The sequence below is a fragment of the Chiloscyllium punctatum genome, chromosome 4 (assembly GCF_047496795.1).
Source record: "Chiloscyllium punctatum isolate Juve2018m chromosome 4, sChiPun1.3, whole genome shotgun sequence".
Lineage (NCBI taxonomy): Eukaryota > Metazoa > Chordata > Chondrichthyes > Orectolobiformes > Hemiscylliidae > Chiloscyllium > Chiloscyllium punctatum.
Window position 1 is genome coordinate 46,321,088 of NC_092742.1, and position 130,741 is coordinate 46,451,828.

The 130,741-nt window shown below is 40.9% G+C and overlaps 2 protein-coding genes across 2 annotated transcripts; one reads left to right on the plus strand and one right to left on the minus strand.

Annotated features, from left to right (window-relative positions):
• Positions 1–2,519: 2,519 nt before the first annotated feature.
• On the minus strand, positions 2,520–81,343 carry LOC140476255 (exocyst complex component 3-like). The gene is made up of 13 exons (XM_072568567.1): positions 80,818–81,343; positions 73,727–73,905; positions 67,504–69,270; positions 44,847–45,022; positions 30,544–31,153; positions 28,043–28,163; positions 25,970–26,050; positions 23,711–23,811; positions 21,234–21,438; positions 7,775–7,894; positions 7,529–7,681; positions 6,063–6,184; positions 2,520–4,462 (listed from the first exon to the last, which is right to left on the minus strand). Exons 4-13 carry the CDS (start codon positions 45,013–45,015, stop codon positions 4,264–4,266), a joined length of 1,881 nt encoding a protein of 626 aa, XP_072424668.1. The 5' UTR covers positions 45,016–45,022; positions 67,504–69,270; positions 73,727–73,905; positions 80,818–81,343; the 3' UTR covers positions 2,520–4,263.
• Positions 81,344–108,766: 27,423 nt separating this feature from the next.
• Positions 108,767–118,659, plus strand: eif5 (eukaryotic translation initiation factor 5). The gene is made up of 12 exons (XM_072568568.1): positions 108,767–108,787; positions 108,923–109,081; positions 109,920–110,199; positions 110,278–110,359; positions 112,196–112,368; positions 113,454–113,565; positions 113,659–113,783; positions 114,118–114,279; positions 115,104–115,265; positions 115,503–115,667; positions 116,130–116,267; positions 116,486–118,659. Exons 3-12 carry the CDS (start codon positions 110,128–110,130, stop codon positions 116,579–116,581), a joined length of 1,287 nt encoding a protein of 428 aa, XP_072424669.1. The 5' UTR covers positions 108,767–108,787; positions 108,923–109,081; positions 109,920–110,127; the 3' UTR covers positions 116,582–118,659.
• The last annotated feature ends 12,082 nt before the right edge of the window (positions 118,660–130,741 follow it).

Sequence of the window (130,741 nt, forward strand, 5' to 3'; positions counted from 1 at the left end):
AGGTGTCAGTAGGGGAGCACTTTGGACCAGAATTCTATTAGTTTTAAAATAGTTTTGGAAAAGGATAGACTGGATCTAAAAATTGAAGCTCTAAATTTAATCAAGGCTAATTTTGACGGTATTCGGAAAGAACTTTCAAAAGCTGATTGTGAGCAAATGTTCACAGGTAAAGGGATGGATGGAAAATGGGAAAACGAAAGTCCAGAGACAGTATGTACCTGTTAGGGAAAAGGAACAGCTGCTAGGTCGAGGGAATGCTGGTTGACTAGAGAAATTGAGGGTTGTGTTAAGAAAAAGAAAGCATACATCAGGATATATCAAATGAATCCTTAGAAGAGTGTAAAGGCAGTAGGAGTATATTTAAGAGGGAAATCAGAAGGGCAAAATGGGGACATGAGATAGCTTTGGCAAATAGGGTGATGGAGAATCCAAAGGGATTTTATAAACACATTAAGGACAAAAGGGTAAATAGGGAGAGAATAGTGCCCCTCAAAAACCTGCAGGAGATGGGGTAGATGTTACTAAACGAGTATTTTTTTCATCAGTGTTTACTGTGGAGAAGGACATGGAAGATATAATATGTGGGGAAATAGATGGTGGCATCTTGAAAAACGTTCATATTACAGAAGAAGTGCTGGATGTCTTGAAATGCAAAAAGGTGGATAAATCCCCATTACCTCATCAGGTGTGCCCTGGAACTCTGTGCGAAGCTAGGGAAGTGATTGCTGGGCCCCTTGCTGAGATACTTGTATCAAGGGTAGTCACAGGTAAAGTGCCGGAAGACTGAAGGTTGGCTAACTTGGTGCCACTATTTAAGAAGGGTGGTAAGGACAAGTCACAGATCTATAGACCGGTGAGCCTGACATCAGTGGTGGGCAAATTGTTGGAGAGAATCTGGAGGGACAGGATTTACATGTTTTTGGAAAGGCAAGGACTGATTAGGGATAGTCAGCATGGCTTTGTGCGTGGGAAATCATGTCTCATAAACTTGATTAAATTTTTTGAAGAAGTAACAAAGAACATTGCTGAGGGCAGAGCAATGGACGTGATCTATATGGACTTCAGTAAGGCACTTAATAGGGTTCCTCATGGTAGACTGGTTAGCAAGGTTAGATCTCATGGAACACAGGGAGAACTAGCCATTTGAATACAGAACTGGCTCAAAGGTAGAAGACAGAGGGTGGTGGTGGAAGGTTGCTTTTCAGACTGGAGGCCTATGACCAGTGGTATGCCACAAGGATCGGTGCTGGGTCCTGCTTTTTGTCATTTATATAAATGATTTGGATGTGACCATAGGAGGTATAGTTAATAAGTTTGCAGATGACACGACAATTGGACATGTAGTGGACAGCAAAGGATATTACCTTAGAGTACAATGGGATCTTGATCAGATGGGCCAATGGGCTAAGGAGTGGCAGATGGAGTTTAATTTAGATAAATATGAGGTGCTGCACTTTGGAAAAGCAAATCAGAGCAGGATTATACACTTAATGGTGAGGTCCTGGAGAGTATAGCTGAACAAAGAGACCTTGGAGTCCAGGTTCATAGTTCCTTGAAAGTGGAGTCACAGGTAAATAGGATAGTGATGAAAGTGTTTGGAATGCTTTCCTTTATTGATCAGAGCATTGAGTATAGGAGTTGGGAGGTCATGTTGCAGCTATACAGGATATTAGTTAGGCCACTTTTGGAATATTGCATGCAATTATGATCTCCTTTCTATCAGAAGACTGTTGTGAAACTTGAAAGGGTGAAGAAAAGATTTATAAGGATGTTGCCAGAGGTAGAGGATTTGAGCTAAAGGGAGAGGCTGAATATGCAGGGGCTGTTCACCCTGAAGCATCAGGGTGACCTTATAGAGATTTATTTATAAAATCATAAGGGGCATGGATAGGGTAAATAGACAAGGGCTTTTCCCTAGGGTGGTGGAGTCCAGAACTAGAGGGCATAGATTTAGGATGAGAGGGGAAAAATTTAAAAGGGATCTAATTGTCAACTTTTTCACACAGAAGGTGGTGCGTGTATGGAATGAACTGTCTGAGGAAGTGGTGGAGGCTGGTATAATTACAGCATTTAAAAGGCATCTGAATAGGCACATAAAAACGGATGGTTCAGAGGGATATGGGCTAAGGGCTGGCAAATAGGACTAGATTAGGTTAGATATCTGGTTGGCATGGACAAGTTGGACTGAAGAATCTGTTTCCATGCTGCACATCTCTATGACTCTACTTAATTGAAAGTATTCAAGAAATTAAGAAGAATAGGTAAAATGAATTGGGAAAAAACATTTGTTCATTGAGAGACCATGACTAGGGGCATAGTTTACAAATTAGAGTCAGACATCTGATAGCTGCAATTAGGAAACAACTATCCAAACAAGAGGTAATTGAAAACTTGAGTTTAACCCTTTATTTCCGCTTAAACCAGATGAAACTCAAGTTTCTTTGTTTAAAAAAGTTTATTCATATTTGCATGGGAGATCTAAATATCCAAAAATAACTTAGAGCTCACATCTCTATTGATAGAACAAAGATTTTACACATAAGTTGCAAATCAAATATCCCTATACATAATAATTTTCAAAAGGATACACATTTAATCACCCCAACTCCACCAATCATATTTGAATAGTTCACATTTCAAGTTATTATACATAACTATAATCATCCAATCACATTAAAACTAATACATATGACAATATTATTCAATCATACTCAAACTTCAACAGGGGGCAGTGATGACTTAATGGTATCATTACTGTACTATTAATCTAGAGACCCAGGTAATGCTCTGGGGATCTGGGTTCAAATCCCACCATAGCACATGGTAGAATATGAATTCAATAAGAAAACTCTGCAATTAACAGTCTGATGTACATTGTACATGTACCATTGTACACTGTTGGGGAAAAATCCCATCTGGTTTACTAATATCCTTTAGGGGCGTAAATCTGCCATCCTTACCTCACCTGGCTTACATGTGACTCCAGACCATGGCAACGTGTTTGACTCTTAACAATTAGGGATGGGTAATAAATACTAGCCAGCCAGCGGTGCCCACATCTCATGAATGAATTTTTAAAATGATATTATTACCCAATCATATCATTTCATGGCCATATCTCCAACTGTTAGTAAATACTCTGTGATTATAGAAGACCTATATTATTTATTATTCCACCGACCAGTCCCTCCCGTTGCCTATACTGTCTATTTTTCCCTTTCGGTAATGTATAGGAACATAGGATTTCAGAGGAGGAGTAGGCCCTTTATTCCTTCAAGCCTATTTGGCTTTTTAAATAAAATTATGGTCGATCTAATTGCAGTCTCAACTCTTTCCTGTTTGCCTGCCCACCCACCTTAATCCTAGGCTACTTTGTCTATCAGCAATCTATACAGAAATAAGATAGAAATTTGGAACTCTCTTTCGCAAATGGCAATTGATGCTAGACTAGTTGTTAACATTAAAATTGTGATTGAAAGCCAGTATTAGTAAGGGATAAATAGCAAGGGCAATATATACAATTCGATCACAGGTCAGCCATTTAGTTTAATTTAATCTAATTTAATGGCAGAATGTGCTTGAGTGGTTAAATGGTCTCCTGTCCCTTTGTACCAAATGGAAAATATGCACATAAAAAACAAATATTGATATTTAGCATGAAGTACATTTTTAACTGAAGACTAATAGTTCTACACGTTCTTACAGTTACCGATTCACAGGAAATGTTATAATTTACCAAATATGAATCAATATCACATCAATGAATTGCAATTAAAATTTTCGTGAAGTCTTCAGAGCTCTGACAAATATGTCATATTTACTGGATCTGATCATTGCCTATAAAATCACAACATTGTTAAGCTTTCTCCCCTAGTCATTGTGCCTTCTGGTAAAGACGTTTTGTTGCTGTCCCTTGATTCAAGCGATTTTTAAGGTGGATATGTCTTTTTGCAGCAACTATACTTTTATCAAAATACACTTCATGCTCTCATGACATGAAAATGTCCAAAGGGTCACAACCTGTGATAGCTCGTTCAAGAATCAAATATTCTTACAGAAACTTGACGTCAATCATGACAGACATTTGAAAAGATAGAAAGGTGATGAATTAGTGTCTAAAGTATAAACTGAAATATTTGCACTTTCTGGTGTAAATGTCATCATTCAGTTAACAATGTAAGGGTCAATTCAACTGACAAGTAAATGTGCAGCTCATTCAAAACTGCTGTCAATCAATACTTATTATTCGCATTGGTTCTCTGATTATGCTATACAGCAAAACATACAACAATGATTCTTCCTCCATCGGAATTTAGAGACACTTATTCCTTGAAATAATTGATTGTCTGATGAAATGTCATTGTTGAATTTCATCATGTCATTTGCTTGTTTGAGGATGCTCCGTCTTTCTTTTCTGGTCATCATTCCTCTAATATCCAGAATAGCATTGATGTGTTCCTTCCTTTAAAATATAAATTATAATATTTTACAATTTATGCAACAGTCACTGGTCCTGATTGCCTTAATTCTGTTAGTCTGAAGTTGCCAAACCTTTGCCTGTCCTATGTTATTTTTGCAGACTCATTCTCTATTCATCTTGTCTTTTCCTTGAAAATATTCTTATTTGATCCTGCACCAACAACCCTTCTGATGCTTAATATCTCCCCATTATATTTTTAATGATCTTATGAAAGTTAAAGAAGTTGCTTTTAACCATTAACTTATAATTTTAATATTTAATTACAGGTATCATTTTGGCACTGTCTTTCTGGCTTGAATCTTTACTGAGTCGGGATAATTTAGGAGCCTTTTAAACATGAAGGATAGGTCCCAACTCCTGACCACATTCCTAAAGTTTCCAATCTGTAGAAATGCCTTAAAATGTGTGGACTGGCTCATATTATGAGTTTGCACTGGTATTCCTGACCTGGTTGGCACCAAAGTGAGGACAAGCATGTCCTAGTCTTATGCAACTTTTATAGAGTTAGTCCAGGTTTCAAAAAACTCACGGTTCACAAAAGGTCAGAAGCTTAAACCATAGTCTGAGGGGACCTTTTGAAAGATATGTTTAAACATTCTCCTCAGAACTCCATCCATTCCCATGGCCCCTCATATCTTCTGACAAATTATGGCACTTCTATATCCGTTCACCCATGATATATTTCATATAAGCTATTAAGCCTACAGTGACAATAGGATGACATGTTGTAAAAGGAGATTTTGAAGAAAGTTGGAAATAATGAAAAACTTAAAGTCATTTTTTTGTTTGTTCCCATTTTCTTAAAAATATCTTTTACAATATACCAAAAGAAGTATCAACTATCCTGACTCTTTAAATGTCAATAGTGGAAATTGTAAGCACTTAAAACTGCTTAATCTTGTATAAATAAATATTGTGCAATTGACAGAACAGACCAGAGAACCAGAGCTGACAATCAAGAAAAAAAGTTTTCATTGGTACTCAGATAATTCAATGGATTTTTGGGCTCTCAGTCAAGTATGCATTAAGGATTGGAATTTATTGTTTTAACGATTCTATCAAATGTTACCTTATCTTGTAATATGTAAGAACTTGGATACAGTCAATCAACTTGGGCTGAGATATACTATGTGTTTCCCAATAAACTATTATTTTGCATTTACTTCTTGCAGACCTGAACATTTCTCAGCAATGCTCCCATGTCATGGATAAATCTCAAAACTGAACATAGTTTAGCTCAGTTGGCTGGATGGTTGGTTTGCGAAGTAAACAGTGTGGGTTCAATTCCCATCACTGACTAAGACTACCATAAAGGAGTGTCCTTCTCAACTTCTCCCCTCACCTGAAGTATGGTGGCTCTCAGGTTAAATCACCACCAGTCATCTCTCTCTAATGAGAGAACAGCCCTCTAGTCTGGTAAGACTATGGCAACCCAACAACTTTCAATTTAATTACAAATGTTTTAAAATTGTGTTTATAAGTTGCCAACTCTTTTTGAATCTGTCAACATTTTCAAGTTGGCAGCTTAAGATCTCCTCAGAAAAGAATACTAATAAACATTGAGTTTTACATGATCACCTACCTTACATCAGGGTAGTTACAAACAAATGCAGCAACTTCTGTCTTCAATGCGTTAATATCATTGATTTGAATGATTTCAGCCACATCTAGGATAGGTTGGTTTAGGCAAGTGGCACTAGACTGCTGAAAATATTAAAAACAAACAAATATTTTTTCATTACCATGATGTTGACAACTCGATGAATATGAAGTTGTTTGAGGATTTACAAATCAAATGTTTCTAAATGAAAATATGAGGTCCTAACAATAAGTTAACAATACACTTAAGCTATATTAAGTAATACATATACGTATTAACTTTGACTTTGTAGGCAAATTGTTATCCCTGAAAATCATAAAGTGCTATATTTTGGATCTATTCAACACCCAATTTATGATCCTATCAAAGCTTATTGTGCAGTAGAAAACTTCTACAATTGCTACCATGGTCGATGCTTAAGCATTAGGAGGATACCTACATTACTTCCCTATGTCACAAATCCAATAAATCCAGTGGAACTGGCTCGTTGATGGGGGCAAGCTGAATCCCTAGCTTGTTCCTATATTTACCTGTTAATAAGTCCATATCTGTCCATAAGTCCACATGGCCATATCTGTGGCCAATCTTGTACAGAGTCTTTAGCAAAGACCTGAGGTGAAGTAACCGGAATACTAAGCGTCTCTGCATCTGATCTCACCCATTTTTAAATCAGTATTTGTGTTTAGAAAGGGCAGAGGCCCTGTCGATGGCAATCCATATCAGCTCAAAAATCAGCAATAACCTAGGGTCAGCATTTATGTCAGTGTAATCTTGTCGAAGTTACTTCAAGAGTGTACATGAATTCTCAAGACCATGATTTATTTTTAAAAATTAGTGTGATCTTAAATACATTGGTTTCTCTTGTTTACTTTTTATTTCTCATTGTACATAACTCTCATTTCCAAGCAGTTTGAATGGAATATGATATTGTTCTTAGGTTGCATGGAACATGACATTTTTTTAAGACTTTGAAAAATCACATCTCCAGGCACATTTTCTTAGGAAGAAAATGTGCGCATTCTGTACCTTAATTAGCGCTAATTTGGAAAGCCACAAATTTGTGCCAGAGTGTAGTTGGAAATAAAGTATTGCTGCAGTAAATTCCTGATCACGGATAGGCTTTCTGGATAGGAGGGAAGGGGGGGAAAATAAAATCACAGGGCAATTCAACTCAAACCATTTTTAATATTCTGAGTAACTTGTTAGGCCATAGAGCAACTTGCATTTTCACAATTTAATAAGGTAATAGTGGATGATAACTAGGGGCACTTTAAAGAAAATGACAAGGAAAACCACTTCAACTCAGAGGGAAAGCAAAGTAAATTATGGAAAGAGCGAACCTTTATGAAATAAGCAAGTTCAAGTATGGCCTACTCCTGCTCCTATAGTTTTGCTTATATTCTTTAATATAAGAAAAATGAATAGGATAGTTAGTGAAATCTTCTTACCAGATTTGCAAAGACCTGTTGCAGCTGTTTGGAGTCCTGAATAATTTTTCTAGATATCTGACTCCGGTTATTTGATGTACATCTCAGAGAACTGTTAATAATGACTCTTAAGTATTCCTGAATAATTACAGACTGTGCCCTCACTACCAAAGCCTGCAAAGAAAATTCAAAATACAACTTCATTCTCCAAAAAAATGAATTTTAAATGATGTGCGCCATATGTGTACAAATTAAAGCTTACATTACCTTGTAGAAGCCTGTTGTGCTCATATCAGAAAATTGAGCAAAATAGTCTATTATTGAAGAACTTGCTTTATTTAAGTTATTTGAATCCAAATCCTTTTTCAAATGGTTTGAAAAGCAAATCTTAAAAACAAAAACAAAAATAGTTATACTGGGGACAATAAACCTCATCAATATTCAGTACACCCCCTCCATAAAATAACGTACCTGCCTAAGACATTTATATTCAGTTCTCACATCCACAATGGGACGAGCATTTGGGTATTGTTTACATGCTGATGACATTTCCACCATCTTAGTACTGACTTTCCAATAGCTAATGTCACTTCACAGCAGAACAAAACAGAAATACTGAGAGAAAAATCCAATTCATAACCTTGCCACACAGCGCAGACCTAAGGGTGGGAATGGATGAAGTAGAAGGCATCTTTAATTCCAGATCCTTTTTTTTTCTCCATTTACTCATTTGCTCATGGTCTGAGACATTTCAAGCATAAAATCATTTCAACAGCATTTTGACACATAAGCAATATTTGAAAGGGTACCAGTGGTTAACATTCAAACATATCTTCTGTTGCTCTTTCACTTCTACGGATATCATCAAAGAGCCAGTGACAGGTCTGAAGTAGCTCCCATGAAGCCAAAATTGCACCTGAATCATTTAATCCACCAATTGTATTCAGCTACCATTAAAAATATGCCGGATAAGATTCAAAAGGGAGCATCAGGTGAATCTTAAAGTGCATGCATGCAAGCTTGATGGTCATGGCAGGAGGAGAAGTAGGAATTTGCTGGACATTGACCAGTGTGAATCCTTCCTTAACTACATAGCCCAATGGATTTCCACCTCTTCACACTGCCATACAACAGAAGTCTGCTATCAATAATTTATGCAGCTATTTGAGTTTAAGCAGAGTATCCGACATGGTCTGTCAGCAATTGTAATCTTCAAGCCACATTTATATAGCCTTCTTACTTAAGAAGATTGTTTCAACTAAGTGAAGGAATCTGATGAATAAAATTGTTACGCAGGGGTTCAATGCCTTAATACCTACCTGAAAGTGTGGACCCAAAAGCTCAGCGGATACAGAACAATCCTCAACAGCACAAGTGTAGCTGCACCAGTCATTGTGACATAGCTGAATGAACGTAGAAGGCCATCTCACTCAAAAGTGTTGCCCACTAATAACCAACACTGAGATAACTCATTTACTGTTGGTGTGGAGGAGCCAGTATTGAAGGAGCAGCACTCTGAAAGCTAGTGCTTCCAAATAAACCTGTTAGACTATAACCTGGTGTTGTGTGATTTTTGGCTTAATTTACTGTTGTCACTGGGAATGCAGCACCAGATTCACTCTTTAAATGTATTACAATTAACGCCCTGATTTTTTTTTGCAGATAATTTGTTCAAATGCACAGTAACCTGAAGAGGCACTCTTGTGTGTGGTCTCCACAGGAACCTTTGGGTTGCTGTAATGCCGTCTGGGCACTCAGCAATGACTACCACTGAAAAATGCACTTAATATTGAAAACTGTTACAAGGTGCTTCACAGTCGCTTAATCGAAAAAGTAAACGCTAAGTTAAAATACAGATAAGTAGGAGGGATGGCCAAATTAGTAGAGATTTATCAGAATGTTCTTCAAGTGGGAGTGGGAGATGGAGAGCCAGAGTAATTTATGGAGGGAATTCCAGAGCATTGGACTTAAAATGCTGAAGATATTGTCCACAATAAAGGGGCAAACAACAAGGAAGCACAAGACTGGTGAGAGAGGAATGGAGTGTTTGGCACCAGGCAACAGTAGGATATAGAGCTGAGCAAGGTTTTATGGATAAGAAGGAACAAGTTCATGAGGAATGAAAACATTCAGATGAGAAATATATATATCAAGGCACAGAGAACTGGAACATTAGTCGGTAAGGATAAATACAAACTGATGTTATTGAAAGTAGACAGTGGCAATATTCCAACCCATTTGTTCAGTATGTGTGTCTGTTCATAAGGAACCTATCTCAAAAGGTTAGACACACATAGGTAATGCTCAACAAAGAACATATTAGACTTTGGTGATGATATGGATCTGGATCCAGATCTTGGAAATTTTTTATAAAAATGGTCCATTAACATTAGGAAAAAGGACAAACTTACTTCAAACAATTATTTAGTTTGTTCATGGGATTTGTCACTGACTAGGTCAGCATTTATTGTCCTTTACTAATTGCCCTGGAGAAGGTGAGCTATCTTCCTTGAACCACTGCAGGGCCACTCAACTGTCATTAGGAAGGGAGTTCCAGGATTTTGACCCAATGACAGTGAAGGAGCATGGTATAGTTCCAAGTCAAGATGCTGTATGGTTTGGAGGAGAACATGTAGGTAGTGCTGTTCCCATGTGTCTGCTGTCCTGGTTCTTCTAGACAACAGACATCACATGTTTGGAAGGTGCTGACAAAGGAAGCTTGCTAAGTTACTCCAGTGTATTGTCAGTGGTGAAGGGAATGAATGTTCAAGGTGGCGGATGGGTGCAATAAAAAAGGATGCTTTGTCCTGGATGGTTGACCCTCGTGTGTGTTGTTGGAGCTGTACACATCTAGGCAGTATTCCATCATACTCCTACTTGTGACTTATAGATAATGTATAGGCATTGAGGAGATAGGAGGAGACTTACTCGCTGCAGGATTCCAAGCTTCTGACCTGCTCTTGTAGCCACAGTATTCATATAGCTGTTCTAGTTCAGTTTCTAATCATGGTAACTCCCATGGTAGCGAGTTATTAGATGATAGTAATGCTATTGAATATAAGTGGATGACGATTATATTCCATCTTTTGGAAATTGTCATTGCCTGACACTTGTGTGGTGCAAATGTGAGTCGGCTGAATGTTGTCCAGGTCTTGCTACATATGGACATACATTGCTTCAGTAGCTGAAGAGTTGCAAAATTTGTTAAAAATTATGAAACAATCATTGAATGTCTTCAGTTCTGGCCTTCTGATGGAGGGAAGGTCATTTATGAAGCACTTGAAGACCCATTTTCCTTTGAGTCATGTATGTTTCCATCCAGAGGAGGCTTTTGTCCAATTCCCATTGACTCTAGTTTTGTTCTGCCTTCTTGTTGATGCGATACTCAGTCATATTCGATGCTGCTGTCAAGAGCAGTCAATCTCCCATCACCTTGGGAATTCAGCTTTTACTTGTGTTTCATCCAAAGCTGCAATGAGGTCAGGTACTGACTGGTTATGGCAGAACCCAAACTGAGTATCAGTGAGCATGTTATTCCTTTGCAAGTTCCAATGAATAACACTGTCAATGGGCCATTCCGCCAATTTGCCAATGATTGAGAACGGATCATTAGGGCTATAATTGGTCAGGCTGAGTTTGTGGTGCTTTTGCATATAGAATGTACCTTTAGATGAAAGCTTTGTAGCTGCACTGAACAACTTGGCTAAGAACATGGCTAGGTCTGGAGGACAAGTCTTCAATAATATTGTCAGAGTGTTGTGGGCCCGTGGCCATTGTGGTATCCAGTGTCTTCCGCTGTTTATTGACATGACATGGAGTAAATCAAATTGGCTCAAAATTAGTATCTACAAATGTTGAGGATCTCAGGAGAATAACAAAATGAATCATCTGTTCAGCCCGTCATGGCTGAGGATAGATGAAAATGTTTCAACCTTCTTTGCACAAATGTGCTGGAATCCCCCATTGTTAAAGATGGGAATAATTATCGAGCCTCTTCTTCCTCTTGTTGGTCATTTTATTGTTCACTATCATTCATAATTGGTCATGGCCAGACTGGAGAACTTACACCTGATCCATTAATTGTTGGATCACTTAGACTATTGTATACTGCTTTCACAACTTGGTCAGCAAGTTGACCTAAGTTATGGATTGAGAGTTATTTTAATTAGAATGTTGTTGATTATTTTAGAATGTTATGAATTGTCTCAACTGCTGTGGTGCAGCTGTCAAAATATGAGCGGCATTTTCAGAGCAGATTGTTGGATGACGATTGTCCTGAAGCTTCCTTAGAGATGGAAACTCCTAACAGATTATTTTTTAGTTTTGTAGTTGCAAACCTCAAGGAAGAACTGTGTAAGTGTAATAATTTTAACATAGCATGGCCAAGTTATTCTGAGTGCCCTATTCAAGTATAATTGTTTACAGGGGTTATTATCAAGGAGAAGCACCTCGCTAAAAATAGATCGCTCACATGCACCTATCAAGCAATACATTGAGATTGCTTGATTACCCTTTGAGCCACAGAGTTATTTATGGTTGATACAAAGTTAAGTATGAGGAAATGTTTTTTTTAAACACACATTGCAGTGTTTTACATGAAGTAAGTGTATTCGATGAAGCCATTTCCATGGTGTGGTTAGTTTGGTCTTCAGGCAGTATGCAGAATATAGTGTCCTGCATCTCTCTGGAACTAATGGCTGCTATGATGGGGGCCAGACAAGCAACCAATCAACACCTGAGGTGTCCCCACAGATACGCTCCACAGTATTTGTCAACTTGGGATAAATGGTAGTGTCAGGTGATCTGCTTCATTGTGTTGTAAATATAAATCAAATAACTTTCCTTTAGATGTTTTTTCATTCTTGCCATCCATTGTTTAGGGATTAGTCACATTTTTCATGTGACCTATTTAGGTATTGTTTTCTGCTGTTCTGGCATTGTCATGTTCACCTCCTTTTGCATTTAAAATGTGGAATATTTTCATTGAAGTATATGTAGTGCAATTCCCAAAACATTTTCTTATTGAAAGGCACTGAACTGTCACTTGATCTGGTACCCCAAAAGTGAAAGTCATTATTGTAGAGACTGCTTTACAGACCCTTTTTTTCAGATTCTTTCTAACAATACTTTGTTATTATCCACTTCTCTCTTTTATCTGAATTGCTTCTCGAGATGTGAGCGTCCCTGCTAAGGTCAGAACCTGTTTACCTTTAAAGGCCTTTAAGAATGTTGGAAACAATAATTTCAGCAGGTGTAACAATGCAAAAAATTCTACATCCTGACCAAAATATAAGCAAAGGTTTTGAAAATCCAAACAATGAACCTCATTAAAATGCTTGAGTCCCTTTAAATACTGCCTTTAACATAACACTTGTTACTATCATCTTTTGGGAGTGGCACTAGATGATTTTGTTTTGAGATTTTTAGGATTTGAAAGGAATTAATAAAGGAAACAAGAAATCTTTTATGCTGTTGAGAGTGCCTTGAACAATGGGACATAACATTAAATAACAGTGGTCAATCACAACTCTAATTAGGAAACACTTCTTCACAAGAAGTGTGGAACATTTCTCCCCCCCATAAAATGCAGCAGTGGAACTTCTTTTTAAGCTACATTCAACCGACTGTGGCATCAAGAAAAACCATAGCAAAACTGGAATCAAACGGTATCGGGGGGGCAAACTCTCCAGTGGCTGACATGTAGGAAGATTGTTGTGGTTGTTGGAGGTCAGTCATCTCAGCTGCAGAACATCTCTGCAGGAGTTCCCTTGGGTAATGTCCTCAGCCCAACCAAGTTCAGCTGCTTCACCAATGCCCTTCCTCCATCATAAGGTCAGAAGTGAGGATGTTCATCAATGATTACACAATGTTTAACACCATTCGTAACTCTTCAGAAGCAATCCATGTTCAAATGCAACAAGATCTGGACAATATCCAGGCTTGGGCTAACAAGTGGCAAGTAACATTTGTGCCACATAAATGTCAGGTCATGACCATCACAATTAAGAGCTAATATAACCACCAACCCATGGCATTTAACAGTGTTAGCATTACTGAATCCTCCATTATCAACATCCTGGAGGTTATCATTCAGCAGAAACTCAACTAGACTCATCACATAAACACAGTGGCTACAACAGCAGGTCAGAGGCTAAGAATACTGTGGAGAGCAACTCACCTCCTGACTCCCCAAAGCTTGCCCGCCATCTACAATGCACAAGTCAGGAATGTGATGGAATACTTCCCACTTGCCTGGTTGAATGGACGCCCAACAACACTCAAGAAACCTGACACTGTCCAGGACAAAGCAGTCTGCACAATTGGCACTATACCCACAAGCATCCACTCCCTCCATCACTGATGCTGAGTAGCAGCAATGTGAACTATCTACAAGATGCAGTGCAGAAATTCACCAAAGGTACTCAGACAGCACCATCCAAACCCTCGAACACTTCCATCTAAAAGGACAAGAGCAGCAGATATATGAGAACACCACCACCTTCAAGTTCTCCTCTAATCCACTCATCATCCTGACTTGGAAATGTATTGTCAATTCTTCACTGCCACTGGGTCAAAATCCTGAAATTCCCTCCCTAATGGCATTGTGGGTCAACCCATAGCAGATGGACTGCAGCAATTCAAGAAGATAGCTCACCACCACCTGCTTAAGGGCAACTAGGAATGGGCAAGAAATGCTGGCCAGCCAGCCATCAATGCCTACTTCCTACAAAATGAATCAATTTTAAAAACACCTCCTTATCAATTTTTAAACCCTTTCAGTGACTGAGATTCCTCCTCTATCTCAATGGCCAGGGCAGCATCTCCTTCATTAGTTTAAACAGATGTAAAGTATTAATTTAACACCACAGCCATACCTCCTGCCTCTCTGCACGTGTGAAATTCCTTTTTAGTCACTCCTCCTTTTGGCATTCTTTTACTCTATAAGGTACCTCTACAATACTTTGGGATTCCATTTATGTTAGCTTTTATTATAAACCCACCCTGTTCTTCTAATTTGCTTTTTAATCTCCCTTTTAAACATTCTTCATAACACTTATTCAGCTTGGCTCACAATTGCAATTTCTATATAACGCCTTTCATAAAACAATTTTTTCTTATTTATCTTAATTTCTATCACCTTTTTCATCTACAGAACACTGACTTTTTGTCTTACATTGATTTTAAGGGAATATATCTCAAACATATCAACACATCTCTTCTTTGGAAGCCATCTCTTTTTCAGTTATAATTTTTCTTCAGTTCCAATCTAACCTGTTCGTGCTCCATTGAAATCAGCTCTCCTCAAATTAAGCATTCTTACTTTGGATTGTCTTTTGTCCTTTCTACTGTCATTCTAAGTATTACGATAACTATTCCCTAAATACTCTGGCATTGACACAGTCTCTGCTTGTCCCACCCCCAATCCTAAGAACCAGGTCAATTAGTGCCTCCTTTTTCATTCAACCTGACAAGTATTCAGTAGAATATTCTACTGAATATAATCTCTAAGAATGCTTGCCCCTTGCGGCTCCTTACATTATCCTAGTCTATATGGGTTAATTAAATTTCCTCATTATTTCTGATTCTATCTAATGATGTTTACACCTCTCTAAGTTCCTTGCAGTTTGATTCCTCTAGTTCATGATCTATAAATGATACCAAGCAATATAATTGTAGCCTTTTAGCTCTTTAACGCGAGCCAAATCGATTCTGTCCTTGAACTCTCTAGAATAGGACTTTTCTGTTGAATCTTTCCTTAACCAACATTACCAACCCTCCTAAGTTTTTCCTTTTTCTATCTCATTGGAACAGTTATAATTGGGAATAATTAACACCCAGTCCTGGCTTTCCTTGAGCAATGTCTCTGTTATATTCATCATAACGTCATAATTCCACATAGGTTGGCGATCTGCACTTGTGTTCCCCAATCTCATTGGCTGTGCTCCGTGCATTCAAATGTAGTGCAATGCTGATATGCAGTCTACTCATTTATTTCTTCAGTTCTGCAACTCTACTTATTGACATACTTTTTTCTATTCTAACATTATTGGTCTCTCTCAATGTTTTGTGCAGCCTGGTATTACTTCTAACATACTCCCTTGGTTCCCATACTGCTGCCAAGTTAGCTTAGAGCTCCCCAACAACAGTCTCTAAAAACCTGAAAATAACTCAGTCCCAGCTCAGTTAGGGTGCACCCTGTCTAACTTATACAGTTGCTTCCCCAGAGCCAGAGTCACATTCCTCCAAGGACTTCATCAGTATCAAAACAGGACCTCAGGCGACTCTTGCTTCACCTACCTGGCTCTCTTTGCCTCACTATCACCTATTCCCTATTCGCCTACATGCCCCTATGCTGCAGTGTGACTACCTGTCTGAGCATGTATCCCTTTAGTTCTCTTCATTGTAGATGCACTACTGAGACTCCAGGCACAGTTCAAGCTCTGAATCCACAGCCAATAAAACCTTCTGCAAAAGTACACGCCTAGGTCATGTCATGCAGACTTCCCACTTGCTTAGGATAGATTAGATATGGCAATGCATCTCAACTAAGCCTTAAATCTTACTTTTGTGCTACTTACTAAGAACTTACTTTTCTTGAACTGGGTTGTTTTGTAAAATTACATTTTCAAAATTTTCCAAGTTTGTGAGACAGTCCCAAACAGCAGCAGCAGCTCATAAAGGAAATCCTCCTTCGTTCTAAATCACTGAACTTCCAATTCAGCAAGCTTAGCTTTTGGAATAAACTGTACATACAGTGCTGCGTTCCCCCTTTGCATTGAATTCCCACTTTGAATCTTTTTCCTCAAGTACTCACTGTGCCTCATGTCACTCCTTTACATATGAAAGAATTTACACATGAAAGAACTGAAACTAACGTGTTCATTCTAAAAGAGGAGAGACTTAACAAACAAACAATTCAGGTCTTTTTCAATATATAATTTCAGGTTACATCACACTATAAACTTTTGTTATAAATTCTATGTCCTACGATCTTATATTCCACAACCATCTGATGAAGGAGCAGTGCTCTGAAAGCTAGTGCTTCCAAATAAATCGGTTGGACGATAATCTGGCGTTGTGTGATTTTTATCTTATGTCACTCCAGTCTGAACATGCACCCTTACTGACCAGGTAGCTTTTTTTAAAAACTCTTACACGGAGATGCTGCAAAGTCACCTGACCACTCAGCTTAGTTTGCTGCTTCAGTGATTAAAACCAATTCATCAATCATTTTAAATTTAAGACTAATGGGTTTCGAGTTTAGGCTTTCCAAGGGTATAGAATGATGTGGTGCCAAGGCAAGGGAGAGGAGTTCAAATAGGGATTAGCTTTGATCTCAGTGAATTTCAAAACAAGCTTAAAAGGAGTGAATAATTGCTCCTGCAGGGACAAAGAATGAGAAACCAGAATATAAATCTTGTATCTTTTAACAAAATCTTAATGCTTGGACATAAGTATATCCATGACATTTTCTTGATTATATCAAATACTAAACAAATGGACATTAAATACAGAAATACTACAACTGTAATGCAATTTTTAAAATGCTTTTTTCAGGTTGACAGGACTGTTTTGAGTTCCAAGGTTTCCAAGTTTCTGACTCAACACTCCTTTTACTGTAACTGCTGTAGGATTAACTGTAGTGGAGGGCATTGCTCACTGTTTTTGTTCAAGTGAAATGATCTCACTTTCATTCAGTATGTGAGTCAGCTTCATCCAAATATACACTTCAGTGATTTACACTTTAAATTCAATGACTGAAAAATCTGTTTTTGTACCTCTGATTCTCACATAGCCAGTGGTGATTAACTTGAAACTGCCAGATTTTTAGGTCAAAGAGATGTGCTATTTGACTTGGAGATTATATTGCTTATTAGCATATAGGCTCTTCCGTGAATACTTATAGGCTGCCACCTTCTCTGCCTTGCATTGCTCTTTTGCACTGAGACTGAGGTAGGCAGCTTATCACTATGCAAGCACTGAAGAGTCAAGGGGTGGAATGTCTCTGCATGGCAATGTCACACCTCCAGCACATGCCAATAGTTTATGAGGCAAACACGATGCATGTGCTTCAACCAAAATGATATGCCTGAAAGTCAAAAGGAGTCCTTCGTAAGGTGAAAGGAGATTTTGGTCAGTTGGGGTATCACCACATTCAGTTAAAAGACTCAGCTGATTCTAGTCCAGCAAGTTGGTGATATTCAGTCAGGTACTTGATTGGGCGAATGTCTGGGGACCTATGTCCTTCGAATCCAGGGATTGGGTCACAGTCAGTCCAGTAGATCAACTGCAACCACTCTGGGGGTCACCAATGCATCAGGTGGGGAGCTGTGGAGATAACAGCCGGTGAGTAAGCCGTATTCAGTTCAGGGTGTCATCAAAAGCAGACGGGTTATGGTCCATGATTAATTCTGGGGATTAAATCACCTCGTTCCTGATGAAGGGCTTTTGCCTGAAACGTCAATTTCCCTGCACCTTGGATGCTGGCTGAGCTGCTATCCTTTTCCAGCACCACCCTAATCTTGACTCATTTATTTAAAGCACCATACATGACCAGCAGCAGAAGCAGAGAAAGAACAGCAGCACCAACAAATTGGGCCTAATGTTTGAGGTTTGATGTTGGTGAACAAGTACAATTTCTGTCAAACTCATTTTTGAAGCAAATTGTTAACATAACATTAGGGGATTTGCATAGTAGGAGCAATAAATAAGACCACTGCTTTTGGAGCAGCTGGAGAGAGTCTTTCTTCTTACCTTCAAAGGGATTTCCTGGGTAATGACATTAGCCTTACAAAATCAAACTTGAAACTTTACTACTGTTTAAATCTCAGTCATGACTCAAATGGCAGAACTTTCATCTGAGTCAAATGGTTGTGGAATGCAGCCCGCACCAGGAACAACAGAACAGAACAGAACAATACAAACTCCACCTTATGAAGTGCAACGTTTGTTAGAGCCTTCACTGACTTTTAATTATTCTTAATTTATACTTTTATCAATTTTGGTTTTGAACTGTAAACTGGGAACTGTGAGCTAAAGATGATTTTTGGACTGTGGATAGTAGCTTGTGTTAAAAGGAAAACAGACAAAACAAGTTTTTCTTTATTTGTGAGACCAGCCTGAAGTTAATTGCAGGTTGGTTCCTGATAATAAGATTCTGCTGACACTTTGTCACCAGTGAAGAGCATTATGTTTAAACAGATAACAGAAGCTGGCTATTAACAAGGATTTGGGTCCAGCTAGTAGCTAGGATTTGAATCCAGCAAGTCTAGAAAAGACCTTATATTCAAGCAGATGGCAGAAGTTGAATGGTAACTGGGACCTCGTACAGGAGGTGCTCAGTCGGTCAGGCAGCACCCAGAGTTTGAACTGGGTTTTCAACAAGTGTTCTTTGTTAAAAAGGGATCTGGCTGTTGATGCTACAATTTGAAGATATGTATTACTGCTTTTATCTGAGTGCTGAAAAGGTGATCCTGATTGACATCTTCAGAAAATCAACAAAAATCCATGATAACCATTTAAGTAATCAAGCCAGTTTTATTATTTTCTTTTATTTGTCTCTTAACTATGTTTGTTTGTCTGTCTTTTGTGTGAAACAAACATTCTTGCGTTTAAAGCATGGACAAATTAGTTTAGTTTAGTGTTTATTTTTTGCTGTACTAAAGTTGCCATATTGCTAATTTTGGGGGTCAGTTAGCTCAGTTGACTGGACAATTGGGTTGTGATACAGAGCGGCGCCAGTGGTATGGATGCAATTCCAGCTAAAGTTACCATGAAGAACATTCCTGGTAGATGGACAGATAGGACAGTGCAAGAGGGCTGTGCCAAGTTGGAAGGTTGGATCTGGGATGAGGTGAGGTGAGGGGAGGGGAGATTTGGAAACTGGTGAAGTCTAATGTTGATGCCGTGTGGTTGGAGGGTCCCAAGGTGGAAGATGAGGTGTTCTTCATCCAGTTGTCGGATGACTTGGACTTGGCAGTGGCGGTGGCACAGGACTTCATGTCCTTGGGGGAGTGGGGGACAGAGTTGAAGTGGCCGGCCACAGGATGGTGGGGTTGTTTGTGTCTGTCTCTGTGGCCTAACACATCAATGGCATCTGACTCTATCACCTCCAGTTAAAAATTACTGGACAGTGGTGATATGTATTCAAGCTTCTCCAATGGTTCTATTTTAGCTAACCCCATAACTAAAAGTAACTAAAGTAACTCACCCACTCCCCCCCTCCCCCACCATTATCATTTAAGTGTAAAAATTCACCACCAAATCAGACTGATCTAACTATCAAAATACTTCATTCTTCTAGCACTGTGAAATAAAAGGACAATTCATGGAACACCTCCATAATTTTATATACTCAAAGTTTATTAATGCGTTGTCTGGTAAGGGAGGATTTGTCACTATAATTGAATATATTTTACTAAAGAGTTATATAGAATTTGTATGAAAAGCAGTTTACACAGGTGATTGTGTGTGGAGCTGGCCAAAGCTCCCCATGTCTGTGTGGATTGTCACTGGGTGCTCCGCTTCCTCCCACAGCCCAAAGATGTGCAAGGTAGGTGGATTGGCCATGCTAAGTTACCCATAATGTCAGGGATGTGCAGGCTAGGTGGATTAACCATTGTTAATGTGTGGTTATGGGAATAGGGTGAGAGGGTAGATCTGGGCGGGATGATCTTTGGAGGGTCAGTGCAGACTCAATGGAACGAATGGCCTCTTTCCACACTGTACGGATTCTATAAGACTGTAGAATATTATGGATTTTATTAAAATGTATAATAAACTATATTTGTGTTTACAATCTAAATAATGCGTATATCCACACAAAAAAAATGTAGAACATTTTTCCAAAACTAATAAATCGTGGGCCGAAGGGCCTGTTCTGTGCTGTATTGTTCTAAATTTGGCATTGTGTTACACAGGATAGTTAAGTTCTAATGTAGTCTTTGTGAAAAGTAGTATATGCTGCTATATGCTGAGTGGACAGGGTAGGGGATGGTAATAGGAAATTGGATCAGTGAACTTAATAATTCACTAGCCATTATAAAGTCCAATATTCTTATCCTTATTTTGAATAATACTTTAGTTCTTTTTTCTTACTAATAAAATATGCGGCAGTTTAAAAATAAAAAAGAGAGTTGGTTGATGCAGGGGACTTCCACTGAAATCCATGTCCAGGAGTTGAGTGAGATATAACTCAACAACTGGGTGCTCAGGTTTCCTCCCACAATCCAAAAACGTGCAGGTTAGGTGAACTGGCCATGCTAAATTGCCTGTAGTGTTAGATGAAGGGGTAAATGTAGGGGAATGGGTCTGGGTGGGTTGTGCTTCGGCGGGTCGGTGTGGACTTGTTGGGACGAAGGGCCTGTTTCCATACTGTAAGTAATCTAAAAAAATCATCACTGACGGAAGTCAGTAATTGCAATTTGACAAGTAGTGTTGGGGGTGGGTGGTAGTGCAGATGGATATTACCACGCATTTTTGCCACCAAAGAAGTTAAGTTACAGACATACTGAAATATTGTTAAACTGTCCAAGATTTCCTCCTAGTGGTTTGATGCAAAATTGGCTGACATCAAAACATAGTCAATAATGGATTAGAGGTAATCAGATCTATTATAATCAGAAACAATTAACTAATGTAACCACTGTATTATTTTAAAAATCCATTATTTCAAAGGTATACCTATAAAATCAATCTGACAATGTAAAAAATATTTGTACCATACCTTGACATGGTAGAAGATTTTTTCTATTAGCTCATCACATTCCTTGGTTCGCACTTTCCTAAGTACAGCCAAACATTTTCTAAAATCATCAGTATCATTGTGTGATAGTTCTGTCAGAAAACATCTGAAGTGAATGCAACTTGCTACAATCTCCATTCTTTCCCTGCAGGATAAATCTTTGGACTTCTTGATGTGTTCTGGATAACTTCAAGGACAAAAAAAAACAAGAATATAGCATTTTATTCTAAGAATATGAACATTAAAAGCACCATTATTCAAACAAAATGTTGTTTGAGTGATAAATATGTTCCAAAATTTCTCATTATACTTGAAGAATCATGCCCTTGTGTGCATGAATTTCTGCTATCATTGGCAGGAAGAACTCCATAATATTATTTTCCAAACATTTGAGAATGAGTTGCTGGTAAGAAGCAGAAGATTCGATGTGATAATGGAATATTTCTTACTGTAGAGATAAATTGGAACTTTTAAAACTAATGGCAACTATTGAAAATTAAATTGAAATTCAGCATAGTAATGGTTTTGTACAATTGTACATTTCAGGAAAATAAAATAAATTTAGGACTTCAGCTGGCATCATAGCCTTGCAAAAGTTCTTTTGTGAGTTTTAGAGATTGTTTTAAACTTTATTTTTGTCCCAAGTTGTTTTCCAGTGCCCTTTGCCTGTAATGTTTTTGCCTGCTCTTGTTGATCTGTTTGTCTATAAACAATACATCTCAAAAAACTAATGGATAGATTACAACAAATACTTTGCACCCAGATAGAAGAAGAACGGATTTGGTTTTTTTGGTGAAACAGCAAATCCAGATCCTTGAATTTTTGAAAGTAATCATTATCATTCAGCAATATAACAAATTTACCGTTGTTTAGAATGCTATGAATTGTTTTATTTATAATTGTTGAGACTATCGCTTTTTAAAAATTTTTCTTTTTTTTTGGTTTGGAACTGAGAGTTGAGGTTATGTGTTGAACTTCAAACACCTGCTTATTTTAAAGGAGAAGCACACAAATGCAGGTGTTTGCTGTTGGGGACAAGCCTTGAAGATAATGCAAATTATTTTTCTAAGGATGCTGCAGGTAAACTGGCACTAAACTGATGCTATGCTCAGGGATGGCAGTTGGATGGATGTAGAATTCAGTGCTAATCATCCAACAGCAGCAGAAGATGGAGTGATTTTGGAAAACTTCCACACTAGTTACATTGTTTTGCTCCCTATTGTTTGTCTTTAGTTATCACATTGTTGAATGTTCTGGGAAAAGAATCCCAGTCTCTAAGAATGAAATATTTCTAGGAGTCTGTTGAAACTGTTTGTACTAACCAGTGACTTTTGAACTTGTGCAAGATAACCTTCTATATGCTGAGAATAATTCAAAGACCAAGGATTTTGTGAAGCCTGGTATTCATAATATGAAACTATTTAGTTAAACTGAAAAATTACAATTTTTAATAAGTATATCCCTTAACTGGATCTGTCTGTCTGTCTGTCTGCCTATATGCAAGTTGGTGTTATGATCAAACGAGATTGGGTTTATATTATAGATATTAAGTTGTAACCTTGGTGCATAAGATGTGTTGGCCGGGTTAGGAACAACTGGCTAATGTTGAGGATGATTTAATGTCTTTATTTCACTTTGTTTTACGAATTCAATGATAGATTTAGTTTAACTGGCTGTTTCTGTTATAACACAATGTTATTGATTGGTTTAGAATATTGTGGATTGCCTCAGTTGCTATGATGTAATTTGTCACAGCTATCAAAATGTGAGCAAAGTTGTCACAGCAAGTTGCAGGATGTGGATTGACCTGAAGCCGCCTCATTCAGATGGAATCTCTTAATAAAAATATTTTTTTGTCTTCAGTTTTGTCAAGAAAGACCTGAATTATCATAACAACATTGAGTTAGCACAGTGTGAGAGAGGTGTGTGTTTGGCTGATTGTCTTTCTCATATTATTTGATGAATTAACTGTGACAAAACCAAATTTAAAAAGGATAGTGGGCAGAAATTTACAGGGTGTGGACTTGTAGGCAAGTCAACTGATACACCCTCTAAATTTATTTTCTTCTGTACAAACCCCCAAGTTCAGTCTGTTGCAGGGATCTCTGAATTTGGACGTCAATGCTCGGAACCATGTGGGCACACTGATTGGCATATGTAGATGCTCAGTGTGGCTGCACAGCCAGACTAATTAGTGCAGAACAGAATGCCTATTCCAGCAAGATAATACTGGAGTCAGTTGAGCTTTTAACAAGCATAACTGACCCTTAATTATTTAGATATGGACAGATTTTGGCATCTGTCCATCCTCCCTATTAGGGAATAAACTCAATTTTGGATGAGAAAATAGTGGGCTGGTAACTGTCCTAGTTAAGTGTCTTTCCCCCAGCTGCTAAAATCCCACTACACAGGGGTATGTAATATCCACACTATGGTTTCAGACAGAGCAATGATCTTACCTCAGTAAGAAATCAATCAGTTGAGCAGCACAAACACTTCTAATTCTCAATGCTATTGCTTCACTGATGTGTTCAGCTTTTTTTATGAAATGGTTCATTTCCTGTGTGTGCAACAAAAAGGGTTTATAAAACCAAAAACACCTTTTGAGCAAATCTTTTTAATAACTAAACAAAGTTTTTCCTGGCATATTGATGAACACAGTGAATAAAAGTAATTGAAAGGTAAATAAAATTGGATGGCTATGTTAACAACAAAAGAAAATGTATTAATATCTCCCTGGATATAACATTTCCCTCTCTGGAGGTCACAATTGAGATGGCCAGAAAGAAAAATAATTAGCTGAGCTAGCCCTGGAGAAAAACTCCTCTCCTTCTTGCTGCCTTAACAAATAAGTGCAGAATGACAGGGCCATAATGCCTTTCCTAGATAGCCTTAATTGCTGGCAATCACACAATCAAGTAATGTCCATTTAAGGGCCTCAACTTGCCACCTCGTTAGTGGGTGAAAAAGGTAACTTATTTCTCAACTGGGAAATCATGGTGACCTGCCTGCCAAATTGAGGAGGTGGACTGCCTCCAGCTGTCTAATCTGGAGGCAGAGGAATGAATGTCTCTCAGAAAGCCACATGTCCTTATCGGACTCCTCCTGACCATGTTCCTTTCTTGCACCCTACTTTGTGACAAGGAGATAAAAATGACAACTTCTTGCTGCTGATTTCTCCCAGGAAGTATGCCTTGACCAGTGAACATCATGTTGCTGATTGACCAACAGCTTCTGGTGATTCGTGTTGGCAGTGTTGAGGCCTTTGATAGGGTGAGAAACTGACCCTGACTCATCTGTGAGCTTTTAATGGGCTGACTGGCAGGCAATACTGTGACTTACCTCACACATAAGGCTGGCATGTTAGTCATCATTTAATGCTTTTCTATGAATTAGACAAATGTTTTAATTGTCTGACATACTTGGGTAACTCTACTCTGTTCACTGCAAAGTGTTCATTAAAATGTTACTTGCCAAATGGATTTAGTAACAATTCATGAATGTTTCCAAATCTGAAAATATAGGAGTAGAGTTCAGATCGAGAGTTAGCAAATACACTGAAATTTAGGCAGAAACCAGATCCATCACATTCCAATTCTGTTGATTAGGGGATATAATTCTGTCAATGGTGAAACACTACACTTTTACCCACACCCTTACAGCAATTTGAAGTGTATCCAGAGTGGCAGGAAATCTGTCACATATTCTTTCAATGTGGCTAGTGGGACCTATTCTGCAGAACGTATGCACAAAAGTCAAAGTTTTAAATCACATAAAAGAATAAAATGAAAATCTATTGCAGGCGAATTGGTGTCCTTTTGACTCAAGGCACACCAACATTGGACAAAAAGTACCTTCCATCTTCACTTCAATTGTCTTGTTGAAACCTTTCAGATTGGGAGGGTGCTTTTTGATACCACATTAAGGACTTTGAATCTGATAAACCACTGCTTATCCTTTAGGATTTGGAATGAAGTTAAACAGGTCAACATTAAGCAATGAACAAGAGTTTTACTCCACTAGTTTTCCTCATGGTTCAATGAATGTGTCACAATTTCTACCCTATAATTCTTACCTTTCATGAACTATATATTTTAGTGGAGATCCTGTATTTCCATACCATTAGGGCTGTGTTTAATCTCTTTGCCCAGCAGAAACATACAATCTGAGTTAAAATGCTAGTCAGAGGTAGTGTGCTACATTCCCACTCCAATCAACATTAACAACTTTTCATTGAAAGTTTAACTAGAATTTGGGTACTGAAGACTTGAGTTTTGCGTACATGTATATGCACAATTGCAAAGTCAATCTCTCATCTTTTAATGCAGACTTAGCATGTCATTTATGCTTAAAAAAAAGGCCAGCATTTACTACCCTTTAGTCACTGAGGAAGTGCAGTGAATTCTTCTCAAACCACAGAAAGCAGTTTGATCTAACCAGTTGGCTGGTTATGCTACTTCAGAGGGCAGGTAAGAGGCAACCCATGGTTCAGTCTAATCAAATTGTGTGATTTTTTTTAACTATTTCAATATAGATATTCAATGTAAATCAGTGGAAATGGATGTTGAACATTAGGATTTTAGGCTTGAACCAGATAATGTTTACATTACAAATCCAGTTAGAATTAACATGATTCATGCACTTATGAAAATGTACAAAATATAGAATAACATTTCTTGGTAGACACAATTATTGTATATAATTGAATAAATACCTACCTGTTTGATTTTAGCTGGCAGCTGTGACCATGTCACGTCTTCCATTTTAAGACTTCTTGATAGCCTTGCACTGATTTCTGACTGAAAATAAATGAGTCATTCTTTCAGCCAGGCTAAAAAAGGATAGTTCCGAAATTTAAATAGTCTATACATTTAAGTTTCAAAATTAATACAGCAAACTTCAGGAAGCACATTTCATCTAGTATTCATACTTGGGTGACAAAACATATAGTGGTAAAAATTATAAAATAACTCAAGAAAATGAGTTGCTTCTTTGTGGATTCAGAGAAATTTCTCCTACAGATGTATCAAGATGAAAGAGCATCCAGTTGAGATGATTGTTTATAGCAAAATGCCCAAGCAGGATTTCCACCACAGCATTAGAGTGGTTCATGGTTCACTCATTATTCAACTCCAATCCCATATTGAAATTTCCAGGATTAACTTTTCTCAATGTATCCTCAGTCATATTTCTATTTACGTATGCAAACACTCATTACTGGATAAGAAGAGGGAAAGAGAATAGAATGTCTTCAGCTGCTTAATGGCCTAAGTGTCATTGCCAAAGTTTTCAAATTAGCAATTAGAGGCCTAACATAGCTGCAGTTATAACATTTACTTCAATCCTACTTCTACGAATAAAATGACAATTGTGTCAAAAATCTCTATTTCTCCAAGTTCTGTTACTGAATCACGCTACATAGTTGTTGGCTGCTGTCTTATTACCATTCAGCAGTGCTGAACTAATAATGACAGAAACTGCTGCCAATTGCTCATTAAAGTACCTTCAGAAGAATGGGAAATTCTTGCCTCTTGTATTAATTGTTGTCTTAGCCAATAGTTAATTGGATAAAAAACAAACTAATTGCAGGCCTTAAAGGAATGGATCTATTATTGCACAATTTCCACTCAAAAGCCTAAACATTAATAAATCCATTCATTTATAGTGACCAGTGTCACGGGGATCCTCAAAGTTGAAGAAATTCTTATTTCTTCCCTTTACTCTGTTTCCTAATTAATTTAAAATCCCTTTTCTATGCTAGTTTGAGAGTTATAAAAAGCTTAATGTGTTCAGAGTGCAAACATTCCATTTCCAAATTTTCAAACTATATTTAAGATGTGTGGTGTCGCAGGTTTATTAACTCTATCTTTTAAGAACATAAGGACATCAGAACCAGGAGCAGGAGTAGGCAATCCAGCCCCTGATTTAGTCTCAGCTTCAACTCCACTGTCCTTACTGCTCACCATATCTTTTTACCGGTTACTAATTAAAAATTTGTCCAGCTCCTCTTTAACGTTATCCAGTTTCCTGGCATGCACCAAATTCTGGGGTAGGGAATTCCCCAGATTCATGATCATTTGAACAAAAGGATTTTTCCTTATCTCTATTTTAAATCTGCCACTGCTTCGCCTAAAACTATGATCTCTTGTTCTAGGTTGTCCGACCAGGAGAAACATATGATGTGTCTTTTATTGGTCTGTTTTTAAAAAGGGAAATATTTGCTGATGCAATGCATAAGGTTCAACAACATTTAAATGTAAGGATTTAAATCTTCCCTTTCCAACTGAACACACCACCAACAACACTTATAACATCTTTAAACATAGTTAAAAATTACACAACACCAGGTTATACTGTAACAGGTTTATTTGGAAGCACTGTCGAATTATAACCTGGTGTTGTGTAGTTTTTTAACTTTGTCTATTAATCGTTAATGCAAGAGCATCATTTCTAGGTTCTTAATATAGAAGAATTATATGACTTATTTCTAAAATAATTCAAGTAGCTTCATGCACTCTGATACCACTTTTGACTGTAAAGAAAAAACACGTTAGTGTTAATCACATCAAAAAGAAAAAACAAATGGGTACAGTGTGAACTTGTTAAATCATGAATAATGAATATTTGGCTCATAATGCTTTCAAACTATAAGTGGGATACACTCATTTAAATGTGGAAAATAAATCTGGCAATTCCACACAGCAGAGAGTGCAAAGATAATACATTCTGCATTGAGAAGAATAGTTATTATACAGTGATGTCTCCAACTAATTTCTTTCTTTTGGCTTTACCTGTACTGTGCTGATCAACTTCTCTGAAGCACTATACACACATCTGGCTTCTAAAAAGGGATCTAACATTGATGCTTTCAGAGTTATATCTTTAATTTCAGGATGGCCCATGAATTCTTCACTGAAAGACAAAAATGTATAGATGGCATTATGCGTAAATAAGGGGTTTTCCTCACTCCATACCTTCAAGAAAATTTTTTGAAATATTTTCACTTGTTATTTTGGGGAGGATTCCTCACTGTTCTCAAGTCCCAAGTCACTCATCATTTCCTGACTGGGAATAGGAGCAGACAATCTGTCCCTACACCTGTTCTAGAAAGTTCACTAATGCAGTTTTTGTGGAGTCAAAGTGAATGAAAACTCAATAACCTACTAAATTACAATTATACACCTTGCATCTAAAGTTGTTTTCTTCTATTCCCTATAATGCTCATTATTGAACTGTTACATTTTGGTTGATAAGGTTCCTGTGATACTGCTTCTTGGCATATATTGCTAAGCTAACGATGATGTGGAGATGCCGGTGTTGGACTGGGGTGGACAAAGTTAAAAAACTACACAACACCAGGTTATAATTCGACAGTGCTTCCAAATAAACCTGTTACAGTATAACTTAGTGTTGTGTAATTTTTAACTATGTTAAAGATGTTATAAGTGTTGTTGGTGGTGTGTTCAGTTGGAAAGGATAAAGAAAATAAAAGGAAGATTTAAACCGGAGCACTCAGAGGAAACCATGCAGACACAGGGACAATATGCAAACTCCACACAGATGGAGTTGTAGCTCTTCACAAATATTTGCCACATTTGTCTTCTATATCTCTATTTATTCTTCACTTTCTATGTTAATTATGACTCGAGTATATACTCGAGTAATAATTGAATTTTTTTTGACTGCCTTTTAAGGTTAAATTTATGGGGTCAGCTATTACATTGATACTTTTGAGGGGCTGAAATTCATGCCCGTCAAAATTCAAACCGCACTGTTGGAATATTGCGTGCAATTCTGGTCTCCTTCCTATCGCAAGGATGTTGTGAAACTTGAAAGGGTTCAGAAAAGATCTACGAGGATGTTTCCAGGGTTGGAGGATTTGAGTTACAGGCTGGGACTGTTTTCCCTGGAGCTTCGGAGGTTGAGGGGTGACCTTATAGAGGTTTACAAAATCATGAGGGGTATGGATAGGATAAATAGACAAAGTCTTTTCCCTGGGGTCGGGAATCCAGAACTAGAGGGCATAGGTTTAGGGTGAGAGGGGAAAGATATAAAAGAGACCTAAGGGGCAACTGTTTCACACAAAGGGTGCTACGTGTATGGAATGAGCTGCCAGAGGAAGTGGGGTAGGCTGGTACTATTGCAACATTGAAAAGGCATTTGGATGGGTATATGAATAGGAAGGGTTTGGAGAGATATGGGCCGGGTACTGGCAGATGGGAATAGATTGGGTTGGGATATCTGGTCGGCATGGACAGGTTGGACCGAAGGGTCTGTTTTCATGCTGTACATCTCTATAACTGTCTATTCAGAAAGGGGTGTGGATGCATGAAATTCATTAACTGCTTTACTTCTTACACATTCCACAAACCTGCTGAGACAAAAGGAAAAAAATGTCTATAAAAACAATAAAACTGGGAAGTGAACATACCAGTTTTCAGGTACACAAGCTAAAAACACCGAGTCAGACCACTGTGTGTTATTTCCAAGTTTTACAATTTTTTGCTTCAGTGAAGCATTTAATTAAATGCAAGAAACCAAGCCAATGTTCCAGATTGCAACCCAAAATGTTGAAATATGGTGAAGGGAGAAGACTTAGTGTTGCTCAGGCATGACCCGTATATATCAGCTGATCCTTAATAGTTTCTCATCAGAAGATCAGAAATCGCTTTCTTTATATGGGCTACATAAAAGGAAGAGAATGCCAATCACTACAAATATTTCTGTAGATGTGGTAAGCTCGGGGTCAAATGGCTGAAATGCTTGCCCTCAATAATATTCATTGATATTGATTGTGGTTCTACCTTATCGTTTAGTCCTCTGATACTTAATAAAGTAACTATAAATCAATTAGAGAAGTAATTGTGTGATCCAGCAGCAATTTGTGCTCATAATGAGCAAGTTTCAGACATAACGCTATATTGGTATAATCCTGAATCTTTGGCCAAATGATCCAAATGTAGTCTCCTGCTGCAAGAAAAGTATCAGACAATTAAATCTTAGCTTTGTTGATAATTTCTGCCCAAAATAGTACTGTGATTGGCAATGCTTGTAGATCTAGTTAGCTGTGTACCAACAGAGAAAAGCTACTAACTAACAGATTTATGCTAAACATATTTTAATGTCAGTTCTTGCTCCTACAGCCATAGGGTACAAGCTGATCGCTAGTGTAGAAAGTTCATTGAAAGTAAATAAGAATACGAATATCAATGTTATTGATATTCCTGCTATTTATATTCTTTAAAATTTTAGTTTGAACAAGACTCTTAAGCTCATGAAAGGGGAGGTTTACCTTTTATATTTATGAGTGATCCAGGATAAAACATTGAATAAATCTTCGATGTCCAGATCTGCTTGGAAAACTTGATTTAGGTGATGAAAAATACATGCATGGTAAGCTTTTGCAAATATTTTAAAGATCTCATTTTGGTTTGAAAAAGACAATATATTGGTTAACACAATCTTCTGCAGCTTTGTTACATATTTCTCTACATCATTTTCGGCACCATTTTTCAGGAATAGCGGAATTTGATTTTGCACAAACAATTCCACTATTTCAGTAAACTGTTGTTTCCATTCCTTTGTTCTTTCACATTCTAAGCTGTCTGTTTCCAGTTCCTCTTTCAACTGAGCCACCCTGTCATCTTCCAGCTCAACTACACGATACACCAATAATATAAATTCGTCCTGCTCTGGAGGCAATGTCCCACTAAATGATGAAATATTGCTTTTCAATTCTTCCAAAAGACTGTCCACATCCAATATCGTGTGCTGTTTTGGATTTGTTTGCATGTTATTTACTATAGGTTTCTTCAGCGAACTGTATCTGTCTTTGTGCTGATCAAGCCAAGAATTCACTTCCTTGAACCTTCGATCTTGCATTAATTTTTGTACTTCTGTAACTTAGGAAAGAAAGTTAAATAAAATCGAACAGGTTATTTTCAGAAGATGTAACAAGTACAGTCTGATTCAATTATTTAGAGATCTAGTACTCCTATCTTTAATTCTATTTGACAACTAGATTCAGTAAATATTAATAACATTTGGAACAATGAAATACAATTTTTAAAAAACTGCCAATTTTCTTTCCTACACTTCTAAAGACATTTACTTAGGGCTGCCAGACACACTTCCACCCTCCTATTTATCTCTCAGCCCCCTGCTCACCCCCACCCCCATCACATTCCTGATGAAGGGCTTATGCCCGAAACATCAACTCTCCCGCTCTTTGGATGCTGTTTGACCTGCTGTACTTTGCCAGCGACACATTTGACTGTGACTCTCCTGCCTCTGTAGTCCTCACTTTCTCCTAGATGTCTTGTTTTGTCAGGAACAAGTTTTTTTTCACAATGCGTTCTGGTGATCAAATAGCTTTCTCCAGATAGCTCAAATGAATGGATTTTCACTGACTGAATCCCCTTTACCAATTCCCTTTGCAACCGCAGCATCTCCCTCACTTTATGCAATTACATTAAAACAATCTCATTATATAATTGCACCCTACAACTATAACACCTAAGATGAGCAAAATGTAATGGAAGCAGACACAATTATGCCAGTTTTACTCTTATGTAATAGTTCAAAGAATGGAAAACATTTAAATTATGTCAGCACATGACCTCCCACCTCCAACAGTCCCTCCTCCTTTTGCCATTAGTTGTGCTACATAATCAATTCTCAAGGCTCTTCAATGTGCATCAGTTTGGTTTTTGAACATCTGGTCATCCTATATTTACTCTGACAGTGAGAAGATCCCAAAGGTATCTATAATAAACTCTACACCGCTTAAGTAGCCATTATTCAAAAGTGTAAAAACAATGACTGCAGATGCTGAAAACCAAATACTGGATTAGTGGCGCTGGAAGAGCACAGCAGTTCAGGCAGCATCCAACGGCTTTTGCCCGAAACGTCGATTTCGCTGCTCGTTGGATGCTGCCTGAACTGCTGTGCTCTTCCAGCACCACTAATCCATTATTCAAAAGTGGGCCTGGCCAACATACGTTAGATGCTATTTAGCATGCTATTTGTCACACCTGAATAAGGCCCACTTTCTAGGTTAAAAAAAAAGCATCTGCAGGACATTCTCAGAGAAAGCAGGACAGGTGTTGAGTTGCGAGTCATCAGAGCTAGTGAAGAGATCATCGCTGGATCGTGATTGGACATTGGAGGATCGTTTGGTTGTGCTGACCTGCTCTTGGTGGATCTTCATGCTGGCTTCGGCCTAACGCCAATTCAGGGACCAGCCAACCTCAAAGCTATGGCCTCGACAGCTGCCCGCAGCCCTGGGCAGGGGGTTCGAAACACAGTCAGGGTGACTGTGAAGAAGATTGAGGATCATACACCACTCGACCGCACCCTGTTTATTAAGAAGGTACTGTTGGGATGCTGTGGGTTTGCTGCTGCAGATGAAGGAGTTGACCCTGACCGAGTGTTGCAGACTGGCACATTCCAAGGTCCAAGACTACGTGTTGAGGGACGCGCTGAAGCTTGGGGCAGCTGCCGCCAAGGCGCGGTGGGGAAAGACCACTGTGTAAGATCGGCCTGCCGAAAGAAGAACAGGGGGCCCATACAGACGTTTTTTTGGGCTCTGCTGATGCCTCAGCCAAATATATGTATATATACAAGATTGAAAAAATGCACAGGATTGTAAAGGACAAGAATAAAGTCGAATCTGTGTTTGTAAATATGGACATATGTATGGCATGATCCAATGTACAGACCATCAAATCATTTATGAATAAAGTATATTTTTGAAATATAAAAAAAATACTGCCTGCAGTACTGAGAGTACCTCACACCTGATGACCAGGTTTTTTCCCGCGATGGAGAGCGACCGTTGCCCCCATCTGCCTAGTTTCTGTCTCATCTTCCTGATCCGCTCCTCCCAGGTCTTGGCGCACGCCCCAGCCCCCCCGAACCAAATACCCAGCACCTTCAGGTGGTCAGTCCTGACGGTGAAGGGGATAGAGGATTGGTCGGCCCAGTTCCCGAAGAGCATGGCCTCGCTCTTGCCTCGGTTTACCTTGGCCCCCGAGGCCCGTTCGAACTGGTCGCAGATGCACACGAGTCTGTGCACGGACAGCGGATCCGAGCAGAAAACAGCGACGTCATCCATGTACAGGGAGGCCTTAACCTGCAGGCCCCCGCTGCCAGGAATAGTCACCCCTCTCAGGCTCGCATCCTTCCTGATGGATTCGGCAAATGGCTCTATGCAACACACAAACAAGGCAGGTGAGAGGGGGCATCCCTGCCTGACTCCAGATCTTACAGGGAAGCTATCTGATTCCCACCCATTGATTGAGACTGCACTGACAATGTTGGTGTAGAGCAGTCTGATCCAATTTCCGATTCCCTCCCCAAAGCCCATTTTGGAGAGGACATCCCTCATATATGTATGCGATATCCTGTCAAAGGCTTTCTCCTGGTCAAGGCTGATGAGGCATGTGTCCACCCCCCTGTCCTGCACGTAGGCGATCGTATCCCTGAGGAGTGCGAGACTCTCAGAGATCTTCCTGCCCGGTACAGCACAGGTTTGGTCCGGGTGGATCACCGATCCCAGAGCAGACCTGACCCGGTTGGCGATGACCTTTGACAGGATTTTGTAGTCTGCATTTAACAGTGAGATCGGTCTCCAATTTCTAATTTCCTCCCTCTCCCCCTTCCGCTTGTAGACGAGGGTGATGATGCCTTTCCTCATGGATTCACTCATGGTACCTGCCCGGAGCATACTGACATACACCTCCAGCAGGTCCTGGCCGATCAAGTCCCAAAGAGCGGAATAAACCTCGACCGGTAAGCCGTCGCTTCCGGGAGTTTTATTCTTTTCGAAGGACTCGAGGGCCTTGGTCAGTTCATCCAGAGATAGCGGCTGGTCCAGCCTCTCTCGTGTTCCGTCATCTAGGACCTCCGTGATAGAGGACAGGAACGACTGGGAGGCCGCGCTGTCGGTCGGCTTCGAGTCATACAGGCTGGCGTAGAAGGATTTGCTGATCCTCATGACGTCAGCCTGAGATGACGTTACCGAGCCATCTTCTTTCTTCAGGCTGCTGAGCACGGAGCTCTCTTTGTGCACCTTCTGGAAGAAGAAACGTGAGCACGTCTCGTCCTGCTCCACCGAGCGGACCCTGGACCGGAAGATTATCCTGGAGGCCTCCGAGGCAAAGAGCGAGGCTTGCTGGCCCTTCACCTCCTTGAGGTCCTCCGTGACATCCACCCCCATCGTCTGCAGCAGGAGCAGGTTCTGCATACTTTCCTGGAGCTGGGACAGTTTTCCCCGCCTCTCTCTCGCCTCCTGGACACCTTTGAGGATAAAGAACCTCTTGATGTTCCCTTTTACCGTTTCCCACCAGTCCGCTGGAGACTCAAAGAGGGGCTTCACGGTTCTCCAACCTGCGTAATCCCTCTTGAGCTCTTCGATGTTTCCCGGGGTCAACAGCTTAGTGCTCAGTTTCCACGTTCCCTTGCCCGCCCGCTGTTCATCCTGTAGGTGACAGTCGGCCAGCAGGAGGCAGTGGTCAGAGAAGAACACCGGCTTGACGTCGGTGGATCTGACCGAGAGCGTTCGGGACACAAACAGGTAATCTATCCTTGAGCGGATAGACCCGTCTGCCCGTGACCAGGTGTATCTACGCTGCGCTCCATCTGCAGGGGCGCTGAAGACGTCGTGCAGCTTGGCGTCTTTGACCGTTTCCATCAGGGCCCTGGACGTAGCGTCCGGTTTACTGTCCCCCCCGCCGGATCGTCCATCAGCATCAATGATGCAGTTGAAGTCTCCGGCCAGAATGACCGGCCTGGACGTAGCCAGCAGCAGTGGAAGCTGTTGCAGGACGGCCAACCGTTCACTCTTACCCACTGGGGCGTACACGTTGATTAGTCTCACGGGAGCGTTTCTGTATTTGACGTCCACGACGAGGAGGCGCCCGCCCACCACCTCCTTAACCTCGGAGATGGTGAAGTTGCCTCCCCGCAACAGGATACCCAGGCCGGGTCATCAGGTGTGAGGTACTCTCAGTATTGCTATATGTGGCACAGGTCTGGCCTATCCCCAGGACCTGTGCCGCCGCAGTCACCCGGGCCATCTTCCAATTCATTTGGAGATCAAAGATGGACCGGGTCCGAAGAGACTCTATGTACAAAGACCGGTGCAATGGGGGAAAAAACACGCCCAATGCCACCCTCACCCTGATGGCCACCTTTGTGTGTTGCTGCATCAAGCTGTGCGTGGATCCCCGGTACGCAAACACCAAGTGTCACTACGTACTGAGGTTCTACCTGTCCCCGGTGTTGCGAAGGATGGGCCTGGCCTCGCTGCCGCGGAACGCTCCGAGTAGTTGGACCGTTCCGTATCACCTGTCCTTCGTGGAGAAATTTATGAGGAAAAACACCTTTGACCACAAGTCCATCAGGAAGTGGTCAGCACGTAGCGTCCTTGAGACCCTTCGGGAAAAGGAGAGGGCGGATCCTGTCGAGCGGTTCCCTGAGCAGACTGTCAAAGCCATTTGGCAGAATGCCTCATCGCCAGAACTTTCCAACAAGCACCAAGACGTGGCTTGGCTGGTGGTGAGAAGGGCTCTGCCTGTGAGATCCTTTATGCACGCCCGGACTCTCTGCCGCACCGCACGCTGCCCTCGAAGTGGCTGCGGGGGGGACGAGACTGTCACACACCTCCTTCTGGAATGTGCCTATGCAGAGGAAGTCTGGAGAGGAATGCAGTGGTGCTTGTCGAGGTTTGTCCCGAGCAGCGCCGTGACGCGGGACCCCGTCTCTACGGCCTGTTCCCCGGGACTCACACCGAGACGAACATTAACTGCGCCTGGAGGATCATCAACTCGGTGAAGGACGCTCTCTGGGCGGTCCGAAACCTGTTGATCTTCCAGCTGAAGGAGTTGACCCCGACCGAGTGTTGCAGACTGGCACATTCCAAGGTCCAAGACTACGTGTTGAGGGACGCGCTGAAGCTTGGGGCAGCTGCCGCCAAGGCGCGGTGGGGAAAGACCACCGTGTAAGATCGGCCTGCCGAAAGAAGAACAGGGGGCCCATACAGACGTTTTTTTGGGCTCTGCTGATGCCTCAGCCAAATATATGTATATATACAAGATTGAAAAAATGCACAGGATTGTAAAGGACAAGAATAAAGTCGAACCTGTGTTTGTAAATATGGACATATGTATGGCATGATCCAATGTACAGACCATCAAATCATTTATGAATAAAGTATATTTTTGAAATAAAAAAAAATGTATACTGCCTGCAGGATTTCCCTGGGGCAGGCTACTTTGATGTGACCTTCAGAAGTGTGAAGTAGGAGAAGGAAGGGGAGCCGCTGTTTTCCATCTTGTCAGCAACCCCATTGTGTGTGCTTCCTGCAGAGGAATCGGGTTGTTACAATCCATATGTACAACCCTTATGTTCCAGCGGCTGATGTCCTGACCTTCCTGGGAAGGTACGTCCAAGTTGAGGGAGAAGCCACTGATGTGATCGACCCCTTTGGGATCTGGACCAGTAAGCGGCAGGTCAGGGTAACTCTGAGGGCCAAAGCATCTGCAGTCATTGTTTTTACCTTGTTGCTGCCTGAACTGCTGTGCTCTTCCAGCACCACTAATCCAGTATTTGATTTTCAGCATCTGCAGTCATTGTTTTTACCATAGTGGGAACATCCTCCACCCACCCTCGAGCTTCGCAATTGGAGGGAGCAGAGGCTACCTGACATATGCAGGGCAGCCAAAAGTGTGCCGAACCTGCGGAAAGTCGAGACACGTGGCAGCGGATTGCAAAGTGACCATCTGCAGGAACTGCAAACAGGAGGGTCACTTGACTAAGGACTGTCAGGAAGAAAAGAGCTGCAACCTGTGCGGAGAGGCGGGCCACATGTATAAGACCTGCCCAAGACGGGGGGGGCCCCACTTACGCACAGATGGCTGGAGGTGGCAATGTGAGCCGTGGACCCCCAAAGACCAGTAAGGTCCACCCAGACAGCAGAGAAACGGAGTCTGGTGACACCCAGAGAGAAGAACAGGCTGGAGTGGAGGAGGGGGCAGCCAGCGGAGAGACACAGCAGCTGATCCTAGCTCTAGCCGGGCAGATGGAAGAAATGGAGGAGGAGGAGGTAATCAAGCAGGCAGAGGAGTGGATACCTGTTAAAAACAGGAAGAGGAAATCTTGCCAGGCTCCCAAAGCCTCCCAGCAAAAGGGGAAAAGACAGCTGCACGAGGGAGGGACGGCCAGCTCTTCGGAGGGGGAAGATGGACGCAAAGAAGGCCATCACCACCAGAAGAAGAGACAGAGCGCCGTCGGTAAAGAGGAGGGCATTTCCTCCCAACCAGGAAACAACGGACCCCCCGAAGTCCACCCTCCACCCAGTGAGAACCAGGAGGTACCCACTGCCCCACAACTACAGGCAACCGAGAGCTGTGATCCTCTGACAGTCCCATTGTCAGACACAGAACTGGACAGTGAGGACCCTTGCCCTGGCTCAATGACACCAGAGCGGGTAAATTACCCCAGTGAGGAGCTGGATAGCTACCTCAGCCCAGTGAAGGTCCAGCAGTTCGTGCTTACCTTGGGGTGTAGACAGCCACCCCAGAGACAGGACAGTCAAATGGACAATGGTAACTCCATGAACTGGGGGTTAAAGAAGTTTCATTTGCTTTCATATAACAGGGGACCCACTCTTTAGGTGGGTTCTGCTGAAGCCACAGCCAAATACCAAGAGACAGGATAGTTAATAAAGGAAACAGTTAATAGGATAACTGTGAATTTGATTAATTCAATTTGTTCATGTAATGTTAAGACATGCAATGTAGATAACTATGAACAACATGGAAAATTGTACAAGTACCAGAGATTTATTTACATGAATAAAGTATATTTTGAAATAAAAAAAAATGACTGCAGATGCTGGAAACCAGATTCTGGATTAGTGGTGCTGGAAGAGCACAGCAGTTCAGGCAGCATCCAAGTAGCTTCGAAATCAACATTTCGGGCAAAAGCCCTTCATCAGGAATAAAGGCAGTGAGCCTGAAGCGTGGAAAGATAAGCTAGAGGAGGGTGGGGGTGGGGAGAAAGTAGCATAGAGTACAATGGGTGAGTGGGGGAGGGGATGAAGGTGATAGGTCAAGGAGGAGAGGGTGGAGTGGATAGGTGGAAAAGAAGATAGGCAGGTAGGACAAGTCCGGACAAGTTATGGGGACAGTTACTGAGCTGGAAGTTTAGAACTAGGGTGAGGTGGGGGAAGGGGAAATGAGGCCCTGGGGTTGAAGTGTTCCGAGGCGGAAGATGAGGCGTTCTTCCTCCAGGCGTCTGGTGGTGAGGGAGCGGCGGTGAAGGAGGCCCAGGACCTCTATGTCCTCAGCAGAGTGGGAGGGGGAATTGAAATGTTGGGCCACGGGGCGGTGTGGTTGATTGGTGCGGGTGTCCCGGAGATGTTCCCTAAAGCACTTTGCTAGGAGGCGCCCAGTCTCCCAAATGTAGAGGAGACTGCATCGGGAGCAACGGATACAATAAATGATATTAGTGGATGTGCAAGTAAAACTTTGATGGATGTGGAACGCTTCTTTAGGGCCTTGGATAGAGGTGTGGGCGCAGGTTTTACAGTTCCTGCGGTGGCAGGGGAAAGTGCCAGGATTGGAGGGTGGGTTGTTTGGGGCGTGGACCTGACCAGGTAGTCGCGGAGGGAACGGTCTTTGCGGAAGGCGGAAAGGGGTGGGGAGGAAAATATATCCCTGGTAGTGGGGTCTGTTTGGAGGTGGCGGAAATGTCGGTGGATGATTTGGTTTATGCCAAGGTTGGTAGGTTGGAAGGCTCCCACAGTCCAAAGATGTGCAATTCAGGTGAAATGGCCAAGCTAAATTGCCCCATAGTGATAGGTGCATTAGTGGGGAGTAGGGGAATGGGTCTGGGTGGGTTACTCTTCAGAGGGTTAGGATGGACTTGTTGGGCCGAAGGGCCTGTTTCTGCACTGTAGGGAATCTAATCTAACCTAAAAGCTTGTCCTACCCATCATGCAAAACTTTCTTCCCACAATTCCTCTGCATGTTCCTTGGCCGCCATCCTCCTCAGCCCTTGGACCAAATTAACCAACCTTTCAACCCTTAAGAGCTCAGACACCTATAACTTGCATGTTAATGCCAGCTTACTTTATAAAGGACACACATGCAAATTCATGCATTTACAGAGTGTACTGAGGTCAGCCAGGTAGATTTCATTGAATATAAGTTCTCTGATTGGGGCAGTTAATCTTCGAAGACTGTACTCAGTATGTGGAAACAATTAATATTTTCTGGGCAAAAGACATTGGGCAGATGAAAGGGAATGTGTAATTCTTCTGACAACTTGTGAACCCACAGCTGTTTGGGTTATTAGGAGTCTAACTTTCCCTAAGGCAGAAGATGAGGCATTCTCCCTCCAGGTGTCGGGTGGTGAGGGAGCGGTGGTGGAGGAGGCCCAGGACCTGCATGTCCTCGGCAGAGTGGGAGGGGGAGTTGAAATGTTGGGCCATGGAGCAGTGCGGCTGTCCCGGAGATATTCCCTGAAGCGCTCTGTGAGAAGGCGTCCAGTCTCCCCAATGTAGAGGAGACCACAGCGGGAGCAACGGATACAATAAATGATATTGGTGGATGAGGTGAAACTTTGATGGATGTGGAAGACTCCTTTGGGGCCTTGGATGGAGGTGAGGGAGAAGGCGTGGGCACAGGTTTTGCAATTCCTGTGGTGGCAGGACAACAGGATGGGTTGTTGGGGGGGGGCTTGGACCTGATCAGATAGTCACGGAGGAAACAGACTTTGCGGAAAGGGGTGGGGTGGGAAATATATCTCTGGTGGTGGGGTCTGTTTGGAGGTGACGGAAATGTCCACCTATTGTACTCCTTGCTACCTTCTCCTCAGCACCACCCCCCCCACCCCCAATTTATCTCTCCACCCTGGAGGATCCCTGCCTCTATTCCTGATGAAGGCCTTTTGCCCTAAACGTCGATTTTCCTGCTCCTCGGATGCTGCCTGACCTGATTTGGACACAAATATCTGGTCCTGGCAAAACTGAAACAGCTGGTGATGATGCAGGAAACCAAAGGGCCATCGCAACCTGAAGTGAAACCTTTTTGGACCCGGGGAGACCAGATCCCAATTGCAGATGGCATATTATTGCAGGGAGCAAGAATGAGTGTCTTGAGCAAAGGTCACTAACAGATAATGGCTGAACTCCTCCAGGGTCTTTCAGAGCTTTCCAAAATGAGAGGTGTTTGAGAAGTTATGTCTGGTGGCCAGAAATGGATTCAGACACAGTTGTGTAGGTGGGGCAGTGCCCAGAGTTCCAACAAGGAGAAAAATTACAACTGCAACACTCTCTCAATCATGCAAGTGGCCAGGTAAACTCTGGACTCAAAGGTCTATGCAGTCCTCTTCATGGGCTCAATGTTCATATTCATTGTGAATGTCCACTCAAAGTGGCTGGACTTACATAGAGTTAATTCATCAAACACTGAGATGACAACAGAAAAACTGCACACGTCTTTTGCAATACATGGACTCTTAGAAGTGTTGGTAACAGATAATAAGCCACTGTTTATCAGCAAGGAATTTAGATATTTCCTAAAGTTGAATGTTATTCAACATGCAAGGACAGCTCTATAGCATCCATTACCCAATGGCCTGGCAGAAAGAGCAGTCCAAACTTTGAAAGCAAGCTTAAAGAAATAGCCTACAGCTTCACAAGATAACAAATTGTTCCTGTACTTATTTGATTATAGGATCCCTATATGCAACTATAGTTCCAGCAGAGTTGTTCATAGGGAGAAGATTCCCCACACCCAGGTTAAATCTGAACTTCGTGGACCTGGGTGATGGTGGTGGAGTGGGCAGGATGGAACTGCATCAGGAATGCCAATGTCAGGCACAAGACTCCATTAAGCGAGAGAGACAGTTTACTTCAGGGAAAAATAGTTGTTGTAGGAACTACTCGAATGGCCCTGCACGGGTAAGTGTCATGGTCAATGCAAAGTCAGGTCCAGTAATGTTTTAAAGTTCAGGTAGATGCGATGGTCCTAAACAAGTGTGTAGACCATATGAAAGCTGCAAACCCACAAACAGTGCAGGAGAAAAACGTGTCTGGTTCCTTGACAGCCTTTCTAACTGTTCCAGAATCTGTGGATTCTCCATCTCTGTCAAGCGTTTAAAGATACTTTGGAACCTGAAATAGATACAGCGGATCTCACCGTCCCGATGCCATTGTAGCCTGAAGAGAACACATTCTTCCGAGATGCTCTGAGAACAAGAGGCGAGCTACTGTGTATTTACACGCTGCACATATTAGGGTTGGACGAACCTGTCCAGATGCTAAAATGCTCTGGGAGGAGCCACACACACACAAAAAAAGCCTATATCCTCAGACTCAAAGGGGGAGAGATATAGTGATTGTAACAAGGTCAGCCAGGTGTACCTCATAGATGACAGATAAATACAGGAGTGTCAGACATCCTGCTCACTCAGAGCTGGCTCTGAGGGAGCTAGATCAGTGTCAAGGGCTCCCCATGTGTAAAGAAAGGGTCACTTGGTTACGGGGCTACTGGCCTCTGTGTAATTATTTCATACAGGATGTATCTTTATGGCTTTTAGGTTGATATTTTAGCAATGACATACTCTGCAATTAGAGACTTTGTGGCAAATTTCAGAATGATAAGGTGCAATATTACCAGTTAGTCTGACTCTCACCAATTACTAGTGAGGACCTCATCTCGATGTCCAGGATTTGTTTGTAAAATGTGGCATTTTGGTCTTTATGTTGAGAAGGGCCTCACGGGTCATCGCATAGAATTTTCCCAAATTTCTAACACTGCAACATATGCTTGCAGCTTACATAACAGGTACACTGCATGTGATTCAAGAAGTTGAGGTCATGTGGAAACTGTCCACTGTGTGGCGAAGGAAGACTACAGTCAGTCAGGAGGACTGCCACAATTGGTCAAGGGGTTTGCCTGATTCCAGTCCAGGGACTTGGTCCTACCAAGGTCCAGGGATCCTTGTTCTTGCAGAGAATTGGACCACAGTCAATGCTGCAGGTCAAGTGTAAGCAGTCCAGGGAATACATTAGGTCAATCAGGGTTTCGCGAAGACATCAATCCGTAAGGGGTGTAGTTGCAATGAGACAAAGAAAGAGATTGAATATGATGGAGGTGGATGCCACAGACTCTAACTGCAGAATATGTGATTGCTAAGATAGCAACCTAAAAGTCATGAGATACATCCTGTGTGAAATAACTCCACAGGCGCCAAAGCCCATCACCAAGCCACCCTATTCTTACACATGGAGAGTCCTTGACACTGATCCAACTCACCCATAGCCAGCACTCAGTGAGCATGAGGTCTGTTTTTATTAGTGATGAGGTAGGAGAGGTGGTGAGGCATTCCTAGTGAGTTCATAGTAAGTCTAAAGGGTAGGGAGGGTTAGCTTGTGGTGGGCAAGAGCCATTGAGCGGACATGATGCATGTAATGGAGTTATAGCCCATAAGTCTTGATGAGGGATGGGTGCAGTGGCAGAGTAAGTGTGAGTGATGACTCTGAGTGTGAGGTAGCAGAGGGAAGATGGTGATATTTACCTTTGCACTGCACAGCAGTTTGTTGACCTTCTTGCACTATTGCTGGGTATCTCACTTTACCTGAGGCCAAGTTGTAACTTGTGTCCAGGCTGGCTTGATCTGGTGGCATAGCCTCCGGTTGCAGAAAGCTGGAAAAAGATTGCCCTCTTCGCCATCACCACCTTCAGGTCCCTATCCATGAAGCAGGAAGTGAGTTTTCCTTTTGTCGATATCATGTCATGAAGGTAGAGTTTCGAGTACCACAGGTGTGCAGTAGCTCCTAGTTTGCAGTGTTTGAAGTGGGCTTTAAATATGGACCAGGTGTGTGAAGGCCAGAAGGCCCTGGCAGTGGTGAATATTCCTGCCTGTGATTTTCCGTTAAGGCAATCAAGAATGTGGTTGTATAAGTAATGAGGTGAAGAGTGGAAAACTGCATGAGAAAAGTCAATGCACACTATGGCAGGCCACGTGGAATAAATCACACTAGACAAAACACTAACTGAAAATGGGAACATTTCACCGTATGAATTGAACCAGCTAACGTTTAGTAGTCTGGATGACTTGACAAAATGCAATGGCCCTGAAACTTAACAAGTCACCAATCCTGGCACTAACACCAAAATCACACCACCAGGAGGAGCTGCTGCTAACCTTAACAGACTGATGTGTGAGACTCTTACTAAAAATTGACAATTGTCCACATTGTACCATTCACATTATACAATTTCCATTGCATTGGATTGTACCTCAACCTGACCCACATAAGGCCTGCAGTGGGTATGGTCAGTGGTAGGGGCAGAGTCCCAGGTCAGGTTGAACTTTGCAATTTGGTCTGCTGAATGAATATAGTCATAGAAGTGAAGTCCACTTCATTCTAGACTAAGATTGCTTTAAAAAAAACAAATGGCACATCTAGTATCCTTCAGACAGAATGCCAGTTACCTCCTTCAGGTACAACTTACCATTTAGTGATTCCTCTATTGCAGTTACGCACCCAAAATATGGTCTAGAAGTGTACATGCCCATGGCTATCTTTAAATCAGGTGATTGGTAGGATCAATAGCAGAGATAACCAGCAGATGGGAGTCTAGCATTTACACTAGGACTAAAGAACCAATGCACTGGCTGGCATAACAAAATATCTTTGACTCTATGCTTGGCCTCCACACCCACCCAAACTGTCTCAAATTTTAACCCAGAGAGTCTAATTTCTCAGTGCGTTGTAAAAGACTTGAAAGAAAATGTGCTTGGGCAAACTCAATTCAGTTCCTACACAAATGTGATAGGTTTTGTCTTAGTTGGCCATGGCCAAACAGCCTGCTAGCCATTAAGTTCAAACTCCAAACTGAAAAATATTGCTTAAAGAATCAATGGCTGTACAAATGGAAAAAAATACCTAGCAAGTTTTCCAACCTTCAGTGAAGAAAGAACTATAACTGAAAAGCGAAAAACTGAAGCCCTTTAGTATATGCATGGGTAGATTCAGTGCAGGCAGAATCGTGACATACAAATTAGGAAATTTCTCTATATCAATTTATCAGTACAGCAGACTTGCATTACAACTCCTGGATAAGGAGTGGAAAACGTCAGTCAACATTCTAATTCCTGTCAGCAAACCAATGGCCTCCCAATCAGAGTAGTCTGCATGAGAACTGCAATAATTGTTATTATCAAATATCCCAGTATTCCCCATCCTACTTCACACATGAAGTATTGTCACTTGATTGAACACCCAATCCCGGATTTCAGTACGAGTATTATGAGTGAAGATGTATTTGGAGAAACTCCTATCTTTCCACTTGGTTTATTGTGGGAAAAGAATAATAGTGAGTGTTTTTGTATAGTTTGCTTTCATTATGAGTACCGTTCCTATCCGCAGCACTTGAAAGATATTAAGACTGTTTGTTTGGTATGAATAATCTCAAAAAATGAAACAAAAGAATACTTTCAGAGAAGCCTAGCACAATTTATAAAAATGACAAAAAATCTTTAAAAATTTCAGAATAGAACAATACCAAACATATTTACCTTTACAATCATCAGGTCCATCAGAAAAATAAAGCTTGTCTTCTGTTTCTTGTGAACATTTTTGCAATTTTTTGGCTTTCTCTGATTTAAATTCATCAGCATTTTCCCTAGTGATTAAACTATCTTCTTCAGAACTACTGATCTTGCTTCCCCATTTAGATTTCCACATTTTCCTACTATATTAAAAAGGAATTTATCATAATTATCATTATTCTAAACTGTTCATGATAGTCCTCTGATTTGAGAGCAAAATCATTCCTAATCCAAATGCATCAAAACATATGTGTTAGTGTTTCTTTTTGCATGGTTTACAATCCGATTTCAACATCAAATTCAAATTTTGTACAGGTAAAAGGATAATTTGAGTAAATCACAATTATAATTTATAATCTAGTAAATTGTCCATTATTCAAAAACTGTGAGTGCACAATTAGAGATCTCTAATTGACATAGGATCCCACATGCATCAATAATTCCCTCTAAAATTACAATGTGTGATATTATTTTCCTAGAAGTATTGATTTTTATTGCAAAGAAAGTAACTGTACATTTCACAATCGTTTGACAAGGTACATCACAAAAAGGTTGTATATTGGCACTTTGGCAAAACAGAATTAGCTAATGGCAGGAAACAGCAAGTGGGGATAAGCTCTTTTTCAGGTTGGCAATCTATTACTAGTGGGATTCCACAAGGATAATTGTTGAGACTGCAACTGTTTACAATATACATTATGACTTGGAGGAAGGAAGTGAATGTACAGTAGCTAAATGTGTAGATGACACAAATGGTGGAAAGACAGGTTGTGATAGGGATACAAATAACAGAGATAGAGATAGATTAAGTAAATTGCCAAATGGGGTATGTGAAATTATTCATTTTGGAATGAAGAACAAAAGAGCTACATGCTATTCAACTAGAGAAGAACTTTAGAATGCTGAACACAAAGGGACTTCAGGGTAGTTGTGTATGAAACACAGAAAGCTAGCACACAGGTGTAGCAGGTAATCAGACGAAAATGAGAACTGCAGAGATTAGAGTCGAGAGTGTTGTGCTGGAAAAGCACAGCAGGTCAGGCAGCATTAGAGGAGCAGGAAAATCAGTGTTTCGGGCAAAAGCCCTCCATCATGAATGAAGCTGGGAGCCTCGGGGGTGGACGGATAAATCTCTCCACCACTGAGGCTCCCAGCCTCATTCCCAATGATGGACTTTTACCCAAAATGTCATTTTTCCAGCTCCTCGGATGCTGCCTGACCTACTGTGCTTGTCCAGCACCACACTCTCAATTATAGCAGGCCGTTATTCAAAGGGGTTTGGAGCATATGAGTGGGGAAGTCTTAGTGTGACTTACAAGGTGCTACTGAGTCCACGTCTAGAGAATTATGAACAGTTTTGGTCGCCTTATCTAAAGGAAAGATATCATTTCATTGGAGACCGTTCAGAAATTCCCTCCTATGGAGAGATTGTCTTATGAGCAAAGGCTAAACAGGTTGGGACTCTACTCACTGGAGTTTAGAAGAATGAGAGGTGATCTTGTTGAAACATATAGTATGGGGCTTGACAGAGTAAATGCTGACAGGATGTTTCCCCTCGTGGGAGAGTCTAGGACCCAGAGGGCATAGTCTCAGAATAAAAGGGTGCCAATTTAAGACAGATGAAGAGGAATTTCTTATCTCAGATGCTTGAGAGTCTTTGGAATTCACCACAGAGAGGTGTCTGTGGATAGAGTCCTTGTGTATATTTAAGGCGGAGATAGATAAATTCTTGGGGAATCAAGGGTTACAGAAAAGTGGATGTGAGGAATGTTGGATCAGCCATGATCCTAATGGTGGAGCTGGCTCAAGGCAGTGAACAGTCAACTCCTGTTCCTATTTCTTATGGTCTAATCAAATCAATTATAAGTACCATTGAAACTAAGGTAATTACACCTGGCTGGGTCTGCTGCTGAAAAATGAGTTGACCCAAGTGGACCTGTGAAGGTACGACTGATCATATCACAAAGTTTAGATTAGAAATGAAGAAGGGCATGGATCTCAAATATAACTTCTAAATTAGAAGATAGTTAACTTCCATTGGAATGGTTTCATAAACACTTGTTGGCTAAACAGCCTTTTCTTTTTTGCATCTCCGTCTAAATCTCTTGTATAAAACCTTAAATCTCCGTAATCTAATCTTTGTACAATCAGCTAATGTGAACATATTTGTTTTTGACTACCTTGTAGGCTCCTGCTGATTCACATATTTATGCATTTGTCTTTATGGATAAGTTTCATTAATTGGGAATTAAACTGGCAAATTACCTAGCTTGGAAAACGTTGAGTCCAGATATGAAAATACAAGAATGAGCTGCATTTCAAACAGCTGCTTTGGTCGAGCAGCAGAGAGAAAAATTGATCTGAAAGAAACTGTTTACTCTCTTTGTTGTTCTCAGTCTCTCTTGCAGAACCAAAGCTCATTAGTCAACCAAATCAAAGAAATATCTGATCATGTGGATCTTAAAGATATCTACAGTATTCACAGTTGCTGCTGACCAAGGATATCCCTAAACAACCATCATTTCAGATGAGGTATAGCTATGTACTAAAAGTAAATAAGACCTTAGTTGCAGCTAACCAAAGAGATTATAAAAAGCAGAGCAAAGTCAGCTCTCCTCACCTGGTCAGAAAATATTAAAGAAACTTGTTAGTGTTACAAGGATAGAGCACAGCTTTGATTGGATTTTACTGGAGTATTTTAGAGACTGACTGACTGAAAAGCAGGAGGTGGCAATAGATATCCAATTAGTCAATTGTTGTGGTTCTATTCTCCAAGCTGGGAATTTGTGTTGCAGACGTTTTGTCCCCTGTCTAGGTGACATCCTCAGTGCTTGGGAGCCTCCTGTGAAGCGCTTCTGTGATGTTTGCTCCGGCGTCTGAGGATGTCACCTAGACAGGGGACAAAACGTCTGCAACACAAATTCCCAGTTTGGTGAACAGAACCACAACAACGAGCACCCGAACTACAAATCTTCTCACAAACTTTGAATTAGTCAATTAAATGGCTTATTATCAGCCATCTCTCCCAGTGGCCTCCCTCAGGATTCCAGTTTGGTTGGGTATGGTCAGATGTGAGGCATACTCCTTTATCACTGCTCATGACCCAAAGAGTCCTTCGCTGTCAATGTGGATAAAGCCCTTCAGGAAGGTATACCCACATTAATCCTCCGTACTTCAAACTAGGATTTTTTTTTAATTGCAGAAATAAATAAATGAAGGCAAATTATTTAACAATATTCCCTTCCAATAATTATCAAGAACTAGTCACCCACAGAAATGGAACTAGTGACCTCAGTTTGTTTTTTCTTCCTCCCTACAGGGGAGCATTTTACTCTGAGTCACAACATTCAGAGTAATTGTGAAACTGGATAGATAATTACAGATTTGAACTTATTTCAGATCACTGGGTTTAAAAGCACAATGTGCCACTATTCTAACTAAGCATCATATTATTTTTAAAAATGATCAAATAAAAAGTATACATACCAAACATATATTTTGGAATGTTGAATATATTATAGAAAATATCATGAATCCAAATGAAGACTGATATACCCTAATTGCCAGAAGCATAAGTTATGATTTGTTTGTTTTTGTGTTTGTTTTGTTTTTGAAAATATCTGTTAACATATTGCTTAATACAAGCAGTTTGACAATATAGAGATGGTTTGCAAAATACTGCTAGACTGATATTACAAGCTGCAGTACGGTGATAATTTTTATTCATTTCGAAGCAGCAGGGTTTGTGTTAAGGTCTCCCAGCTGTGCTGTAAGATTTGCTGCTCGCGAAACACGTTCTTCAAATGTTTGGATGGAAAATGGCTGATGGGGGCTGTTCAAATAATCTGCAGCATCAGTTCAGTGTCAGCACTGTATGTTCCAGAAATGGAGTATAGTTTATTCAAAGCTTTGCTCCCCTCCCCTTTCACATTGTGTGCCTAACATTCCATCTATTTCTCTGCAGTAAAACAATTCAAATTATGCATGAACAATAGATGTTCATTCTTTCTGCAAGTAAACACATAATGGCAGATTATTCTTTTACTTTAAAAAGACAATATAAGAGCAGCCTAATACTAACATGTACTTCCCAGTGAATTACAGAGCTGTGTGTCTGTTAGTTGAGTCTGTAACATTTATGGTGAGAGAGTCAGAGTCATACAGCATGGAAAGACCCTCCAGTTCAACATATCCAGGCCAACTAAATTAGTCCCATTTGCCTGCGGTCGGCTCATATCCCTCTAAACTTTTCCTATTCGTGTACCTGTCCAAATGTCTTCAATGTTGTAACTGTACCTGCAGCCACCACTTCCTCTGGCAGTTCATTCTATAAATGAACCACGCAATGTGTGAAAAGGTTGCCCCTCTGGTCCCTTTTAAATCTTTCTCCTCTCACCTTGAAATTGAACTCCCCTATCCAAGGGAAAAGAACTTTACTATTCACATTATCTATGCACCTCATGATTTTATAAACTCTATGAGGTCATCCCTCAGCCTCCAACGCTCCAGGAAAAAAGTACCAGACTCTCCTTATAACCTCAAACCCTCCAGTCCCAATAGCATCCTTGTAAATCTTTTCTGCACCCTCTCCAATTTAATAATATCTGTCCTATAACAGGGTGACCAGAACTGTACACATTATTCCAAAAATGGCCTCACCAATGTCCCTACTCATATACTCAATGGTATAAGCAATGAAGGCAAGCCAAACGCCTTCTTTACCACCCTGTCTACCTACGAGGCAACTTTCAAAAAACTATATACCTGAACATTTAGATCTGTCTGTTCAACAACACTCACAGGGCCCTATCATTGGGGCGGCATGGTGGCTCAGTGGTTAGCACTGCTGCCTCACAGCGCCAGGGATCCAGGTTTGATTCCAGCCTTGGGTGACTATCAGTGTGGAGTTTGCACATTCTCCCTGTGTCTGCGTGGGTTTCCTCCAGGTGCTCTGGCTTCCTCCCACAGTCTAAAGATGTGCAGGCCAGGTTAATTAGCCATTCGAAATTGCCCTTGGTGTTAGGTGCATTAGTCAGATGGAAATGGGTCTGGGTGGGTTACTCTTCAGAGGGTCAGTGTGGACTTGTTGGGCCGAAGGACCTGTTTCCACACTGTAGGGAATCAAATCTAATCTAATCATTAACTGTGTAAGTCATGCCCTTGTTTGTTTTGCATTTATCTAAATTAAGCTCCATTTCATAAAAATGATTTGAGGAAATGAAGTATTCTACTGAAACGAATAGGGTGTAGGAAGGGAAGATCTTTCACAATGTTCATTCCATATCACATGTATAGCTGAAGATGATTTTTAAGTACTAATTTATTTTCCTCCCAATGTTGCCATTTTCTTCTTTCCCTTCATATTCCAAGTAAATAAATCATCGACTTGCAGGGTAGACGTGAAATATTTTCCTTTGTCTCTGCCAATTGAGCCAGTTTTGTATCCATCTAGCCAGTTCACCCCAGATCCCATGAGCCTCTATTTTCTGTAATAGCCCATCATGAGGTACCTTTTCAAATACCTTATTAAAGTCCATGTAGACAACATCTACTGCCCTTCCTCCAACATCTACTGCTCCTCATATGCTGCCTGACCTGCTATGCTTTTCCAGCACCACTCTGATCTAAACCCCAGACAAGATCTATCCCAGAAGACTGTATGATGCAAGGGAGGAAATAGCTGAGACGTTAACTGGATATCTTTGCAACCTCTTTGGCCTCAGACAAGGTTCTGAAGGCCTGGAGAATGGCCAAAATAGTGATAATCCAGGTAACTACAGGCTGATGAGCCTGGCGTCAGTGGTGGGGAAGCTGTTAAGATGATAATGAGAGACAGGACTTTTTCACACCTGGAAACAAATGGACTTGATAGGGATAGGCAGCATGGATTTGCGCAGGGAAGGTTATGTCTCACCAACTTGATTGAGGATTTTGAGGTGGTAACAAGAATGATTGATGAAGGAAAGGCAGTAGGTGTTGTCTACATGGACTTTAATAAGGTATTTGAAAAGCTACCTCATGATGGGCTATTACAGAAAATAGAGGCTCATGGGATCTGGGGTGAACTGGCTAGATGGATACAAAACTGGCTCAATCATTGAAGACAATAACGGTGGAAGAGGGTGCTTTTTGGAAAGGAGATCAGTAATTAATGTTGTGCTTCAGGGATTAGTGCTGGGATCTTTGTTTATAGTATATATATTATATGTAGGAAAATGTGGGTGGTCTCATTAGTAAGGTTGTGATGACAGCTAAATTGGCAGGTTGCAGAGAGGCAGATTGTCAAGGGATACAGTGAGATATGGATAGATTGCAGATTTGGGCAGAGAAAGGCAGGAGGAGTTTAATATGGACAAATGCTGGGTGATGCATTTTGATAGGTCAAATTCAGATGTGAATTATACAATAAATGGCACAACCCTTAAAGCATTAACATACAGAGGGATCTGGGTGTAAATATCCACATATTCCTGAAAGTGGCAACACAGGTGGATAAGATGGTAGATAAGGTTTATAGAAGGTGCATACACCTCGCACACCTTCATTGACTGTGGCATCGAATATTAAAGTTGGTAAGTTATGTTAGAACTATATAAAACTTTAATTAGGCCACATTTAGAAAACAGCATGCAGTTCTATTCGCCACACTACCAGAAGGAGATGGATGCTTTGGAGAGGGTGTAGAGATGGTTTACCAGCATGTTCCCTAGTCTGGAGAGTTTTAGGGATGAGGAGAAGTTGGGTAAACTCAGATTTTTTTCATCAGAAAGACAGAGGATGAGGGGCAACAAGTGATCTAAATTGAGAGACGTAGATAGGATGGATAGTCTGAGGCTTTTCCCCAGGGTGGGAAAGTCAACTGCAAAAGGGCACACGTTCTTACCTTAAGAGGGGGTAAAGGTTAGGGGAGAAATGCATGCAAAATTTTTCAGAGGGTGATGGGTGCCTGGAAGGCACTGCCTTGGATTTAGTGGAAGCAGGCATGTTAACAACATTTACGGCATATCTTGGTAGACAGATGAACAGGAGATGAACAGAAGGATGCAAACCATGTAAGGGCAATATGTAGCTGGTCTAAATAAGAATTAGAATTAGAATTGGTGAACCAAAGGGCCTGTGCCTGTGCTGTATTGTATAAATCTACAGTGGACCAAATGGGAGGAGGGGGGAGACATTCAAAAAGAAGCCGGGGAGAGTACAGGTCCAACATAGTACGTTTAAAGGGAAATGAAGGAGCAATAAGTTCATAGGGCTTATTGGGTGTCGAGGACAATTAGGACTGCACAGAGAAAGTAGGGCTTTTAGCAAGTCTGAAGGGAACAATTCAGCTGTGGCCCTAAGGGAATATAGGAAGTGTAGGAGGGAACATAAGAAGAGCAAAAAGGGGCATGAAAAATGACTTACGAACAGGATTAGGAAGAATCCTAAGATATTTTATAAATACACTAAAAGGGAGAAGTTACCAGGGAAACAGTAGGACCCATTAGGGACCAAGGGGGCAACCTGTGAGTGAAGCCACAGGATATTGGAAGGTGGTTGAATAAATACTTCTTCTCTTCGGTCTTCACTCTGGAATAGGAGAATATAGGTACAGAATTCAGGAAAAAGGGACTGGGAGGAACTTGCACAGGTGACATAGAAAATGGGAAAGTATTGGAGGCTCTGGTAGGCTTAAAACCAAACAAGTGCCCAGCTGAAGTGCACCTGCAAGGCGAAGCAGAAAATCGCAGGGGATCTGACACAAATTTTTATTTCCTCTCTGGCCACAGGGAAGTGCCAGGGGACTGGAGGACAGGTAATGTCATTCCACTTTTTAAGAGGGATAGTAGAGTTGAGCCAGGAAATTACAGACTGATGATTGTCACGTCAGTGGTAGGGAAATTATTGGAGAAAATTCTGAAGAAGGGAATTAATACCCACTTGAACAGACATGGGTTAATTAGGGATAGTCAGTGTGGCTTCATCAGAGGGAGATGATGCCTAACAATTTTTTTGAAAATGTAATCAAGCATGTGGATGAGAGAAATTTAGTTAATGTCATTTATATTGATTTTAATAAAGCTTTTGACAATGTCCCAAACAGGACACTGATTGAGAAGGTTAAAGCACATGAACTGAGGGAAACTTGATGAAATGGATCAGAAATTAGCTTAGCAAAAGGACACAAAAGATAATGGAAGAAGGCTGTTTGAGTGATTAGTGGCCACAGTCCATTGGTGTACCACAAGGATCAACATTGGGACCCTTATTGTTTGTTATAGATGAAAATGTGAGAGGAATGTTAAGCAAATTTGCAAGATTGTTAGAGTGGTTAATAGCAAAGAAGTTAATTGTAGTTTACAGGAATATATAAATGGGTTGGTCAGATGAGCAGACCAGTGGCAGATGGAATTTCACAGAATGATTGAAATCCTACAGCGTGGAAACAGGCCATTCAGCCCATTGAGTCTATACTGACCCTCTGAAGAACATCTCATCCAGATCCAATCCTCTTCCCTACATTTCCCATGGCTAGTCTTTATGGGCAATTTTGCATGGCCAAAGCACCTAACCTGCACATCTTTGGACTGTGGGACGAAACTGGAGCACACGGAGGGAACCAATGCAGACATGGGAAGCATGTGCAACTTCCAGTCACCCAAGGTCGAATTGAATCTGGTGCTGAGAGGCAGCAGTGCTAACTAGTGAACCACCGTGCCACCCTCAGAAGTGGGAGGTGATGCATTTTTGAAGAAACAAGATGAGGGAGTATTTAATGAATGGCAGGATACTGGGTAGTTTAGAGAAACAGAATGATCTTAGGGTAATTATTCACAGAGCCCTGAAGGTGGCAGAGTATTGAATAGGATAGTTAAGAATGCATATGGGCACTTGCTTTCATCAGTGGTAGCACAGAGTATAAGAGCAAAGAGTTGTACAGAGTGTTGGTCAGGCAATAACTGGAGTACAGTATGTAGTTCTGGTCACTTCACTACAGGAAGTATGTGACAGCACTAGAGGGGGTCCAGAGTACGATCACCAGGATACTGCCTAGAAATGGAGAAATTGAGCTGTAAGAAGAGATTAGATAGGCTTGGATTATTTTCTTTAGAGCAGAGAAGACTGAGGAGGGAGGCATGATGAGGTGTGTAAGATTGAGGGGTAGGGACAGGGTGAATAGAGAACAGCTGTTCCCCTTGGTTGAGTAATCAATCATAGTTTTAGTGTAAGGGACAGGAGGTTCAGAGAAGATTTTGAAAAAAAAAAGATCAGTCAGTGGGTGGTGGGAATCTGGAATGTATTGCCTGAAAAGGCATGGAGGCTGGAAATTGTATAACCTTTAAAAAATATTTGGATGAGTGCTTCAAATATCCTAACAATCAAGGATATGGGCCGAGTGCAGGAAATTGGGATTAGCACACTTTTAGTGGTAGTTATGTTAGTGCAGGCTCGATGGGCTGAAAGGTGTTTGCTGCACTGTATGACTCTAAGAATCCGTGAGTATTGTAGATAATAAGGAATTGGTGGATGAAACAAATAATTTGCTTGTCTCTTCACTAAAGAGGATATAAAAAAGAATATTCCAGTAATATCTGTAAATCAGAAAGAAGAGAGAGAGGAAATTAATGCAATTATCATCATTAGGAAAGTGGCTAAAAGCAAACCTGCTGAAATGACAACCACAAGGGAAGTTGTACTAAGCAAACTGATGGAGTTGTATGTTAGAAGATACCAGGTCCCAGTAGACTAAAAGAGGTGACTAATGAGTGAGTAGATGCATTGGTGTTAACTTTCTAACATTTCCTTGATTCAGAAAACATTCCATCAGACTGGAATGTTGCAAATATAACCTCTTTATTCAAGAAGGGGAGAGAGGCAGAAAGTAGGAAACTATAGGCCTGTTGTTTTGACATCTATCATGAGAAACATGTCAGAATTGATCATGAGAAAAATTATAGGACTGCATGTAGAAGTACAAAAGGTAATCAGGAAGAGACAGTGTGGTTTTGTCAAGAAGGAATTGTTAATAAATTTATTGGAATTATTTGAAGGAATAACATTTGCTATAGATAAAAGGGAGTCTGTAGACACGCTGCAGTTGAATAGTTGAATTTCCAGAAAATGTTTGATCAGCAATACAAAAGGTTACAGCAGAAAATAAAAAGCTGAGTGTAGGGGTAACATATTAGCATTGGATAGAAAATTGGCTGGCAGAAAACAGAGTATGCAGACCTGGGTCTTCACCTGATTGGCAGGTTGTGAGGAGTATGGCTCTGCTAGGTTCTGTGCTGGGTCCTCAACCTTTTATAATTTACGTTCATGACTGAGATAAGAGGAGTGAAAGCATGGTAACTAAGTTCACAGATCACACCAAGAACTGTAGAAAAGTTAAGTTCTGCAGATGACATAGGAGGTGACAGATTGATTGATTGATTAAGTGTGAGTGGGCAAAGATCTGCCAAATGAAGTTCATATTTTTAACTATCAGACATGTTATTAATAACCTCTGAAGCAGGTGGGACATGAACGCAGACCTTCTAGCTCAGAGGTAGGGACATCACCACAGCACTACAAGAGCCCCCCAAATAGAGTATAATGTGACAGAAGTAAAATATTCACTTTGTCAGAAAGAATTTTTAAAAAGTGAAGTATTATTTAAATGGAGAATGACTGTTGAAATTGAAGTGCAGAGAGATTTAGTTGTTCTAGTGCATGAGCTCGAGAGTGTGGTGCTGAAAAGGCACAGCAAGCCAGGCAGCATCTGAGGAGCAGGAGAATTAAAGTTTCGGACATAAGCTTTTCATTAGGAATGAGCCTGATGAAGGGCTTATGTCCGAAACGTCAATTCTCCTGCTCCTCTGATGCTGCCTGGTCTGCTGTGCCTTTTTAATCTAGACCCTGATCTCCAGCATCTGCAGTCCTCACTTACTCCTAGTGCACGAGCTGCAAAGGGTTGGTATGCAGGGACAACACTTGATCAAGAAAGCTAACTGGATCCTCTCCTTTATGCAAAATTAATTGAATTTAAATGTAAGGTCGTTATACCACAGTTATACAGGATACTGGTAGATCACATCACAAACACAATTTCAGTCTCCTTTTTGAAATAAAGATGTAAATGCATTGGAGGTAGTTCAAAGGAGGTTTACCAGATTCATAGCTGGAGTGAGCTGGCTGTCTTCTGAAGAGAGGCTGGACAGACTGGGCTTGTTTCCATGAGACCTTAGAACAGTGAGGCGTGACTTAATTGAAATGTATAATATCCTGAATGGTCTTGAAAAGATGGAAATGGAAAGGATGTTTTCCTGTGTGTTAGTCCAGAACTAGGGACCATTGTTATGAAATGCCAAAAGGTAAAATAGTAGAAGGGATTTTTTTTTTGTCTCAGTAGTTTGTGAGACTTTGAAACTCTGCCTCAGAAGGCTGTGAGGTGGGATCATTAAATATCTTTAAGGCAGAAGAAGGTAGATTCTTGTTAGACAAAGAAATCAAATGTTATTTGGGGTAGGTGAGAGTTTGGAATGCGGAACGAATAGTTCAGCCATCTTTTTGAATGTGGAGCAGAATCAAGGGGCTGAATAGTCTACTTCTGTTCCTATTTTGTATGTTCACGTAGAAAAGAAAGTTGGAAAAATACAACATTTTTTAAAAACTGTTCATTCCAAAAGGCATTTAAAAATGAAGATCAGCAAGTGAAATTAATGAAATAGCAATGTATTGAATGAGAATGAAATGCAATTTTACAATTTCTGGACATGAGAGTCTGAACACTGGTGAACTCTTTGTTTTATTATTTTATTAAGTTTAAAAATCAGAAGTGAATGTAGGTTAAAGTTATCAATACTAAACTACTTTTTTCGCTGTACTTAAAACTATGTTGCAGATACCTATAAAAAGGAACAGGAGTACGCTATTTGTTCCTTCAAGCTTGCTCTGTCATTCAATATGCTCTATGATCATGGCTGATTATCCCACTTGGTGTCCTGTTCCTACTTTCCCTCTATACCCTTTGATTCTTTTATCTCAAAGAACTATGTTTAACTCCTTCTTGAAAGCCACCTCAACTCCTTTCTATGACAGAATTCCACAGTCTCCCTATTTTTTGGGTGAAGAAATCTCATCTCAATCCTAAATGGTTTACCCTATATCCTTAAACTGTGACACCTGAAAAATTGCACTTGGTGACAGCGGTGTTTTTATTTATACTAAAACTGGTAATGTATTCTCACGAAACTTGATGAAAAATAATAAAGCTTTTCATGTTCATCATCTTATATCTATGCCCTCTCCCTCTGGACACATTCATCAGCAGAAATAATCTATTTCTATGTGCATTCTATTAGTTATAAATACTTTCATCAAATTACCCCTTAATCATAGAATGGCAATGTACAACACAGGAAGTTGTTCAGTTATGTAAATCTATGCTGATTCTCTAACAGCAATCTAGTTAGTTCCACTTGCTGCTTTTTCTCATAATCCAAAATTGTTTTTCTCTTTGAAATATTTATCCAATTCCCTTTTGAAGCTACTATTGAATCAATAACCATCGAATTATAAGGCAGTACATTTCAAATCTTATTCTCATTGTGTGAAACTATTTTTCACGTCACCTTTAGTGATTTTGCTACACATTTTAAAACATTGTTCTCTCATTATCAATGCTTCAACCATGAGAAATAATTTGTTTACTTATTTCTTAAAATATTTCATTACTTTAAACATCTATCAAGAAATTAATTTCCTCAGTTCAATGAAAACAGTTCCAATTTTCATATTTTTCTTTGAAATTGCACATGCAGCAACAACCTACAAATCTGCACGGTGCCTCCATCTGCTGCCTCACCACTGTAATGCCCAAAGCTGCAGTACTCCAACTGTAACATCACGATAATTGTTACAAAGATTCACCCTATATTTCAACTTATATATTCTCAACCTCATGCCATGAACTCAGTGTTCCATTTGTGGTTTTATACTTTTGAGATTCTGCTTTTAATAGCAATGTGAATTCTCAAACTTCTTGTGCTTCCAAATCAGCCAGCTTTTCCCCACTCAAAATAAAAGTAATATAAAATACACCATGGCACATTTATTGACACTTTATTCCTTGCTATTTTTCTATACCCATTCCACTAGTTTATCAGTAAAAATTTGCAACTCCCATTGGTTTTCAGACATTAACTCTTTCCATTTTTGCAAATTTGAACACTACCCCTTTTGCCTCTTTATCTAAACTAACATGTGTATACTGTACATTTGATACCACATCTATTATTTTTACATTTTCTATTAAATATTACTGTAAAACATTTACTATTTCACATACCTATATTAGTGCTGCCTGTGCTTCTCAGTTCTAATTCTGAACAAGTGGAAGTGAGAAGTTTGAAGATATTATCTATGAATTTCCTGTAACTTACCTAATCAGAATATGTGCATATTGCAATTTCTGAAAACTACCTGGGGATTCCCTGTGGTAGGTCTATACATGCTAATGATTTTGGAATGTGACATAGCTGAAACTGCCTTGTTACAGATAACAAAGCACACCTTTTATTCTCCTATTATATAATGTTTGTTTGATGACATGTTCTCCTGAGGGTTGTTGAGCCGGTTCCCATTCTGCACACTATTGTTTTAAAAAAACATTTTAACTGACAAGCACAAAATTTATTTTAAGCCACTAAGTCTTTATGACCATCTTAATTTGCATGATCTGACATATTATAGTTGTACAGATCTATATTGGGAATGTCTCTTGCCTATCACCGCTGGATTACAAACAAACTTATAGATAATATTTTAAATTTGTGCATGATGAATAAGCTGAGAATTTGGGGGAAGGAGTTGGCAATGAAACTCCTTTGTCATCATTGCTAAAAGAGCTCATAGCAAATTGGTTCTTAGTTTCTTACAATAAACAAGTTAATTCTCCATTATGCCTACTTTAATTTAATGTTGTATTCAGGATTTTCTAAATGATTTATTAGTTAATTTACCTTGATAAGATCACCCATTCATATTTTTTCCTCCTAAATGAGGCCTCTGACAACAAGCATCAACTTGTGACTTTTCTCTGCATTCCTACCAGTACTTAAATGGCTACCATGTTTTTTTGCAACCAGAAATGGAAAGAGGAGACAAGGTATTCTGTGATCAGGGTACAGCATAGTTTCTGCTATTTTGCTTATGTCCAGTGGCAGTGTTGATTGGGTGATCTGCATCTACGAGACATATTGAACATTGAGTTATTTAAGACTTCTAAACTTCCTTTCAATTTCTTCCCTGGTTATTCCGTTATTTATAAAAGGTACACCGTGCCCATTTTCCTTCCTCTGCACTGTTTAATATTTTCGTGTTAAAGTTTGTTGGTTATTATTTACCCCATTCACATTTTGCTAAACTCATTCTGTACTTTTTAGACAAGTTCCTTCCTTTCTACTGCTTTTGCAAGTTCAGCATGAAGTACAAATGTAAGCAAATTTTATATATTTTAAAAATTAATATAACTATGCAAACTGGAAACAGGATCTGTGCTCCCAGGCACCCCATTTAATTCTAAACCCAATACGGTCTGACATTATTTCCTTTTAATTTTGGGCCAATTCCCAATCAATCACTTTTTGACCCAAGCTCTTAAAGCCACGGGTAGAATTTTAAGCTCCCTTAGACAGCATGTGCGATGGCAAGCAAGTAAGAGAACTTCAGTGAAAATAGAAAAATCAGATTCTAGATATGAAGTAAAACATTTCCGATTTCCCTTTGGAATGTAACCAATGAGTTTTGAATCTTGTTAATGAGTAGTAATGTCCTTATTTCAGGCACTTACATCTCATTATTACATAATATCAACTCATTTTTATCAGTTCCCAAATCGTCCCTCCTTCCCCAAGATATTACATTGCGCCAATTCCCAACATGAAGGTAGATTACTTTTGACGAGTGCTGAAAATGTGTCTTTACATCTCTACATGATACATTATCATTCTTCTTTGGTTGGATGTAATATGTAATGCTTATGTAGAGTTTATGTTAGAGTTTGGAGTTTGAACTAACAACATGTGGGTTTTGATCTGTTTGCAAGAGAAACTTTAATGGTTAACTTGTCAATATTTCTGGAGCCATGATTTTTTAAAAGCAGTATGAGACAGTCTCTGGGTGATAATGGAAATTTATTTGCATTGGGACAGTTTTACAAATGCAGACAGTCAACATTGAGAAGTATTAGCTTGTTTTCAGTTTAAAAGGATCAGAGTTTTTATTTTGATTAGGGGAAAATCCCATGGTATAGAAAGCTTTTGTTTTAAATGTGCAGCAGTCCTTGTTGAAGTTCGATGTGTGAAATAGTTTCACCAGGAGGGATTATTTGAAGGTGAGAAAGTTAGGTGCAGATATGACTAATAAAAGCTACACAACTTTCAAGGAATGGAAAGAAACAGGCCTATCAATGTAAGAGAATGGATTCTCTCCAGTGTTTGAGTACTGTAACATAATGGTGTTGAGCTAGATGAGATTATATTTACTGTTTCTCAAAATCCTTAAAATTGTGTTAGATGTAAACAGAGTCATAGAGATGTACAGCACGGAAACAGACCCTGTGGTCCAACTCATCCATGCTGACCAGATATCCTAAATTAATCCATTTGCTAGCATATCCCTCTAAAACCTTCCTATTCATATACCCATCCAGATGCTTTTTAAATGTTGTAATTGTACCAGCCTCTGCCACTTCCTCTGGCAGCTCATTACATACACACAACTATCCTCTTCGTGATAGAGTTATCCCGTAAGTTGCTTTTAATTTTTTCCCCCTCACATTAAACCTAAGCCCTCTAGTTTTGGATCCCCACCCCAGGAAAAAGTCCTTGGCTATTCATCTTATCTATGCTCCTCACAGAAACATAGAAAATAGGTGCATGAGTAGGCCATTCAGCCCTTCATGCCATCATTCAGTACGATTATGGCTGATCATGCAATCTTGTATCTCATTCCTGCCCTCTCCCTATATCCCTTGATCCCTATAGCCACAACTGCCACACCCAGCTCCCTCTTGAATATGTCCAATAAACTGGCCCCATCAGCATCATGTGGGAGAGAATTCCACAGATTCACAACTCTGAATGAAGAAATTCATCCTCATCTCAGTCCTGAATGTCTTACTACTTATTCTTAGACTGTGATACCTTGTTCAGGACTTCCTCAGCATTAGGAACATACTTCCTTCACCCAGCCTGTCCAGTCCCATCAGGATTTTGTATGTTTCTATGTGATCTCCTCTCAATCTTCTGAATTCTAGCGAATACAAACCCAGTCGATCCAGTCTTTCATCATGTGTCAGTCCCACCATCCCGGGAATCAGTCTGGTGAACCTTTGCTGGACTCACTCAATAGCAAGAATGTCCTTCCTCAAACTGGAAGACTCAAAACTGCACACAATACTTAAGGTGTGACCTCACACAGGCCCTGTATAACTGCAGCAAGACATCCTTACTCCGATACTCAAATCCTCTCACTATGAAGGACAGCATACCATTAGCTTTTCCCATTGCCTGCTGCACCTGCATACCAACCTTCAGCGACTGTTCCACCATGATACCCAGGTCTCATTGTACCTCACCTTCTCCTAAACTGCCATCATTCAGAAAATAATCCGCCTGCCTGTTTTTGTGACTCAAGTGGATAATCTCACAGTTATCCACATTATAATGCATTTGCCAATTATTTGCCCACTCGGCCAACCTGTCCAAGCACCTTCCAACTTCTTAGCATCCTCCTTACAGTGCACACTGCCACCCATTTTAGTGTCATTTGCAAATTTGGAGATATGGCGTTCAATTCCTTCATCCAAATCCTTAACATATATTGTGAATAGCGGAGGTCCCAGCACTGAACCCTGGAGCACCCTACTCATCGCTGCCTGCTACTTTGAAAAGGATCCATTTATTCCAACTCCCTGCTTCCTGTCTGTCAGCCAGTTCTCTATCCATGTCAATACATTACCTCCGACACCATGAATTTTAATTTTCATGACTAATTTCTTGTGTGGGATCTTGTTAAAAGCCTTTTGAAAGTCCAGATTATCAACATCTACTGATTTACCATTGTCTATTCCATTGGTTACATCCTCAAAAAATTCCATAAGATTTGTCAAGCATGATATCTCTTTAGTGAATCCATGCTGACTAGGACTGATTCGGTCACCTCTTTTCAAATGATCAGTTATTACATCCTTAATGATTTGACTCCAGTATTATCCCCACCACCAATGTCAGGCTAACCAGCCTATAATTCCCCATTATCTCTCTCCCCAAAGGATCTCACACCACAATGTTGCTAACTAATTCTCCTTCATTACATAATACCATGTCTAGGATGGCTTGCTCTCCAACTGGTTCCACAAAAAATTGGTCAAGGAAACCATCCTTAATACATTCCAGGAAATCCTCCTCCATCGGATTGCTATCAGTTTGGTCGTCTAATCAATACGTAGATTGAAGTCACCCATAATAACCACCCTTACTGCAGGCATCTCTAATTTCCTGTTTGATACAGTCCCCAATATTACAGCTACTGTTTGGTGGTCTGTACACTACTCCTACTAATGTCTTTTTTCCTTTGGTGTTCCGCAGCACCACCCATACAGATTCCACATCATCCAGGCTAATGTCCTCCCTTAATATTGTGTTAATCTTCTCCTTAACCAGGAACGCTACCCCACCTCCCTTTCCTGTCTGTATGTCTTTCCTGAAAATTGAACAACCCTGGATGTTGAGTTCCCATCCTTGGTCACCCTGGAGCCAGGTCTCTGTGATCCCAATTACATCATATCCATTAATAACTGTTTGCGCAGTTAATTCATGCACCTTATTATAACTGCTCCTCACATTGAGACACAGAGCCTTTGGGGTCATTTTTTTGATATTTATTGTTATTTAGGAGTCGTTGTGAAATATGGCCCTTTTTTATTTGTGTCTTTAGTTTCTCTGCCTTCAGTTTCACTTCCCCTTACTATCCTTTGTTTCTGTTCCCATTTTACTTCCTTCTGTGGTTTCCATGGCCCTGTCATATTAGTTTAAACCTTTCCCAACAACACTAACAAACACTTCCTCCAGGACACTGGTTCCAGTCCTGCCAAGAAGAAGACTATCCTGTCTGTACTGGTCCCACTTCCCTAGAGCCGTTTCCAATGTCCCAAGAATTTGAATCCCCTCCCCCCCCCCCTTGCACCATCCTTCAAGTCATATATTCATCTTAGCTATCTTGCCATTCCACCTCTGGCTAGCATGTGGCACTGGTAGCAACTCCAAGATTACTACCTATTGAGGTCCTACTTTTGGGTTAACTCCGAACTCCTTAAATTCAGCTTGTAGGGCATCATCCTGTTTCCTCGCATATGTACATAGCGACTATATGCACCACAACAGCTGGCTGTTCTCCTACTACCTCCAAATTCTCCACGTCCACTTCCGTCCACAACCCCCAGGATGTCCTGCAGCTGGTCTGAGAAATCCTTGACCCTTGCACGAGGGTGGCAATATACCATCCTGCACTCTCATTTGGGGACTCGGAAAACCTATCCATATAGCTCTGCCACTCTTTTTCTTGCCCTCCTGTGCATCAGAGCCAGCCACAGTGCCATGAACCTGGCCACTGCCACCCTCCCCTGGTGAACCATTCTACCCAACAGTATCTAAAACACTGCCTTCTTAACCTTTCGCTGTCTGTTGGTCACCCATTCCCTACATTGTTGTCATTTTTATCTGTGGTGTGACCAAGTTACTGAACATGCTATCCATGAGTCCCTCAGCCTCGCGCATGCTCCGAAGTTAATCCAGCTGCATCTGCAGCTCCAGATCTGTCAAGTAGTCAGACAGTAGCTGCAGCTGGACTCACTTCCTGCATGTGAAGGAGTCAGAGACATCAGAACAGTCCCCGAATTCCCACAGCACACAGGAGGAGCATGACTCTCGTGCTAGGACTTAACCCTTAAGTTAACAACAGTAGCAAAACGGAGAGAAAATAAGAGAAGGAAAACTACTCACCAGTCACTCACTTATCTGCTGCCTGTGACTTCACAGTTAAACGTCCTTCTACTTCTCCCTTACCTTTTGTCACTGAAGCCAGGTATTCTCTTAAGCCTACCTTTAAACCTCCAACAGCACTTCAACCACAAAGCTGCCCTTCTGAAAATGGCTGCTCCAAAAATAGCCATCTACTATAGGTTGCCTTACTTTTATTCACTCCTGGACAGTGACTGAGGTGACTCTTCCCAGAATCGTTTTCAGCAGCACCCTTTTTGTTGGAAGCCCTTGAATGTGTTCACTAACACCAGCTCTTCACTCCCCTCCCCAGTCGCAGTGACTGAGATGCATCATAAAGTCATAGAGATGTTTGGCACAGAGTCCTTCCAGAATCCTTCTCAGAAGTGCCCTCATGATTTTATAAACTTCTATATGGTCACCCCTCAGCCTCAATCTCCAGGAAAGATAGCCCCAGCATATTCAGCCTCTCTCTATAGCACAAACCCTTCAGCCCTGCCAGCATCTTTGTAAATCTTTTCTGAACTCTTTCAAGTTTCACAATATCCTTCCTATAGCAGGGAAACCAAAATTTAACACAGTATTCCAAAAGTGGCCTAACCAATGCCCTGTATAGCCTCAACATGACCTCCCAACTCCTATAATCAATACACTGACCAATAAAGACAAACACTTTTCCACTATCCTGTCTAGTTGCAACTATACTTTCAAGGTACTATGAACCTGCACTGCAAGATCTCTCTGTTCAGCAACACTCCCCAGTATCTTACCATTAAGTGTATAAATCCTGCCCTGATTTGCCTTTCCAAAATGCAGCACCTCACATTTATCTAAACTAAACCCCATCTACCACTCAGCCCATTGCATTCTGAAGTAATCTTCTTCACTGCCCACTACACCTCCAATTTTGGTGTCCACTGCAAACTTACTAACCATACCTTATATGTTCGCAACCAAAACATTCATATAAATGACAAAAAGCAGTGGACCCAGCACTGATCCTTGTGGTGACTGCTGGTCATAGGTCCCCAGGCTGAAAAGCAAGTCTCCACCACAACCCTCTAAACTCCTACCTTCGAGACAGTTCTGTATCCAAATGGTTGATTCTCCCTGTATTCCATGTGATCTAACCTACCAACCAGTCTACCATGAGGAACCTTTTGTAGAACACCTTACTGAAGTCCATATAGATCATGCCTACTTCTCTGCCTTAAAACCTAGTCATTATTCTTCAAAAACCCAATTTTCCCATTGAACCAACAGATCCATGTCAGATGCCACATCACTAGCCCTTCACCCCTCCCTAGAACATCTTGACACAAGGAACAGCTACGCAAGAATCCTACTCATTGACTACAGTTCAGGCTTCAAAACTATTATCCCCTCCAGACTGATTACTGAACTTAGTGATCTCGGACTAAGCCCACTCTCTGCAACTAGATCCTCAGTTTCCTGACCCACAGGCCACAATCAGTGAAGATATATCTTCACTAACACTCAACAATGGAGTCCCCCAGGGGTGCATACTCAGACCCCTACTGTACTTACTGTATATCCATGATTGCATCGCCAAATACCAGGCTAATGTCATTTACAAGTTCGCTGGTGACACCACCATAGTCAGTTGAATCTCAAATAGCAATGATACAGCCTACCAACGGGAGATGGAAGACCTGGAAAAATGGTGCACCGAAACAACCTAGCTCTCAATTCCAGCAAAACCAAGGCACTCATTATTGACTTTTGGCCAGATGTTACTCATACCCCTCTACACATTAACAGCACAGAGGTAAAACGAGTGCAGAGTATCAAGCTCCTGGGTGTGGCCATCAACAACAAGCTTTCTTGGACTCTTCATGTGGATGCACTGGTTACAAAGGCCCAACAACGTCTCTTCTTCCTCAGGCAGCTGAGAAAATTTGGCATGATGGCGAATACGCTTGCCAACTTTCACAGTTGCGCCATCGAGAGCATTCTGTCTCAATGTATCACTACCTGGTATGGCAACTAAACCATTCAAGATCGGAGACGGTTACAGGGAGTGGTGAACTCGGCCCAGACAATCACAAAAGTCAACCTCCCATCTATAGAATCCACCTACCAGGCCCGCTGTCAAAAAAAGGCCGCCAGCATTCTCAAAGATACATCCCAACCTGGCAATGCTTTTCCAAAACCTCTACCATCGGGGAGAAGATAGAGAAGCTTGAACACACCCATCAGCTGGTTTCATAACAGTTTCTACCCTACTGTTGTTAGAATACTGAATGGACTCAAATTCTGAACATTCGCCTGTACCTATGTTTTGGTTTTTGCCACTGTTTACCTATTATTTGCTTACTTATGAAATTTAACTATGTGATCTGCCTGTATTGCTTACAAAACAAAGCTTTTCACTGTGCCTCAGTACACGTGACAATAAATTCAATTCAATCAAGTTAGTGAAACATGATTTCCCACATACAAAGCCATGTTGACTATCTCTCATCAGTCTTCATTTCTTTTGTGTGATAAGCTTCAGTTTAATTTTTGAAGCTAGATCTGCAACATTCCATACTTGTGTATCAATGTGAAACCACCTCCCTTAATTTGAAAAGAGATCTATCAAGCCACATTTCAGTTTGGGATCAAAATTGCCCAGTAACAACATCAGCTGGGATTGTAACCATTGTACCTTTCATTGTGATCATTGTTTGGGTTCCTTACAAGTGTCATCCACCATTTGAGAGGGTAGTCTTGATCTGCTGCACTGTAGGATTCTATGATTCAAGGAGACATTCATTTGTTTTGTTTTGAGGAATGAGAATCTCAGGAAGTTGACCAGTATAGAATAAAAGTATAATGGCAGCTACCTGGTGGTCTTTTGGTGGTTACAGACAAGTTAGAATTGATTCCATTTTCATTAATGAAGGCTCTAGGGGATCTAGAGGCATGGTAAGATGTGGAGTGTTCACTTTAACCTTAATTATAGAAGAATCTTTTAGCTCTGACTAGTTACAAAATTACCTTGGCATATACTTTCATATTTTACAGAAGTTATCAAGTTTATTATGCTAGATATGGAAGAATTATACTTAATAAACCCTGTGGAACTAGTTGGTCCAGCTCGTGACACCTGGCTCCTTGTCGCTTCTTGTATTCTGTTGATTGAAGTCTGTTTTTCTTCTTTACTTCTTGTTTTGCACCTAGCTGCTAAATGTTACTGCATATTAAACCTCTGCACATAGTCAGTGGCATCCCTCAACTCTGATTGGCTTGCAGTTGCATGAACAGCATATGATTAGTCTCAGTTTGGCAAGGCAGTCTATGACCAATCACTCTTTTTTTTTCCACCAAACTCACATAATTTCGTGTTATTTTCTGCCAAGTTCCCTAAGGTGTCACCAACCTTTTAAAGGACAGTACTATCTCTTTTACAGTTTATATTTTTCCAGAAATAGATGGGGGCACAGGCTTTAGGAGAATTCTTATTGGATCGTATTAGATATGTTCCAAGAATCTAATTTATTGCACTGAATTTGTACAGCCTAGATTGTCTAAAAAGAAATCGCTATATAGCTAACTGAGGCAATAATATAAGAAAAACATGGTGGTAGCATCCTTACCTCTGAGCCAGAATTTGGTTTCAAATCCCTCCTGGGAGAAAGTGAGGACTGCAGATGCTGGAGATCAGAGTCGAAAATGTGGTGCTAGAAAAGCACAGCAGGTCAGGCAGCATCCAGGGAGCAGGAGAATCAATGTTTCTGGCATAAGCCCACAATCAGGAATGTGGGCTGGGGGCTGAGAGATAAATGGGAGAGGGTGGGACAGGGGGGGAAGGTAGCTGAGAATGGGATAGGTAGATGAAGATTGGGAAGAAGGGGATAGGTCAGAGAGAAGGCTGGAGTGAATAGATGGGAGAGTTGATGGACAGGTCAAGAGGGTGGTGCCGAGTTGGAGGTTTGGGAGCGGGATAATGTGGGGGGAGGGAAAATGTGGAAACTGATGAAATCCACAATGATTTTGTGTGGTTGCAGGGTCTCAAGGCAGAATATGAGTTGTTCTTCCTCCAGACGTCAGGTGGGAAGTGTTTAGTGATGGAGGAGGCCCAGGACCTGCATAGCCTTGGCGGAATAGGAGGGAAAGTTGAAGTGGGGTTGGTTGGTGCAGGTGTCCCAGAGGTGTTCTCTGAAATGATCCACAAGTTGGTGTCCTGCCTCCTCTATGTAGAGGAGACCACATCAGATGCAAAGGATACAGTAGATGACATTGGTGGAGGTTAAAGCAAATGTTGTGTCAGATATGGCAGAATCCTTGGGGACCTTGGACGGAGGTGACGGGGGAGGTGTGGGCACAGGTTTTGCACTTCCTGTGGTGGAAGGCGAAGGTGCTGGGAGTGGGATTGATCTTGGAGGGAGAGCGTGGAGTTGTCGAGGGAGTTGCGGGGAGAGTGGTCTCTCTGGAATGATAATAGGGATGCAGAGGTAAATATATCTCTGATGGTGGGGTCCATTTGTAGGTGGCAGAAGTGGCGGAGGATGATGTGATGTACACAGAAGTTGTGGGGTGGAAGGTGAGGAAGAGGGGCGTTCTGTCCTTGTTGTGTTGGGAGGGATGGGGTTTGAGGACGGAAGTGTGAGAAGTGGAGGATATGCACTGGAGGGCATCATCGACCACGTGGGAGTGAAATTGCGGCCTTTGAAGAAGATTATCTGGAATTTTCTAAGGTAGAAGTGGCCATCCTGGGAACACATGCGACGGAGGCAGAGGAATTGAGAATAAGAGATGGCGTTTGTACAGGAGGTAGAGTGGGAGAAGGTGTAGTCCAGGTAGCTGTAGGAGTCGATGGACTTGAGTAGATGTCCGTAGTTGGTCGATTGCCGGAAATGGAGATGGAGAGGTCCAGGAAGGGGAGGGAGGTGTCCAAAATGATCCAGGTGAATTTGAGGTCAGGGTGAAAGGTCTGATGAACTGTTCAACCTCCTCGTGGGAGCACAAGGTAGCACCAACACAGTCGTTGATGTAGCGGAGTAACAGGTTGGGAGTGGTGCCTGTGTAGCTGTGGAAGATGGAATGTTCCATGCAGCTAACAAAGAGGCAGGATTATCTGTTTGGTTTGATGGAAGTGGGAGGATTGGATGCAGAAGTTGTTAAGGTGAGGACCAGTTCAGCCAGGCGGATGAAGGTGTCATTGAAAGATTACTGGTTGGGACAGCGTGACAGGAACAAACGGAGGGCTTGGAGGCCTTCATCGTGGCAAATGGATATGTACAGGGACTGGATGTCCATGGTGAAGATGAGGCATTGGAGCCAGGGAAAGGAAAGTCTTGGAGGTGGTGAAGGGCATGGGTGGTGTCCCACCAGTTCCACAGGTGTATAATAGCCTTTTTGAACTGAAAAAAAGGAAGGTATCATTGCAAAGTATTTGGGAAACACAAGTCACAAGAACTACATTCAAAACTATATTACAAAACCTAATTTCAAAAGAAGTTTGTTACATATTTAAAAGAATGTGGCTGTTTCTCTTTTAAGCGCTTTAAGTTAAAAAGTGAAGCCAATTCAGGCCAAGAACTGTGACCTGAAACAAAGCTGTTTACTTGCCACAATTTACATTGACTTTTTTTTAAAAATCCTATTTTCGTAATCAACCTGCTCAGATCTGGAGCAAGTGGGACTTAAACTGGGCCTCCCAATCCAGGGGTAGGGACACTACCATCATGCCACAAGAGCCCACCTACCGCCACCAACGCCCCCCCCCCCCTCCCCCCCCTCCCGGGAAGATGTCATCCCTGAGTGGTTTCAAATCACCAAATTTCCAGATGAACATTAAACTACAAAATGGCCTCATATTCACCCCAACATCAAACAATAAACTCATGACTTTACTTTTAACTGGAAACCATATCTTGATTCCCTCTTGACAGCAGAAACATAGCTACCAAAGTTTCTGTAGTGTGATGGAGTCATAGAATCATAGAGATGTACAGAATGGAAACAGACCCTTTGGTCCAACCAGTCCATGCCGACCAGATATCCCAACCCAATCTAGTCCCACCTGCCAGCACCCATTCCATATCCCTTCAAACCCTTCCTATTCATATACCCATCCAAATGCCTCTTAAATGTTGCAATTTTACCAGCCTCCACCACATCCTCTGGCAGCTTATTCCATACACGTACCACCCTCTACGTGAAAAAGTTGTCCCTTAGGTCTCTTTTATTTCTTTCCCCTCTCACCCTAAACCTATGCCCTCTAGTTCTGGACTCCCCGACCCCAGGGAAAAAACTTTGCCTATTTATCCAATCCATGCCCCTCATAATTTTGTAAACCTCTATAAGGTCACCCCTCTGCCTCCGACGCTCCAGGGAAAACAGCCTCAGCCTGCTCAGCCTCTCCCTATAGCTCAAATCCTACAACCCTGGCAACATCCTTGTAAATCTTTTCTGAACCCTTTCAAGTTTCACATCTTTCCAATAAGAAGAAGACCAGAACTGCACGCAATATTCCAACAGTGGCCTAACCAATGTCCTGTACAGCCGCAACATGACCTCCCAACTCCTGTACTCAATACTCTGACCAATAAAGCATACCAAACGCCTTCTTCACTATCCTATCTACCTGTGACTCCACTTTCAAGGAGCTATGAACCTGCACTCCAAGGTCTCTTTGTTCAGCAACACTACCTAGGACCTTACCATTAAGTGTATTGTCCTGCTATGATTTGTTTTCCCAAAATGCAGCACCTCGCATTTATCTGAATTAAACTCCATCTGCCACTTCTCAGCCCATTGGCCCATCTGGTCCAGATCCTGTTGTAATCTGAGGTAACCCTCTTCGCTGTCCACTACACCTCCAATTTTGGTGTCATCTGAAAACTTACTAACTGTACCTCTTATGCTCGCATTCAAATCATTTATGTAAATGACAAAAAATAGAAGACCCAGCACCGATCCTTGTGGCACTCCACTGGTCACAGGCTTCCAGTCTGAAAAACAATCCTCCACCAGCACCTTCTGTCTTCTACCTTTCAGCCAGTTCTGTATCCAAATGGCTAGTTCTCCCTGTATTCCATGAGATCTAACCTTGCTAATCAGTCTCCCATGGGGAACCTTATCGAACGCCTTACTGAAGTCCATATAGATCACATCTACTGCTCTGCCCTCATCAATCTTCTTTGTTACTTCTTCAAAAAACTCAATCAAGTTTGTGAGACATGATTTCCCATGCACAAAGCCATCCCGAATATCCCGAATAAGTCCTTGCCTTTCCAAATGCATGTACATCCTGTCCCTCAGGATTTCCTCCAACAACTTGCCCACCACCGAGGTCAGGCTCACTGGTCTATAGTTCTCTGGCTTGTCTTTACCACCCTTCTTAAACAGTGGCACCACGCTTGCCAACCTCCAGTCTTCTGGCACCTCACCTGTGACTATCGATGATACAAATATCTCAGCAAGAGGCCCAGCAATCACTTCTCTGGCTTCCCACAGAATTCCAGTTACACCTGATCAGGTCCTGGGGATTAATCCACCTTTACCCTTTTCAAAACATCCTGCACTTCCTCCTCTGTAATCTGGACATTTTGCAAGATGTTACCATCTATTTCCCTACAGTTTTTATCTTCCATATCCTTTTCCACAGTAAATACTAAATATCTCCCCCATTTTCTGTGGGTCCACACCAAGGCCACCTTGCTGATCTTTGAGGGGTCCTATTTTCTCCCTAGTTACCCTTTTGTCCTTAATATATTTGTAAAAACTCTTTGGATTCTCCTTAATTCTATTTGCCAAAGCTATCTCACGTCCCCTTTTTGCCCTCCCGATTTCCCTCTTAAGTATACTCCTACTGCCTTTGTACTCTTTTTTTTAGATTACTTAGTGTGGAAACAGGCCCTTAGGCCCAACAAGTCCACACCGACCCACCGAAGCGCAACCCACCCATACCCCTACATCTACCCCTTACCTAACACTACGGGCAATTCAGCATGGCCAATTCACCTGACCTGCACATCTTTGGACTGTGGGAGGAAACCGGAGCACCCGGAGGAAACCCACGCAGACACGGGGAGAATGTGCAAACTCCACACAGTCAGTCGCCTGAGGCGGGAATTGAACCCAGGTCTCTGGCGCTGTGAGGCAGCAGTGCTAACCACTGTGCCACCATGTGCCTCCATCTATCCTGTCTATACCTGACATATGCTTCCTTCTTTTTCTTAACCAAACCCTCAATTTCTTTAGTCATCCAGAATTCCCTATACCTACCAGCCTTCCCTTTCACACTGACAGGAATATACTTTCTCTGGATTCTCGTAATCTCATTTCTGAAGGCTTCCCATTTTCCAGCTGTCCCTTTACCTGCGAACGTCTGCTCCAATCGTCTTTCGAAAGTTCTTGCCTAATACTGTCAAAATTGGCCTTTCTCCAACTTAGAACTTCAACTTTTAGATCTGGTCTATCCTTTTCCATCACTATTTTAAAATGAATAGAATTATGGTCGCTGACCCCAAAGTGCTCCCCCACTGACACCTCAGTCACCTGCCCTGCCTTATTTCCCAAGTATAGGTCAAATTTTGCACCTTCTCTAGTAGATACATCCACATACTGAATCAGAAAATTGTCTTGTACACACTTAAGAAATTCCTCTCCATCTAAACCTTTAACACTATGGCAGTCCCAGTCAATGTTTGGAAAGTTAAAATCTCCTCCCATAACTACCCTATTATTCTTACAGATAGCTGAGATCTCCTTACAAGTTTGTTTCTCAATTTCCCTCCAACTATTGGGGGGTCTATAATACAATCCCAATAAGGTGATCATCCCTTTCTTATTTCTCAGTTCCACCCAAATAACTTCCCTGGATGTATTTCCAGGAAGATCCTCCCTCAGCACAGCTGTAATGCTATCCCTTATCAAAAATGCCACTCCCCCTCCTCTCTTGCCTCCCTTTCTATCCTTCCTGTAGCATTTGTATCCTGGAACATTAAGCTGCCAGTCCTGCCCATCCCTGAGCCATCTTTCTGTAATTGCTATGATATCCCAGTCCCATGTTCCTAACCATGCCCTGAGTTCATCTGCCTTCCCTGTTAGGCCCCTTGCATTGAAATAAATGAAGTTTAATTTATTAGTCCTACCTTGTCCCTGCCTGCCCTGACTGTTTGACTCACTTGTGTTCTCAGCTGTACCCATCAGATCTATCTCTTTCCTCACTATCTCCCTGGGTCCCCCTCCCTACCAACCACCCCCCCCCCCCCCCCCCAACCGCCAACCCCCCCCAACCCCCCCCCACCCCCCACAACCACCCCCCAACCCCCCACAACCACCCCCAACCACCCCCCCCAACCCCCCACAACCACCCCTCCGATCATCTCCCCCACCCCCCCCACTCACCTCCCCCACCCCCCCAACCACCCACCCACGCCCCCAACCACCTCCCCCAACCACCCCCCCCAACCCCACCAACCACCCCCCCAAACCCCCCCCCCCACACCCCCCGCACCTTACTAGTTCAAATCCTCCCAAGCAGTTCTAGCAAATTTCCCTGCCAGTATATTAGTCCCCTTCCAATTTAGGTGCAATCCGTTCTTCTTGTACAGGTCACTTCTACCCCATAAGAGATTCCAATGATCCAAAAATGTGAACCCTTCTCCCATACACCAACTCCTCAGCCATGCATTCAGCTGCTCTGTCCTCCTATTCCTGCCCTCACTAGCTCGTAGCACTGGGAGTAATCCAGTACAAATGTCTTACATTGACCACGATTAAATAAAATACAATAATAATACCTTACTTTATTGATCATTGCACACAACAAAATGATAATTATTTGTTGAAAAATAAACTCAAACTTACAGCATGTCAATTACCACGGGTCAACATTTGATGGTTTTCTGGACTTATAGGAGGCCAACTGGATAAGAAAGGTCGAGGTCTTTATGGCTGGTCTCATCTGTTGAGGTCCCATAGTTTATATGACATTGTTAACTTGTTTATGGCCAACAGATTGAGATTCTGCATAATATCTGCAGATCCTTGGAAGGAAACAGAGTCAAAGAAATTGAGAACTATGGTGAATTTGACAACCATAGGCAATGCGTAGCAACCTGCTTAAGTTGGTAGACGTTCTTCTTTCAGGAGTACTAATGTTAGCAACCACCTGGTGGGAAATACTGAATATCCTAAGGCAGTCAGTCCTATCCATGAAACTTAATCCCTACCTGTAAACCCGATATTAGGGATATCAACTCCTGCAAGCTGGAGCCTTTTGTTCATCCTCTCTCTCTCTCATAGGTGAGCAGTAGGTGATTGAAGAGAAACTGCTGCTCCTGTTGTTACTCTTTATTTGAAGACTAACGGCTCCCACACTGATCTGAAAGCCAACAACTGCAAAATGTAGATGAAAGGCAAAAGAACTCCAACCACCGAAAGAACTCCAAATTAAATCAAAGAGCAGTGAAAGCATATTCTCAAAGCATGACCTACTGGCAAAAATATTTCACTGACGCAAGGAAGCAAATGTAAGATCTCAGTATTTAAAGGATTTCTTGCCTGCCACCTGATCAGCTACTTCAAATCCCATTGTCTTTCTCATTGCTTTAGCAAGGATCTCAGAAAACCCCATGCTCACACAATTAAAATCAGAATTCAAAGTTAAAGAAGCAAATACATTATCAATTGAGATAGCTAGCATACTTATTTCCCAAAAGTTTTGCAAATGTTGTATATTACATTCAGGTTAAAGGCAAAGATTGGCTGAGTCCTACCACTTTCCCAGCACCCCAAAAATTTCAGTGTTTTTAACCTGTCATCAGCTTCCAAACCCACCTACTCTATCAGCTTAATAGTTCCCCATATCTCTGTGCTCCTGATTACAAACACAATTTAATCAACAGACAGTTATGATTAATTAATTTAAAACTACAGCATAATAAGAGCCCCAACTTTAACTTTTGCTCTTGGTCTGATTGTTTCAGGTGTTATTTACTACTCAATGCTTTGTTATTGCTATTTGCATAGTGTAAACTGAAATTACTTTCATACACAGCAATTCAAATATAATATATTAAAATTGTTGCTAAATGAGAAATTGGGGTAATTTTCAGCAAAAATGCTGGAGTTTATTTTCCATAAGATATTGTCCTGGCAGCACTGAGATGGAAATTCCACCTTATATTTCAAAGAAGAGGATTTTGCTTGGGTAAATTCCAAAGAAAAAGACACTAATGGAAAATTTATCATCTTGTTCTTGTTTTCTGTTCCTGTAAATCTCCTAATGACTATCACCATGTTACTAACGACTTCTAAAAGCTCCCTGTGGAGAGCAACCTGGCACTTCAAAATTATTTTCTTCGATTCGCTTCAACTTTGAAGTTGGAAAATAAAATTGTGATTTGACTTTTTTTCCCTTTCTCAAAACACAAAGTAATTAGTAAGTTTGTAAACGACACCAAGTGTTATGGTAGACAGTGAAGAAGGTTATCTAAGATTACAAAGACATCTTGATCAGTTGGGTAAATAGGCTAAAGAGTGGCAGATGGAGTTTAATTTGGATAAATGCCCAGGTATTTCATTTTGGTAAAAGAAACAAAGGCAAGACTTATGTAATTAAAAATAGGGCTTTGGGTACTGTTGAGAGATAGTGAGGACTGCAGATGCTGGAGATCACAGTTGAAACATGCGTCACTCAAAATGCACAGCAGGTCAGGCAGCATCCGAGGAGCAAGAGAGTCGACATTTCGGGCATAAGCCCTTAATCAGGAAGGGCTTCTGCCCAAAACGTCAACTCTCCTGCTCCTCAGATGCTGCCTGACCTGCTGTGCTTTTCCAGCACCACATTTTTTGACTTTGGGTATTGTTGTAGAATAAAGAGACCTAGAGCTTCACACATCTAATTTTTTTGAAGTTTGCATCACACATAGGTTGGTGAAAAGGCATTTCGCATGTCTTCATTGTTCAGATCTTTAGTATAGACATTGGGGGATTTCAAGACTAGGGCACATATCTTTAGGGTGAGAGGAGAAAGATTTTAAGGACTTTAGGGGCAATTTTTGTTTTTTTTACACAGTCGTTCATGTGTAGAATGAACTTCTAGTGTAAGTGGTAGCTGCGGCTATAGTTACCACATTTAAAAGACATTTAGATAAGGACATGAATAAGAAATATTTGAAGGGATATAGGCCAAGTGAAGGCAGTGGGACTAAGTTAGTATGGGATTATGGTTGGTATGTACTGGTTGGTCCCAAAGGTCTGTTCAGAGATGCGTGTATCTAGGTATGGGTACAACATGCTCTAGGTCAGCTTGTATGTACCCACTTCCGCAAATATAAGAATAAACAGGAAATGGTAAAGGATTTACTGTAATGTACTTTGGCTTTTCTCAGAAATATCAGATGTAACTGATTATGTACTGTAACCGCAAATGGTTCATTTAGTAAAGCTAAATCATATTGATAGTTCCATACTGGATTCCTTGCCTGTGCTGAGTAAACTATTTAGAACATAGCAGCAGGAGTAGTTCATTTGAGTTTGCCATTTAATGAGTTTGTGGTTCAGCTGATTGTGGTTATAACTCCACATTCCTGCCTGCTCCCTTAACCCTTCATTTCATTGTCTGTCAAAATCTAACTCTACCGTGAATAAATTCAAAGGTGTTACCTCCACTGTGTTGTTGACAGAAAGATGTTTCTCAACTCCATCTTAAAACGGAGACCCTTTATTCTTGAGCTGTGTTGCCTATCTCCAGTCTCTTTTAAAAGTGAAATATACTTTCAGAATCCTGTCAATTCCCTTCACAATATGATGTGGTTCAACAAGATCACTTTGCATCGTTCTAACTCCAAAGAATAAAAGGCTCAACATGTTCAAACTTTCTTCTTAAGATAACCCCTTTACCCCAAAAATGAGCCAAGCGAACTTCCTCTTAACGCTCCTAAAGCAATTATATCCTTCTTCACATAAGGAGATCAAAACTATACAGTGTCAAGATGTGTTCTTACTAATGCCCTGTACAATTGTAGGAAAACTTCCTGACTTTTAGAATCCAGTCCTCTTGCAATAAGCAACAATATTCTATTTCCCTTCCAAATCACTTGTTGCATCTGCAAACTATCTTTTTTGTGATTCATGTATCAGCACATCCACATCCTTCTGTACCTTCATGCTCTGCAGTCTCTCTTTTATTTAAATAGTGTACTGTTTCCTAGTGTTCCTGACATAGTGGATATAGTTCTTCATTTCCATGTGCCAATTTATTCCCCCATTCACATAACCTTCTGTAACCTTTTTAAGACTCTCTATCTTCTCTTGACAACCTACTTCGCTCCCTTAAAAAAAAATCAAAGAACTGCAGATGCTGAAAATCAGAAACAAAAACAGAAATTGCTGGAAAAACTCAGCAGATCTGACAGCATCTGTGGAGAAAAAGTAGAGTTAACGCTTCGGGTCCAGTTCTTAAGAATAAAGGAACTCAATATCGTTTAAATGGAGAAGGATGGTGGAAAGTTGCAGCACAGAGAGATTTAGGAGTCCTCCTCCATGAATCATAAATAGCTAGCGTCCAAAAGCATCAAATAACGTGAGCATAACCAATCTTGATATTATTGTAGCATTTAGTCAAGAGCACCAAAATGTCCTAACAAAGTGAACTCAATGAGAATTGGGAGGAACTCTCTTTTAGTCAGAACTACACTAAACACAAGTACCCCTCCAAGACACCATCCTGACATGGACAATATTGATGTGGAGGTGCCGATGCTGGACTGGGGTGAGCAAAGTTAAAAATCACACAAAACTAGGTTCTAGGCCAACAGGTTTATTTGGAAGTACTAGCTTTCTGAGCACTGCTCCTTCATCGGGTAGCTAGTGGGGCAGAATCATAAGACACTGAATTTATACCACAAGATCATTAATTCAAACAACTGATATGATATATTGAACAAACCTAGATTGTTGTTAGGTCTTTCATCTTTCAGAAAGGGTTGCAGGTTTTGATTCATTAATATGTAAATCCCAAAAAGTCTTTCAAGTCACATTCCCGATAAACTTAAGGTTTTATTTTTTAAAAAGTGACATCTCAGCTTAGACAATGCATTAAAGGTGTGAGGTTAGAGTCTGTCTGTATTCCAATCTTGAGTCAGATTGGTTCTATTTCCAAAGTAGGAATTTATAAAATGTTACATGCATTGACTGCCTGCAGACTGTGTGCTTTTGAGCAAAATAGAATGCATCTGCAAATACAAATTCACTCCATAGACTTGTGTGTGTGTGAGTGAGAGAGAGAGGGAGAGTGTGATGAAGTATAAGCCTGTGAGAGGGTGTGCATGTGGGTGACAGTGTGGGGGGTGTATGTGTGTATGTCTGAGACATTGTGTTTATGACAGAGGGTCTGCATGAGTGTATGCGTGCTTGTGTGTGACATGAACCCCAGATGGGTTGGAATATAGACAGAGTCTAACCTCATACCTTTAATGCATTGACTGAGCTGAGATGTCACCTTATTTTTAATAAGACCTTAAGTTTTCTTGAGAATGTGACGTGAAAGAAATTCTGGGATTTACATATCAATGAATCGAAACCTGCAACCCATTCTAAAAGGTGAATACTTTAACTCAGTTAAACCAGATCTCATCCCATGAGATACTGCTTTCCATGCAGGCTCAGGTGTACTGCCTACTGATTTGGTTCGCCACACACCATTTTGCGGTCCATTACTAATTATTTGTAAAGCATGATATATGATTGGACCTCCTAAACAAAAAAATTACAGGAGGGTGGGAAGGGACCCCAGGGCTGAACCAGGTCGGCTTAAGAAATATCTATTTTACCAATGTATGCCTTCAACATTCCTGAAATTAAATTATATTCCAGTGAGCATGCACTGATTTGAAAATATTTTTACTTGAATGTGATGGGACAGAAACTAGACAAAACAGTCAAAACATATGAGACACCATATACACTCCACTCATGAACTGTAACTGCAGCATGATAGCTCAGTGGTTAGCACCGCTGCATCACGGTGCAAGAGACCCAGTGTCGATTCCACTCTCTGGTGACTGTGTGGATTTGGCACATTATCCCCATGTTGGCGAGGGTGTCCCCCTGGATGCTCTGGTATCCGCCCACAGTCCAAGGACGTGCAGGTTAGGTGAATTGCCATGCTAAATTGCCCATAGTTTCCAGGGATTAGCCATGGGAAATGCAGGGTAACAGGGATAGGTAATGGGTGGGTTTGGGTAAGATACTCTTTGGAGGGTCAGTGTGGACTCAATTGGCCGAATGGCCTGCTTCCATGCTGTAGGAGTTCCATGATTCTACGGAAGGTTTAACAGCAATCTAGGTTTGTTCAATATATATGAACTTTAGTAAGGCGTTCGGCAAGGTTCCCCATGGCAGACTGGTTGGCAATGTTAGGTCTCGAATACAGGCAGAACTAGCTATTTGGATACAAAATTGACTCAAAGATAGAAGACAGAGGGTGGTGGTGGAGGGTTGTTTTTCAGACTCGAGGCATGTGACCAGTGGTGTGCCACAAAGACCTGTGCTGGGTCCACTACTTTTCGTCATTTTTATAAATGATTTGGATGTGAGCATAAGAGGTATAGTTAGTTTGTAGGTGACACCAAAATTAGAGGTGTAGTGGACAGTGAAAAAGGTTACCTCAGACTACAACAGAATCTTGATCAGATGGGCCAATGGGCTGAGGAGTGGCAGATGGAGTTTAATTTAGGTAAATGCGAGGTGCTGCATTTTGGGAAAGCAAAGCTTAGCACCACAGTGCAAGAGACCTTACACTTAATGGTAAGGTCCTAGGGAGTGTTGCTGAATAAAGGAACCTTGGAGTGCAGGTTCATAGCTCCTTGAAAGTAGAATCGCAGGTAGATAGGATAATGAAGAAGGCGTTTGGTATGCTTCCCTTTACTGGTCAGAGTACTGAGTACAGAAGTTGGGAGGTCATGTTGCGGCTGTACAGAACATTGGTTAGGCCACTGTTGGAATATTGCATGCAATTCTGGTCTCCTTCCTATCGGAAAGATGTTGTGAAACTTGAAAGGGTTCAGAATAGATTTACAAGGTTGTTGCCAGGATGGGAGGATTTGAGCTATTCTGAGCTATAGTTGAATAGACTGGGGCTGTTTTTCCTAGATCATCAGAGGTGGACAGGTGACCTTATAGAAGTTTATAAAGTCATGAGCAGCATGGATATGATTAATAGACAAAGTATTTTCCCTGGAGTAGGGGAGTTCATAACTCGAGGGCATAGGTTGTGGGTGAGAGGGGAAAGATATAAGAGACCTAAGAGGCAACATTTTCACACAGAGGGTGGTACGTGTATGGAATGAGCTGCCAGAGGAATTGATGGAGGCTAGTAACATTTAAAAGGCATCTGGATGGGTATATGAATAGGAAGGGTTTGGAGGGATATGGGCCAGGTGCTGGCAGGTAGGACTAGATTGGGTTGGGATATCTGGTTGGCAAGGATGAGTTGGACCGAAGAGTCTGTTTCCGTGCTGTACATCTCTATGACTCTATGTAATATCAGTCGTATGTCACAATGAACTTGTGCTATAAATTCTGTATCTTATGATCCTGCTCCATTAGCTACCTGATGATACAACAGTGCTCCAAAAGTTAGTACATCCAAATAAACCCAATGGATTATAATCTGGGGCTGTGTGATTTTTAACCATGGAAAATATTACCATTCCTTTGCTATCTGTTGGTCAAAATCCTAGAGGTCTCTCCCTAAAAGTACCTATGGGTGTACTTAGATCATACAAACAGCTGCAGTTCAAGAAAGCCACTCACCACAACCTAAAAGGACCATTAAGAATACACTGGCTAGTTAGCAATGGAAGCATACTTCCTAATAACACACAGAAAGCTCATTGTCATCTTTTCCATTAAACCTCTGACAAAAGCAAAGTAGTGCAGATGCTACTAACCTGAAATAAAATCAGAAAATGCTGCAAAAGGTGGATAAACGAGAATTAGCGTTTCACTTGGATGAACATCTCTCAGAGCATTGACCCTAAGAAGGTGGATAGAAACCTCCCCCCAACAGATCTGTCCACTGGTGCATTTGGGAACGGTCAAAAAAAGTTCCAATATTACATTCCCACGCAAATACTTTGTTTTGTATTGGAATTTTGTGTTTAGCCCCTCTTTAAAAATGAAGCCGCTCTTCCTTCCGCTTTTTAAAACTAAATTAATTATGCGCCTTTGTAGCTTTCCCCACCAACGCAGAGCCTGGGTCTCCGTAGCTGCTTTGAGTTCACGGGATCTGCCTTTCATTTGGCATTCTCCTGTAGTCTGCGGTCGTCAGCTGGCATTGAATGCAGTAAATTCTCCTCGGAATGTGTGCTCTGTGTAGCAATGGGAAAGGGGAGGGAACATGCTGGGACGTGGCGAGCTGTTGGCCTGGAGGAGGGAAATTCCTCAGGGGATCCAGGAATGCACTGACAGAGAGCAGGGTTTAAGTGTCTGTGGGTTTTCAGAAAAAAAACTAAGTTGATAAGACAATCGCAGGAAAGGAAGAGCAACTGTGAAATTGCGTATTTCACGCAGGAAGGCGGATGTTGATGTTGCAGCTTGTCATGAGATGGGGAGGAGGCCGGCTCAGAGCATAGCGGGTTAAATCAGAAAGTTCCGGAACCTCTAACAGATGAGAAAGAATTAAATGAGCGAACGAAAATTATAATTAGGCAGAAATTCGACTGAAAATGCCTTACAATTTAGAAGATTCATATTAGTAAATTTATTTTCACATGATTCTTGCAATCCACAATAATTTTGTCAAGCGTCAAGATGTATTCCCACTATAGCTAGACCTCAAAGTGACAAAATTCTCCGATGATGCCAGACCCTGGAGAATTCCCCAAGACCAAAATAACCATTCTGTGATTTCCCCGTTTTAAACCAGTCTGCTGGGATGCTAAGCTGCCATTCCACAATATAAAGATTTGTCACTTGACTACAATGTGGGAGGGTGTGGTGCTGGAAAAACACAGCAGGTCAGGAAGGATCCGAGGAGGGGAAAAGTCCACGTTTCTTGATGAAAGGCTTTTGCCCGAAACGTCGAGTCTCCTGTTCCCCGGATTTTACCTGACCTGCTGTGTTTTTCCAGCACCACACTGTCGACTCTAATCTCCAGCATCTGCAGTCCTCACTTTCGCCTACAATGTGGGAGGACTCGTGGCATAATGGTAGTGCTAGAAAGCTGGGGTGCAAGGTTTCAGAGGTGTCATAACATCTCTGACCAGGTTTTAAAGATGCCTGCCTGAGATGTGGGCTGCAAATTTGAACCAAAAACTATCCCAACATAACATTCTCATCCTATTTCTGCCCTAGTCTTCAACTCCATCCCTCAATCCTGTTATGCAAATTCGTTCTAGAAATTACCTACAAATGTTCAACAAGAAAAACATGTCCCAACCATAGTATAAATTGATTTTGAAATATTCCCATCTAGTCTCCATCTTGTTTTTTTTTCCCATTTGTTCATGGGATATGGGCATTGCTGGCTAGGCTGAATGCTGTGCAATCAGTGAATTTCTTCAATTCTGACCTCAATGGAGGACTCCTGATGCTATATTTGGTCAAATGCTGCCTTTGATGTCAAGAATGGTCAGTCTTGCCTCACCTCTGGCATTCAACTCTATTGTCATAACAGGGATCAAAGTTCCTGCATATTCAGCACTGGATTTGTTATGGACAGACCATGCACCTCAAAATATTTTAAGAATGCACCCTAGACCCTAACTTTTTCTTATTTTAAAGGTAGATGTGAAGTGTATGTTGTGGATGTGATGCGACTGGTCAAACTACGCAACATCAAGCAAATTATTTAAACACTAGTTAAAATACAAACAAAAGAAAAAGGAATTTATAACTATTGGAAAACTTAACCGAATAATAGATACAGTACCTATTACTAATTAACTGTTCCAATGTAATAATATTCCATAAACACACACCCCTTGGTAAAAAGGTAAGTTCAGACACAGTCTCTTATGCAGTTCTCCAATCCAGGAGGAAACAACATCAAGAAAGATTTCAGAGAAAGTAGCTCAAAATCATTTACCAAGGCACGATGACTGAGTGGTTAACACTGTTACCTTACAGAGCCAGTGACCCGGGTTTGATGCTAATCTTGGGCGACTGTCTGTGTTGAGTTTGCACACTCTCCCAGTGTCTGCGTGGGTTTCCTCCGTGTGCTTTGATTTCCTCCTACAATCCAAGGATGTGCAGGTTCAGTGAATTGGCCATGCTAAATTGCCCCATAGTGTTCAAGGATGTGTGGGTCAGGTGCATTGGTCAGAGGAAATGTAGGGTAATGGGTCTGGGTAGCTTTGTGGAACTGTTGGGTCAAAAAAGGCCTGATTCTACACTGTAGGGATTCCAATTCCAATTCTACGCTTCCAACCGTTCTGGGACCACAAATAGCTTCTAACTGCTGTAGCTGAAAATACTAGAAAGCCCAGTCTGTGAGAACTGGCCACTCTCCTTCCACTGTCACAACTGTGTTAGAAGAAAACCTGAAGGGGCACAGGTTATTGGTCAGGTCACGTTTTGCGAATATTGCGTGCAATTCTGGTCTCCCTCCTATATGAAGGATGTTGTGAAACTTGAAAGGGTTCAGAAAAGATTTACAAGGCTGTTGCCAGGGCTGTTGGGTTTGAGCGATAGGAAGAGGCTGAATAGGCTGGGGCTGATTTTCCTGGAGCATCGGAGGCTGAGGGGTGACCTTATAAAGGTTTATAAAATCATGAGAGGCTTGGATAAGATAAATAGACAAGGTCTTTTCCGTGGGATGGGGGAGTACAGAACTAGAGGGCATAGGTTTAAGATGAGAGGGAAAAGATGTAAAAGAGATTGGAGGGGAAACTTTTTCACGCAGAGGGTGTGTATGTATGGAATGAGCTGCTAGAGAAAGTGATGGAGGCTGATATAATCATAATATTTAAAAGGCATCTGATGGATACATGAATAGGAAGGGTTTAGAGGGATATAGACCAGGTGCTGGCAAATGGGACTAGATTAATCTCAACATGGACGAGTTGGACCATGCTGTATCTCTCTATGACTCTGTGCCTCCTAAATTGTTGACTTACATCGTCTCCAGTGGCCAGTTTGATACCTCTGCCTTTACAACCTCTTTTCAGAAAAAAGCAAGGACAAAATAACATTTCTAAAGTGATAGTATCATCACAGATGTCAGACAGGCAATCTAATAAAGACATTGGACATGCCAAGAGAGGTTATGGTGAGATAGAGCAGGGTGGCATTGACATAAAAGTGAAAACTAACGTGATATCACATGATGTCACTGTAGACAGCTTGAAAATGAGAAATAAGAGGGTACCAATGATAAGTCCCTGGGGAGTACTAAAGTTAAAAGTATGGGAATGGAAAGACAAGCCATGGATGGCAATTCTCTATCTAAAATAAGATAACTAAGAATAATGCAGATGCAGTCTTTCCCAGATGGGCCATAGTGTTGGAGAAAAATGATATGATTAACTGCATCAAAGGCTGCTGATAAAATGATAATGAGTTATGGTTCACCTTTGTTACAGACACATATGATATCATTTGCAACTTTGATAATTGCCTTTGGTGCAGTGGCACTGGCAGATTGGAGGAATTCAGTGTTCTGGGAAAAAGGGGCACAGTCTAGAGAGTGATGACATATTCGATGATTTTTAAATGAGATGGTAGTTTCCAAGTCAGGACAGAACAAGAATTATTTTGTCAAGCAAAAAGATAATGACATCACTTTTGAAGGTGGCAGAGAAAATACTTGTGGAGTGAAAACTGTTAACTGACAGCATGGGAGCCAGGAAGGGATGTAAGTTGGCTGATCAATAGTTTAGTAAAAGTAGCATTGACAGTAGGAGATTTAAAGTTTTTGTGAGGATCTGTAGCTCGGGAGCTAGCTGGATTCATTGTTGGTCTGTTCGCTGACCTGGCAGACATTTTGTCCCCTTTCTAGTTGACATCATTAGTGCTGTGTTGCCTCCTGTGAAGTGTTGCTGTACTGTTCCGCTTTGAGTTGATGTGGTTCTGTTTGAGCTGTTTCCGGTTAGTGTTGGTTCCGGGTTTTGCATTGCAGCGGTTTGTATATTGGGTCCAGGTCAACGTGTTTGTTGATGGAGACTGAGGAGCACTACCATGCTTTCAGAAGTTCTCTCGCTGTTCTTTATTTAGCCTGTCCTAGTAATAGTTGTGGTGTTCCAGTCGAACTCATGGTTCCTGATGTCCATGTATATGGATATACACGGTATAACCACTGTACTAACTAGCAACCAATTGACACGACCAACTCTCCCTGATATCCATACACATGGATATCAAGAAGCTAGAGTTTGACTGGGACAACACAATTATACTAGGACAGGCTAAACAAAAAACAATAAGAGAATTCCTGGAAACATGGTGGTACTCCTCGGACTTCATCAACAAACAAGATGACCTGGACCCAATATACAAACTGCTACAATGGAAAACTGGAATTGGCACTGACTGGAAACAGCTCAAACAGAACCACATAAATTTAAAGCAGCACTTCACAGGAGGCAACTGATGATGTCACCTAGAAAGTAGGAGATGGATTGCTAAAACAAAATTAGCTTGGAGAAGATGTGAGGAGAGATAAGAAATAAACCAAAATAAGCTACAAAAAAAAAGAGGTTCCTTCTAAGCAGTTTGATCTGGAGTTCTAGGGAATGAAGAGAATTTCAGAGATAACAAAGCATCATTAGGATTGAGATCAACCAAAGATAAGTTTCTCATATTTTGTTTGGAATTAGGGTGTGTCAGGAATTAGGGAACAGTTTAAAGAAGATGATTTACAGTAATGAAAGGTCAACGGTTTACCTTTCCATTCCAGAATGATCCACTTTCTATAGCATTGTGTGTTGACTGGAAAATTATGGCATTCTTCACTGTTGTAAGTACACTAAAAAGTTAAAAATGATGTGTTAGAAATAGCATACTTAATTGAATTTTTCCTATCATTTAATAAGGTATATATCATTTTAAGTTTTTAAAAAGCTTCACTTTTGATCCTGTAACAGTAGGAAATTTTCACAGATGAAAGCATGACTCAATATTCCTTATGTGGTCCAGTCAGTTTTGGTCGTGAATAGTTAAATCACTTCTCCATGAGAATCATTGAAATCTGTGTCCTTTAAATTAAAGGAGTGGGAATGGCAGCTGTATTCTCCTCAGCTCCTCTCCCCTCACCATTTCTTTCACTGGATAGCTTGGAGGGAAATTATGTTCTTCCAAGCTTAAGATTTAGCACATCATTGGACTAGCAAAGAGGGAGCTCTGTGTTGCATTTAGCCATGATACACCTAATGTAGGATGCTTTCCAGAGCATTGGGTGTGTTGAATGAGAAATCATGTCATACTTCAGTGACTTTATAGAGGTTTATGAAATCATGATGGACATGGATAGGGTAAATAGACAAGGTCCCTGATGTGGGGGAGTCCAGAACTAGAGGGCATAATTTTAGGGAGAGGGAAAAGATTTAAAAGGGACCTAAGGGACAACTTTTTCACACAAAGGGTGGTATGTGTCTGAAATGAGCTGCCAGAGAAAGTGGTGGAGGCTGATACAATTGCAACATTTAAAAGGCATCTGGATGAGTATATGAATAGGAAGGGTTGAGAGAGATATTGGCCAAGTGCTGGCAAATGGGAATAAATTAATTTAGGATATCTGGTCAGCATGGACAAGTTGGACCGAAGGTCCTGTTTCTGTGCTGTACATCTCTATGACTCTATAAGTCTTAAAAATAATAGTTAGAAATAGCAGATTTAATTCAATCTTCACCCTTATTAAAGTATATATCATTTTAGATTTTTTAAAATAAATCCAGGTCCCAGTAAATAAGAAAGCACAGAAATATTGTAGATCCAAATTTAGATAGATGAACTTTTTAAAATTCATTCACAGGATGTGGATGTCACTGATGACACCAGCATTTATTGCCCATCCCTAATTATCCCAAGGGCAGTCAAGAGTCGACCACATTGCTGGGAGTCTGGAGTACAGGCCAGACAAATAACAATGGCAGATTTCCTTCCCTAAAGGACATTAGTGAACCGGATGAACTTTTATGAATCAACAGTGGTCACATGGGTACCATTAGACTACCTTTTATTGAGTTCAAATTCCATATGCCTTGTCTCCAGAGCACAGGCCTGAGCTTCTAGATTGCTTGTCCAGTGACTTTACCTCTAGACCACGACCTTCCCTGGATTACAGATCACAATGTAATTTTAAACTCAAATAAGTCATTTAGTTTTTTTTGTCTGTTTTTATATCCTTTTTTTAAAAATCTTTTTGAAATGCAGAACATATTTGCATAATAAATTGGAAATTTTATTCATACACTATTGATAATATTATCAAATCTTGAGAAAAGTTTACCTAAATTTATATTATGTGATACAAGTTCCTGAAATGAATAAATTTGAAATTGTTCTCTGCTAAAAATGGTTAAACTACATGCTTAAAAATAAATGAGCTATTGCTGACACAAATAGTGGAGAGAGTCATTTTAGGCATTAAATACTCACACTAAAATACCACAGCATATTTTTCAGGGTTATTATGCTCAACATTGTAACCAACCAGGATTAATAATCTAATGAAACATCTGAACATTGTAAACACTAATTTAGAATAGGATCTTCCTTCAGTATTTTTGGTCCACCTTAATACTTCTTTACAAAGAATGTGACAACATCTGAAAACTTGCTTTGTCAATGTATGCCTGAAAATCGAATTTCAATCCATATTATTAAAATTCCTATTGACCTTGTTATGTAACATTCTTGAAATCAAGCCTCGCAGAAGAATGAAAATTACTGTGATCTGATGAAAATTACTGTCAGTTTTGATGCATTGGAAGAATTAGGATAAACCACATCACACTCTGTCTTAATTATCAATTTAATTTTATATCATGGAGATTTGCAATACGACTTTGTTCTGATCAAAATTAAAGATTTTGAAAGCAAAAGCTTTACAAGTCTCATTAGTGTTCAGAAATATTAGTTGTCCTATTATAGCTACATTAGTTACATTGACATTCAGAGCTTTTATTTCACAGTTGAAGCAAATGCAATGGTTAGATGCTGAAGAAATTTATTGGAAGATAGACTCTTAATTCACAGCTACTTGGCTTTCCAAAAAAAATTAAGCATTAAACATTCTGCGTGATGAGATTTCTAACTGTGACCACAGCAGTCATATTCATAGGGTAGATGGAACATTTGCTGTTCTCAGAAGGCAGCTTGTTGTCAATGGATGATGCATGACACATTTTATTCTTGTTCTTTTCATTGTGCAGTAAAAGAAAAGAGTGCCTTATTTGGAAGCCAGTATATACCAGTATCCACATGAAAAGTTCAATAAAATTGTAAGACTTGAATGAGCTGCCAGAGGATGTGGTGGAGGCTGGTACAATTGCAACATTTAAGAGGCATTTGGATGGGTATATGAATAGGAAGGGTTTGGAGGTATATGGGCCAGGTGCTGGCAGGTGGGACTAGATTGGGTTGGACATGTCTATGACTCTCTTCTCTGTCAGAATTTTGTTTCCTTTTTCCAAGTAGCATGCCAAAAATGAACCATTTAGTCATGAAAAGTACTTCAAGTACAGCCCTGCATCACTGTGTTCCTCTCGCAACATAAAGCTTTGTGTGCTCAGCAAAAAAGTAGCAAAAATTATTGGAAGACTGAAATACCACTGACTTGAAGTGATTGGAATCTAGAAAATGGCAATGTAACTGATTAGAAGATGGGAAAAATGTTATACTTAGAGTAATTCATCATTCAACTGAATGGATTCAAGAGAATAGGAAGTTGTCACTATCATGTTGTCGGCCTTGTGCTGGGGTTAAAAGGAAATACCATACTTTTAAACATCATAATACAAACTTAAACAATGATTACAACTATGTTCAATGAAAGTAAACAAAAAACTATTTATAAATCATTAAATATAAACACCAAGGCATTTGAAGCTGAAGTTTATATCTTCAAAACATTTTGACTTATTTGTGCAAATTTGACCCAACCTTTTTCATATTATAATTACTTATTTAGAATCCATTTATTTGGTGAGTATATGTGCTATTCAGACTAGAAAATCCCATATCCAAACTCAGGTCTGTACCGAATTATCTAATCTCCATTTGGGCATTAGTTAGGGTACTATAGTTGACTCCATATAATTGGTTAAGGTTCATGCTCCTGATCTCCATAAAACAAGAGTAGATGTTTAGTGAGGACAGGATTTGGTTTCATTATAATAGTATCATATAAATGATTCATGCATAAACAGCAGCATCTAAAATCGAAATGCCACAGATGTCACAATTCTGAAATTAAACACAAAAAATGCTGGAAATACTCAGCAGAGCTTGCAGCTACTACAGGGAGAGAAACTGGGCTAGAATTTCAACTCCAATTCATTAGAATATCAGAATGACAGTATAGGTGTAAGGTACTGAAACATGCCTGTGCCAACTGTTTCTCAGTAAGTGTTAATTATCTTTGGAGCAATGACAGAGAATTCCTAACTTTAGAGGAAAAAAGGATCCATAATAAGATTATTGCTTTTATCAGTTTTGCGCAGAATTGTTATGGTGTAGCAGTTAATTGGCCCATCATGGCCGTACTAGCTGTCTGTGTAGTATTATGACTTAATACCATTGTCTCACACTTTCCCCAGAATCCTCATATATAATCAAATGCCTTTTGAATGCCTTGATTGAACCTGTCTCCATCATACTTCTAGGCAGTGCACTCCTGACAAAAAAAAATCACTTACTGTGTAAAAAGATTTCTTCTTACATTACATTTTATTTCTTTTGCAGATTATTTTAAGTCTGTGACCTTCATCCTTGATCTGCGTGAGTGGAAACAGTTTTTCTCTATGTCCACCTTTCTTGAATTTGCAATTTAAAAAAATTAAAATATCCTCTTGATCTTCTCCTCTACTCAAAAACAGTTATAACTTCTCCAATCTATCTTCATAGTTGAAGTTTCTCATTTCTAGAACCATTCTTGTAAACTTCTTCTGCATGCTATCCAGTGCATTCACATCTTCCTAAAATGTGGCAACCAGAACTGTACTCAATACTCCAGCTGTGGTCAAACAGCATAACCTCCCTATACTTATACTCCGATACTGTATGCTTTATTAACCATTCTCTCTATTTGTCCTGCAATCTTTAATAACATACAAACGTATACATCGAGGCTGTTCTTCTCTCACACACCTTTTAGAACAGTACTCTTTATACTGTCCCTCCTTTGTCCTCATACCAAAATATGTCATCTCACAATTTTCCACATTGAATTTCATCTGCACCAATCCAACTGCTTCATCAACTTGGTGTCCTTTTGAAATGCTACACCATGCTCCTCACTGTGTAAAATTCTTCTAACTTTTGTGTCACCTGCAAACTTGGAAATTGTCTCTGCACTCCCAAGATCTAGATGATATAGATCATGAAAAGTAAGGGTCCCATTTCCGACCCATTGGGAACTCATTACCTTCCTCTAGGCTGAAAAATATCCATTAGCCATGACACTGTTTCTGTTCACTTGGCCATTTTTAAAATCTATGTTCCTACTGGCCTTTTTATTCCATAAGCTATAGCTTTTTTTTGTAAAGCTGATGTGTGGTTCTGTATTGAATGCCTTTTAAAACTCATGTCGACCACATCAATAGCATTACCTTCATCAAATCTGTGAACTCTTCAAAGAATTCTAATAAGTTAGTTCAACAGGATTTTCTATCAAAAAATCCATAATGGGTCTCCCTAACTATTTTTTTTCTGTCAGACTATTAATTCCAAACTATTTCTACAAATTTCACCATGTCCAAAAATAAACTTATCCGTAATTACTGAGATAAAAACAGAAATTGCTGGAAAAACTCAGCAGATCTTACAGCACCTGCGGAAAGAAAGTAGAGTTAACATTTCAGGTCCAGTAACTGAGCTTTTCCTTACAATTTATTTTTGAATAAGGACACCAGGTTTGTAATTCCATAGTCCTCTTGCACTATCCGTAGGTTCAGGATAGATTATAGCCAGTATCTGTAATTTCCAGTTCCATTCCCTTCAAATTTCTTGGTCGAAGTTCATCTACCCTACATGTCTTGTCAATTCTAAGTACCAGCTATTTATCTGATAACTCATCAAGTTTGGACCCTTTTCATGATTGAATTCCCTGTTGTCACCATGGCCTGGGTAACATCTGATTCCCTTTGAAAGACAGACAAAATATTCATTTAATACCTTGCCCATATCCCACACTCATTTAAATTTCCATTTTGATCCCTAATTGGCCCTACTCCTCCTTTTGCTATTTATGCATTTATAGGCCATAAAATGTTGGAGCAGAAGTAGGCCTTTCAGCTCATCGAGTCAGTTCAGTCATTCAATGAGATCATAGCTAATTTAATTTCAACTCCACTTTTGTGCCTGTTCCCTGTAATTCTTGATTCCCTTACTGACTAAATATTTGTCTAACTCTGCCTTGAATATAAATGACCCAGTGTCAACAGATTCACAAATTCTCTGTGAGAAGTTAAAAATCACAGAACACCAGGTTATAGTCCAACAGGTTCAATTGGAACCACGAGTTTTTGAAGCGCTGCTCCTTCATCAGGTGCGAGAAGAAATTCTTCCTCATCTTGGTCTTAAATGGGATTATGCCCTCTGGTCCTAGACACTCCCACAAGAGGAAACCTTTCTGCATCCACCCTGTCAGCTCCCCTAAGAATCGTGTATGTTTCAATAAAGTCACCTCTCATTTTCTAAATTCCAATGAGTACTGTCCCAAACAATTCTCTTTAGTCGGTACCAGACTGGTGTGCTCTCTATGGACTGCCTCCATTGTCAGTATATATATTTTCTTAGATAAGGGGCCCAAAATAGTTCATGGTATTTTCCAGCTGTGGTTTGACAAGAGCCTTGTATAGTGTTATCAAAATCTCCTTGCTTTTATACTGCATTCCCTTTGAAATAAAGGTCAACATTTCATTTACCTTACTTGCTGAACCTGGATGCTCGCTTTTTGTGATCCATGGTTGAGAATCCCCAAATCTCTCCATTCTATAGATTTCTGCAGTCTTTCTCCCTTTAAATAGCATTCAGCTCCTCTATCCTTCCTGCCAAAGTGCATCAGCCTCACATTTTCCCACGTTCTATTCCATCTGCCAAGCTTTTGCCCAGTCACTTAACCTGTCTATATCCTGTTGCAGACTGTGTCATCCTCACCACTCGCCTTGCCACTATATTAGAAGTAAATGTGTCATCCTGAAATTGCCCAGCCCTTTATCCCAACTCTCTGTTTTCTGTTACTTAGCAAATCCTCTGTTTGTGCTAATACACTACCTCCAGCACTGTAGGTTCTTAGCATATTAAGTAACCTAGTTTGCCACATCTTTTTATATGTTCTCTTTGCTTTTCTTATTTGCATTTTCACTTCCTTTCTAATCATTTTGTACTTTGCTTGGTTCTCATTTGCATTTTTACTTGACACCTGCAAAAAAGAACACTTCTTAGCCACCCTGATTTCTATTTTCTTCTTCATCCATAGTTTTCTGAAGTTGTTTGCCAAAGCTTTCCATTTTGAGGGAACATTACATGGACTGTATCAGAACCATCACTTCTTTGAAGACAGTCCATTGCTCAGTTACAGTCTTTCCCACAAATCTTTGGCTCCATTTGATCTGCAAGGCCTGATATTGCCATGACATTATAATTCTACATGGCAGTCTGCACTTGTAACATACTCTATACAGTTACATACATATAGTGTGACCCTGATTTAGAACATTTTTATTTCTCCCTTATCCAACTCCAGCTATTAGCCTTGTAATAAAGATGTAGTGATTGGATCCAACTGGATCTTGTTGACCTTGAGATCCTTGATTATGGTTGTTAACCCAGGCCAATCAGGAAAATCCTGGCTGACCAACATAAGCAGAAGAACCCTCATGATTTTCAGGGAAGGTGGGCACCACGGAGTGGAGTGTATTACTTTCCCCCTCCAACTCTATTATGATTTACTCCCTCCTCGCCCCTCTTTTGATCACACAGCATTGTGAAGGGTACTGCATGTCACTGGCCACTTGAGTGTTTCTTCCTGGTGGTGGAAATAGAATAAAATCTGTACATCTTGTGTTTTTCACTGTGTATCACACCTGCACACGCACAATATGGGTTTGGGGGAAAAATAAGCATTACTGCAGTTAGGCGGTAGTGTGGGGGTAATGAAAGGAAAAAAAGACAAAAAAAAAAGCAGAAGTACCCTCGAGATTTTCAGGGAAAGGTGAGCACCACGAGGAGTGGAGTGTATTACTTTCCCCTCCAACTCTATTGTGATTTACTCCCTCCCCTCCCCCTTTTTGATCATGCAGCATTGCCCTTTGATGAGAAGGGCACTGCTTGTCACTGGCCACTTGGGTGTTTTCTTTTTTCCTGGTGATGGAAATTAAAGAAAGATTGGTACACCTGTTGTCTTTCACTGTGTCTCACACCTGCACACACACACAACATGGGTGCTGGGGAAAATATCAGCAGTAACGTAATTAGACAGTAGTGTGGGGGTAAAGAAAAAAATTTTGTTAAATACAACCAGGTGATTCATAATCTCCTCAGTAAAAAAGAAAAAAAATCAAAAAATATATAAGCAGAAGATCCAACACTCTCGAGGTTTTCAGGGAGAGGGAGGCACTGTTGTGTGTGGATTGTTTTATTTCCCCATCCAATTCAATTTTGATTTAATTCTTAACCCCCCCCCCACCTTAACTTTTTCAATCACTTAGGCGTTGTCCTCTGATGAGCAGGGCACTGCTTGAAACTGGCCACCCGCAGGTGTTTCCTTTCCTCCTTGTGATGGAATATGAATAAAGTTTTCTTCCCTTGCTGTTTTTCAGTGTCCTACACATGACATGGGTGGTAGTGTGGGTGTTTACTTATATAACCAGGACAATAGAATCTCCTCAGTTGAAAAAAAACACAGAACAAATATAAGCAGGCGACCCAACACTCTTGGTGTTTTCAGGACGAGGTGGGCATGTGGGGAATGGTTTGTTTTATATCCCCCTCCGCTTCTATTTTGATTTAATCCCTATCCTCGCCTTCACTTTTTCATTCACTTAGGCATTGTCCTTGATAAGCAGGGCTGAGGCTCTTTCAGCACAGCCTCCTGAATCCCTCTATCTCACTTGCTCAGTCACACCATCCTGTCCCTGACCACTGACCAAATTGGAGATAGTCAGAAGTCACACAATACCAGGTTATAGTCCAACAGGTTTACTTAAAATCACAAGTTTTCATAGCACTTCTCCTTCATCAGCTGGAGACTGCAGATTAAATAAAACTGTTGGACTATAACATGACGTTGTGCGACTACTGACTTCGTCCACCCCAGTCCAACATCAGCATCTTCACAAATTGGACATAGTTAATCTAAGGGGTGTGACTGCCTCCTAAAAAAAAGTAACCCTCCTTGTGTTGCAGTGTCTGAAGCTCAAATTCCAGCTCATCAACTCTGAGTGACATATTGGTCCAACAGCTCCCACATCATGCAGGTACAATACATCACCTGGCCCTACATCTGTTTTATATACATAGTTCTTACTTTGTTTTTTTCAATTCTTACTGGTCTTTCAGTTTGTGATCTGTAAATATTTCTCCTATTTACATGCAATCAGAAAGTAACCTTTAATAGATAGTCAAATTAGCTGCTATTGAGCTTATGGTTTTCCTATGATGTCACTCTTTACTCTGTGCTAGGGCCCCGATCCTGGCCTTCAACTTATCTTGTTAAAAAGACCTTATAAAGTATAAGCCAAACAAAGCAAACAAAAAGCACCTCTTCCTCCTTCAGCAAATTCCCACACTGCTTCTGAAGTTCCCAAGCTATATACTAACTCCGGCTTTGTCTTAGTCCAAATGTTCTCTCTCCTTCCTGACCATGCACTTTCATCAGGCCCTCTCTTAAATAGAGATGAAACGGTCACTCTCTATTTTATCAGTTGGGAGAGCTGCCAGTGTTCTTGCCTAATGGGCACAGAGTTAATCTCAGTAGTGGAATGTGGTCATTAATTGTCATAAGGGTCTCAATTGGTGGTGGGGCAAAGAGGCCTTTATGACCAGAATTTAAGCCTGTACTGGCAGGAAGGTTGTGGGTACCTCCCTGATGCAAAGCCATGTGATGAACTTCATCTCCCATCACATCCTCCACCACTTCTCAGGATGGGAAGATTCTGTCCCATTTCAGTATTTTGGAAACTTGATAAAAGTTTAAGTGACAAAAAGAAGTGTTTAGGCAGGCTGGCAGCCATACACTGAAGCAGATCTAACAAACATCCATTTTCAAGGCTTGTCTTCTTCACTGAATCTTATCTTCACCTTCAACCTATGGTACAAACTCTGCTCCCAACAGTTCTCATAAGAAGTCAATATGAACATTAATTCTACTTCTATTTTTGCAGATACTGTCTGCCCTGCTGAGTACTTGCAACATTTCTTCTTTCTGTCTTTTCTACCACAATGCAACATTGTCTCAGGCTAAAAAAACTTATTGTCCTTGGAGATCTCAGTTGGGTTTGTGAGCCATAACCTCTCAATCACAAATACTTCCACAGAAAAGTATCAGTCATTTCTGCCACCTTAAGATATTTATCATTAAAGCCCTCATACGTCTATATCATTTCAAGATTGGAATATTTTAATGCAAAGTTCCATCCTCCAGTTTTCAGAAATGACAACAAATCCAAATCGATTTACAGGTACACTGTGCCATACCCCACTTTTGCAAGACCCAAATTTCATTGACATCATTAACTCCTGAAGGTTCCACTGTCTCATGTTTTCACTGAAATTAAATGATTGATCAATATTCTTCGGTATCTGTTCATTTGATAATCCGGTTGTTAAATTACATAATATTTTTAAAAAGGGCACATGGATGGCTTCATACAGAGACCAATGAATGTGGAAATTGCAATATCTTTAGAAGGTTATTCCCAATGTTTCACCAAGCCCTCGTGCAGTTTACTTTGGAACTTGTTTTAATATCTGCTGTATTGGTCTTTTGTATGGGAGTTGAGCATTACTGGTATGGCCGGCGTTTGTTCTCCATTCTTAATTACCCATGAACACAGTAGCTTGTAAGCCATTTCAGGGGGCAGTTAAGAGTCAACCACATTGTTGTGGGACAAGAGTCTCACATACATAGTCCAGAGGAGGTAAGGATAGTTAAGTCCTATAACACAGAAACAGAGCCTTTGGCCCAAACTGGTCCATGCTGACCAAAATGTCCATCCACACTAACCCCATTTCCCTGCACTTGGCCCATATCCTTCTAAACCTTTCCTATCCATGTATTTATCCAAATACCTTTTAAATATTGTTAATGTACACCTCAACAACTTCCACTCACAGTGCATTCTACATGTGTACCACCCTCTATGTAAAAACATTGCCCCTCAGGATCCCTTTTATTTTTTCACCCCAATCTTAAACTGATGCCCTTTGTTCCTTGATTCCTCAACCCTGGGAAAATGGCTGAGTTCATTCACCCTATCCATGCCTCTCATGATCTTGTACAATTCTCTAAGATCCCTTCTCAATATCTTACACACTAAAGAAAAAAATCCTAGTTTGTCCAACCTCTCCTTATAGCTCAGAACGTTGAGTCCTGGCAACTTCCTTGTAAATTTCTTCTGCATTCTTTTCAGTTTAGTAGCATCTTTCCTATAGCAAGGTGACCAAAACTGAACACAATGCTCCAAGTGCAGCCTCACCAACGTCCTTCACAATCGCAACATAACTTCCGAACTTGTATACTCAATGTCCTGACTAACGAAGGCCAGTGTGCCAAAAACCTTCTTCACGGCCTGGAAATCCACTTTCAGAGAATCCTGCACCTGAAGGTCCCTCTGTTCCATTACATTCCTTAAGGACCTACATTCACCATGAAAATTCTACCTTGATTTGACTTTCCAAAATGCAAGACCTCACACCTATCTATATTAAACTCCACGTGCCATTTCTTGGCCCACTTCCCTAGCTGATCAAGGTCCTGCTGCAATTTCTGATAATCTTCCTCACTGCCCACCAAACCGCCTATTTTAGTGTCATCTGCAAAGATACTAATCATGCCATGTACATTCTCATCCAAATCAATGATATAGATGACAAACCGCAATGGGCCCAGCACCAACCCCTGACGCATGCCACTAGTCACAGGCCTCCAGTCTGACAAGCATCCTTCTACTATTACCCTCTGCTTCCTACCATCAATCCAACTGTGTATCCAATTTACCAGCACCCCCTGGATTCCATGCAACCTTCCAGAGCAGCCTACCATGTGGAACCTTATTAAAGGCAATACTGAAATCCATATAGACTGCATCTACCCACCCTGTGCTCATCAACCTTCCTGGTCACTTCATCAAAGAACTCTTAACAAATTTGTGAGGCATGATCTCCCACATCCAAAGCCATGCTGACTGTTCTGAATCAAACATTGTCTTCCAAATGTACGTATATCTTATCTCTCAGAATCTTCTCAAGAAACTTACCTACCAGCGATGTTAGGCTTATTGGTCTATAGTTCCCAGGTTTTTCTTTGCAGCCCATCTCGACTGAGGGCACAACATTTGCTACCCTCCAGTCTTCCAGGACCTCATCCTTGGCTAACAATAATGCAAAAAATATCAGCAATTTCTTCTCTAGCCTCTTGCAGTGTTCTTGGATATTTCTGGTCAGGACCAGGATATTTATATACTTTGATACATTCCAAAACATTCAACACTTCCTCTACTGTGATATGGACTGTTCCCAAGATATCACCACTAACCTTCCCAAATTCCCAAGTCTTCATATCTTTCTCCATGGTAAACATGGAGGAGAAGTATTCTTTAAAGACATCACACATCTCTTGTGGTTCTGCACATACATGTCCACTTTGGTTCATGAGGGGCCCTGTTCTCTCTCTAGTTATTCTTTTTCCTTTAATATACTTAAAGAATCTCTTTGGATTCACCCTAATCCTCTCAGCCAAGGCTATCTCGTGCCTCCTTTTTGCCCTCCTTATTTCCTTCTTCAGTAAACTCCTGTATCCCCTATATACCTCCAGGGATTCCCTTCATCTCAGTTGCCTATACCTGAGCCACATCTCCTCTTTTTCCTGATCAAAGCCTCAATATCTCTTGTCATCTAGGATTCCCTATTCCTTGCCTTTCATCCTCACAGGTAGACCTTGAACTCCAGCTACCTCACTTTTAAAGGCCTCCCACTTGGCAGAGGTCCCTTTGCCTGCAAACAAACTACTCCAATCAACTCCTGCAAGTTACTGTCTTATTCCATTGAAATTTACCTTGCCCCAATTTAGAACTTGAACCTGTGGACCAATTTTGTCCCTCTCCATCACTATTTTAAAATTAATAGAACTATAGTCCCAAAGTGCTCCCCCACTGTCACCTGTCCTGGCTATTTTCCAAGAGTAGGTCGGGTTTTGCCTCTTCCCGAGTAGGACCCTCTATATACCGTCTGAGGAAACTTTCCTGAATGCACTTAACAAATTGCACCCCATCTAAGCCCTTACGCTATGGCAGTCCCAGTCTATGTTAGGAAACTTAAAATTCTCTACAACTACCCTATTGATCCTGCAAGTCTTCCCAGTGTCCCTGCATATTTGTTCCTCTAATTCCCGCTGACTATTTGGGGGCCTGCAGTAAAATTCCAGTAAGGTCACTATCCCCTTCTTATTTCTTAACTCAACCCACAAGCCTCACCAAATGATTCTTCAGTTATTTCATCTCTGATAACTCAGTGATACCCACCTTAAGCAAAAATGCAACTCCGTTCCCCCTTCAAAACGTTCTGCAGTCACTTCAATGCATCCTGGACCCTGGCACCCAGGAGGCAAAACATAATCCTGGATTCCCATTTGCGGTCACAGATTCTCCTGTCTGTTTCCACACCACCCCCCCCCCCCCCCCCCCCCACCTATCACTAAGGTCCTCTTTAACTTTACCCTTTCCTGCTGTGCCCCAGAGCCACCTATCTGGCTACTGCTGCTTTCCCCTGAACAGTGAAAACCCCAAAACAGTACACTTGTTTTCAAGATGAATGGCCACAATTGATTCCTGCACCATCTGCCTACTCCCTTTGCCTTTCCTGGTAGTCAACCAGCTACTCTCTGCCTACACCTTAGGTGTAATCACCTCACTAAAATTCTTACCTATGAAGCGCTCAGCATCTCGGATGATCCCGAGTGCATCCAGCTCCAACAGCCTCCCAGGAGCTGCAACTGGGTGCCCTTCCCACAGGTGTAGTCATCAAGAATGATGGAAATCTCTCGGAGCTCGTGAGCCTGCCCTCATTGCCACATAAACTGGTGTACGACTAAAGAGAAAAGTTAAAAGGACTTTATCTGAGCCTACCTGTACTTTTTGCTGAGCCTCTGCTCTCCAAAGCCTTATTACTTTTGAGGGCGGCACGGTGGCACAGTGGTTAGCACTGCTGCCTCACTGCACCAGAGACCCGGGTTCAATTCCTGCCTCAGGCAACTGTCTGTGTGGAGTTTGCACATTCTCCCAGTGTCTACGGTGGGTTTCCTCCAGGTGCTCCGGTTACGTCCCACAGTCCAAAAATGTGCAGGTTAGGTGTATTGGCCATGCTAAATTGCCCGTAGTGTTAGGTGAAAAGGTAAATGTAGGGGTATGGATGGGTTGCTCTTCGGAGGATGGGTGTGGACTTGTTGGGCAGAAGGGTAAGTAATCTAATCTACTACCAACACATTTAGCAATAGGAGTCTTCCTATCCCTACCTTTTATTTTTTTATATTTCAAAAATATACTTTATTCATAAAATATCCCTACCTTTTATTATTTTAGTTAGAGAAGGAGGGAAGGAGGGAAACACTACTGTGATGTAGCGTTTGGACTTCAAGCGACCCATGCCATTCCACTCCAGAGTGTGGGTGACTGCTTACAGGCTGTAATGTAAGCGCTGAAGTGATGCCTTTCCCTCTTGGATGCCCTCTGCTGGATGTTCTTGTTGTGAATCCAATGGATATTTAACAATGTGGCATGAATTCAGGGATTAGCTTTCAATTCCAGATTTATTGACTGAATTTGAATTCTACCAGTTACTGTGGTGTGATTTGAATCCATGGTTATAATTTGGGAAGGATCACTGGACCCGAAACATTAACTGATTTCTCTCCACTGACGCTGCCAGACCTACTGAGCTTTTCTAACAATTTCTGTTTTTGTCCCAGAATATTAATATAGAACTCTGGATTACTCGTCAAGTGACATTACCGCTACATCACTGTCTCCCTGTCAGAATTCAAGATGTCTGTTGTTTCAAAGTGCATCCTTCCACTATTGTCATCAAGCACCCAATCTATTTTCAAAAATGCAATAGATAGAGCAGCAAGAAATACTATGATTACATTTGCATTGAAAGTTATTTCTTTTCAACTACTGTTTTTAGAAGTTGCAGACAGTTAATGATTGCCTGATCTTACTGAGGCACCATTCATGTCACAGTCCACTTTAATTACAGCTGTTATTCTAAGTCCAGTGTAACAATTCCCTTTAGGAAAACTTCAGTTTTGAATATACAATGGTTAGAACCATAGAAATAGGAATGATACACAAAAGATGACCATTCAGTTAGCTTTAGAAAATTTCCAGCTTTTGCCATACCAGCACATATAACACATCAAATCTTTGAAAACATCGAGATAATTTTTTCAAATGTCTGAGTAGTGTGGGCTATGGTGACATGTGTGGCATAACTGGGCAACAAATGTGGCAATGTCCATCTCAATGACATGATCAATTCGCTCCAGCTGTGAGATGCCAGTTGACAGTCAGTCATTATTGCTTGTTAAACATCTTAAAGCCACTAAATCACCTCATTAATATTCAGACTTCCATTCCACTAAATTCACTAAACAAGCTAGACCTGGGGCAAAACTCAATAAGTTAATCAGAATGTGTAGCTGGCAGATCCAGCTTGCTGCTTGCTCCAAATTACCTTCATGTTCGACAGCTAGAAACAACATCTTGGCCCAATCTATCACACCAGCCAACCGTACTCCTCCTCGATGAAAATTGACATCTGAACTAGCCAACCCATTGTGACATTCCTAGCACTTCTACTCTATACTGGCAGTGCAAATGCTTCAATGGAGACACTTTGCACACAGGGAAGCACCCAACCCTCAAAGTGGATTAGGCTGCATCTTAGGGATGATCATTTGCTCTCTTAGCACTTGGTCACCGAGTGCCTACCTGCATTATCACAGCATTCTTGCCTTGCCTTGCTATTCCAATTAGCACTCACACAATCAAGTTGTTTACCTTGCATCTAAGCAATCTTCAGTCTAGTGGGTGCACATCTTGCTATGCACATCAATCTCATATCTGCTCCATGCCAACAGGTTACACAGCAAACACAGTGGACCTGTAGCAGACAGCCACATACAGTCAGTTCTGCTAAAACGCAGTAGTTCCATTCCTGTGCAACCCCATGTTATAAGAAAATTGCATAAAAGCAGCATTATTTAAACTAATGGGCCAGAATCATGTTATAACCTGTACACACTTTAAAAGTTTGCTCTATAGTGTCCCCAATTTGTCACTATTATAGCAAATTAACATTACCGAAACCCTTATTATAGCAGAATGACTTGTATTCAACTCTGAGGAGAGCAGTCCTCACTGAGGTCCACAGATGCAACAGCCAGTCAGAGAATTTTAGCATAATAACTCAAGGACAGTCTCCCATACCAGAGAAGAGCATTGGTTGCAGTCAAGCATACATTTATGTGTTGGTGGGTTGGGGTGTCCGTGGTCAGGGTGCCCTTTGTATTAGGCCTACTTCCAATACTATCAGGGAGATATTTGGCATTCACTCGTTAGATGAGGGCATTGCTGTTTGGGCCAATATTTATCGTCTGTACATGGCTGCCTTTGATCAGCCTCCTTGAATCTCAGCTGGCCATTTGCTGTAGGTGGATCCACAGTGCCATTAGGGAAGGAATTCCAGGATTTTAACATAACAGAAGGAATGGTGATATATTCCCAAGTCAGTATGGTAAGTGAGTTGGAGAGCAGCTTACAAGTGGTGGTGTTCCCATGTGGCTATCAGACCATAAGAAATAGGAGCAGGGTTAGGCCGTTTAGCCCCATTGTCCTGCTCTACCATTCAATATGATCATGGCTCATGCCAACTTTCCTGCCCTTTCCCTATAACCCATGAGCCCCCAACTGATCAAGAATCTATCTCAGCCTTAAATATATACAAGGACTCCACCCCATAACTCTTAGTGGCAAGGAGCCCCAAAGACACTCAACCATCTGAGTCTTAAATTAATACCTCTTTATTCTGAGATGAGGCCCCCTGGTTCTAGACTCTCCCATGAGGGGAAACATCCTGTCAGCATTTACCCTGTCAAACCTTTTAAAAATTCTAAAGGTTTCAATCAGATCACCCCTCATTCTTCTAAATTCTAGTAAATAGAGTCATAGTCTGTTTACTGAAAAGACAATCCCTCCATCTTTATCGGATGCCCTTGTCCTTCTAGACAGGAATGAGCTTGGGTTTGGAAACTGATGTCAAAAATACCTTGCTGAATTTCTGCTCTGCATCTTGTCGATAGTACACATTACTGCTGCTGAGCATTGGTGGAGGAAGCAGAATGTTTGAGGATGTAGTGTCAATCAAGTGGGCTTTTTCTGGATTATGTCAAGCTTCTTGAATGTTTTTAGTACTGCACTCATCTAGGCAAATGGACAGTATCCATCACCTGGGCTGTAGGGAGGAAGGAGAGATGCATCACAGTGGTGGGGTGTAGCTGTTTACATTGCAGCTTTTCAAAGTAAAAACAACTACAATTTTACTGTTAATTTTACTACATGACTTAGGTCTCAAAGATTGGCCATTTAAGCCATGCCCGCCCTTAAAAGCAATTTAAGTATTTAAAGGGAACTCACATCTGTAAGTGTTTGGTGATCTACAGGATCCATTGACGCCAAAGTTTCTGCTCGTAAGCCCACTGATGAATATGACCTGTACTTTGCAAAGCTCTTGGGTAGGTGCTGAGAAGATGCTTTCCCTTTCTAGAGGGAAAGTAATCTTTCAAATTTCCTGCCCAAGAGCTATATGGTTGAGCTATTGATTACACTTTCGGTTAAGGTACACAGATTCTTAAACTGTACAGGAAGAGATTAATAGGGAGTCAAGAAGGTAACGTTAAAGCCAAGATCAGATCAGCCAATATCTTACTGAATGGAAGAGAAAGATTTAACAAAATGGCCAAATCCACCTAGTCAAGGTATTGCACATAAGTGTATGACAGAATTTTTACAAAGCATGAAGAGGCCATTTTGGCTATCATGGTTCTGTGAATGGGAAATGGCACTGGGTGAATTGCCCATTCTCACCAATTAACCATGCACATTTTAAGTTAGATCCTTTTGACTGCTTGAATTGAATCTGCCTGCCTACATCTCAAACAATGCAGTCCAGAGCTTAATTACTGGCTGAATTTTTTAAAAATCACGTCACTTTTGCAACTTATGCAAATTACTATAAATCTTTTCCCTCTCATTCTCACTCCTTTCATGAGTGGAAGAGTTTCTCTATAATTTATTATGTTTAGTTTTAAAATATTTTAATGACACAAACCGCAATAGGGATCTTTCATTCAAAACATATATTTTTATGTAATTGTTAAAAGGGACTATGGTATTACAGCATTATATTCACAGAGTAAGAGAAATATAAAACATTTCTCTCACATCAATTGGCTCCTTCAATTCCATCGGCAAAAGTGAGGACTGCAGATGCTGGAAATCAGAGTCTAGATTAGAGTGGTGCTGGAAAAGCACAGCAGGTCAGGTAGTATCCGAGGAGCAGGAACATCAATTCCATGTTATGTCTTTTTCATTAGAATATTGAAACACCAAGAGTGGAGGGAGGGGTGAGCTATTTTTGTTAAAATAGTGGAAAATCATTCGAGTTACTCATTTTAATCCTTTGTATTCAGTCATAGATATACATGATGTGGAAGTGTCAGTGTTGGACTTGGGTGAACAAAGTTAAAAATCCCACAACACCAAGTCATAGTCCAATAGGTCTATTTGGAGGTACAAGCTTTTGGAGCGTTGCTCCTTCCCCAGCTATGCTTGCATCTTTGTTGGCTATGTCGAACAGTCCGTCTTTGGTACCTACACAGGTACCGTGCCCTAACTCTTCCACCATTGCATCGATGACTGCATCAGTGCTGCATCCTGTACCCAGGCTGAACTGGAGCAATTCATCAAATTCGTCTTCAACTTCCACCCTGCCCTTAAATTCACTTGGTCTATCTCGGACAGCTCCCTCCCCTTTCTTGACCTCTTCGTTTCCATTTTCGTCAACAGTCTACGGTTGGGCATTTACTATAAACCCACAGACTTCCTCAACTACCTGGACTACTCCTCTCATCCACTATCCTGCAAGAACTCCATCCCATTTTCCCAATTCCTCAGCCTCTGTCGCATTTGCTCAGACGAGACATTCCACTCCCAAACATCCCAGATGTCCACCTATTTTGAAAATGCTTCTTTCCCCTCCCCCATCATGTAGACAACCCTTCACTGCACCTCCTCCATTCTCCACTCCACTGCTCTAAACCACCCTCCACCTCACCCTTGTCCTCTCCCACCACCCCACCAGTCTCCACATCCAATGTATCATTCTTAAACATGTTTCCCTCCCACCCAACACAACAGTTCCCTTTGCTAATCTTTGGTTTGTGTTACTCTTCCCACTAACCAACACCACCACTGCTCCACACCCCCCCCCCTCCCAAAATCCCTGGTACCTTCCCCGGCAACCAGAAAAGATGTAAAACATGCTGGCACATACTACCCCTTATCTCCATTCAGGGCCCCAAATAGTTCTTCCAGATGAGACAGAGATTCACCTGCCTCTCGTCCAATCTAGTTTTCTGTATCCGGTGCTCCCGATGTGGTATTCTCTACATTAGGGAGACCAAACATAAACTCAGGCCATGTTTTGTCAAGCATCTCAGCCAGGCCCACAGGGGCCAGCCTGGCCTCCTGGTCACCACCCATTTTAATTTGCCCTCCCACTCCCTTTCTGACATGACCATCCTCAGCCTCTTCCATTGCCACAGTGAATCAGATCGTAAATTGGAGGAAAAACACTTCATCTTCTGCCTGGGCAGCCTATAGCTCAGAGGTCTCAACACTGAGTTCTCCAATTTCAAATAACCTCCCTTCCTATCCCCCAACTCCCTTTCTAGCCCTTGCCCTTGCCCTTGCCCCTACCCCTCCCTTCCATTGTTCTGACCAACCCTTCCAGTTACCAACTGGATTAATTCCTTCAATTAACCAATCAGGTCATACTCACTATCTGTGTTCACCCATCCCTACCTCACCACTCCATCCCTCTCTGCACCCAATACCCTTCCCACCCACTCAGTCTTGAAAAAGGGTTGCACCTGAAACGTTGACTTTTTCATCTCCTGATGCTGTCTGGCTTGCTGAGTTCTTCCAGCCTCCTGCTTGTTAATACTGTACATTTTTCAACTATATAACATGTAATTCAGGGGACATGAGAGCATATGGGACTAGTACTCCAGATGCCTAGCTAATACAGATGTGTTCAACACTAACAATAGCAACTGAACTTAATTACTAAACCTGGAATCTAAAGGTTGGTCTCAATTTACTGTAACCATTTTTAAGTATTGACAAGTATTGTAAAAACCTGGTTCACTTGAAGTACTTTCAGGAAGGAAATCTACCAACCTTATCTGGTCTGGCCTACAAGTGACTCCAAATCCATGGCAACGCAGTCTCTTAACTGCACTCTGATATGGCCTAGCAAGCAAGTCAGTTCAAGGGCAGTTAGGGATGTGCAACAAATAATGGCCTTGCCACTGAAACCCACATCCTGGGAAAGAATAAAAAGTTCAAAATTTTTAGTACCTAACCAGGTCCAACCTGATAGTATTTACAGTCACAGAGATGTACAGCACAGAAAACAGACCCTTAGGTCCAACTTGTTCATGCTGAGCAGATATCCTAACCTAATCTTGTCCTATCTGCCAGCATTTGGCCCGTGTCCCTCTAAATTCTTCATAGTCATGTACCCATACAGTCGCTTCTTAAATGCTATAATTATACCAGCCTCCACCACTTCCTCTGGCAGCTCATTTTGTTGAAAAATACTCAGTCATAGAGTTGTACAGCACAGAAACAGACCCTTCGGTCCAACTCATCCATGCTGACCAGATATCCCAACCCAATCTAGTCCCACCTGTCAGCACCCGGCAACATCCTTCCAAACCACCCCCCTCCACCGACTCATATACCCATCAAGATGCCCTCCAAATGTTGCAACTGCACCAGCCTCCACTACCTCCTCCGGCGGCCCATTCCACATACGCATCATCCTCCGAGTGAAAAAGCTGCCCCCCATGTCTCCCCACATCTTTCCCATCTCACCCCAAACCCATGCCTTCCAATTCTGGACTCCCCAACCCCAGGGAAAAGACTCTGTCATCCATCCCATCCATGCTCCCCACAATTTCACAAACCTCCATAAGGTCACCCCACAGCCCCCTAGACTCCAGAGAAAACAGCCCCAGCACATTCAACCCCTCCCAATAGCCCAAATTCTCCAACCCTGGCAACATCCCTACAAACCCCCTCCAAGCTCCGCCAAGCCTCACAACAACCCCCGATAGGAAGGAGACTAGAACCACACAGATTTCGCTGCTCATTGGATGCTGCCTGAACTGCTGTGCTCTTCCAGCACTACTAATCCAGTATCCACACGCAATACTCCAACAGTGGCCCAACCAATGCCCTGCACAGCCACAACACCACCCCCAACACCGCACTCAATACTCTGACCAACAAAGGAAAGCATACCAAACGCCTTCTTCACTATCCCATCCATCCACAACTCCACCTCCAAGTAGCCATAAACCTGCATTCCAAGGTCTCTTTGTTCAGCAACACTCCCTAGTACCTTACCATTAAGTGTATAAGTCCTGCTAAGATTTGCTTTCCCAAAATGCAGCACCTCATATTTATTTAAATTAAGCTCCATCTGCCACTTCTCAGCCCATTGGCCCATCTGATCAAGATCCTGTTGTAATCTGAGGTAACCTTCTTCGCTGTCCACTACATCTCCAATTTTGGTGTCACCAGCAAACTTACTAACTTTACCTCTTATTCTCACTTCCAGATCATTTATACAAATGATGAAAAGTAGTGGACCCAGCACAGATTCTTGTGGCACTCCACTGGTCATAGGCCTCCAGTCTGAAAAACAACTCTTTACAACTACCACTGCCTTCTATCTTTGAGCCAATTCTGTATCCAAATAGTGAGTTCTCCCTGTATTCCATGAGATCTAACCTTACCAACCAGTCTCCCATGGGCCTTACTGAAGTCTATATAGATCACATCCACTGCTCTGCTCTCATCTATCCTCTTTGTTACTTCCTCAAAAAGCTCAATCAAGTTTGTGAGACATGATTTCCCACGCACAAAGCCATTTTGACTATCCCTAATCAATCTTTGCCTTTCCAAATACATGTGCATCCTGTCCCTCAGGATTCCCTCCAACAACTTTCCCACCACTGACATCAGGCTCACTAGTCTGTAGTTCTCTGGCTTGTCCTTACCACCTTTCTTAAACAGTGGCACCACATTAGCTAACCTCCAGTCGTCCTTCACCTCACCTGTGACTATCCGTGATACAAATATCTCAGCAAGAGGCCCAGCAATCACTTCCGTAGCTACCCACAGAGTTCGAGGGTACACCACATCAGGTCTTGGGGATTTATCCACTTTTATGCGTTTCAAGACATCCAACACTTCGTCCTCTGTACTCCGCACTCCACAAATTCATTGGAGTCCATTGCCAAAACACGGAATTTCAGTCAGTGTTATTTGTGATTAGACAGAACCCCACTCAAGAGTAGATAATCTATACGGTTTGTTGCTACACTGTCAAACGTGTTCAGCTTTTTTTAAATCTGAAAATGACCCCATTTGCTTTCATAAATGCATGTGAAAGATCGCATGGTGTATTATTTAGAGGACGAGAGTTCTTTATTTATTATTTATCGCCGCATAACTGGTCGTGAACTATTTGTTCACTAATATGTTTCGATATATAACTGCAGAAACTACATTTCAAACGAACTTCATCATCTGTCAAGTCTCTTTGAGATTGTGAAAGTCGCTATATAAATGCAGATATCAATCACTATGGTTTTTCTCCCGCAATTATTAACATAAGAGTGTAATCAATACACAATCTCAAGCAGACGAAATAGAAATGGATGCGCACTCTGCACCTTTACTGTTTATATAACTGCTGGAAACACGACCACGCTGCAGCCGATTCTTCTAGAAACTTAAACTGACCCGTTTCACCCATCAGCAATGAGACAATGGCTCTCAATTTCACAACCTCTCTCATGATGCAATCAGCCTCAACCCTGCCAACTGCTCAGCCAACCGACACACCAGTCCGCTCTCGCGAGATCACCACCTCCTACACGCGTTCACCTCAACCAAACTTCACAACCTTGCGCGTTGACGTCACTCTGAATGACTAGCCGCTCGACCACGTACAACAAAAGCCGCTGCCACGGCTTTCCAATGAGAAAACCAGTAGCTGAGCAACAGCCAATCGTAGCACGGGCTGGAGGCGGGTCTAGCATGCTATCAAGCTAGGTTGCACCGTCACGAACTGGCGTCGATATAGAAAAGCGTTTTTTTTGTGGGTGGTGGGGCAAACGTCGTGGAGGTGAGCGTGGTGGAGGGAGTGGAGCGCGAGGGCGAGCTTGTTAAAATAATTTATTCGGGTCAAATTGCAAGAATTAAGGCGGCAATTGGGAACGTTTGAGATTCACGTTGACTTTGTGATTTTTCTCGCTCACAGATTGCCGCAAACGAGGGCGTCTCGCTCCATCGACGGGCTTTTTTTATTTGTTGCGCACAGAAGGAATTCGGCGTCTCGGCACCGTTACGTGCCGTCCAGTAGTTCACCTATATCCAAGAGTGATTAGGCTTGTGTTTATGTCTTTGTTTTGTGAAAACGGTAAGGTTCTCCGTATAAGGTAGCTAATTTAACTTGGGTGCGGTTAAGTGGATGGGTAATAGCCGAAACGTGTTGGGAAAACTGGATGAGGGTTTTCTCAAAATGGCGCCGTGTGGCCCGGCTGGAACTGAGTGATCCCTCCCTCCCTCCATGACCGTGTGACGCAGTCTGCGCCACTTGGTCGGATGGTCCTGGCTTGTACTGAGATACTATGGTGGGCCCCTCCCGAGTGTTGCAATCTCGCAACCTTATTTCTCCTTGAATACCCGTCGATGGGTAGTCGCTCAGAAGCGCTCCACTGAGGTGAGTGGAATATTTTTTTTCGCTGCCCTGCAAAGTGTGCATTGCGCATGGTAGTGCTGGGCAGTGACTCACGTGTTGCGGACGCTGGGTTGCTGCATCAGGCGATGACTCAGCGTTTGGCTGCCGCCTCTCCTTCTCTCAATCCCCTTGTCACCAAAATGCCACCTGGCTGATCGTTTATTACACTCGTTAGTGTTGGTTCGTGCCATTGGCTCAAGTGCATTTTTTTTCATCTATACAACTATAGATGAGTACTTTTTTATTTGACACAAACTTTGAATATTTGACTTGAGATGAATACTGTGTATTAAATCCATCTGTGTTAGGAGAGGTGCTTGTGTTTTTAACTGTTTTCCTTTCTCCTTGTTTAAAGAAACAAAGCTGCATAATTTTTATTGATCTAATGTAATGATTGTAGAACACTTTGTAAACTATATCGTCCAATCTGCAGTCCAAAGATGTCCCTATGCAGAGTATGAAAGAAGTAATATACCTTGTTTAATTTTTCACCCTTTATTTCTCTCTTGCACCACAGAGCTGTTGCGCAGCCATTGGTACCTGTGTCGGGGAAACCTAACCAACAAACGGGGGACTTGCAGCCTGAGTGGCGCAAACTTTTTCATGTCAGAGACCGAGTACACTTGCAATTGTTTATGTCATCCATTCTTCTTCAGACAGAAGATACCAAAAAATTCCATTCAAAGATCTTTTCACTTTACTCATAAATCTAATAGTAAACCAGAATGGCTGTCAACGTCAACCGCAGTGTGTCTGACCAATTCTATCGGTACAAAATGCCCCGTCTGATTGCTAAGGTAAGAGTGATTGGAAATGTTTGAATTAGTTTCAACTTGGAACTTGACTGTCAAAAGCTAAAATGTGATCTTCCTTAGGTCGAGGGCAAAGGGAATGGTATAAAGACAGTAATAGTCAACATGGTTGATGTTGCCAAGGCGCTTAATCGGCCTCCAACGTGTAAGTATTAATTCTAGCTTCATATGCCAGAGGTTATGCCATTGTCTAGCTCTAATTAGAAATTTTATTACAGTCCACTTTCTTAACTATTCTACACCGATGCAAAAGCTTTAGCTATTAAAATCTCTCTCATTTTATTTTAGAAATTGGTAGCTAGTCTGACCACTTGTGCCATCTGATTATTTAAATGAGAAATTCCAACAGTTGACAATAGTGTTGGAGTGTGTAATGTAGATATGTGCAGCATGGGAAAAGACAATTTGGTCCAACTTGTTCATGTCAGCCAGATATCTTAACCTAATCAAGTGGCATTTGGCCCATATCCCTGTAAACCTTTCCTGATCATATACCCATCCAGATGTCTTTTAAAGGGGATCTGATTGAGACATATAAGATTATGAAAGGATTGGACACTCTGGCAGCAGGAAACATATTTCCGCTGATGGATGAGTGCTGAACCAGAGGACACAGCTTAAAAATACGGGGTAGACCATTTAGGACAGAGATGAGGAGAAACTTCACCCAGAGAGTGGTGGCTGTGTGGAATGCTCTTCCCCAGAGGGAAGTGGAGGCCCAGTCTCTGGATTCATTTTAAGAGTTGGATAGAGCTCTCAAGGATGGTGGAATCAAGGGTTATGGAGATAAGGCAGGAAGAGGATACTGATTAGGAATGATCAGCCATGATCATATTGAATGGCGGTGCAGGCTCAAAGGGCTGAATGGCCTACTCCATCTATTGTCTATAAATGCTATAATTGTACCAGCCTCCAACACTTCCTCTGGCAGCTCATTTCATACAAGTACCACCCTCTGTGGAAAAAGTTGCCTCTTAGATCCCTTTTATATCTTTCACCTCACCCTAAACCTATGCCCTCTAGTTCTGGACTCTTCCAACCCAGAGAAATGATCGTGTCTCTTCATATCCACGTCCCTTGTGATTTTATAAACTTTTATAAGGTCACCCCTTGGCATCCATTCCAGGAAATAAAACAGTCCCAGCCTATTCAACCCCTCTCTATAGCTCAAATCTTCCAACCCTGGCAGCATCTTTGTAAATCTTTTCTGAACCCATTCAGATTTCACAACATTCTTTTTGGTTGATGACCACCACATAACAATGGCTTATTAAATCTGCATTCTCTGTAGAATTTCCCATTGAGCTGTTCTGAATTAGCCTTTTAAAACAAAAACATTGAATTTCAATATTGGTCTTGGAGCTTATTCCACCCTGAAGGGAGGTGATGAATAAGGGCACACTTTCCTAAAATAATGAAGCGATTTAATGAAATCGGCTTTATTATTTACATGGTGAAATAACTAGATATTTGGCTGTCGGTTATAAATATAAGAATTGAGGTGATCTTCGGCTGTATGTACTATGGAGCAAATCTGTACAGCTTTCTCAAACCATAAAACTATTGCACCCTTTTTTTAAATTAAACAATCCCAGCACTACATGTACTTGGATCTAGGTTTTAATAGCTGAATTGCTGAGGCATAAAGTCACTTTGTCCACTTCATTTTTTTTTAGATTGTTACGTAGTTTGGGGAAAACTAGGTCTGCTGCAAAAAATTGAGGTACTTTTTGAGTGCAGTTAGTCCTTTCATCTAATGCCAAACCCTAGTCCTCTGACTGACTGTCCTAGTGCAGAAAATGAGATCACTGAATTAAATCTGTGACTTGCAGGTGGTAAATGCTGGTTGCTGAAACAATGCAGAAGTCAGCTGTACTATCCTACTTTGGCTGAGCTTGATGGTCACTGGATATTAAAATTTGAAAATCTTACTAATTCTGTAATGCTTTGATTTAAACATTTTTAATGTTTAAAATCTTAGATCCCACCAAGTTTTTTGGTTGTGAGCTGGGAGCTCAGACCCAGTTTGATTCAAAGAATGACCGTTATATTGTGAATGGATCTCATGAGGCGAATAAGCTGCAAGACATGCTGGATGGATTCATTAGGAAATTTGTCCTTTGTAATGAGTGTGAGAATCCTGAAACTGACCTGGTGAGTGTTCAGTAAGTATGAAATACTGTTGGTCAGTACAGAACACTTTTTTTTTTTTTAGCTTTACATGGAGCATGATTAAAACCATTTGAGGGTAGGGGTCTCTTGAAAAGCTTGGTGCAGTTTGTCACTTTGTGAATGTTTTCAATTTGCAAGTGTCAATCACCACTCCACAAACCTGTGCATTTTATTCATTCAGTTCTTCTTTCTTTGCAGCCTGCCATGCTGCTCATCTCCATTTGAGGATTTCTGCCTAATGTTGGCAGGCCACTATCATGTCTAATAGATTTAATGTACTGACACCTTCAAGGCCCTCTTCAATCTTCTGCCAATTTGTTCCTCAGCAGCCATAGAATGATGCCACAGCCATGTCTTCCAGTATTTCAAAAGGGCTTTTGTCATTTTTGGGAGAAGCAAGACTAACCTTTTTTCCTCCCAAGTGATAGTTTGTACTTTTTAAGCATACAGTTACTGCTGTTCAATGATCTAGTTAACAGATTGCACAATATCCCTGTTGAGGCCACTGGCATGGACCCAAGTTTTTTTAACTTTTTTTTTTAATCCTCTAGTGCTTGCTATTGTGACCTGAAACTTTCCAATGAAAGCTTCAAGCAAACTTGAGAAACAGATCTTCTAACTACTTTTGGCTCTGCACTCTGATGTTCAAATTCAACTGGAGTATAATTTTCATTGCCACCTGTGCCCACAAAACCTAAAAGTACATTTGCTGAATTCAGGTGGTTGCTGTTCAGGTGTTTACACCTCATGTAGCTGCCAGCATTACTCCTGTACTGAGTTTACTAGTCTGGCATTAGTATAAGTTATTTTAGACTTCAATTTTTCTCTTTATTTTCCCCCTCCCCCATCAAACTAGAGGGAAGTTGTTATTGAGCTGATATAATTCTCTGCCTGCTACCTATTTACAATACTTCTATTAGACTTGCAGAATATCCAACATTAAGCCTTAGCATAGACTTAGACTTGAACCCAGTTACTTTTTTCTCCTTGGTTTAAATGGAGTTTTGTAAAATGTACATGACCTGCAGTTTTTCAAATTTAATAAAGATGTGATCTTAATTTTTCAGCATGTCAATCCAAAGAAACAAACTATTGGTATTTCCTGTAAAGCCTGTGGATACAGAGGCATGCTTGACACACGCCACAAGCTCTGCACGTTCATTCTTAAAAATCCACCTGGTAAGTGTAGTGTTTGTTTTTTTTTCTTTACCATTTGAGTTGCAAAGCTCAAATCCAGCAGTAATTAAGATATTTACATAATGTGTGTTCCAGAAAATGGAGATGGTGGCTCAGCCAAGAAAGAGAAGAAAACCAAAAAGGGCAAAGACAAGGAGAATGGATCAGTACCTAATTCAGAATCATCCACCCACAATGAGTTTGATGCACCAGAAGCAGTGGTAAATTTTCACCTTGTACATAAGAATTTGCAGAACATCCCAGACAGGCTTTTTCAGCTGCTAAACTTTTTTAAACTTGACAATTTAACAAGTTACACTCCTTATTCTCCTTTACTGGATTGTTTGTTTTTTTTCCAGATGTTTTATCCATTTTTTTTTTTGGAAGCTGATTTGAATATGTTGCTTGTGAGCAATACAGTCTGGATCCTAAACACTTCCTCAACCAGACCTACCACTCTGGCTGCTTGGCTTGCACACAATTTTAGTTAAACTGCTTGATGTTCATAGTCTCTGGAGGGGGAAAAGTTAATCTATTGACCCACTTCTCCGTTAGGATGGTGAAGATGATGATGATGATTGGTGTGAAGAAACTACAGAGGAAGCCCAGAGGCGTCGAATGGGTGAAATCAGTGAGCATGCCAAAAACTTGACACTCAGTGATGATCTGGGAAAAACTTTAGAGGACAGAGTGAACTTATTCTACAACTTTGTCAAGGTATTCATTATGTCCTGCATCTTCAAATATATTGGCCCCTAAGTTTGGCTTTGCTTCTGAAATTCAAAGTTAACTTTCTCATGGTTTCCATTTAGAAACTTAAGTAGTGTATGCAGCAGAGAAACAGGCCTTTCATCCCCACTCCTCCATGCTAACCAGGTTTCCTAAACTGAACTACCCCTTTTTGCCTATGTTTTGGCCCATATCCCTCAATGTTTCCTATCCATGTACTTGCCCAAATGTTTTTTAAATGCTGTGTTGTACCTGCCTCTACTATTTCCTTTATCATTCCAAATAAGCCTTGCCTTAACTCAAATACTCCAGTCTTTGCAACATAGTAAAAATATTTTGCACCCTTTTGTAGTTTAATAACATCCTGTAGCAGGTTGACGAGAACTGTATGCAGTATTCAAACTATGGCTTTGTATAGCTGTATCACAACGACATCCCAACTCCAGTACTTGATGCTCTGACGAAAAGCATGAACAATAAGCAATTACCAGAGCTTGGTTTCTAATTTTTAACTCACTGTCAGTTCCAGAATTGGTTATTTGCATAAAGTGGTCCTTTTTGATAGCTAGTCATGGGAAGTATCTCTATAGGCTGTACAGAAGTTGGGTTTAGAATCACTCTGATCTAATACCAATTATGGAAATTTGCCTTGAAGTTTGGTTCCTCTTCTCCCATATGTGGGTGCGTTAGATATAATGTGATAAGCTTTATTGACTTTACTCGATTTCTGAACAGAGATCATTGAAAGTCTGAAATATTATCAACTTGCTGAAATCTAATGGCTAACTTTTGGCTGTGATATCTAAATGCAGAAAAAGAAGGAAGAGGGCATTATTGATTCTGCTGATAAAGATCTTCGATCAGAAGCTGAAAGACTGGATGTAATAGCTATGGGCCCTCTCATACTAAGTGAGCTGCTTTTTGATGAGAACATACGAGATCAGATCAAGAAATATAAACGGCACTTTCTACGTGTAAGTAACTTTTCCCTCCAACTGAACAAATCTTCAGATGCTAGAAATCTAAAATGGCTGGAGAAACTCCACCAGTCTGGCAGTATCTGTGGAGAGAAGGCAGACGGGTCAGAAAGTTCCCTGGAATCAACCCTAACTGCTTTTGCTTCATAGGTGTTGCTAGACTGGAGTATCTCCAGAAATTTGTTTTTTAAAAACTTTAGATTAACACTGCCTTGCAAACTGTTCATTTGACAGTTCTGCCATGGTAATAAAAAGGCTCAGAAGTATTTACTCGGTGGCTTTGAGTGTCTGGTGAAAATACATCGGGACCAACTGCTGCCCAGAGTTCCACATGTATTGAAGCAGCTTTATGATGCTGATCTCTTGGAAGAAGAGGTTATTCTTGCCTGGGCTGAGAAAGTAAGTTGAACAAATGTGAAAACTATTTTTGGCTGAATGTTGATATGTATTAATTGGGTTTTTGTAAAAATGGATGAAAAAGTTGGTGAATGTACTATCTATGCAATGGCAATTACTAGATTGGTTATCAGTATTCTGTATTTGAAATTAAGAGCCATTGAGAATTTGGCTGAATGACATCCATTCAATCTCAAGAGTAGTTGAGTGAAAATCTCAATTTTAAAGTTGAATTCCTAGTCTGACTCACTTCTGTTTTTCTTCCGTAAACCAGCTGATGTTACCCCATTTTGAATTATTGAGGTGACTAATTCTATGCAATGGCGAGCCCTTGTTTGTTCTTAGACTTCAGATTGCAGAACTTTGACTAAAACTTCCAAAAAAAACAACTAGTAGCTTAACATGTGTATGGGTTTCAGTATTGATGTTTAGTTCTGATTTTAACTAATTTTTATTGTATGCAAGGTATCCAAGAAGTATGTCCCCAAAGAACTTGCCAAAGAGATACATGCGAAGGCAGATCCATTTATTAAGTGGCTAAAAGAAGCTGAAGAGGAATCTGAAGAGGAAGAGGAGGAATCTGAAGAGGAGAAAGATGTGGAGGTAAATATTTAAAATTATAACTACCTTCGTTCCCTTCTAACTTTATCTAGTTAGTACACATTGGAGCACTAGTGTTCTAAGTGGTTGATTTCAGCTGTCAATGTACCCTTTGATCTATACATCTAGCCAAATTTTTTTTGGCTTTGGCAACTCTACTTTGGGATTTTATGCGTAATGTGTGTTGCATTCATTTTAAACAAATCCTGTTTATTTTACAGGTGGTTTACGATAGCTCTGCAAGAGAACTGAAAGTGGAAACTCTGAAACCCATTAAGACAAAAGAGGAAGAGGATATAGATATTGATGCGATTTGATGTATTCTTGCAGGGGACAAAATCAACCCATAAATCTTGTAGCAGAGCAGTCAGTAATGAAGAAATTCCTGTGTTTAATCGGCAGTTGCTGAATTCGGACTCTGCTAGTCAAATTCTCCAATATGACTCTAGTAACACTTCACCATCGCCTCCCTACCAGTTAGGAACTGACAGCATGTCCAAAGTCTAAATGGTAGAATGGTCCTGCAAAGTTTTTTTTTAATTTGTCTATACATTTTCTCTTGTTGCTATTGGGTAACACTTCAGCATTTACTATGCATTTCTACAGGGTTGTAAATTACAAATTAAAGGGGTTTGTGTTCTGCATACCAGCACCTGGGTTTTTATTCAGTATATAAATAAACTTGTCAAACAAATTTCAGGTTTTAATTCCCTATTAAAATCTGAACTGGTTAACTGGATGTGGAGGCTATTGCTTCAACTGCCTAACTATATATATATATATGTAAGATTATACTGCTATTGAGTGCTTCATGATTTAAGCAGTTTCTAGTGAGGTAAGATAACAGTCCATTTAATTAAACACTTCCTGTGCAATATATTTGTCTTTTGGATGATGGGTGAACTTTTTTGCAGAGTCTGAGCGCTCTCGCCCACTTAACTTACCTGTGTATGTGTTTAACAGTCCTGTTTAGTCATCGAAACTCAGAATTTGCTGCTTTTTTTTTTGTGTGGGTGCAATAGCTGGTATTGATGCACATGGTATGACAATGGAATTACTTATTGCTTGGTAGAAGTGAAGGTTTTTCACTTACACTTGCAATTTAAATGCATGTTTGTTTTGGCAGTTTTTCTAATGTTTGGTAATTCAATTGCTTAGTCTTGAAAGTATAAAAATTGGAGATTTAAAGTCTTGGATACTTTGAATCTTGGCCACTGGATTTCATTTTGAGTAAAGCCTCCCCTGATCCAGAACAACTCTGAATTTCCCTCTAGTTTTGTTGACCTTCTCTACTTGAAATTAGGTCTGAGATTTGACTTTTGGAGTCTAGCATTCCTATAACATGCTAGCAAAAACTGCAAGGGGAAGATGGTAAATTTATCCTGATCTGGGGTTTGCTTCATATGTGCCTTTTTGATCTTCAAAGTTTGTGTACAGACTTTTCTGGGGAAAAAATCTAGATTTAGGCACCCAATTTGTGAAAGGTAGCCATTGATTTGAGAATATGTATACATCACCTGCAAAATTGACTTTAAATTTGCTCAGTCTACCATCAACCGTTGCACATCACTTGTTCACCCATCATTCTAGTTGTAATTGACCTACATTGAAAAAATCTTGAAATATTTGCTACTTAAAAGTATTAACTAGTCACAATAGTGCCAGTGTTTTTTTTAAAAAGTCTGAGATCTTCAGTTAGGATGTGACAGACCAAATTTTTATCAGTTTTCAATTTTTTTGTGGTTTGCATTAAAGCATATTGTGACCATTTATCTAGCTGGACAAAAGATAACAGAAATTTACATCTTTTGGATGCAGGACTGCTACTGTTTCATATATTTGCACCCTGCTGATAAGGAATAACGTTTTTGAGCCATACCACATTCTTTTGAATTAGTGTTGCTTTTTCAACAGTATGGAAATCCTTTTCTCAAAGTCAAGTTTGCAAAGTTTCTTTTGATTTCTGGGCTGTGAATAAATCCTCACTTACTGAGAGCCTCTGATTTCAATCAGTTTTTCTTTTTCCCCCCTATACATTGGACCAGGCCAGCAACAAAAGACTTTCTTTTTCTCTGAATATTATCCGTACAAGGTCAGTGCCTTTCCAAGAGAATGAATCCTTAAAGTTGACACTGTATAGGATTGTGGTAAGGCAGTATGTTGTGAAGTGTTTTATATTGAAACAATCAAGGCTTAACAGCTTTTTTTAGATTTTGATATACAATTTGCTGATTCTCAACCTGGCCTCCATTCTTGACTTCAAGTCAGTGGCATCTAAAGGATGAACTGTAGAGCATGAGTTCAAAACCAATTGAAATCTGATCAGTTCTCTTTTTTTTTTCTTGTAGAAACATATTGCATGTGAATAAAGTTAGCTTAGCTTTTGTGTAAGCTATTTCAGTTGTGCTTGTCATCTTTGAAAATCTTTCAACTTATCTACTTAACTCCAGCATCTACTCATGGCTACAATTCTCATTGTTTCATAAATAACTAATTTCACTAAACTACATTAGAGCTGCAGCTCAATTCTTTCTTCACCTGCATTAATGAGCAGTTGTTGTCAGATGGCTGGCTATCAGGATATCCCATAGCAACCATATGTTTTAGCTGCCTCCAAAGTGCTGGAGAAAGTCTCCATAAGCATACTGAACATCAGATTTGTAAAATGTTACCTTCTAAACAACTAAATGTTGAATTTCTCTCCTTCATTTTTACTACTGTATACTCAGTTTGCATATAAAACCCATCATTATACCTACCTCAGCAAAATAATGTGAGATCATGCAGTTTGGTCAAAAGGATGAACTACAAAGTTGTGGTGGGCTTTTATGCAGGACTTTGAGTACTGAGACTTGTATGTGGGATCCGTGCACAAGAATAACCAAATTTAAAAAGAAGTTTTTCATTTGAAATGAAGTGCACATTTAGACAAAAAAGAGTGGAAATCTCCAGTCAGCAAATCACTTGAAACTGAAAACAGGTGCAGAGTCTTTCCAGGTGGTATCTTTTACCTTGAAGCATAAGAATTCTCACTCAAGCTTACTTATTACAGCTCCATTCCACAGATGTAATTATAAAAAGTTGATGCGTTCTATAGCCAATGGTACTCGTGATGCGAACCTAAAGTGGGAAAGTTTTGGCTGAGTCTATGCCAGACTGTATGCAAATCCCATTTTCACAGAACTTGGTCCATACTATTCCAGCTCTTACAACAGAAACCAGGAGTATAATAAGGTGTGATAATAATTATATTATTCATGAGGTTACACAAACCTTTTGAATAACATGCATCATAATGACTTAGGCATTTCTTAGTGTCAAAAGAAAAGCTGCACAAAGGGGTAAACTTAGAGCAGTTAGCTTTGATCAATTAATTTGCAAGAGAATCACAGGTCTTAAGAAAGCTCCTTGAAGAACTGGTAAATCATGAGTACTGACTATGGTGGCTAATCATACTTAATGTGCATTCACTTATGTAGCATAAAGTTAGGGTTGTGATAATGAGCTGAGTTCCATACAAAACAAATCTAGAAAAACAGTTGGTCCATTTGGGATGGAGTGTCAAATACCTCCTAGGAGATTTAGCTACTCAAAAGCAGTAATTTAACCTTGTTTACATTTTTGACCTCTGATCTCTCTGAAATAGCTTTTAAGATGAATTTATGAACATCTGATTTTTATATACCAATATGAAATCAGTATGCATTTCCATAGGGCATCTAGCTAAGATACCTGTTATACTCCACCCAGGCTTTCTATCGTCTACTCGGTGGCCTATTCCATAATGTCTAGATTTATGCCTCCACTTTTAACTATAAAACCATGAGCAGAAGTAAGCCAGTCAACAAAGTGACTGTTGACCTGTACAATGAGATGACTGCTCTTCAGCAGTTACACTGGCAGTGTCCCCCATCTTTTCCTCCGCTACATTGACTGCATCGGTGCTTCCACAAGGAGCTCAAAACAGGTCATCAACTTCACCCACACATTCCACCTTGACCTCAAGTTCACCTGAATCATCTCTTGACACTTCGCTTCCCTTCCTAGACCTCTCCAGCAATTGCCTTAACACCATGTCTATTTTAAGCCCAAACCTCTCGACTACACCCCTTCATGCAAAAACATAATCCTATACTCCCAATTCCTCTGTATCTGCTCCCAGGATGAGCAATTATATTCCAGGATATCCCAGATGTCCTACTTCAAGGACTGCAATTTCCCCTCCCCTGTGATCAATGATGTCCTCGACCACATCTTCCTTCCCAACACCTCTGCCTTCAAACTGTACCCCCAACCACAACAAGGACAGTGACTCCAGTCCTCATTCCACCCAACAGGTCTCCAAATTCAACACATCATCATCATCCAACATTTTCACCTCAACCCCCAAGGGATATTTCTTTCCTCACTCATATCTACTTTCTATAGGCACCATTTCCCTCGTGAGGACTGTACGTTCCCCACCAACCTCTCCTCCATACTTTGGTACCTTTCCATGCGGCTGCTGAGTCTCTTTTACCTCTAGTCAAAACCCCAAAGAATCATTCCACATTTGGCAGAGATTCACCTGCATTTCCGCTCACCTGATTTACTGCATCCGTTGCTCCCGCTGTGGTCTCCTCTTCATTGGGGACACAAAACACAAACTCTTGAGGCCACTTCAGGGAACATCTCTGGGCCACATGCTCCAATCAACCCTACCTCCTGGTTGCCAGCCATTTCAACTCTCCCACTCCCATAATGACAGCTCCATCCTGGATCTCCACCGTCAAAATAAGGCCACAGATAAACTGAAGGAAGAACATCTCATATTTCGCCTCAGGACCTTACAACATTATAGCCTCAACTAAGAATTCAGCAGCTTTCAAATCTCCCTCTCCTCCCCACCCCCTTGACCTGACCTGACCTAATCTTTCCATCTTCCTTCCCATCTATCCGCTCTACTGTTCCCACTGACCAATCACATCTTACTGACATCCACCTATTGCTATCACACATACCTTTCCCCCAACCCCACCCTCATATATATTTCTGTCTCCTTACCCCTCCCCAATCCTGATGAAGAGTCCTGCCTGAAATGTTGACTCTCCTGCTCCTCGACTTGCTGTGTTTTCTCCAGCTCCACATTTTATCAACTGGAACTCCATGCCGTACTCCAATTGTGACCTGGCTATCGTAGAATCTCTCCTGTGCAGAAACAGGCCCTTCGACCCAACAAGTCCACATCGTCCCTCTGAAGAGTATCTCACCCAGACCCATTCCACTATTATCCTATATTTACCCCTGACTAATGCACCTAACCTACACATTCTTCAATACTATGGCCATCTTAGCATACTCAATTCACCAAACTTCGGAACTATGGGAGGAAACCATGCAGACATGGGGAGAAGGTCCAAACTCCACAGATAGTTGCCCTAGACTGGAATCGAACCTAGGTCACTGGCGTTGTGAAGCTGCAGTACTAGCCACTGTGCTGCCCCATTATATATAGTCAGTTATTAATAATTATTCATAACTTATTAATAACATTGTATATAGTTTCATCACATCCATGCTCTTATATTAATTCCTGAAGAAGGGCTCATGCCAAAAACATCGATTCTCCTGCTCCTTGGATGCTGCTTGACCTGCTGCGCTTTTCCAGCAATACATTTTCAGCTCTGATCTCCAGCATCTGCAGTCCTCACTTTCTCCTCTTCTATTCATTGCCTTGATTAATAAAGGCAAGATTTCCATCTGCATTTTTAATTGCTTTATCTACTTGACCTGCTGCCTTCAAGGATCTATAGACATGCACACCAAGATTCCTCTGATCCTCCATATTTGCAACATTCCTACCATTCTATTTTTACTCCCTTGCCTTGTTAGTCTGCCAAATGCATCACTTCACATTTTTCTTAACGTGCCCTCCTTTACGTTTATTAAATTATTCCAGAAGTTTTTAAAATGTGATAGGGACTCCCTGATGTTGTCCTGCCACTAATGAAAGTCCCAAAGATGTGAGTGGTAGAACAAATCAATAGCAGACCCCTCGGCCGTATCAGTTAATGAAGGTCATTTAATATGCCAATTATCAGTTATTTTCTGATGTAACTGGAATGATGCATTGAAGTTCAGAGTGTTGTGTTCAGAAGAGGAAAGATCTGAGTGATGGAGACATGGAGGGAACTGGCAGTGATATGGTGAAACTGCTTGCAGGTTATGTCGTGAAGAAATGACATGATCGTGTTTTAAGGCATTGCAGAGGGTTGAGCCAAACTAAAGTGATGCTGGAGGAGGGTGTCTCCTGGGTTGAGATGCAGTGAAGCATTCATGTGACAATATTCTTTGACTTTGACACCTTATGCTAACAGGATAGTGGCATAAAAATGGGACTGCAAGTAAAGGAGCAACCATTCAGCAACCACAGGAGCTCCATCAGATTGAGGAAAACATTGGAAATGGATGAGAAGGGTGCATGGTGAGAAGAGGGCAATTCTATGGCTATAGTAGGCTCTATCCAACTCCATACAATCGGAGGCTAAACTTCAAGGAGATGTCACAGCACCAATGTCCATGAAGTTAAAAATCACACAACACCAGGTTATAGTCCAATCTGGGCGGCACGGTGGCACAGTGGTTAGCACTGCTGCCTCACAGCGCCAGAGACCCGGGTTCAATTCCCGCCTCAGGCGACTGACTGTGTGGAGTTTGCACGTTCTCCCCGTGTCTGCGTGGGTTTCCTCCGGGTGCTCCGGTTTCCTCCCATACTCCAAAGATGTGCAGGTCAGGTGAATTGGCCATGCTAAATTGCCCGTAGTGTTAGGTATGGGGTAGATGTAGATGTAGGGGTATGGGTGGGTTACGCTTCGGCGGGGCGGTGTGGACTTGTTGGGCCGAAGGGCCTGTTTCCACACTGTAAGTAATCTAATCTAAAAAAAATGTTTAATTGGAAGCACACTAGCTTTCGGAGCAACGCTCCTTCATCAGGTGATTGTGGAGGGCTTGATCGTAACACAGAATTTATAGCAAAAAATTTGCAGTGTGATGTAATTGAAATTATACATTGAAGAATTGATTGTCTGTTAAGCCTGTCATCTGTTAGAATACAGTGATAGTTTCACTTCTTTCATGTGTAAGTCACAAAACCCTTTTTTCAAAAGTTGCATTCTCGGGTTAGCTGTTAACAATGGTGATAGCTAGACAATATGTTGAAGGTGTTAGCCCCCTGTGTTCTCTGTCTATGACCTGATGTTCAGATTGATTCCATTCTAAAAAGTGAGATAACAGAGGTTTACATAAATTCATGCAGTTTTTGAGCTCAGAGTTCTACATGAATGTATGTGGTTTTTTGAGCAAAGTGCAATGTAACTCTGTAAGTACAAAAGAATTCACCACACAAAATATGTGTGCATGTGGATCTTTGTCTGTCTGTGTGTGTGTGTGTCTGTCTGTCTGTCTGGGGTGGGGGTTGTGAGTGTGAGAAAGTGTGTGTGAGAGTGTGGAGAAGTGTAGCAGCTTCCACCCAAAACATATTAAAACAGCCATTCCCTATGGACAAGCCCTACACATACACCGGATCTGCTCAAATGAGGAGGAACATGACGGACACCTGGAAGTACTCAAGGATACTCAAGTTATGTATGAATGGCTGAACAAATTATCAAGTTCACAACTGGTCAGGCTGAGGTGTTGTTGACTTTGGCGCCATAGTTGAGTTTCTTCAGGTACAGGGTCATTTGCTATAATTACACAGCTATTAAGACTCCTTCAGAGCAAACAGACACTATTCCAAACAGAAAAGATCTTCACTCCTTAATGTTAAAGTAATTAATTTGCAAGCAATGCAGGTCATCAGCTGGAAATGTTTTTAACAAAACTGCTACAATTTGTAAATTCATTTATGGGATGTCGGCATCATTAGCTGGACTAGCATTCATTGCTCATCCCTAACTGGCCAACCGGCAATTAAGAGTCAACCACATTGCTGTGGGTTTGGAGTCACATGTAGGCTAGTCGAGGTAAGGATGAACCAGACGGGTTTTTCCAATAGTCAGCAATGGATTCATGGTCATCATTAGACTGTTGATTCCAGATGTTTATTGAATTCAAATTCCACCATCTGCCATGGCAGAATTCGGACCTGAGTCCCCAGAACATTTTTTGGGTCCCTAGATTAACAGCCCAGTGACAATACCACGAGGCCATTGCCTCTCTCAACTTTGTACATACTTAGACAGTTCTCAGCCTTTCAGGCACCCAAACATCTTAGGGGTTGTATGAGGGAACAAGGGACATTCATTGAAGATATGGCTTCTGACCTCTGTACGTGATCCTAACACACAGATCATGAACATATGCAACTGCCACTACATGACTACAATGCCATCATTGGATGAGTCAAGTAGATCTGAATAAGCAATGTGCACTTTCAAAGTAGTCTTGTGTCAATGTCACCTACATTACACAACCGGATGTTACAGAGGAGAGTAGCATTCAAGTCTGAGAAAGGCAATAATTGAGCAGCATCCTTGGGAGGATGAGCATGAACAGGGTACCAGCTAACGAAATGATGATGCCACTGGATTAGTAATAACAGGTCTACACCAATGACCTGGGAATCCCACCACAGCAGCCACTGGAATTTAAATTCAATTATAATTAAATTTAAAATTGAAAGTTAGTCTCAGTAATGGAGAATTATTGTAATAGCACTTGAAGATACTTAAGGACAAAGAAAGTTGTTCGCCCATTTCAGTTTGATCATCCACACAACCTTACCCCTCCTTTCATTGTCATTTCTGCATTCTAGAGTTTTCACCTGTGCTATTCTGCATGAAGTCAATTCTAAGTATTGATCATTCTGTTCTACATAACAGAATATTAAACAAGGTCAAAGCCATGTATGATGGAGCCTCCAATGCTTAATGGCATTGATGCAACTCATTTCTTGCACTGCTTTCTCTCTAGAGCCAAATGTTTCACTCCATTAGAGTATTACCTTCATTTAGGAAACTTCTTTTTGCCAAAGGTGACATTTATAAATAAATATTTGTAGCAAACATGTCTTGTCAAACAGAAGGCTTCCCAACTGGAAGGCGCACCAGTGGACCTTCATTAATCTAGCTTCTAATGAAGTGTAGGTGACCCTGTCAGGAGATAGATTTGTGAAAAATAAAACTTGGGATCATAGGAGCATACAAGCCACCAAGGTGTAACCATCAAGGAAGATGAATCTCATACGGTACGTGCACTAAAATGTGTTCAGATAAATTGAAAATTATGTTAGTTGACAGCAATACATAGTACATTTTTAGGCGACAGGGTGGTTAATAGTCATCAGTGGGGTGCCACAGGCCTAGAAGGAGGTTTGATGGGTTTTGCCAAAATAATAAGTTTCTTTAGCTGCTATAGAAACATTGATGAATAATGTAGCTGCTACCAAAGAAACAATGTTCTGTCTTAGCAGACACACTCCATTCAGCTTATTAATAATGGAATAGAAGAACAGACCCCACAGGCTGACAACACTATTTGTCTCATCAGCACTCTATCACTTCCAGTGACACATTACCAACTTTAGTGACAATTGAGTTCTGTATAATGTTATTGATCTTGATAACAGTGTGCTAACTTAAGCAGAACTCTACAAATCTCAAAAATAATAACTATACATAACTCTAGCTTCTTCAGAAACAGTTTATTAGCACCAGTCTACCAATTTCAATAACAGGATAAAAACAATTCCTGCGGGGAAGGGGAAGGTGCCAGGATGGGAGGGTGGGTTGTAGGGGGGCTTGGACCTGATCAGGTAGTCACAGAGGGAACGGTCTTTGCGGAAGGCGGAAAGGGGTGGGGAGGGAAATATATCCCTGGTGGTGGGGTCTTTTTGGAGGTGGCGGAAATGTCGGTGGATGATTTGGTTAATGCAAAGGTTGGTAGGGTAGAGGGTGAGCACCAGGGGCGTTCTGTCCTTGTTACGGTTGGAGGGATGGGGTCTGAGGGCGGAGGTGCGGGATGTGGACGAGATGCGTTGGAGGGCATCTTTAACCACATGGGAAGGGAAATTGCGGTCTCTAAAGAAAGAGGCCATCTGGTGTATTCTGTGGTGGAACTGGTCCTCCTGGGAGCAGATACGGCAGAGGAATTGGGAATACAAGATGGCATTTTTGCAAGAGGTAGGGCGGGAAGAGGTGTAATCCAGGTAGCTGTGGGAGTCGGTGGGTTTTAAAAAATGTCAGTGTCAGTGAAGTTGGTCGTCATTAATGGGGAGGTCCAGGAAGGGGAGGGAGGTGTCAGAGATGGTCCAGGTAAATTTAAGGTCAGGGTGGAATGTGTTGGTGAAGTTGATGAATTGCTCAGCCTCCTCGCGGGAGCACGAGGTGGCACCAATGCAGTCATCAATGTAGTGGAGGAAGAGGTGGGGAGTGGTGCCGGTGTAATTACGGAAGATCGACTGTTCTACGTAGCCAACAAATTTCAATAACACTTTACCATCTTCAGCAGAATTCTACCAACCTCAGCCACAGTTTACCAACTTCAGTGAAAACCATCCAACTTCAATATCCCTCTGCCAAACTCACTAAGTGTTGAAAAATTGTTGCAAATGAACACAATAAACAGCTATTTCTACTATTGTTGGCAGAATTGTTGCTCAACATCAACAAGTAGAAATAAATTGTGGATTTCTTCAACAGAAAAAGTATTTTGCAGGATTATCCTGACATTGAGAACCTTTGATTTGTTAGAAGGAATTTTACCTAAAACATCCAAATTTGCAAACAATACCAGTTTGAAAGCAAATGATGAATACAAAGATGTACAAATTCTAATGGATCTTGTGAAACTTGAAAGTAGGTGAAGAAATGGCAGATGCAATTTACTATAGAAAAATTGAAACGTCTGAGATTGGGCAGAAGGAAGGTTGTGCTCACCATTAATTTACCTGAAATATCAGAATAGAATAACAACTTATATTTGTTTAGCGTCATGAATATAAAATGCCCCAAAGTGCTTCACGTGAGCATTATAAAACAATAGGAGAGATGTAATGGGCTATTAAGAGACATGCCAATAAAACTGTGTCTCCAGGATTCTGAAAAAGTAAGCAAAATTTGGGGTGTATAAAGGGAGTACTTTTCAGTCAGAGAAGTAATTTTCAAATTTTGTTTAGTCCTGGTGAGAGCATATCTGACCACTCTGTGCAGTTTTATTCTGCCTACTTCAAGAAGCATATTCAGTTACTGGGAGATCAGAGAGAAGGTTTCAGAGTTGATTCCAGAACTTAAGGGAATAATGCATGAGCAAGAATTGACAATTGTGTTTGTCAATTGTCAAAACTGATAGTTCTAATATGAAAAGATGAAGGATCATCAGTTTGAAACATTAACTCTGCTTCTCTGCACAGATGACCTGCTAGCCACCTCCAGCATTTTTTTTTTTCCGATTTCTAGCATGTACATATTATTGCTTCTGTAACAGGTAAACCCAAGTTGTGTTACCTGGAATTTAGAAAATTAAAAGATGATTTGATTGGCATTATGAAGGCACCAAGTGCTGGCTGGGGCATCTAGGACAAAGGGCATTGTATGAAAGTTAAAGCCAGACCTTTCAGAAGTGAAATTTGGGAAAACACGTCTACACAAAGTATGGCAGAAGTCTGGAACTTCCTTTCACAACTAGCAACTAATATGAGATAAATTATAACTTGAAGTATATCTGTTTTTGTAAACATAGATTTGTGTTGCTGATCAGCCATTATTTCAAAGAATTGCTTAACATGCTTAGGGGCTGTTGACCTTCTGTACTTATATTTCTAAAATTGTGGCATGTTTCTTCAAATCCAGAACAGGCACACTTTCCTGGTGAGTAAAATTCAACTTCAACAGACTTGAATCCCAATTGATCCTCATGCAGTAGAATAATCTCTTTACAGGAGGGGCAGTATTAAGATATCTTAAATTATGTTCAAAGAAGCAGTAACAATGATTTCTACTTACACATTTTGAATATAAGCAGTAGAGTTTCACTTTGTGGAAATATGGGAACTTGTCCACATTTTCAAGAGAAATAGGAAAGCAACATGTTTTATATCAAGGAAGACAACAGAATTCTAAATGTCTAGGGATCTGGGTGTCCTCATATATGAACTACAAAGAGTTAGTATACAGGTATAACAATTTACTAGGACAGCAAATGGGATGTTGCCATTTATTAGAAGGGGAATAGAAAATAAAAACAAAGATGCTTTGTTACAATTGTATGGAGAATCGATGAAGTCTACATCTGGAGTACCCATGTATAGTTTTGATTGCTTAATTTAAGAAAGGATGCAAACGCATTAGGGGCAATTCAGAAAAGGTTCTCAGTACCAATAACTGGGATGGGGGGGGGGGGGGTGATTATCTTCTGAGCAATGGTTTAAACAGGCTGTGCCTGTATCCATTTGAGCTTAGATGAATGAGAGGTGATCTTTCACATCTTGAGGGGATTTGACTGCGTGGATGCTGAAAGAATGCTTCCCCTGCAAGATAGATTAAAACTAGAGCACATAGACAGGAGTGAACAGGCATCATTAAATATGTTTAAGGCAGGGGTTGATGAATTCTTGACTAATGAGGGAGTCAGTAGTTATCATGGGTAGGCGTGTATGTCGAGTTGAGGCCACAATCAGTTGAATGATGGGGCATATTTGAGGGGCCAAAGGGCTCTGGATTCAAATGTTTGTACTTTGCTTTCCAGACATAAAACCTGCATTTCAGATAATTTTCCCACTGAAATAGACTTGTTGTTTCTATAAAAGATAGCACTTATACAACAATGCCGGGGACAGTTGAAAACCCAACCCCTTTCCCCTTATCATGCAAGTTTAGACAACATTTGGTTAGGCCACTAGATGGAGTAATTCCGTGACCAGTGCTGTAGTTCAAGTCTTCACAGCACAGAGCAAGATCAGATTTTTAACAGTTTACAGTGTTGTGTTCACAGCCTATACCCAAGACAGATATAGATGGGGGAAATCATTTTAACTCATTTGTTCAGTGTAAAAAAAACTTATTTTCCCCTATTATATTAAATTATCTCTTTAATGAGCAAGTTTTTTCAATGACTATCACAACTTGTTGAAGGGATATTTTAAACACATGTTCAACATGAACTAGGCAGTTAGGCAAATAAAATTGCTCGTGATTTATCTAGTGACATTCATTTCCTTCTTGCAGCCACCTGTTTCAAACTGTGTTCAGAGCAGGTATGAAGAATAACTTCCTACCAGTCTTGCTTCAAAATATGAAAATTGGTTTCTGATTATTGCAAATTATTGGGGGTTGACTATTAGTTTAACCAGTATCCTGTGTGGGGAAGCCGCTGTAACTAATCTAGTAGGAAGTAGATTCAGGACCAGCAGAGGATCAAACAAGAATGTTTTTAAAAAACTGTTATAGTGTCCCTTTTCAAAAAGGGTGGTAATGTCACACTCATTTACATTGGCTAAATACCAAATAAAATAATGTAATCAATTCACAGAAAGTTTGAAGATGAATAAGTCTACAAATAACAATCAGGATTTAGAATTAAAGAGGAGAAAGTGAGGACTGCAGATGCTGGAGATCAGAGCTGAAAATGTGTTGCTGGAAAAGCGCAGCAGGTCAGGCAGCATCCAAGGAACAGGTGAATCGACGTTTCGGGCATCAGCCCTTTTTCATGAATTAGAATGGAAGAGCCTGTTTGATAATCTTCTTGAATTAAGGACTGATTCGGGGTAGTCAACATGGCTTTGTGCATGGGAAATTGTGTATCACAAACTTGATTGAGTTTTTTGAGGAAGTAACAAAGAGGATTGATGAGGGCAGAGCGGTAGATGTGATCTATATGGACTTCAGTAAGGCATTCGACAAGGTTCCCCAAGGGAGACTGATTAGCAAGGTTAGATCTCACGGAATACAGGGAGAACTAGCCATTTGGATACAGAACTGGCTCAAAGGTAGAAGACAGAAGGTGGTGGTGGAGGATTGTTGTTCAGACTGGAAGCCTGTGACCAGTGGAGTGCCACAAGGATCGGTGCTGGGTCCTCTTTTTTTCATTTTTCATTTTTTTCATTTACATAAATGATTCGGATGCGAGCATAAGAAGTACAGTTAGTAAATTTGTAGATGACACCAAAATTGGAGGTGTTGTGGACAGAAAAGAGGGTTACCTCAGATTACAACAGGATCTGGACCAGATGGGCCAATGGGCTGAGAAGTGGCAGATGGAGTTTAATTCAGATAACTGCAAGGTGCTGCATTTTGGCAAAGCAAATCTTAGCAGGACTTATACACTTAATCGTAAGGTCCCAGGGAGTGTTGCTGAACAAAAGGACCTTGGAGTGCAGGTTCATAGCTCCTTGAAAGTGGAGTCGCAGGTAGATAGGATAGTGAAGAAGGCATTTGGTATGCTTTCCTCTATTGGTCAGAATATTGAGTACAGGAGTTGGGAAGTCATGTTACAGCTATACA

Excerpts from the sequence above, each read along its gene's own strand:
- LOC140476255 (XM_072568567.1), bottom strand. The coding sequence starts at position 45,015 with ATGTGGAAATCTAAATGGGGAAGCAAGATCAGTAGTTCTGAAGAAGAT. Across the intron at positions 23,812-25,969 it reads TGCCAGCTAAAATCAAACAG|GAAATGAACCATTTCATAAA; the intron begins GTAGGTATTTAT and ends TTGCACACACAG. Across the intron at positions 7,895-21,233 it reads AAATCTTCTACCATGTCAAG|ATTTGCTTTTCAAACCATTT; the intron begins GTATGGTACAAA and ends TTTGTTTTTAAG.
- eif5 (XM_072568568.1), top strand. The coding sequence starts at position 110,128 with ATGGCTGTCAACGTCAACCGCAGTGTGTCTGACCAATTCTATCGGTAC. Across the intron at positions 110,200-110,277 it reads TGCCCCGTCTGATTGCTAAG|GTCGAGGGCAAAGGGAATGG; the intron begins GTAAGAGTGATT and ends GATCTTCCTTAG. Across the intron at positions 115,668-116,129 it reads TTCTTGCCTGGGCTGAGAAA|GTATCCAAGAAGTATGTCCC; the intron begins GTAAGTTGAACA and ends ATTGTATGCAAG.